This window comes from Manis pentadactyla, chromosome X (assembly GCF_030020395.1).
Source record: "Manis pentadactyla isolate mManPen7 chromosome X, mManPen7.hap1, whole genome shotgun sequence".
Taxonomy (NCBI): domain Eukaryota; kingdom Metazoa; phylum Chordata; class Mammalia; order Pholidota; family Manidae; genus Manis; species Manis pentadactyla.
In genome coordinates, this window is record NC_080038.1 from 128,366,439 (window position 1) to 128,510,617 (window position 144,179).

Consider the following 144,179-nt stretch of genomic DNA (forward strand, 5'->3'; position numbering starts at 1 on the left):
ATGGCATTTCCCTTACTGATGGACTTGAATTCCTGTATTACCATATGTCAGCTTTCAGATATTTCTCACATACATAAGCAGAGAGTAATTAGGAGTTTAAAAGTAGAAACAGAATTTGTAAAGTGCATCACAGAATGACGGGTTGTATTTTTCCCCACTAAGTTCTAGGTCGGAAAATTTTTGTGTTTTTCTTGTTTCAAAAAAGATACAAAGTCTTATTGGTAGTATGGCATTTGTTTGAAAGCGAGCACACACACACGCAGACCTCCTGTGGTAGATATAACTTATTATCCTTAGTTATGCAAACAGATGCATTCCCCAACACTGAAGGGCAAGCAGAATTTTGTGTGTAGTACCATCTACACCTATTTTTATTTCACTTCTATACCCACAAATGATCAATTTTACTTCATGTAAACTGCTAGGTTTCTAACACTCAGGAATTAACTAAAAATGCAAGTCAATTCCTTGCACTTTTTCTTTTATCAAAATAATAGGTGCTAATTACTATTTTTACAAAGAAATATAAATCTAAGAGTCGAAAAATGTTTTAAGGTACAAAGTGAGTGAAGAGTTTAAAGAAAAATAATTTACAAATGAGTATGTAAAACACCAACCGTTCACATGCTATTTAACTGAGACTTCGGAAAACTCACGTCTCCTAACAAAGCCTTTATTCTACCTCATACTCTGAACTCTTAGGGTTTTAAAATATTCAACTTGCCTTTATTCTTTTAGGGTGGGGGTGGTAGGCAGCGGTGAGCCTGCCAGCTGGTTAGAAGCCAAGAGTTATCCAGTCAGATCTGAATGGAAAAATCTATGATTTGTTTATTTCATAGTTCAAGTTCAAAAGCAAGAGACAATTTAAATAATAAAAGGGCAACAGGAAAAAATGCAAAGAAAGAAAACAAATCAGTAAGAGTCCAGAAGAACCTTCAAGAATATTTAATTTGGAAAATGTTATTGGTTTAGAGAACTTGACTGAAAGAAAACAGCTGGGCAGAGTTCAAGGTTTTAAATTAAAAACAATCTAACAAGGTCTATGGGGATAACTCTTTGAGCCGCATTTTGGAGACGAGATTCGTTTCTACCAAGTAAAAGTAATAGCAGTCTAAGCTAAAAAGGAAATTCCTCACAACTGAGGTAGTTACTAAATATCAGCACATTTTCCAAGTTCTCACAAGGCAGCTTAGCTATTTACAATCCATTTTTGCTCATACATAAATGGAGCACCTTTTCAATTCTATGTCATCTGTGATTTCTTAAAAAAAAAAAAACACTTATACACACCAGCCAGAATATGCCTATTTTATTAACATCATGCTTTAATAAATAACTGGCTACTTCTAATAAAATTTAGCCTCTGTTTACAATAGCCCCCAATATCCCACTTTGACCATTATGCAGAATTTGGTGTAAAAACTTGAATGAAATGTAGACCCTGAGCTATCAAGTAATTAGGTTTCAATATAAAAATAGAGAATTACTCTTACAACTGAAGATTGAACAATAACACAAACGACCTTCTGTGGGTTTTAGCTTCTATAGAATTGGTTGGGATCTTAATGGCTGTCTAAAGCTGGAAGAGACTTGCAGAATTTGATTCCTTCTGAATACTTTTGGTATCTCCTTTTGAAGTGAGCTGTTTCATTCTCATAGTTTTATGAACTGTCATTTGGAAAGGACACAAGAAATAAGTTCCTAAGGGGCCAAGGCAGTTGTTAGTCTTTGTCCTGGGACAACAAATAGGACATTTGCCAGCTCACCACAGGGCTAAGGGTCACTGCTAAAATGGTCTTAGCTGTACCTATGCCAAACACACCCCCAAATACCACCACCTGAGAAAAATCTGGGTGCCCAGATCTCCCCAAGTGGGCTTATTGGCTGATAGAAATACACACATCTGTGAACTACTTCAAGTCCTCTGCCTTTCTGATCAGATGGGTTGGGCAAGAAAAAGACTCAAATTAAGACAACTTAGGAACTCTTAAAAAACTGGGAAGCAAAAAGAAGTGAAAATACACATGCACAGATAAAAACTTGGCTCCAATGTTGACAGCTAATCCCTGACCCCAGGCTGTACCCCAATTCTGGCTGGCCCCTTGACAGCTCCCTCTACATGGCTGGGTTTGCAACCTAGTACACTGTAACAAGGGGGACCAAATGAGCTTGTCGGTCACATATTTCTGCCATTGGGATATCAATTCAAAGAGGGTCCATGTGGACACGAAGACCAGCACACAGGGACTTGCTAACTTAGCTGGATAAAAAAGAAAACCAAACCCACCCCCCAAACTAAGTGTGAACATGTGATAACCAGAACATCCAATGCCTTATATATTCCTAGGGAGAATCTATCAAGTTTCTTACAAATGGATTACACTTTAAGCAGACTCAAGAAATGACCTGTACAATGATCTTTGTTTATGCAATTCAACTCAACCAAAATGGGTACTCTGCAGTCTCTTCCAGTCACCAGCTATAAGCGAAGTATAACCTTCTTCTTGTATTGGTGCTTGAATACAACCAAACCCCTCCATGTGCCTTCATTCTGTCCTTAGTAATAAAAACTCAGATCACCTCCACTTCTCTCCAGATAAGGCAACTAAAACAGGGATAAATGGAAATTTTACTGCTTGTTGGGCTTTTTCTTTTAATAAGGTAACATGATAAATAAAACCTGATTCTGTACAGCTATTTAATATTTCAGAAATACGTACATGTTACATGCCAAGAAAGGACCCTGGTTTTTTTGTGAGAAACAAGGTGAGATCATAATCGATGGGAAAAAAAACCCCACAAACAAAAAGCGAGAACAAACAAGAGCGTGATAAAATCACAAATGCACCACTAACTACGTACGGCTCTGTACCTACACTGTTAGCCACGCTTAACACGATTCCGGGGCAGCAGGAAGCGACTTGACGTGCAAGTCCCTTTCCCCCGCAAAACCAAATGAAAAAAACAAAGTCTGCATTTTTTAAACCAGTGGCCACATAGTAAAAACTGTACATTGTTGTCCATTCATTTAAAAAGCAAAGTCACTAGGATGGTAGAAAAGTAATAACCGGTGCCTTTTTTACTTTCCGATGATGAACACTTTTTCTCTAAGATTAGGAATTATCTCCATTCTCTCTGGATAAGCAAGAGCAAGATGCAGGAGATGGTGAGGAGGTAAGGCTGCACCCCAGCACAGGCACCAGCGTTGCCAGCTTTATCGCTGGCACTCTTCCCAGAGTGGTCAGTTGCGTTGTACTCAAACTCCGCAGGGCACTGCTGGTACTCACATCCACTTCCGCTCCCTTCTCCACTGCTTTCATCACCTATTTTAAAAAAGCGGGATAGAGATTTCATTCCACTTGTTTTCATCCTAAGGTGTAAAAAGCAATGTGTGCACCCAAAACTACAAACACTTACTGATATCAAAGAAGTCCACATCATTCCCATTGTAAGCATTCTTCATTTTACTGGTCATAACCCGAAGAGCCATGATTTGACGAAGGACCAGGACGTCCGGTTTGCTGGTGTCGACCTGGACCTCTGGATTATTGCCCTGGTTGGCTAAACCATTTCCTGTCACTGCAAAGAGGTACCTGAAATGAGAAATGTCACCGTTAAGATGATCAGTAAAACAAGAAGTTATAGAAGGCTATCAAATACTTCTGCCTAGATTCTAGTGTTTCCACTGAGTGCAATTAACTGTAAGTTCTTCTATTTCTAATAAACTCGAATCTCTCCTTTTCCTGGGTATATATCTTGTTCCTCCAATTTGATTATGACTTTTTTGAAAGCTATCCCTTTTGCAGAGGTGGGTGGGTTGGACTAAAGTGCTGATAAAGTGGGAAATTATCTAAGAATACTGAGTGGGGTGGAGTGGGGTGGGGTGGGGTGGGAGGGAAGGACACAACATCATCAAGTAAGGGGATTAGACCTTTTAAAAAGTGGTGCTTTATGAGGCTCTTACAGATTTAATACCACACTGCTGAACAGCTAGATCCCTGGTTGCAGCCCTAATGCCAGAAATTAACTATCACAAGCTTTTGCCCAATGCTTTTTTCAAGTAACCGGGTGCCTTCCGAATACTTTACAGCAAAGCCCATTCCTAAGAACAACGTGAAGCCTTCCAGGTTGTTGCTACCTGCTGTGAATTGCTTCTCGATGCCTCCTCAATGGACACTAAGAAAACCCTCTCTCAAAGTTACCCAGGCATCTTGGAAGGGAGAGGCTGCAAATCCACTGCAGAGGCTAACCTGCTTTTGCCTTTTCCATTCCAGCAGTCATCCTCATTGCCATTTCCTGCAGCCATTCTCTCATCGTTGCACACATTGCTGGGAAGAGAGGACCAGAACTTCTTGGCCTGTCTGAGTTTCTCCTTGACATCAGTAACCTAATCAGCAGAAAAACAACAACAACAAGAAAACACAAAATCTTTGTAAGAACACAAAACTACCTACAGATGTGCCTTTGGATCATTTCTAAAGTATCTCCATAGTGATATGCATTCATTTTCCACATTAGTCACAAGAGAAAAATGCAGATCAAATTTATACCTAGAAGGACCAAATCACTCGAATGAGTAAGTGAAATGCTGGCTCTGAAGGAGTTGCTGAGATCCACTGTCCACTCTACCTCTTCGTTATAACTACCATCTGGGGCCCACTGGGTTCTGTGTCCTGTAGATACAATGTTAAAACACAGCCCCTTCTTGCAAGGCTTTTATACTCGGGATCCCGCTTGCGTGATGTCCCCTCTGGGAAATGGCTGAGTGCCTGTCATCGCCCTGCCTGGACTCAGGTTGCCCCCCACTGCTGTATTTGCAGCATGGTGCTGTGTGCGGAGCAGTGCGCTCTTATTTCCTTACCCTTCTCCCATCCTAGCACTTATGTTACGCTAGTCAAGCCTGGGATGCCTGCTGCTCCCTCTCCGTTGGGGAGTTTTGAGAACAAGGACCTGTCTTACTCCTGAGTCTCCCTGCAACTAGCACAGTGATGGGCTCACAGTAGGTGCTTAGTAAATCCATGGTGAAACAAAAGGGAAATTTTGCGGTAAGATGTTCTACATCACTCTAGCTAGAATACATATGAACTTTCTGAGTTAGAAAATGAGAGAGGTAGATGTATTGATGTCCGCCTGCAATCAGCTTGAAAAGTTTCACCTGAGAGACTTGGAAGACCCACACCTGCAAGGTTTTCAACCAAAAAGGCACTTTGAGCAGAAGTTTCCAACTTTTGGCATAAAATTTGGCCATTTCTGCCGAAGTGCTCACCAGTCGGTCCAAACTAGTGCCAGCTGCCGTGGTTGGACGTTCCTCAGGGTGATGGGGTCTGAAGCGAGCACTGAAGGCACCTTCAGAGATGGAACGGGAAATTCGTCCAGCTGGGAGGGGCTTAGGGGGTCCACAGCCCTGGAAAACCTGCATGGGAGGGACCAAGCATGGCCATATGAGGACAGTCACATCACAAGCTGGACGGGGCTTCTGGCTCGGCTTTGCAGTCCTGCCTTCATTACCTTCTGAGACACTTGCACGCTATTCTCCTGCATGTTCATAATAGCATCAGAAATCTTCACATCGATGGGATCCATGACCGATTCAATGTTGAAAGGACCCTCTAGCCTCTCCGCCACCATCAGCATAGCATCTAACACGAGGTTTAGGGGAGAACAGTAGAGCATAAAAAGTAAATCATTAGGTCGGCCTTGTGTAATCAGTCTGATTACTGCCTTTGTTTCCTGTGGGGAGGAAGGGGGAAGGCACACATCAAAATTAATTCATGCCTTTATATCTATTTCTATTATACCAAACTGCATTTAGTCACTATGTGCTGTTAGTGCTAGGAAGTGTGGAGTGGCCAGATGAATGCTTTATTCCATAGCAAGGCAACTCAATCAGGAATCTTCTATCATATTGATTATTCATTCCTTCGTGTGCCCCGGGGCTGTGGCTGAATGGCCCTGAGATAGCTCCCAGCTGACAAACCTAAGGCTGGTGGCAGAACAATCTGCCAGCTCTCCTAGAGACTTCCTAGGATCTGTTCATTTCAGGTTCCATTTACAAGAGTCAAAAGCATCCATCAGTTATAACCCTGGCCTATCAATTCTTTCCTTTCACTTTTTAATGAAAAACCCTTTTTAGGTTCTCGTATGCACAGTTGGAAAATACAAATGAAGTGTCCCATGGAATTCTAATGACTTTTCAAATAATGCCAATTTGAAAAATGCAATGTTCATATTAAGCTAGACTTCCCATTTCAGATACAAGGGCCTCGAGTTCTTTTAAAGCAAAACATGTACCTCTTTTCTTTGCATGAAAAGGCTAACACAGGACACAGCACACAAAAACCAGGTGCGCACAGTGTATGTTTCCAGTGATGACTCTTCCAGGGACTGTACATTTGGGGGGAGTCTAGCGTTTTCTACTACAGTGACCCTCTTAAACAAAATATGCTATAGTTGTTCTCTTGCCATACTTTTTTGTTGGGATTATGACTTTTAGTATTTTTGCCTGAAACGTATTGCACAAAATTAGAAGAAACTGGAAATAAAATCTCAAAGTGAGAAAAAAGGATGCTTCGTGACAATCAGGGAACTTTGCGACTTGTTCTCTCCCCTGTACATTCTAGTGCTTCGAGCATGGCAGGAAATGGATAGGCAAGCCCACATTATCCACAGCCTTCAGGGAGCCCAAGGGCAGCTGCTCGAGAAGTTTCTAAAAGACTGTGTGTCCTTCTCAAAGAGCCCTGCAGGCCGCAGATGAACTTCTACCTCAGCTTTGCCTGTGGAAAGGACTTTCAGCAACAGCTTATCAATGAACCAACCGAACGCGGTCATCAACCTTCAACCTAGAACAAATGCAACACACCATTTGGAAGCATGGGAACATTTCTCTAGGCTGCAGTCCTGATGTCACAAACCACAAATAGATTTCCATGAAACACAATTTTTTTTAAGTAATAACAAATGAAGTTTCAGGTTGCTCACTGTGGTTAGCACCAATAAAGTGATGCTTCCAACCTCTGAGTAAAGGCTGCCAACATGAATATACCATTGTACTGGAGGAGGGAAAAAAAAAGCTTTTGATGTGCTAGCAAAAGGAGACTTTTGCAAACAAGTGGAGCACAACTTAAACATGTTCATCACTGTCAAAGCATCAGGGCTGCCACATATAGAAAGCACATTCTTCATAGAAGCTGCTTCCTCCAAATAAAAATATTATGAATAGACAGATAATAAACATCCAAAATGCAGAGGTTTAAACAAGAAAAAAAACAGCACATTTTGTAACTACTTATTCCCCTAGTGGCAAGGAAAGGCCAGATCACTAATGTGTTTTGTAAAAGACTGAAAGGAAACATAAACCCTGATTCTTCTGGCTGTTTGGCGTCTTTGTAAACTCTGAGCCCGCTGGCTGTACACAGGGGCCTGGGAATGGAGGGTGAAGCCGGGCCTTTGTTGGGCCTGGTGCCATGGCATTGAGGGTTGCGCAGCTGAACAATGTGAATGAGGCTGCGTTAGGCCTGTAGCCCAGGAGCCAAAGCTGCCTCTAACCCCTGGGGGAAGTCATGGTTGGCTATCGGTTGGGCTCTTAAGCAGCCAGCTGTGATTAGAAGCCCTGAGAGAATTCCAAAGATGGTTGGTTTTGTGGTTTTTCTTCTGGCCGGTCGAGGCCATGGGTCTCCTATTTGTAGGCTATCTGACCTGTTCCTGCCTCCTGTTGGCAACTGGCTGGCATCACTGCCGGCAATCCCAATACCCTAATATTAAATCCTGCTGGCAACAACATGTGATGGTAATAAGGTTGGCTATGAACCAAACGAATGTTAGCACCAGCACGCTGTAAGCTGGAGGACAAGTTTGCACCTAAGTGTAATTTATGATTCTCTAGACACTGACTTTATTGGTGATGGTGGAAGGGAGAATTTCGTTTGGTTTTTGAACTGATGGTTTCGTCAACACAACCTCTTACATAAAACCAAGTCCAAGGTGTTTCAGCTATTCGGATGCACTTTGATAAAGGCTGACAGCACCTTAATAGATGCAGTTGGAGAGAGAAGGCGACGGCCTGGTAGCAAGGCGGCAGATTGGGAAAACTCATCCTTAGTCTCTGAAAGAGTCTCGTCTACCTGGAGGATTTCCCAGCTCAGGATGCAGACATTGAGCTCCCCCAACCCCACCACAAAAACAACAAAGCATACCCTTCTCACTCGGTAAAGTGATTACTTTTACACTGTGCTGCCAATAATCAGACACCTACATCTTCAGCCTGAAGACCGCCTGGAATAACAAAAAGCAGTTTCTCAACTTAACCCTGAGATTTTATTTAAAGAAGCAGGGGGGTGGGGGGAGCCCTTGACCACTCATTAATTGCAGGCATTTAAAGGCAAAAGAAAAATTACTTGCAAAGAAAAAAAAAGAAACTCATAGAGGCATGCAAATTGGGACTGAATTCTACAACCAGAGCAAATGAATTAAACCCTTGTGAAAACTCATAAAAAAGCCCTGGAGATTAGCGTTTATTACTCCTGTGCTTTGATATCAGCTTATTACAAATACAGAATAGAATACCCATCACAAAACAAGCTTTGGTGCAACTATTTACCTCATCCTTCCAAAAAGTATTGCATAAAATAAGTAAGGAAAATTGACTCAGAAATCCTGTCAATTTCCACTTGGGTTTCATTCTGTTTTTTGAAAAACACATGCAATTTTAAAAAACACAACAACATGACAGCAGCAACTTCAATTCTCCCTGGTTGAAAACACAGTATGGTTTTGATTTAGTTAGGGACCTGCCAACTCTTGGAAAAGTACGTCAAAGAATTTATATTTTACTCCAAGGATATGAGCTATAGTTTCTGCCAGACACATTAGAGTATAAGAATTGTGCCAGGTACATGGCCTCTGGACCTTATTCTTGATATGCCCATAGAAAAAAGTCAACAGAACTAGATCACTGTCATCATTCATTCTGTGTACTGTATGGCAGATTCTACTCCTCTGCCCAGAGAATGAGTACATTAGATGTTACAGGGGCCAGTGCAAAAGCTAACTCAACTTTTTAAAGTGGGTGGGTAGTATTATCTCATTGTGTTTTTTTTATTAAAGTATCATTGATATACAATCTTATGACGGTTTCACATAAACACAGTGGTTTCAACATTCACCCATATTATCAAGTCCTCCCTCCCTCCCCCCCATTGAAGTCACTGTCCATCAGCATAATAAGATGCTAGAGTCATTACTTGCCTTCTTGGTGCTGTACCACTATAAATTGTAGTGCCCCTTAATCCCCTTTTCCCTCCCCACCCATCCTCCTAAGCCCCTCCCTTTTACTAATCGAACTTTTAAAAAAAAATGAATTTAGCAAAATTGAATTGCAAACTTGGCATTGGGTGTGGACCAGAAAAAGAAATAAAAAACATCAACTGCAGATCTGGAAATGCCATGGGCTTTTATTTCCATGGGAAATATTTTAAAGCAACAATTTCTCCCACGGCTTCATTCCAGGCATGATAGGCAATCGGTGTGCGTGTGTCTTTGCTGGTCTTACGCCTTCCCTTTCATGGGATTCTGCCTGTCTACGTGTGGAGGATTGTTTCAGGTCTTCTAGCTCTGAGCTATTTAGGCTACAGTTGTGCTGAAGTGCTTAATATTCACATCTTTCTAAAAATTTCCCCGTGTGTCAGTGTTCTCAAGAATCTGTTAGAGCCAATTTACTGATGCATTTTCAAACAGAGTTAATATGGTAATTAGCTCTCAGGAAGACTAAAAAGCAATCCCCTACTCCAATCCCTCCACCAAACAAGCAAACAAACAAAAAACCACAAGCCAACAAGTTGCACATGTTCCCATAATGTGGGCAAATAAGTGAAAAATGGGTGCTTATAAAGACACTCAAATTCTACAATTATGCAAATGTGACTGGTGGGGGAAGTGGGGAAAAAGATCGGAGTTTGTTTTTGTGAAGAGTCCTACCAACACATTCTGCATTTGGAGCTTCAGCTCTGGTCACTCATGTTTCAGGGCTAACAATGGCATTATGTAGGCATCAAGGGAGTCAATGACTGGACATTTAAATTATCCTTGATTTTCCCTTCCCCATAAATCATAATTAACCCTTTTGGACACCGGCCCCTTCACTTACATTGCTGGCTGGTTTTCAGTAATGGTTTTCTAGGTCTTAGGGAATATTGAGAGAACCCTTACCTCTAAAAATATTGGGGTAAAATTTCCTGCATTCTTATCAGACCAGTCTGTTAAACCTGCTACAGAAACAGAACCCCTAAATTTGCACAGATTTCAGCTGATCCAAACAGCCAATGGATATCCAGCCAGTTCACAAAGATCGGTTGCAGTGAAACAGATACAACATCTTAAAAGACACTTTCACAGCTGTGATGGCTGTACTCTAGCATCTATATGGATACAAGCCTATGATGCATAACTAAAACACACCTTTAGGGGAGAAATGTGATGAAGTCAGTTTCTTGTTATTAAAATTTGTTATTCACTGTGTCTAACGTCTTCAGAAATGTACCAGTTGTTGAAAGGGACATTTACTCATAGAATGGTATGAACTTTTGAGTACAGTTAGAACTCTGGTAAACACTAAATAATGAATAGAAATTTCATAGCTGAGCTATGGCCATACTCCTGATAGCCAGAAGCTGAGCTATCCCCAGCAACACAAATACATACATTCATTACTTGCTCACCTATGAAATTGTTCCACTCAAAGTCAAGATCCCCTTGGTTGGCCAGACAGCCTCTCATGATGTTCGAGCAGTAGTTGTAACATGGCTTCACTGTCACAAGACCCTGGCAGTGGGAGCAGTAGATCATCTTCAACAGGGCGTGCGTACACTGGGCTGTGGGATTTACCTTATTTGAGAGAAGAAAAAGACAATGGTGGTGCTAAAACAGACACAGAAATTGCAAGTCTATCAAGCTGACTTTGAATGCTTGGCCATGAATTTAACTTCAGAGAGTTGTAATAGATCACATTTAGCAGGTCTGGCCTGCTTCCTAAAGAGGTGAACTAGAATAGAGCAAGCTTAGGCAGAGGGAACATGTATGCTGGAGGGGGTGGGAGGGGGGAGGGATGAATATTAATTACATCACCTTGAATAATCGAGTTGCATATATCTCCCACCCTGTGAACTCCGCTTCCTTCTCCATCCTCCTCCCTGTCTCAGTCTCTGCCTCTCACATGCATATAGATTCACTCTCACTCATTTTAAATGGCTCAATTATTTCAACATCTTTTTATAAATAAATTTCCAGGCTCAGCCATGAGACGCAGTAGCAGAGGCTACCTTTACCTGCCCACTGTGCGTGGCTGACTATGGCCTTTACTGTTGCTGTTTGCCTTGCCAGACTGAACACAAGCACATCTTTCCAGACACACTGGCTGTAAGACTGCCTTTGAAACTTAACCCCCAACCAAGGTTTGGAAGGATACCTGGCATGTCCTCTATTCTATGGCAACAACTGTGCAGAAGGCAAAGTTACTGTACACTGCAGGGAAGAATGTGAGTGAACTTCAACTTGGGTTTGTGGGAAGGCCTTCCAGGGCTTAGGAACAGTTAAGCACAGAGTGTTCAGGGAATACTAGATGGAGGAGGTGGAACTTCAGTATAATTTTGAAGAAAGGGCTGGATGTAAGTGGTCAAATGAAGGAAGAACATCCCAATGAGAGACTGAAATGAACAAAAGTTCTAAGAAATGTACCGAGCAAATCACGGCACTTTGGAATGGGGTTGAGGAACTGTGGGAAGTAAGACTGGATGCGTAGGAAGGAGTATATGTATGGCCAGAATTTTAGAGGCCTGAATACCATGCAGAAACTGAGACGCCAGGTGTTAGCAGATGGGGGCTACTAAAAGCTCATGAGGAAGCGAGGCAGCAAGGATGAAAGATGCACTGAGGTCAGATGCGCTGGCTGTCCTCTGCAGAGAACTGAGACTCAGTTTCATCTTTCTACTTCTGTAAGGTGAAAAGTGTTTCGGGCATAGAAGAGCCAATTCTATCCTGTCACTCATTTCTTCCACTGCTTAGAAAGGGTCATGACTGGGTATCTATCGCATGCTGGCAGCCAACCAAAAACTCCTGTCTGCCATATCCTCCTCCCCTGGAGTCACCGTCAGAGGACTAATGCCTTCGTGTCTGTCATTACCAACCAGCTCTGCGAACACAGACTTCAGAAAGCATATAAGAGCACAGGGCATAGATGTGGGGACGCAGGGCTGGTGGGAGAAAAACTTAACCTGGTTAGGTTCCTATCTGATACACACACATGCATATCCCAAATACTAGTCTAGCCTAAAAGTGGGGTGGGGGGACATGCAACAAGATGGCAATTGTATGAGGTCAACATTCCCTATGAAGAATTAGGACTAGTTTTAACTAGTCCCAAATCAGTCCTTTTAATTATCTATTAATGTATAGCAAACTTTTGGCTGACCAATACCCTGGTTACCCATTCTGGGTAGCTAAAAGTTCCTTCCTATCAAGTCAGACATGATCAGGACTCTGATACCTGTACCTGCCCCTAGCCCCCATTTTGCAGATGAGCAAGGAGGCCTGGAGAAAAGAGGTTGGCTGGAGAATCACAGGATCACAGACATCAGAGCTGGAGGGGCCTTAGAGATCACAAAGCATAGCTCTCACATTTAGGAATACTGCACCTTCCCAAACATTTGACCAGAGATAGCAGGTTTCCCTGCCTTCTTAAGCAGAAGATGTGAAGCTCTACTCTTAGGCATCTGTTGCTGCTTCTTCAGTTTTAGTTAGGTTCCATGCTGGTGATACAGCTAAATGACTGCATTTTAGAGGGGAACAGTCTATTATGTAAATGCCTACGAAACCCAGAAAATAGCCCATGGCATTTGTGGAATATTATGTTTAACAGGAAACAATACCCTCCTAAGAAGAAACGTAGAAGCAGAAAGTGTCAACAAATAGTTAATGAGCACCTAGGATGTGCCAGGGGTTATTCTGGAATGTATTTGTGATTAGGTAGCAAGGCAAGCAGGAATTTGTTAGATTACAGAACCTGTTCTAGAAAACAAATTCCAAAATGGTATATAGGCCTTTAGGTAATAAGCAAAGTTTTCAAACTCTGTAGTTAGAGTCGGGAAACATTTTCCCCAGAACTCTTTCCCTTTCTTTTTCTTTAAACCTAGGAAGTGGTCCACTGTATTCTTAGTTCAATTCTAAGTCAGGGCATTTATGCAGTACATCTTGTAGTACACCCTCTCCTAAAATAGGCTGACGGAGGCTCAAGTTTTAAAAACAGAGACCAAAGTAAATGACATAGTAGAGTTTTATTAAAGGAAGATTATGAAGCTGGGTTTGGCAGAGTGTTTCCATTTCATTTTTTGGCTAAGTACTGGCTCGTGCTCTGCACATGATTTGTTGTGTAATTACTAAAAATGATCACAAGGAACTCAGCTATAACATGCTATGGAAACACTAAATAATACCAGAACTGAGAAGAAAGATGGGCAAGTTGCAAGAAAACTGGGATGAGGAAGGACATATGAAATACCAAGGTTAGAGAAAATCTTTTTTCATCTCAACCACTAATCAGATCATCATGCAATATTTACATGAAGGGAATTCAGAACTTGGGAAATAAACCCTTTGTGTGGGGTAAAGCCCTAACATAAAGAGAAGAGTTTTAAACCCATCAAGACACCCTTTCCCGCAGATGAAGTGCCAGTAATGTGACCATTCCCCAGGCCCTGTGTCCCTGTTCTCACCAACCTGACCACACTCAGGACGGTGAACCCAGAGTGCCAAGGAGAAGCTCTACCTTTTGACTCTGAAGGACCCCAGTGGACATACAGAATGGCTGTCTCTCTTTCGGAACCTTCAAGGACTTCTTGATAAGGAGCAAGGTACGTTGCTAGAAGAGCCAAAGGGATAACATAGCAACAGGGAAGAAAAGGACAAAGAGTACTGACACTTCAATTTAAATTCTCTTGTGGACTTGCCAGTGCAAGTCCAGGATCTCCTTGATCCAGTCGGTGGTGGCTCTTGCTGACGCGTCATGACATGCCAGGCCCTGGCGGGTACTGCTTCACGAACCCTCAACGGTCTCTCCACCACATGGGGAGCAAGCCTTTCACTCATAACCAAATGTCATGAACGGTGGCCTAAATCATGTTTTCTTCTCAGACTTGACTCATTCTGAATGGAAATTCAAGTTCATTTACATTCTACTCCCTTCTAACCCGCAAAATCAATTACTTCTTGAGTCCCCCAAATAACTTCTTTACTGATCTAGATTTACTTTGAAACCCAAGACCAAGTGGTAGATGATGCCACGTGGGGATTAACAAAAAAGGATAAAAAGGGTAACTATACTCCAAGGTCTTCCTTTAATCCTTTAGTCCTGTATTGACTCTCTAAGGCATGACACACCACTTAAAATGATCAATCTGATTGTGTTCCTTTGGGTCACACTTCTTGACTAACATTTTGATGTATTTTCCTTTTCCTTCTGTTTAGATGGGTCTACTGAGCTCCATTGTCAGTGACTTCTAGAATCGTTGGGCTGGGATAGGAGTGGAAGTGGGGGTTATGACCGCTTTGAGGATTCACATTTTCATGCCTGTCTTGGAGATTATTTTTTAAATGATATTTACAAAGTACAGGGAAGAGAAAACTACACTCCTCACTTTTCCCTCTAAACCACAAAGAATACACTGACACAAAGAATGGAATAATGGTCTCAGAGAGAACATGTTTATTTAGTTTCTATGGTTTTATGATCATGAAGCTCTTGATGTCAAGATTCAAGTCAGAAATATTCTGTTCCATGTCAGAATTACAAGTCTACTGATACCTTTCAGTGGACTTTTTGATTTGTATGATACAGTTATATAGTACTTGCTATGTTCCAGGGCTTATGTATTAACTCATTTAAGCCTCAAACTAAATAATCATGTGAGATGAGTATTATCATTTCATTTCACCAAGAACACAGAGGCCCAAAGAGATTAAGGGACTCATAGAAGATCTCCCGCAGTGTCCAAGATTTGAGCCCAGGCACTTTGGATCTAGAGCACATACGCTCGACCTCCTTGATGTGAACCTGAATGGCTTCCTCTGACTCATAAGACTTCAGCAACCTTGACGGAAGCACAAGGAGCTGCCTGTTCTCCACAGCTCCCAGACCTGTGGGTACAGGATACCCACACACAGTGAACACTCGGCTGTGGAGCTACAAATTTTCTATTTAGAATTTGCAATTTGCAAACTCCTTTACCAAATGAATCCATTTTTATGTTGGAGGCCAAGTTAGGATGTAACTGTTCTACAAGGAACAAGGTTTGACTAAACACTTGGGTAAGATGGCAGACTGTTTAATAAACAATGACGACTTATTCAGCCAATGCCGTAAACTTAGAATGGTTCAAGAGGCTACAGGGGTGAGAAAAAAAAATATATATATATATATATATATATGTATATATGTACCTCACTCACCAGCCCCTGCCCACAAAGAATGCAAAGGTTCAAGTCAAACACTGCAGGACATGGAAAGAGTTCACTTGAATGAAACCAGACCAAAAACAGTACGCGTTTTACCAAAATTTTAACCTTTTGAAAGAATTATAGCTTAAATGTAGCAGAGACGATCAATTTGTACTAGAAAGTTGGGCATTATTTAAATAAGAAAAAGGTTTTGACATTATTTATGTAAGAATGAGAGTCTGATTTGTTCCCTTTTGGGGGCAACATGATAGAGAAGCAACACCCTCTGGACTCAATGCTTCTGTATTAACTCAAAATCAATCCAAGTTACTGACTCATAATGACAATCCATGAATAGCCAATTTCCAAGCCTTATAAAATCCTCCAAGACTAAGCAAGGTAACTCTAGGAGGTACCTTAGAATTCAGATTTTAGGAGCCAGTCTATGTTTCATGGTAAAAGTCAGTAGAGGGAAGACTCTTCATTTCCTTTACAACTCATTAAGACTCTTAAAAACTCATTCCCGCCATCCTCAGGACACACATTGAATGTGACATCTGCATGCCATTTCTGCTATAAAAAAGCCTTTCCGAAGTCCCCTTGTCTGAAAAGACTCTTTTAACATCGATTGAGACTTTCTTCCAAATAACCTGCATTTTCCAAACACCACATTAAAAACTACTGCGAGCTGCCTGAAAACAGAAAAATGCTGGAGAACTCTTCACGCAGCCTGGATTTCATTTCAGTAATTCAGAACGAGCCTTAAGCCACATTACACAGGGATGGCAGTCAGTCACCATGCTGCGCTGAAGTTAAAAACACATTTCCTTTTAGTTTATTCCAGTTCCTAACCTAAGTTTGCTGCAACATTTTTTTCCTATACATCCAATAGTACCAAACAAATGGGAAGGGTCTAGATTTTATCTGTTGCTTGGTAACATAAGCACCCAACAAAAATAACAGGAAATATTTCCCAAAATTATGGTAAAGGAAAGAGATAGGGAACCCAAATACACCATGAGATGTGATGAGTTTATTCAACAACTTCCTACCTAGTTTTTAATTCAATGTGCACATGCAAAGGATGAGACATTCCTATTTTCCTGATAATTTTAAAGATGTAACGAAATATATGGAATAAGAAAGGATTCATTCAGGAGTATTTGCAGATACATTTTAAATTGAAGCTGTATTACTACTTGGAAGTACGTCTTTTGTTTTAAATTATTAACTCATTTATGACCTATATGCGAAAGCGTCATTGCATTAACCCCTTGTAGATGGCTCATAATTTTTGTTTTGAGAGAACACATAATCTCAATTTATTCAATCCTTGATACTTGGCCACAGCCCTGTCTTCAACTCCATCCCCCCGCCATAGCTAGAGTCCCACCTTCCTCTTTGCAATTCTAGGGTTTTTGGTTGTTGAGTAAAAATAATTTTAAGGGTCGAATGAATGTTTATACTTTGTTCTTACTGTGTTGCGTATTGTTAAAGTGTACATTTGTAATGACCTGGGGAAATGGCAAAATCATCTGGGCAGTACTCTGGTAGGTGTCGGGACATGGTGACCAAAGTGCAGGGGGTTCGGGGGAGTGGCAATGGAAATTGTTCTCAAGGCAGGTAGTCATTTAGACATCACAATGGTTAACTCAATGATTTCTAATTATAGACCCTGTAGTTTGGGGTGGGGGTATAGACACAGTCCCATTAGGTCAGTGTTAATTGAAACCATGAGAATGCAACTCTCTTTGGCAAAAGAGCTATTAATTCTCATGGTCCATGTAACCACTTGTGCATTTTTGAAAGACCACAACAGACTTCACCCTTCCAGGCAAAACTGCTGCTACAAGCAGGTAAATAAGAAATGTATCATGAACCATGACAAGTAAAGATGGAATAAGTAATACAAAGATGTGTAGCACCAGGGTATTCTTGAACCATCTGTTACTAATTAAGGGGGCTTTTCTGAAGTCTGAATTGTAAAGCTCAATGGAGTAAGCCAAAATCACTGCATGTTTGTTTCATCCCAGAAAAACTGAAGCAAGTAGAGGATATTTCAACCAAGAAGTGACTTTCTCTTGCAGCAAGTTAAGCCTGCTGGTGGCAAATGGCCTTTAAACGGCTTAGTAGGGATAATGAAATCACTGTTCAAAGTATAACCACAACCCTTTTTTTGTTGCAAAAGTAAGGAAAAGCAGGACATCCACTCAGGAATAGCAAATGGGAACATCTCTGAGTGAAGTATGCAATACCCAGCCCCAAGACCACAATGCTTTTCAGAATTTACTTTGAAGACCTCTCCGTAGATGAAGTGGTGAGGTGCTCTCTTTAATTAGGAAATACACTGTCCACTCTGAAAGGTCTTTTTCAGGCCCAAGGTAATTCATTCTATCGTACTTCCAAGGAAGGCATGGTTCTTTCTTGGGTTGCTCTAGCTCCACCTGCGAACTATATTTATTTGGACAGCAGTTGGCAGGAGTGGAAACCCATATGAAAAACCACTGCTCTTTTTTTGCTGCCTGGCCATCTTGGTGGCTGTGTTTGGTTGGGAGCCATCCTGCATCTAAGGCAGGAAGATGGTGGCTGCAGAGAAGATGAAAAAGTCACTGGAGCCAATCAACTCCAGGCTCCCATTCGTTGTGAAGAGCGGAAAGTACATGTTGGGATACAAGCAGACTCTGAAAATGATCAGACAAGGCAAAGCAAAACTGGTCATCCTTGCCAACAACTGCCCAGGCCTGAATACTATGCTATGTTGGCCAAAACCGGTGTCCACGACTACATTGGCCATTGATACTGAACTGAGCACAGCATGTGGAAAATACTATAGAGTATGCACACTGGCCCTCACTGATCAGGTGACTCTGGTATGGTTAGGCATGCCAGAGCAGACTGGTGAAAGGCAAGCCATCAACATTTTTCTTTAATAAAACTGTCCATAGCTTGTTTTTTTTAAAAAAAGGAGAAACCACTGCTTGGATACCCAAACTGACGGAGAAGCTTATTTATTTGATTCATCAAATGTAGATTTTCAACATTTTTGAAATATGTTTTTGATGCTCAGATCATTTATTGTCTTCCTCATACCACTGGATCTTAAAATAAAATCTATTTAACGTAAGGAATATTTTCTCAAATGTGCAAGTGTTCCTTACATGCTGTTAAACAGAAAGATTACATAGGTGGTAGACTTTTTACATAATTTGCATTTTAACGCCTTTAGAAATGGATTTGACGCCTGAGTATCTTATTATTATGTCATTTAGATAATATACCCTAACTTAGTTGACGGGTTTGATTTCACTAAGCTTAGAAGCTCAGTAGCGAAGCAAAACATTTTAAACAAGTTTCCAATTACAAACACGACATTAAAGTAGTTAAAAATCAGTATTTTCAACTTAACAATTGGCAAGTAACATTAACTTGTAGTAGATTAAACACTATAGGTTGTATTCATTGTGTTTTTGTATAACAATGCAAGTATCTCTTCACAGATTCAGAATACGATGAATATAGAATAAGATGAATACAGAATACAGATTATTTTTTTTTAATGTTAGGATTATACTTAGAAAGCGACTTCCTCAAACAACTTAACAATACTAAAGTACACAGGAAATCTCTTTAAAAATAATTCACACCAAAAACAACTTCAGAAATTGACTATGACTCTTGCGTTTTAGGTCACGCACTATTTATGTGGTGAGGTGTGTTTGAATCTTAAGTGCAAAAGTCAATCTTATTGATTTCCCACAGTTAATTCTGAGAACCACTTCCAGGAGAATGCCACATGGCTCTCGCCCCTGGGAGCTGGGGTCTGGCAGACAACGGCAAGCCTTGTGGTCCCCCCATCTTCTAACCTGCAATGAGCTGTCTCTAAACCACATCCTCATTTCATCCACTGCCCTCCACCCCAAGCTTGGCAGGGGCTGGGGGTGGGGGGTGCCGAGGCGTAGTTTCTGGAATCTCAGTTCTCTAAAGGGACTCCAACCTTGCAACGTGAAGACAGGCTTGCAGCAGCCTGGTCTTTCTTCTCCAGAAGTCACTCAAAGGTGGGGAGGGTGAGGAGGGATGGTTAATGTAAAGAAACCACTTTTCAAACACTTGCAAAGAGCCTTCTCCTACGCACCAGCACCTTCCCTCCTATTCAGCCTAGGATGGACACAAGGACTTGCTGAAAGAGGGCCAAGGTATTAGGTAAACTACAAGGTAAATAACTTTGATCTGGACTAACGGTGCATTGTTTAGGGACTCTGACATGAGTGTTAGTAATATGAGATTAATAATGTAGGTGGACAGCAACTCAGGAATCAGATTATCCCTTTAATTATAGCCATCATCCTCCCACTTGCTCCCACCCGCACATGCACCAACCAATTTTTGCAATTTACAACGAAAATATCAGGAGGAAAAGGAGTGAACAAAATCATGCTGGGAAGAGTTGTTTCTTGACAGTTAATGGCCTAGAGATGAGAGGGAGAACAAATAAAACTGTAATAAGGAATGCAACCAATCAACTAATCCCCAATGCTAAGATGAAATATCATCTAAGAACTTAATTTTTCATCACCGAGAATTCTTTAGAATCTCTGTTTTCACTCTGGTGGATGTTGAGTCTCCTCTCTAACTAGGGTGACCATGAATCTTGGTCTTCTCAGGACAGTCCTGGCTGCTTATTACAAAATCAGTGTCTCATGTTGCCTGGGGATGATGGTTAATAAGCACCTCCTGGTTTAGAAAATAAGAATCCTGGTTTGGACAATAAATTATATGTTCACCCTAACTCTAAATCAAGTCCCTGATAGGCAATCAGGTTGATATTTTAGTGTTTATATTGTGGTCTGGTTTTATTTTGACCCCTCCTCCAGTCCTCAAAACAAACGGCCTAAGTAGAAGCTGCTGTCCTTAGGTCTCCAGACTTTTTAGCAATGGACTAAAAATTGACTTTTCCTTTGAGGGCCTAAAGATGTGGAAAAGCATTAAGATTAGTCTTGCAAAGATAACTATGCCCCAGAATATTCTACTTCCTCACTGGTATTGAGTCGTGAAAGGTTAGAGGTGGAAAGGTGCCTTCAAGAAGTTTTCAAATTTCATAGTTTTTTTGGGTGGGGGGCGGGGGAGGAGGGCAGAGGGCAGTGAGGGAGCCATAGAAACTTTTCCTCCTTGAAATCTTCCTCAAAATCCTACCACGTACAACTGAGGGAAGCACAGATGCTGAGTGTCACCCACCAGAGGACCCCACGATTCTCCTGCCTCTCCTCCAGGAGGCCCCTGAAGTACCTCCTTGGCTGGCTCCAAAGAACACAGTCTGAAAAATACTGGTCTAGTCCAATTTCTTTAATTTACAAACGGAGAAAATGTATCTCATGTAATCTGGTCTTGCCCACATATTACAATTTCATTCTCTCTCCTGGTAATTCTATAAACAAAGCTGCAAGTCAAGAGCGGTGGTCTACATTAATTGTCACAGAAAGTTCTGTCTTGTGAAGAGCTCTGAAGACACCTTAGAACAAGGAAACATGCGGTAATGGACGTTAAATACTTTCCTAGACTGTAACTAGTAGGCTCACAGTCACTCAGAACAAGCAAATGTGGAACCTGTCTGTGTATGTTTCTTTCTCTGGAGGGAAAGTAGAACGGAAGCCAATAACCAAATGGAGGTATTCAACCCAGTTTTAAAATGAAGGTTCCAAAGTGAACATACCTTCCACTTCTAAGTATAGCTACCAAAGAAACCACTGAAAAGAATGATAATGACATATGGAGATGTTCATTACGGTATTGTTTTTAACTGTATAATGTACATGTGTCTGGATACAAGTGTGGAAAAGAAGAGGCAATAGAAAAGAGATTGTTAATTGAGCCAAAGGAATTCTGATTTATTTTTCTACCTCTCCCAAATTTTCTTTTAAGATCAAATAAAACAAGACAAAAAACAGAGAATGCAAACAGCACTTACCACGGAGACTTTGCTCACTACATCTCTTGCAACTGCTAAGCCTTGCGCAAAAGTACGGGCTGCTACAAATGCACGGGTAACCTGTAGTTTCAGTTTCCGAGGGACGTCTCCAAAAGGCTTCAGCTGTTCGGTATACTTGCTCACGCATTCCAGATACTCATCTGTAAAGTGGTACTGGGAGTTCACCAGGCGGAACATCCGCTCCAGAAGGCGAGCCCAGAAGTCATTTAGCATTTCTTCCAGGTTCACGTTTCCCACCACATAGTAGCGCTTCAACTCTTCGAAGAGATCTTTGAATAGCTCAGAATTTTGCATGTATAAGTGGCCATATGTCTTCACAAACATGTCATTCAGAGATTTCTCTGCATTTTCAAGTAGTTCTTTGAAGAATTCTTAAAAAAGAAGAGAAAAGAAAAAGAAAAATGTAATTACCTAAGTGCTTTCTCAGGTAAATTTGAAAACTGCACACAAAAATAAAAACCCATAAAATTAAACTGGAAAACATGATTGTATATAGAGTGGCTTTCCTTTGGGGAATTTGGAATCTCTGATCATTTGTCAATGAAAGGAAACTAAGTCACTAAGTCACTTATAGATGTATCTACATCACAGAGGGAAAACAAAAGGAAATTTTAAATCGACAACTTCTCAGGCATCAATATAAAACACACACACTATCTCCTTTCTCATTCAGTTTTAAGGTAAATGAAGAGCTGTTTCCCATAACTTTTTACTGCAAGAATCTAAACCAAAGTTAATAATGCCCCCTAATTTCAACCTGACACCAGGGCAGGTCTTTTCAAAAAGTGTTTTACTTGGACATGAATTTTTTTTTTCTTTTCTTTCCATGATTATCTATATGACATTGAAAAAAAACTGCCCAAGAAATGCTTGTGGCCAAGAAACATGATGAAAACACCCCAAAAGGCATGCCAGTTCAATATTCTGAAAATAAATTCTCAGGTGTTCACTGTGACATTAGTACAAATTTGGGATATCCAAGTGACCTTGGGTTCTTAAAGGATTTGTGGAGTAACATGAGATTTCTTCCCAGTGTAACCTGAGAGAAAAAAAAAAAAGAAAAAGAGGGAAACGAAATGCATAATAGACTCAACCATAGCTTTGATATACTTATAAGACAATAAGGAAAAATAACTGAAAAAAATATGCAACAGTACCTGGTTATTTCATATTTATTTATTTGTCCACCACATACCCACAGCCTAAGTGTTAAAGATTTAATCTCTTAAGTACTAAAACCAAAGTACAAATGGCAAATTGGTTTTTCCTGAAGCTTTTCTCAGGAAGTTCAATCAAGAGGAGCTAACAGTGCGGAATTAACACTGTATCTATCAATATTAATCATTCTTAAAGAATCTATGCCTGGTACAAAAAACAAACACCTCATGGTATCAAGTTTATATACCAAAGCAAAGTATGAGGACCACATCAAATATGAACCTGCCTCTAAGAGAACACGGAACAGAAAAGTATGACGGACACTTCCTTCAAAGACAGACAAACATTAGCGAGCTCATCAAAATGCAAGAGCCCTACAAAACCATTCTCTTCCATGTTGGGTGGGCAAGTCAGAAGCTAAGAACTAATTCCAAGTAGTTTCTCAAACCCTGGACTGAAAACACCGAAGCCTGTGTGGCTCTCCTTACTTCTAAGAGAGTCCATACCTATGTTCCTAACATCACCACATGGTGCCTCGAGGCATGCAGCTAAAGCCCATAGTCCTCAGGGCTCCAGCTTTCCAACCATGCGTGTTTAGTTTGTGGATTTTTTTGACGGGTGGGGGTGGGGGCTCTCTACTTTTCCTTTTGTCTAGCTTTTCTTTCTACTACCATTTGACTTTTATTTCTTGGGCTTTCTTTAGAGAGAGAAAGGGAAATGGATTCCCTCTGAAGAGTTTTTTAAGGAACTAAAAGGGGAGCTGGTCAACCCCATTCAAGTGCACAGCCTGGCATTTTTACCCAAGTTGTTTACCTGCAATGAGGCCAGAAAGCACCCAAGGAGCTCCAGGAACCTTATGAAAAAAAAAAGTATTACTTAAGTCAGGTACCTGGAAAGGTTTCTGCTTCTCTCCAAAATCCCAAGTGCTGCTCAAGTGTGGCCCCACAACAGGCATGCATCATATCATCATCACTGGGACCCCTGTTAGAAAGGCAAGTCCTTGGGCCCCACTCTAGACCTACTGGATTAGAAACCCTGGGGTGGGACAAGCCACCTGTGACTCTGCTGTTTCCCTAAACTTTGAAAACCACTGCTCTGGCTGATGAAAACAACTCCCGTTCTACCTCTCACAAGCAACCACCAGCTCGGAGACACTGTTAAAATGTGAAGCATTCAGGGTAAAACATTAAGGTTTTAATTACGGGAAAATGGTTTTCCACTCTATTGCTTTTTGTTGCATTTTTGGGTAAAATTTCTTGATGATGTTTTGGGGATGAATTTTCTTGTGTGGAAGTGTCAAGGATGCAGGCAGCACTTTCTAGAATTCAAACTTGTGGGGTCTTGGGGCCAGAACAGAACAAGCTTTTCATACCTTGGTTGAATCACTAGTGCCCTTGCTAAGTGGTGCTGGCTCATCGGAGCTATCAAAGAAGACAGACTAAGTGGTGCATGTCCAGTGTGGTGCACTCACCGCACTCACATACTGGAAAAATATAGCTGGTCACTGAGATCAGTACGCAAGCCTTGTGTCAGTCCAGTGCTGTTAGTATTTCCGATCCAAAAGAGGAGATTCCAAAGGGAACCATAGGTCCTTCCCTATATTGGATACTTATTATATTGCTCACAAAATTGGCATACATAATGTAGTGTAGAAACGAAATGTTGAGAATTATTTGACTTGTGCTTTGATGACTCGTTACTTAATAATAATAACTTTCTGACTACTCACTTGAATTTCTAATGAATGGCACCTACAGTTGCACTGATTTTAGGGGTGGGGGCAGAGAGGCACATCAAGTTCAGTTTTAGTTTAAAACTTCTGGAAAATGTCAGAGTTCATCCTTTAGGCTTCAAAGTGCTCCAGGTCCAAGAAATGCTATGACACATTTTATAGAAAAAAATAAAACATTCTTAGAGTTCCTTATTCACATTAAGAGCCTATGGGTTGGTGTAGCTGTAGAGAATATAGCTACTTTGGGGTACAAGAGGAGGCCTGATTTTAAACCGGCTTGCCCTCTCAGCCCAGCAACCACCACGGGCCTTCATTTGTTTCCTGTAACTCAAACGCTGTCTAGGAAGATTGTGTGTGTGTGTGTTATGTTAATTTATGCTTTAAGAACTTAGCTTGGTGCTATATACATACTTGATTCTAATTCATTTTATCATTCAGAAAATTGAGTTACTATCCTTTACATTTTTAAAGACTAGTGTGGCAAGTAAGTTGCAAATGGAATAGAACAGAATAGAAGTTGCAAATACAAATATCATTTGAGTGGGCTAGATACTGAAATTGTGTTAAACTGATGTAGTAAGTTAAAATCTGATCATTTAATGTCTCCAAATGGCTACGCAATTTGACAAGTATGTACTGAGTGGCTATCATAGGTTCAAATCAAAGCACAGTTTTACCACACATTTCAACTTTCCTGCCCAATCAAACTGTAGTCAAAATTTCTAGAAAGACAAATTCCAACCAATTCACCTTTACTATGGGCCACTCTCCACCTATGGTTTTATGAGTGCAGCAGAGATTTTTAAAGCGTCTATGAAATTCTCAATGCTTCGTTTCATATAGTGTTCAAATATTCATCTATTTCACCTATGGAAATTAACAGAACAAAAGTCAAGGGATCCAAAGGACCCAAACTCATTTCTCCCTAGACTTTTCTTACTGGCCCCATTAAATGGGACTGTTCTACTATGCTTTTTGCCTCAGAGACCTTGTAAGGATGCAGACATAACTGAAATTCTAAAATCCATACCAATTAAGTACAATAGGAACCAAAGCAAAATAATGTGCTGCAAGGAGAAAAGGCAAAAAAAACCTTTTGCATCTGTTCCTCCAGTCAAACTAGCAGTGCTCATATGTTCTTGTTTAATTCTTTCACATCCTCCGTCCCCCTTTTCTTCCTATGACATTTCCTTCTATGAAGAGTAACAGAGCACAAGTCAGGTCCCGGTCCACAGCATCAATAACAACTTCATCAATTGCTGTTAATGCTCTTCTCTATTATTTCCCCCATGATTCAGAACTCAGGTTCTGGGTCAGATCTTTACTACTGTAGAACTATGTGGGCCTGAGACACCTAGCAACCATCCCTTCCTTCATCGTCATTATGCCTGAAGCCAATTATGAGACATTCAGTGCCAGTGAGGAGCAGTGTAAACCAGAATTCCACAACCATTAGAAGCTGAGTTAATTGGAAATTAGACCTCCCTGCAGCAACTGCTTGTCGTCATGAAAATGCTGCTCATGGAGTCTGTTTTAAGTGACGTTACTGGTGTCTGAAAGAAAGGAGATCATTTACAAGCATTTAGAATAGTGTCTGTGATCACAGTTTATTTTCCCTTCGATTTTCAGTTTGGAGGCTTCAGTATTTATGTACTAAGGATCAAGCAACTGCTTGCTGCTCCAAAGAGTTCATAAATGACCAGTCAACATAGGGAGGGAAATAAACAGTGCACCATGCTATGTATCTAAACCAGTGTGACACAGGGAGGAAAGCATGGGACCTGTCATTTGTGAGCTGTGCAGGTCTTGATTGGACAAAAGATCCAACTTCTCTGACCCTCTGTTCTGTCATCCATGAAATGGAGCTATTACTCCTCACCTCATATGGATAATACCTGGCACACAATAGATGCTCAATAAATAGACACATTACTGATTTCTCTCAGACTGTTCAAGTTGAGTTGACAATATCCACCATATCATAGATAAGTTTTCACAAATGCCTAAGGTGCCTAACTGGTTTTCTTGGTTTCACTGGAGATGGCTGGTAATTACAGGTATGCTTTGGTTATGTAACTATACTCCTATTATGTTAATGTGTGTGCGCAAATTAAGTACTAGCTTAAAACCTATACATGCTGAAGTTACTCTACAAGAAGATATGTCAAAGAAATAATCAATCTTCCCATGTTTTCTGCCGCCTGCTACTTCTATAGCTTTTCTTCTTCCTTCCTAATTACAACCCTTAAATAGAATTTGTGCCTCATATCGAATTTACCGAGTATCATAATTCTTCCAAGTGGTAAAGATACCTCAAGACAAATGCTGGGCATTGAAGCCACAGGGCATAAATCTGCAAAGAAGTAAAAAGCCAACCTTTTCAAACAATATTGCTTCTCTCTCACTTACCAACTTTACATTTCCCTGTATGGCCCCGGAAGATGACTGGTTAGCCAGAGACGGGTAAGATTCCTCAAGGGAGGAACAACCTAAGACAGGCAAGTCGCAGGGGGGCCATCAGGTGAGAAAATGGGGAGCAGCAGAGGTGAGGCTTAGAACCTCACCCCCCTGTTCTGAGAGAAATCTTCTGCATACGTGGATGTTTTATTGCCCTTGTCTAGCTTGGATTAAGACATAGTCTACAGGCACACACTTGATCATCTACATTTGCTCTCTTACAACACTAAACTATGTTTTCTACCTTTATCTTGTATCTACCTACCACTTCAGCATTTTATTAAAAATAATAATAATAAAGAGAGAAATGTGGTATCCACATATAAATCAAGTATAAAAATCAAATGAGTATTCATATTTGAACTGACTGTTTATAGTTCATAATGCATGAGCAAAACCGAAGGTTTCTGTGATGGCTGCCCTTGTACTGTTCACCATGCAAGAACTTATTCACTATGTAAGAATTTGTTCTCCATGTAAGAACTTGTTTGTTATGTCTCAGAAGATTAGAGACTGACGAAAATTAGGCTTGGGGTGGATTAATGATTGTGCATTGAGCATTGACTCCCCTATACAGAATTTTATTGTTGTTAACAACCATTTGATCAATAAATATGAGAGATGCCCTCACAAAAAAAAAAAAAGTATACACTTCCAATGGTAAAATAATAAGTAACCGGGATGTAATGAATATAGTCAAGATATTGTAACAGCTTGGTATGGTGATAGCTGGTACCCAGAATTGTCATGTATATAAATGTTGAATCACTATGTTGTACACCTGAAACTAATGCAATGTAATACCGTGTGTCAACTACCCTTCAATAAAAAAATAATTATCTAAAAAAAAAAATAGACACATTATTTGTATTATGTGAAGTGACATTATTGTCATCTTCAGAGTTTCTTTATATCTACAACCACTTAAAAAATCTTTTAAGGCTGGTTTTTACCTTTTATGGCAAGGTCAAATACTATTCATCTGGGAGACTGTAAATTAAGCCAAAGCTACTAGGAATCGTTTAAGAAGACCCAAGGCCTTATAAAACTGGGAGCAATTTAAATTTAGCCAAAGGAAATGCTTAATGGCTCTAGCTTCCAATGCTGTGAAATGTCCCAGACATCTATGCGGGTGGGAGCAATTAGTGAGTGAAAAACATGGAATGGAGAAATGTCAACCCAGGAGATTTTACATTATGTTCAGAGAGAATTTCATACATGTCACATATACACACAAAAAAATATCAGGACAAAGAATCAGGCGAAGAATCTAAGGGAAAGAGAATTAAGAATTGAGCATCTGGTCAATTCCAAACCTCCCCACATAGTTCATCTGTACACTACCTCCTTTGCCTGAAGCCTGTTCAGTAGAAGGACTGAGCTAGGTATTTTCCAGATCTAAAATGTGATTATTCTTAATGTCAGTAGTACCAATCTAACATGGGAAAAACTAGGATGTTAAAGCAAAACTTTTCCATACACAAGTTTTCTATGTAAATATCCTGCCTTTTTAAAAAAGCAGTACATCATGTACTTCTGGAACTTCTTCTATGCCCAGCCACTTGTCTTGCATCAAATAAACATTCAAAATTCTTCAAACAGGTCAAACGGCCCCCAGTTCTGCTATTAAATGCCATTAGTTACTCCTTTATAAACAACCGACTGGCTATTGATTAATGAGCTAGAATGCATTCTAGAATTAACCTATGACCTTAAGAGATTGGAAGCCCTCTCTATTCAATCCATTTGCTTGGTGCTATACATTACCACCTTGTATTTATATTATTAGGAAGCTGCCTTTGACATGTAAGGATTAATTTTGTCTTCACTGTAAAGGCTGTATTTCAAAGCCTGGCACAGCATTTAAACATTAAGTTACCACATGGACAAAATTCCTGAAAAAGAAGCATCCTTGTAAATGTTTTTCACAGTTAGGAAAGCTCAAAGACTTATACCCATCCATTGTTCTGCCCATGATGAAGTATTTAAGTACAGGTAATATAAGCACCTACAAATATAAGAAAAAAAGGACATTAAGCAAGTGTTTTACTGACTGCAACCAAACTGATCTGGTTTATGAATCTCCTCTTCCTTGGTCATTTTTCAGGAAAGTCTGTAGAAGTTTTTAACCCGCACTTTCTTGTATCTTGGTATAATGTCACTCCTCCAGAGTGCCTGCTAGGGCATGGTGCACTAAAGGACATGAACTTGACTACGGTTTGTCAACTGATAGCACATCACCAGACCTGTCCTAGGAGGACAAGACACTTAACCAGCTGCAGCCCCTATTAGGGGCCATTAACACACAAAAGGGTGCTAGGGGATCCTGTTGGAAGTAGGAGTAGCCCTTTCTTCCCAAGGTCAATGTTCTTAGTTCACGCACTTTGAAGGCTAGAGCTTCTTGCTACCCTGACCAGGGGACACAGGCTTGGTACCCTTAAGGTCCATCCCATTTGTACTAAGGGTACCCCCAGCACCAGCTAGACAATTCACTTAAGCAGACCCATATTCCTTCTCACACAAAAGAGTCCAGAGAAGATCACAGAACCCAAGAATGGACTAATAGTTACCAAAGGGAAAGGGACTGGGGACGATGGGTGGGAAGGGAGGGATAAGGGCGGGAAAAAAAGAAAGGGGGCATTACGATTAGCATGTATAGTGTAGGGGGAGCACGGGGAGGGCTGTGCAACACAAAGAAGACAAGTAGTGATTTTACAGCATCTTACTACACAGATGGACACTGACTGTGAAGGGGTATGTCGGGGGGACTTGGTGAAGGGGGGAGCCTGGTAAACATAATGTTCTTCATGTAATTGTAGATTAATCATACCAAAATAAAAAATAAAAAATAATATGTTGAGTGAAATGTAGAGACAATTGTGTTCACATATGTGTATTTCTGTGAGCAAACCTTCATGGGAATTTTGAACCATAAAACTCTATTTAAAAAAAAAAAAGAGTCTAGAGAAGGCAAAGGGCATGTTCAAGTAAGCTAGGAAGTGGGAGCTGCCATTCCAAGTGTCCCATATACTAACTTCTAGGTGGATCTATTGTATTTTATGGCCTCATATACAAACTTCATCATATAGTCTAGTCTATCTGCTCATGATCCAGTATCAACAGAAAAATCAGGACACAAAATAGCATAATCAGTTCTGATTCCAGTTTGGAAGGCTGTATATGTAGTACCTACATGCACACAAAAAAAGATGAGATAAATACAATGGTAATGATTGGGCATTGGGGACCAGGGTGACCTTTTCTTCAATGTTTCTTGGTTTTGTTCACTCAATTATTCAGTGACATTTTATAATCAGAAAAATAATATACATTTATGTTTTCAAAAGTTACTTCATTTCCCTCTCTTCTATTCACTCAACTTAATTGCTGGAGGCTTTGATGCATTTTTTTTACTTTTTCCAAATTGGGTCCAGGATACATTGTGTTACTTAAGAAAAAAACCCACACATTCTTTAAAAACATCACCAAAGCAGTTTTTACATTTTTCATTAAAAAATACAATTTTTCTTTATAAAGTACTCCTTTCCAGTTGTAGCAATCTAAGAAATATGGAAAGGTATGAAGAAAATATAAATTACCCATAATCCCACTGTTAAAGACAGCAACAATGTTTTATTGAATTTCCTTCCTGTCTTTCTCCTTTGATGATATGTAGTGTCACATGGTTAAGATCATACTGTATACCCTGGTTCCCATGTAACACTGTATGGTTAGCATAAAAATTTCCTGTGTGATTAAAAGCCCTTTAGAAACATCTTTTAACAACTACATACTTTGACACCATGAAGATCATCATGTAATCATTATGAAACACTTAGGCTGATTTCCTATTTTTCGTTATTATAAATAATGCTGTGATGAACACTGTTGTACATAAACCTGCATGCAGAGCTTTCGTTCTGAGATACCCAGAAGTAGAATTGCGGCATCAAAGGGTTTAAGAGCGTATTCAAAACTTCTGACATACTGCCAAACGGACCTCCAGAAAAGGTACGCCCATGTAGCACCCTCCTTGTTTGAGTCACATTTATTACAAGAGTTTCAATTGCTCTGCTAATTCTTTCAAGAGAGAGGGTGATGGAGATGGGCAGGGACAATAAATAAGAAAAGCCTGACTGGCTTGGGAATTCTCTCAGTCAATCAATCGGAGTCAGTGCTAGATCAAATGAGCCATTTTCTTTTTGCCAGGACAGACAGCCGCAATAGAGAGGGTGGGGCAGAGGTGGACAACATTTCAAACTCCCAGGCTCAAAGTGCAACGAACCAACAAAGCACATAAAAGCAGTTGAGCTGAAGCGCTTCCATTTATTTACTTGCCTCCAAACAGCTCGGATGCTTCTTGCTGATGCCATGCCTTCTTAAGAAGTCAAAGCTAACAGCAGAGCCCCACAGTGAAAGTGCTCAGGGCTCCCTGGAAGCTGCTTAAGCATTCTCAATCCCACGACATAGCCAGTGCTAGAGCCACAATTGGTCACACTTCAGATAACAACTCAAAAGGCACAAAACCTTTGTCAATACAGAAATGTGTTTTGTCTGCGCTCTTGATTTGATTACAGTAAGCTGGCAGGGGCTCATTCTCGTCAAGTTTCACAAAGAGATTATAAAAAGAATTAGCAAAAATACCCAGCATTTTAGTCTACTTCAAATGGAAGGACAAGAAAATAGAATTGTAAGAGAAAGAGTAGCAGTGCTTCCCAACTAAATCGAAGAGCATTAGCATGGTCTGGAAAGAACAGTGCATTTTTGCAGAAAGGCCACAGGCCTAGTGTCTTTCTCTGTAGTTCAGTAGCTACTCTTCCTGTGAAATGTTGCCCACTGCACTGAAGCAGACATTCAAAAAAGCAAGATAAAAAAAAAAGCCCTGAATGAATGAAATCCGAGGTGAGGATTAAAAAACAACCCTATATTGTCATGTATGTTACACAATTCTACAACACTGAATGTGAGGATGTTTTAAGACTTTTTAAAACAGAAGAGCCTTCTTAGTTAAGTCAGTATGGCTGTGCACAGGACAATAACGACACCACAGGGTTCAAAAATACTTCAGGTCAGGGTTCAGGAAAATTCCAGAAATATCAGCTTAGCTAATGGCCATGAAGCTTAGTTGGATTTTTTTGTCTTTGACAGTGAGTGGCCAGCTCACTCCCACTGAGGTCATAACTCTGGTGGACACACAAACTCTAATGCCATTAACTCACTGAGCTTCCTTCATGGCTCTTCTGACTGGCCCAGGAAAGTAACAATGGCCAGTAGGAAATATGGAAAATTTTCAGTCAGTGATTAAAATACAGATTTGGCTAAATCTGAGGAGTGCCACATGCCCTGCCTTTGTGAAATGATAGAAAACAAGGGTGCTTGAGTGCTTAAGGGAAGGGTGGCCACACTCTGATTTACACTTGGCCCATGCAGATAGATGGGACAGACAATTATTTCTTTTATGTGCGTTTTAAGTTAATTCAGAAAATTTCTACTCTTATTCAAGTTAACAAGCTTCAGGCTCATGGGAGGGTTTTCAAAGACCTGGTGAAAGTAGCGGAGAGTTCAGAAATGATAGGAGGAAAATAGAGGGTACCAGACAGGCAGCTAATTAACATCTTATAAGACCTTTCACAAAAGCAGCTGGTCTAGTTTAGAAGATTCACAGAATGTTTTTAGAATTGAAAGGGTCTTTGAGAGCATCCAGCTCAACCCCTTCATTTTATGGATGGGAAAACTGAGACCTGGTTCATTGCCCCGGGTCATAGTGGGTTCACAGCCCAACCAGATGGACAATTCAGTGTGCTCTGCCTCCTGTCCAACGTTACTGCATTTGCTCCTAAAATGACAAATCAAAGGAGTTTTCCCACTGGACTAGCATCAGACAACATCTTTATTTCTTTAAGATTTCTTTAACATGCAAAATATCTAGCGAACAATGTGATTTGGGTAGATGTTAAGCAATAGACCTTCACAGTTGTTACATCATTTTTACTATGCAATTCAGAAATACATTTCACATGTCAGCACTAGTCTTCTTAGTCTACTGGGGTTGTTTGATTTAACTATGCTTCATTAAAAACGCCTAGGCTCTCACAAAGTGTGACATTTTGGGGTGGGTCTTTATGTTGTGGCCCCAAAACACGGATTATGCCCTACTTGTATTATTTCTATTCCCTCTGCCAAGCAATTCTTTCAAAGCCCCATGAACTGAGCATCTGATTAGCATATTCATAAGACAACTGATTCAGCTATGTTAATTAGCAGTTGTAGTTAAAAGGGAAAAAAAAATCCCAGAACCCGCCAAGAGGGGGAGCACCTCGCTCTGTCACTACCATTTTCTGGTGCTTTGTCTCCAGGCTACGATGGTAGGTTTCTGGTATTGAATATCCTAAATTAGAAAGTGAATAAAGATTACAGTGTAGGTCTTTAAACTCAGATGCACAGGTTTAAAATATGGGAAACCTGGGAACTGGGAAGAAGGGGATGTGAGGTGAGGCCTAAGAGGGCAAGGTGAGGCCTAAGAAGGGTTCCATACTTCACTCAGGTCTGAACCGCATGCACACATGCAGTTTACTACTGAAAAACTGATTTATAAACTACAGTCTCTTTAGATGTGCCAACAATAGAAAATTAGACATGTAGAACAAAAAAGGACCTTAGTGAGAAGGGCACTGGCTCCAAAATGCCAGAGCTGACACTGGAACCCTGACTGGGGCTCATCGAGGCAGAATAATGGAATATTGGAACAATGAGATGATTTCTGATTAAAATAGGCCAATCCCCTAAAAGCTGCCAAACTTTATTTTTATTGAAAAGTTTGTAAAAATTCATTGTTCCTGCCTTAGAATGAAGTGGTATCTCATAAACATGCCTAAAATTTGATGATAGAGGAAACAGCTTAGGCTCAGGGTCACTACTTCAAATTTATACCTTGTAAGGTTTGAGGTGGCCAAAGACCCTCCTTTTAAGTTGTTTGACCCCAGGTGCTCCCACATGTCCCTTCGCTATTTCCCCAGTACTTGCCCTCTGCCTTCTTGGTGCAACCTTGTTGCCCCATCTTGGTTCACCAACCACTGTCTTGTTACTCTGCCCAACTTACTCTCTTCTGTTCACCTCAACAGCCTGGGGTTTCACTTGTGTAATGGCTTAGGCAATTCTTGGACCAAAGCACCCCACCCTTGGATTTCTGAGAATCAAGACAGCCCCCATACAATTTCACTCAACATCCTCTTTAGGCCTTGAGGACTGCTGGCAGGTGCTACTTGCCATCCTTAAAAACCAAACCAATCAATAAATGCAACACCCAACTTGATGGCAGTTTGCAGGATAACACTCAACTGAGGTTTTACCCTACAAAAGCATTTAAGTGCCTCAGAAAATCTGACTTGGAGGAAATAGGCAACGAATCCCAGCATTGTGCTCATCTCCAGACCAAATACATTTCAGCTACTACTCCTCGTTCAAAAATAATTATGCTATCTTTATTTTTAATTTGAAGTCAGACGAAACAAACTGGAGTTTCATAATCATTTTTCAGGACCAGTTTTGAAACTGATAAAGACACAGTGTCAACACATTTGTTGAATGTGAGGCCTGGTAGGGAAGGGCAAGAGAACTGGTTTTCTGTCTTCTAAAAAAAACATTATACTAACACTTACTGATAAAGTTTCTCTGTATGGCTTTTTAAAAACTGCACATTGGAATCCTACAAGCAATGCTATAAAACCATGGGGAGGCAAGAAGGGGAAAGAGTAGCTAAACCATCAAGCCCACAGGGAGAAGAGGCCATTAATGTCTGTGGGCTCCACACCAGGAAGGGGCGCGTCTAACAAGAAATGGGGTGACTCGGAGGAGGCGCCCTTGCAACTTGCATTATCTCCACTACATCATGCTACTAACAGGCTAACCATTCCTGAAGAGCAGGATTTCTCCCTTCTAAATGCCATTATTAAACCCCCAAGTGGTCATTTTTAAATATCAGCATCTCAAATTTTCAAAGATGAGCATTTGACTATCTTTGTAAATATTCTCATCAAAGTTAAAAGAAAATGCCTTGGTTACTGTCTTGACTTAGAAATGCCATAGTAAAAGAATACCATTCTTTTCATTAATTATACTAATCATTTAGTGACCAAGAGAGACAGAGGTGGTCTAATGATGCCTTTTGACAGGTAACACCCATTTTCATGTGGTGTTAATGTATTGCCAAATAATCTTTACAGTTACACAGTGGTGTGTTGGGGGATATGGGATAGTAAACAGGACCTGTGTGTGTATAATTTCCATCTACCCAGAGAAAGGAGATAAAATTAAAACTAAACACAATTTGCATAGCAAGTACCCATTTGGAGCACCATAAATGGTAAGCCACATAGAAAAAAATTTTACTTCAACTACATTGCAAATTAAATATGCATTCATGGTCTAGCCTGGGAAGCTAACTAACACTTATTAAGTTGGCTATAAGTTTCAAATAAATCTCAAAGCCAACATTTAAAATACAACCTGTTCTTTAGCTGGGGACTGCCTTATCAGCTATATCAAATCTAATTTAGTCCAACGTCTCACCATGGTAACAAGCCCTTTGCAGAAATACTCAAAGACATTTCACATCTCGAAAATTTGCCTTGTACTTCTCCACCACACATAATGTCAAGAAAAGCATGCTTCAAAGGTACTATGTAATTAGAGTGGCCTTTAAAAGAGGCACAAAGGAAATCATTCCTATTAAAATTAAATCTACTTCATAACAATCTTCAAACTGACTGAACAACACCAGAGAGAATCCTGAGGTGTTTGGGACCCCATACTCTATAGTTTTTAAAGTCTGTCATCTGTAACGTTGCTTCAGATATGATTGAAGTGCCTCTCATTTGGCACATCTTGGCCATCTCTTCACTACTAAAAGAAAGCATGCATGTTAGAATTCATGTTTAGCACAGGGGATTGAAATGGGTTCAGCTGTAGCTCTATATGGTGGCTCACCATGGAGAGACTAAGCCAAAGCCCCAGCTAAAATGAGTCCAGGGATGGAGCCCAGCTTAATGCAGACTACAGGAGAGTAGCTACTTCTGGATCACTGCTGCATGGAAAGTCAAGAACTGAGCTTTAATCCTGTCTGCTTTCTACAGTTGCTAGGAATGCTGGTTGTCTCTGAGAGATCCATTTTGAAATTAATTTGAAGTCCAGCATCTGCAGAATCTCTACGGTTATTTTGACTAAGTTTTCAGATGCCTGCTTTTTATTAGGGAGATTTTTTTTTAAGTGACTTGCGTCAACAACACTATTCTGTGCTCACCCAAGAAACTAAATGAAAGCACTGAAACCACTTTAATCCGTTTTTTGGCTCCTTGTGACCATATTTCCATAATGCCTACCATACAGCTTCTAGTACATTCAGAAGGATTTTAGACATAACTCTGTAGGGCTAACTTGCCCCAGGATCCAACAAGGAGAGCATCTTGGGAGAAAAGTTGAGCATTGAGAGAAGAGAGGAGCTCTGAAAAGGCAACTGCACAAACTTAACACTTAAATGTGGCTTCAATGAGAAGTATAAAACAAATTAGAGAACAAAGCAAATATCGACGCTTACTTGGACCATGATTCCAATACATACCATCAAACTTCTTGTAACGGGAAGCAAAGACGGCTTGCAAGTGATTGCACTGCTCACTGACCACACTTTTGAAATCATCTTTACTTTGCAAGCTGTACTTCTCCTCCATCTCTTGGGAACAGCAGGTATAACCCTGGGGACAGACCTTCAAATGATCACCTGGAAGATAAAACATAGGGCAATCAACCTTCATTCTCATTCCCCAAGTCCAAGAGGAAAGAATTTGACTTAGGCCACACTCTTGCGCTTCATTTCCACCTGTGAAGTTCCTGCAAAGGCCAAGGCATCGTGTGTATTTGAAGAGTTTCATTGAACTAAAAACATGTATTCCCCTCATGGAGAAATAAAATAATAAAGCCACTTCCCAAAAGACTAAAGAACTTTCCAAGATGGCTACACCACAGGAAAACTGATGTGGCCAAAGAACATGTTATCATTTAGTATCACCTGAAATCTCTTTTCTATGCTAAATACTGTACAAGTCATGCAAAGAGAGAGTTTTCCTAGCTTTGGGAGTTTACACTCTGAGAGAGGGTATCCCTTATTTATAAAATATGTGACTGCAAACAAGAACTGAGGAAATTTATGAGCAATACTTACACTGTGGGGAAGCGGAGGGAAAAGCACATTTCAAGGGATTGTCAGCCAGGAGAAAATCATAGAAGTTCAGGTAATTTGAACCCATGATAAGTCACAAAGGGTGATGTGAAACAATCTTCAAATTCTGAAGATTTTTCTTGTCCAGCATCTGTGCAGATGTTAGACACTGTATTGACCTTATGGTTCTTATGATGAGTAGCCACTCATCCCAATAGAGACTAGTAAGAACAAAAATTGTGCTTTGCAGAAACTATACCTCTACCTCATAATACCAAGACACGAGGTGCTATTCAAAAATAAACCCCACTAGGTACTATCACTTTAGTCATTCCAATATTAAGTGGTGTGGTACAGGTAACTCTAGCATAGATTTATACTGTTTTTCCAGGGATGCATTTCCATCGGTCCTTCTGCTATTGCTGTCCAAGTCACAGGTAAGACAAAGGGTCTGCAAAGACTCAAGAGCTCAGGAACCCAGGAATGAGTAGGTTGGAGACATTTGAACCTGTCCATGGCAAGCATATACAATAAAGGGATAGAGAATGAGAGCCAATCCTTCTGACAACACTAATCATGGGTTATGAACCAGGCCATGAGCTGGCCATTGCTGCTCCTTGGCTGTGTGTGCTGAGAGGAAATAAACCCATGAAAGGCAGATATCAAAATGGCTTTGGAGAGATGGCATATTTCCGATTAAAAATGGGTTGACAACTTATTTGACTAAATTATTGTCAACTGCATATACACAAACAATTACATAATCATATATTCATTCCTGATCATTCTTCCTTCCCGGCAATTAAAAAGTCAGGAGAATTGTTACTGCAGACCAAAAGGGGTATGCAGCATTAAAGGAAGCTAGGGAAACAGTCTTCAAATGACTTCCTCACCCAGAAACTGCTGAAAGTTTCTTATGGCATTTTTGAAACCCTAGGTCAACACGTGATTCTAACAGAAAAAGTGTGTGGGGGGGGAGCAATTGTGAGGCTGCAGAATATATCTCATTAGTGCAAGAAGGGTTGCTAAGGCTCAGTTTTCTGGAAACACCTTTGTTACAATCAAAAACAAAACTCCCTCTCTTCACTGGCTTAACAAGTTCATAGCAGGCCTTGGGTACTGGGATGCATAATTAACAGAGAGACAGCCAACTGTCTCCTGTAGTGGTACTATCACTTTAGTCATTCCAATATTGAGCTAGTACAGTCTCAACCCATGAAATAACACGAAGGAGACTGACTCATACAGTTCTCGCTGCAGCTGTATTAAATAATCTTATCACTTCACAGAAAATTAATTGGAATGCTGAGAATGAGAACTTCAGACACACAGGACTATTTAAATGAATTACGGTAACAGAGCAGCTGCTTTTTAAGATTCTCATGGGGCGAAAGTTCATCGCGTACTGGTTTTCAAGCACTTGCAAAGATTCTGTTGTGGATGCATTGAATTTCCAAGGCAAAACAATTGACAAGTTTGGAAAATGACCTATGTTCACCTAATCTTAACAGGGTTCACACATATCAGTCACTTATTGCATCAAGAGAGGCTCCTAAATCAAGGAAAAGCAACCCTTTTCCCACCCCCCAATGTGCACGCACGCCCACACACATACACGACCTGAAGCCAGAAAATGTGAAGAGACAGCAGGAGAGGATAATTTTCTACAGTTAAGAAGCACTAGATATTGAGGGTTTGAACTTACCCACAAGAATTTTACATTGAGGGGACACCCTTCAAAAATGGGTAACAGTAGAAGTTCTACTTGGTGACGTGCTCAAAGCAGACAGCACGGTTTACACGGGCACCCATAAAAGGCCAAGCACGGCCCATGCACCTGCCCAGTTCACAGCCTTGGGGGCCCTCAGCAGGACCTTATGGAGACCTGCTTGTATCTGAACGTTCGTTCGAGTACATCTTTGTTTTGGCAACAGCTAATAAAAGAGAGTACCCCTTCATTTTAGAGAAGATCTTTCCAGGAAGACTCTGTCTAATGGTAAAAAGGCTTGCCTTGTGCAAAGGATGACACATGGTAGAAACCTGGCTAGTACTTCTGCTGGTAAAGCCATCTTCCTCTCAGTGCAAACAAGCCCACTCCAACCTGCCACTTTTGCCCATATAGCCTCGAATGTACCACTTATTCCATCTGTATTTCTAGAGAGCATTCCTTGAAAACGTGACTTGACATTCTTACCAAAAGCCCTGACTGAGACACATACAGTCCAAAACACACTTGGAATTAAACCCGAGGACATACTTAGGCTACTAGGGATTCAGCGCCATAACCAAGTTTCTGATGGAAAGAAAGTACAAGGAGGAAATGCGGGACAATCTTGGAAATGGAATTATAGCTCTGCATTCTGTTAAGAACTCTAGCAACTCATTTGGTTTTTAAAACCTGAGTATTTTTACTTTCAGCACCAAAAATGGTTCGGTTTAGTTAAAATCCAAGGCATGCGTATTACTTGAAAGACATTGTTTTGTCTGAGCCTGCTTCTGAAATGCTGTGGCTGAATGATAAGTGCCTTTTCTTTATGGAGATCTCTTCTTTCTGAACCTGGGGACCCTATATACTTCTCATTTATGGAGGGTGTCACAATTTTTTATTTAGGCTGAGAGCGTTGAGCACAGGAGGAACAAACTGGTATGGGACGGGGACAACCACTGCAGGCATTGCACTGGGCATGAGCATTAAAAACAAAAAGGTCCCAGGTGATTCTGAAATATACCATAAGAATTATTATTTGAAAGGCTTAAGCATCAGTGCCACAGATGAGCCAGGAATAGTAAACAATCCAATAGCTCAAGTTAGCAGTGGGTTATGATCCACAACTATAGTTTGAGCTCCTTTTTCCCTAACTCCTCCTCCCTTTTTCTCTCCTAGTAACACTTTCCTGTCTGCTTTCTACTCTTTTACACTGTCCATACTGGTCTTTCTTGCCCCACTCCACCCACCTCTTTTAACTGCATCCTGAAACTGAGGCATTTTTTAAATTTGCACTTGTTGAGTATTCCCTGTTCTTATTTGAAAAAGCAGGTGAACTGAAAGCTTTATAGTTTTCTAAGGATGCACCTAAATTAAGTTGCTTTTTGTACATGGTCCTTGATTAGTTTTTTTCTTTGTGGGTCAGTGGCCCTTAAGAAAAAAGGTCCCCTCGCCCTGTCCTCGGAGGCTTGGATAAGATTCAATGAAGCATGCTTTTAAAGCTTAACTCTAGGGCATTAAAAAAAAAATCACTTGAAAGAGCCAAACTTTCTCAATCACACCAGCTCTATGTAATTTCTCTTTAGTCTAATATCAATGCCTTAGTTTTCAAAGCTGAGCAAAGATAATCACAATAAATTACTACTCAGTCCTGCCGAGTGCGTATTGGTTCTTTTTTCAAGCCACTTCAAATCAATGGTTAAAGAGGTAGGCATTGAATCCAAGGCACCTACTCCATCCTTTAACAGAACTTTGTGGTGAGCTATCTGTGCAACTGTGTTTTCTCATTTTATCTCATGTATTCCTCTCACTAAAGGCTGGCCCCGATGTACACACGCGACGCAGCTAATGTCTGTTGATTTGAAGTTGCTCATAAGCCACCTTCCCGTAGTGAATGTTAGCAGTGGTGGTTAGGTTCTCAGGCCAGTCCTTAGCTTATTTACTACTAACTTGACTATTTTTAACTCTATCTCAGTCTTCTACATCTCTCTCAGAAAGTTTATTTTGAAGTCCAACTAGATGCCAAGAAAATATTCTCTCAGGTTCTCACATGTTTTTTGAGGAGATGGTGGTAGAGAAATACTTGTAGTTACCGCTAGGTGTTAGCTTTCTGTACCTGTAGGAGATAAAGCATATCTCTAGTGATGACGCCCCCGGAGTCCTCAATAAAGGAAAGGGCAGCTAGAAACCTTTATGGGACACGGGGGCAAAGAACCCAGGCTTGTAAGGCAGACATATTCTGTACCCCAGTGGATTTTGCCAATAAAGCAAACAAATGTCTTTGGTAAATAACAGAGACATCAACTACACGCCATTTAAGAAGAACAGACTGGAAAGCACTTTGGAAACCGCAGATGTAAGAGGCTATGATTTTGCACTGGCCTTTGTTGCAGAAACTGAGCACCTCGCTTGGGTTTCCAAGAAATCTTAGCTCTTCACGAGAAGTTTTTAAAATATGATTTTAAAAGGTTCCCAATACTTAACACTATTTGGATCTGTCATTCTGCAGGGCTAGTCCAGGAGTAAGAAGACTGATCTGGGGAGCTGGGATCTGGGCTTGAGTTGAGTTGGGTTTAAGTCCCAGCTCTATGTGATTCAACTGCAGGCTCTTGGGAACATCACTTACCCACTTAAGCCTAAAAAAGCCCTTTGTAAACAAGGAAGTATTATGTAACAAATAAAGAAATGAAGAACATGTATTATCCCCCATGGACTTACTGAAGTTCTCCATGAAGAGGCTTTCCTGACAACTTGAATGAGGAGAGGGAGAGGGAGAGAGGGGCCAGGAGGGCAGCACCTTCTCTCCTGCAGCTAGTTCAGAAAAATTTCTTGTGGGAGGTGGAATTTAGGAATGAGGACAGCCAAAGAAGAGGAGTTAAGCAGCATGCCTAAGAGATGGTGAACTCATGACTAAGCACGGACATCTAAAGGACCATCAAAAGCAAAGCCTTTGGAACATAACGAGACGTGATGATGAAATTGAATATGGTATCCTGGAGAGGAGCCTGGAACAGGAAAAGACCTTAGGGGAAAGCTAAGGAAATCACAGAAACTCATATGTGAATGTTCATAGTAGCATTGTTCATAATAGCCACATGGCCATGAAGGGATGGGTAAACGAAATGTGGTATATATCCATACAATGGAGTATTATCCAGCCATTAAGGAGGAATGAAATTCTGGGTATGTCTTACAACAGGACTGAACCTTAAATACGCTATGTTAAGAGAGCCAGTTACTGAAGTCCATGTATTGTATGACTCCATTTATACGAAATATCTAGCACAGATCAGTCTATAGAGCCAGAAAGTGGATTGGTGGTGGTTGCCCAGAGGGTGGGGGGTCGGGGACAAGGGGTGGGGGGTGAGTTGAGGATTTAGAAATAAAGGGCAATTACAGCTCAAAGGTGTGGAATTTCTTTCTAGGATGATGAAAATGTTTTAAAACTGATTTTGGTGATGGATGCACAATTACGTGACTATATCAAAAGCCAGTGTACATTTGAAATGGGTGAATTGTTTGGGATATGAATTATACCTCAACAAAACTGTTAGTAATAAAAATGAAGGAAATCAGAATCAGGTATAGACTAGTTAATGAGGTTTATCAATTGTGACAATGTCACACGCTAACAAAGTGTTAATGAAGAAGCTTGGGTATAGGGTACAGGAAAACTGTGCTAGCCTCCCAACTTCTGTAAATTTAAAACTCTTCCAGAATAAAAAGTTAACGAGAAGAAAAAAAAGGCTTCAGTTTTTCAAGTAAAAATGATAAAAATGTGCAGGGAATGGGGTAGAGGGGGGACACTTTCATCAGGCTTTTAAAAATATAAATACTTGATGTAATTCTAATCATGGGGAGCTATGTTAAGCTATTATTTGTGGGGATAATTTCTCAAATAATCCCTCAATTGCTACTTTACTCTTTTTATAATTTTTCTTTGTTCTGAAGCTAAAACAATTCCTTGCCATTGGTCTAAAGAGCCGCTGAAGTTGTTTCTGTTCACCTTCTACATCTAAATTCATGTAGCCACAAAGTGAGCTAAAATGCAGGTTGCTGTATAACTCCAGCCTCTCTGAGCCACCTAAGAATCCCTGGGGGAATATACAATCCTCTGCTCCCTGGGAACAAAGAAAGAAAATCTCTGAAGGTTTTTAATAATCCCAGGGAAGTGGGGAATGTACACATTAATCCATCCTCCCCCTCCTTGCAAAAAGGAGTGAAATTACTGCATATAATGTGCTATGCACATTGAAAACCTGAAGTCACTTGGCCTAAACCTTAATAATAAAGCACATAAATTACAGTCATTATGCAGATGTATGATTTGAGATAACCTACCAATCAGGAGGAGAAATGCAGTTAGTTACTATTTTGTAAAACCTTGCCAAAATATAGCTCTGGAGAGCTTAAGACTGCCAATTATTTTTAGGTCCACTAATCCTGCAAGGTAGGACAGTGAAGGCCAATCAGAAACATACATTTCAAAACCAGTTTCATTATATTTCTCTAAGAACAGTCCTCTAAGTGTAGTTGGAAGAGTTAGAGTTGCTACTTTCTAACTCCACACTTCATTTCAATGAGCTTGAAACAGCTTTAAAATCCGCTCCAGATAAAAATCAAGCAAGGCTTTTTATTGCTTTTTAAATGACCGGTAAATTATGAACCAAAGTTTATTTATATCTGGCAATCTTAGAACCCCATTTTAAAAGCCCCAAAGGTTTACTGAAGTAAGGCACATCAACCAAAGTGCATGAATAGCCTGAAATGCACTTTACCTTATGTTACCATCACTTTAGAGTAGTACCTGGAGCAATGGCAGCTATTGGGCACATTTACAACCACTCCATCCAAGGCCCAGTACTCACTAGGAATAATAATACTGGCAATTAACCCCAAACTCCTCTACAATTCTGAGGGGCCAATAGATACCACTAAGCAGACAGTACTAATGATAAAAGACTCCTGGAAATGTGTGGGGGCACTTGGGGGGTAGGGTAGGACAGGCAGGCAAAGATGGAGCTCTCTGCTTTTACAGCCAACAAGAGAGGAGATGATCCTTCCTGCCAACGAGTCAGGTGCACACACCATGGTAGCACCATTTCAGAGTTTCTCCCAAATAATGACGTGCCATTTTCACTGGGCTCATAACTGAACAGAATACCTGGGGATAAATGGTTTCCAATGCCTCAGTTACATATTCAGCTACAAATGGAAAGTGGCCTAGAGAGGAAACCCCGTTGGCTAGGGCATTTTTTTTCTTTGGTACCCAACAGCCCTTCTGGCGCCTACATACTCAGGCCATGTACCATAACCCCTGGTAGACCAAGGCCTTGGCCAGGCCATCTCCAAGACAGCTAAGCAGGCCAGCCAGGGCAGCGGGCAAATATATGTTGGTCACAACACCTTGCTCTTTCTCTGTAGCCCTAAGTGTGCTGAAGTCTTATGACTGGCCATGTGAGCAGTGTCCTGTGGGCAATCCCACAGGACCTCAGAGAAGATGAGGAGGAAGGTCTTGTCATGAAAACACTGGACACACTCCTTCCCTCCTCCCCCGAGGGGGCTGACTGAACACCAGCCTCCTAACCGGGAGTGATTTTCCTTATTATTTCCAAATAATATCCAAAGAAACCCCCAGGAACCCCATTCTCAGATATCCTGCCATAGCCATTTAGGCTTTCCAGCAAGATCAGAAAGGGCTGGTGGCTGAGCATGAGTTCATCACGGGTGTAGAAGAAAAGTGTGGTCAGTGGGTGGGGAGGCTCACAGCCATCAGACACCAGCTAAATATTAATACAAATATGAATACCTTCTGTTTTATATGCATATCACGAGTTGCGAATGTCATGAACATATTCAAAAAATTTTTTCCAGCTTAACTAGAAAAATGAAAACCATCCTTAACTTGTTTTATTCTCCCTTTCATGATGTACCTAAAAATTCCTCCCTGCAAAATACAGTGTAAGAATAGGTTTTCAGTAAATCTGTTTTCTAGGAAAAATATACCAGACAACAACATATTCATTCATCATGAATTCTCCCCTAAGACATTTCTCCAAATGACTATCTAGAAAGCTTTTATACTAAGTGATAGTAAAGTCTTCTGCTTCACATAAAGAAAAATGATTCTCTAACATCAGATTTCAAGCCACACTTTAAATTCTTTAAATTCTAGCCAGGCGTTAATGAAATGGCGAAGGAGAAAGAAACATTTACATTTCCAATGTTTGTCCTTAATTACATCCCTTAAAATCCACTTCCACAAAATTCTTATTAAAGGTCACAGTAAGTTACAGCTTACTCTAATATAGATCTGAGTTGAAGGACTCTTAATTAGTCTCAGTTCCCAAGGACATGGTCATGAGACACCGCTGAACAGGGGTTAATTTTTGTAACAAGAGAAGATTTCTTCTGCACCTGAACACAGGCAGATGGACGAGGGGCACAGTACCTGGTTTTGCAAGGCTGTTTCCCCAACCCTCAAGAAAGTCCCACGTCACCATTATGTTTCCTGTCACCCTTGGGGCATACACCCTAGAATTCATTCCCATTTAATGGGCCCTGTAGCATCTAGAAAACTTGTGCTGACAAAAGTATTCAATGCACACTTCCTCTTCTAGGTCACTTACTGGAACTTGCAGTAAAATTGAGCTCAGCTGTAAGTCTGGAGAACATGCCACTATTAATCCACAGAATTATCTTATTCATCCCAAAGCTTGGCTTCCTGAAGCCTTGAAGTCAATTGTAATATTTGATGGAACAGTCCCACAATTCTGTGGTGATGCCAGTTCTTTTTAGTTTCCTTGGCTTGGTGTGCAATCCCATGGAGAGCTTTTGAAAGCCTAAACTGATCACTTGCACTGGTTTCCCTTTGCCCACATTTGCTTTAGACTTGAAAAACATGTGGTCATTAGCCAAGCACAGATTGCCTTTCCCAGAAGACTGGGTTTGCTTAAGTTTTCAGTGTTCCCACTGTTGATTATAGATTTTACTAGCTGGCCTTTATAATTGAGGCACCCCAGGTATGATAGGGATTTATCCTAACGGCAATCTACTACCCGCCTGGAACCATTCAATTCCCCAGTCTAGTCTTTCAGAATTTTTCCTTTAGGGCCAGACCTGTTCATCAACTACATATGATTTGTTTGTTAGGATTAGAAAATCCAGGAACCTACCATTTCTTGGCCTAGTTGTTTCAACTAGTCCACCTCAGGAGATTTTTCTGGGAATGCAACCCTGCCCTAAAATTTTCCCCAAGCCTAAATCGAAGAATTGATTCACTTCTCCCAAACTAACCTTTGACCTGATGGCAACAGAATAACATTGTTGGTGCTTAATGCAGTATTTATCAAGTAGCTCTTATGAGCCAGATGCCATTCGTAGTGCAGAAAATACAAAACACTTGGTCTCTAACCTCTTGAAAATTATAAGATGAACAGACGTGACTTTATTGTTACTCTGTGGGCTTTTTCCTTTCTCCCTCTTACTCTATAATCTGAACTCCTCCACATTCCCTCCCTCCGTCCCACACCTCCCCTAAAGATCTCTGAGGTCCTCTAACCTTACCTCAGAACAACTCTAGTTCAAAAGACAGGAGGGGAGGTGATACTAATCAAGGCAAAATCTCCCAACCCATGCTCCTCATATTGGGACTTCGACAGCTGTGCCTCTAGACAAACTGGGAGACTTTCACACACTCAAATATAATGTACGCATTGCCAGATACACTGTGCCCATTTTTGAAAGTCATCTAAAAGATACTAGACTGGACTCGAAGAAGAATCTTGCCATGAGGGGAATAAGCAAACTCCTTGGGGATGTAGTTCTGTTCCCTTTCTTGGTCAACAAAGCAAAATCCAGAAAGCAAAAATCTCACACAAACGCTTTTTAGTTATTTGGCATTTGACAACTCAGGTCACTAACCATTCCAATTTTTTTAAAAATTCACCTCTCAGACAATGTTAATGCTTGGATTTTTTTAAGTCTCTAAATTTGGTCACTTGATGACAAGGTTCCCTTAACTTAAGATTCCGATAGTCAATGAATCACTAGCATGGTGCCATCCAATTTTTGCAGCTGAGCTCTCAGGAGAGGAGCTTCTATGAGCTCAAGTGACTGACACCAAAAGCAAAGGGACTGAGATATTACACAATTCCTCTCTACCACACCAAGAATAACCCCTGTTTGTCCTGGGCTCTGAAACTCCCATAAAAATGGGCTTCAAGTTAAATGTTAAGGTGTCAGTTAGGAAATTCTTCAGCTGGGATGCCATGCCAAGCCACCTACCATTTTCCTCACACTTCTTAACTATGACAGAGGGGAAAAATAAAAGCAGGTCTTGGGCACTAAATTAAAGTATTAATGATTACTTATTTATGACACGAAAAAATTTACTTCAATACAGAAGACGAAAAAAGGATTGCATCTCTGCCAGCGAGTAACGAGGAAAACAGAGACATCAGGCATTTGCTCTGCACTCAAGTCCCTACAGGCCTATTCAAGTCCTGACCATGCTTAGATACAGACCTGCCAGAGGCCTCTAAGTCACCCCAGGGCCACAGAGATACGAATATTACGGAAAGCACTGGTGTACTGGAGGTGGCCCACCCAGCCCTCTTTACTGCACACCTGTCAGGTAACCAAGAATTAAGGGGCTGCCTGATACCATTTTTGCTTTGGGTGAGGAAGTAAGGAAGGAGAGAGGCCTTTCTAAATTGAGCCTCTAAGAAGAAATGAAGGTCGCTGCCCATAGGGCTGACATCAGAATCACTATAGAATGGTGCTGTCTGTCACAGGACCTAGGGGAGGCACCAGAGCTTCAGAAATCTGGCCAAGAGTCAAGCTTGAGACCAGTGGTTCACAAATTCAAAGTGTCAGACAGTTTTCTCCGGCCTGGAATTAGTGGGTAAGCAGGTGCTTGTTTCGTTATTTCAATATCCAACTTGCCTACCATAAATTTTCGGGGTCATGGGTTGGCTCTAAAGCAACTGATTTGGTCAAATAGATCTGATCCTAAAGAAGTTCCAATTATTCCTTCAGTACTAGACTGTGACCCATCAACAAGGCCCATTCATTATTTAGGATAAGCAACAACCATGGGGGGTGGGGAGGTCAGGATGACAGCCATGAAGAGGGTAGGAGGGAGAGAGAACTGGAGAGATGGGCCCAGGGAGAGAGCACAAGAAGGAAGATAGATGGCACATGACCCAGGGCTGAGTAGTGGGAGGGCCACTGAGAAGTGATGTGTGGCAATCTGGCACCTGGGCCTCAAGTTCCATGGTAACTCCCATCAAGCACAGAGACATGTTTTTCTCTCTAGTTTCCATTACATAGAGCCTGCAGATGGCACACAGCATTACTACTGCAATTACTGACTATAATTAACATGAAAAGTCTTTGATGTGATAGCAAAAATTATTAAAATGGCCCTTCTTGGAAAATAAGGGCAGTAAATACAGCCTCCTTCGGAAAATTCAAAGACCCAGTTTCATACCAGGACCGTCTACCAGAAAGGAACAAGTCGCTATAATATACTTGTTTGCAGCTCCTCTCCTTGAAGATGTTTTATCCTATGTGGAAAATGAATAATGGTGTGTGGTTCAGGATGCATTTTAAGAGTATACTTAGAGGTACTTCAAGGGAAAATAAAAAATAAAATAACATTCTTCTTGCAGACACATGTGTATTTACAAAGCTCCTAGAATTTCCTGATCCCACAGTGAACAACAAGAGGCAATTTTTGAAACCGTCTTCAAGGATGAGAACAAATGACAACTGACATTAAACGTTGGTCTTGTTTTAAAGGTAACACTTGGTAGAGCTGCACGTATCTGTTGGAAGAAACATTTTAGTGTACCTAAATGAGCATCAGTAACCAGAAATATGAAAGAACAAAGAATAACCCACTTTGTTCTCTTTGTCTTTCATAGGCTCATAAACCCTACATGGTCACATTTTTCATCTACCTAGCCTTAGGTTTTAACTATGAGTCAAGACACCATAATCCCAAATTACATCCAATGTTCAAAAGCACATACATTACCACAGTGTAAAATTTTAAATTGTCCTGTAATTAGTTTTGGTGGAGGGTGGGGGGGGAGACCATTGCAAAGCTCAAGTAAAACTGAATGTCCAGCCACATAAGGCTGATTTTTGCAAATGAACTGCCTCAGTTAGAATGAGTGCAACCAGACTATCTTGAGAAAATACTTAGGGTTTTTGCCCATGGGTGTTCCTGTTTTTTAATATATGACAGACAGTCAACACAGCCAGATACAAGAAAGACCAACTAACTTAACCCAAGCTTAACTCTACTATGGTAAATTCACCCATAGAGAATGACAATACTACAATTAAGTAAACTTGGAAAACAACCATAGTCCAATCTCAAATTTCAGAAACATATTCTTGAAAGGGCGGCACAAGTCTGAGCTTCCACTTGGCCTAATGACCGGCCGGGTACGGGTAAGTGTGGCGCATACTCTTATAAAAAGGCATTGTTTCATTACAGTGAGAGAAACCTTCATGATGCCATGATTTGTGGCCACAAACATAAACAGAAATTATGTCAGGAATTATAACAAAAAATGAGCCCATGTGTAAAACAAATCATGATGTATTTTGCTGACTGGTTAAAAGTCTTGTAATGGCACTGACCATTTTGATAGCCCTGGGGTAGCATACCGAATCCAAGCTTCTGTTTATCCCACCTGAGTGAGCAGCAACTCAGAACAGGCTCTTCAAGAACCAAGAGTTTCAGCCTATTCAACACCACCAAGATGCCTCAGTCAGACAAGTTCAGTGCAAAAGTACAGAACAAATGAATAAAGTCACAACAAGAAGGAAACTTAATAAATAGAGAAAACTGAAAAGACTACAGACAGTACTTGTTCTCAGTCTTTGAGGCAGAGTGGAGCCATGTTACATAGAAAGCATAAGGGCTTTGCAGTTAAATAGGCCTGAGTTTGAACTGAGTTGCTACCTCTGCAACCTGGGGTCAGTCTCTTAACTTCTAGGACTACTTCATCTTCTGCAAAATAGGAACAAAAACAGAAGAGTTGTGACAGCATTAACTGTATATAGTGCCTCACTCAATAGTAGCTATCATTACACATACTCACATTGGAAGATATATATTTTCTTCAGAATGGGGGTCCTTTCTATGATTCATGGTTCAGCTATATTTACTCAAAGGAAGAAGTACTATTTTCTTCTTATTATTATTTTTACTAGTACTATTACAGTTGGCCCTTAAACAACACAGGTTTGAACTACATGGGTCCAACTTATACATGGATTTTTTTTTCAATAACTATATTGGGAAATTTTTTGGAGATTTGCGACAATTTGGAAAAACATTTTCTTTTTTCTAACGTTATTCTAATACAGTATATAATACATGTAACAGACAAAACACATGTTAGTTGGCTTTTTATGTTATCTATTAGGTCAAGAGTAGGTTACTAGTGAATAGTGAAGTTTTGGGGAAGTTTAAAATTATATGTAGATTTTTTATTGCTGTGGGAGGTAGGTGGCACCCCAACCCCCATGTCAAAGGTCAACTGCATCATTATTATTGTTGCTGTTGTTGTTATGTCTTAGGAAGCATTTATTCTAAAAATTACAGACCAAATGGCAACTTAGCTTTATTTAGCCAAAACATGAACTGTCCCTTGGTAAAAATTCAGGCTATAGCAATAGTACACTGGGATTACACACTAGAGAATCTTTTCTTTGGTTCTGAAATGGCTGTTATGACCTTGGAGATTAATGCAAAACAAAATACTAAAGGCTGGTTCCTGTGAAATTATTATTTTCGGTCAAAAAGGTCAAGTATTAGCAATTTCACATGGTCCAGGCTAGTATTTTGTGGAATCACATTTGCATCAATATCCAAATAAACTGAGTAATTTGCAATCTGGAATTCCCGCACTCATGAATACAATTCAAAAGACTGAAGTAAGACACTCCTATCTACTTACTTAAATATGCAACTTATTTTTAAAACATTTGTGTGCCTACAGCATATATGTATTTGACGTCATTGCACTACACTGACCTGTTCCCTAATAGCCAATCATTTTGTTAAAAGAACACTCTCCTCTATAAAAGTGTATGATTCAGGTATTTAGAATATCTAAGGATAAATGTACGTCAAAGCAAAGCAAAAAAAAAAAAAAAAACCATCCTGAGATGAAGGGAGTTTGTTCCCTATCACATCAAAGGAAGGGAGAACAAAGATGGAAATGACAGCTCCCTGCACAATTGTGATGCATTTAAGAGCTGACTTTTTGATGTTTCTAATGAGAATATATCGACCTCACATCACTTGTCAGTTTATCGCCTGATCACTGCCTTATACTCTCTTTATTTCTTAAATATTTCTGTCAAATAGGTCTTCCTCTACTAGATTTCAGACTGGTGCCATAGATTTCCCTCCATTACCCGCTTACAACTGTGCACAAGATTCACAGACATGCATGAGAAAAAGGAAATTCATCAACATAATACCTACCTGCCAAGATGTGTAGGCAAGGCTTGCAGAGATGAAAAATAACTTTTTCCTGAACAAATGTTTCTGTAACGGGAGGGGGGAGGGGAAAGGACGATGCCCCGGGAGATACCCTGGCCTTGGTCCTGAGTGGTCTATCAGCCACAGGGCACCGAGTAACTGGACAAAACGACTAGGAAATGGTGACCACAGCACTATTCTACAACATGGTGGGAGGGGGAAAAGCAAACTTTAAAACCCATTACGTGTGTTTTTCCTATTCTAGATTACGAAGCTATGACAAAACCAAGCATTATTGAGGGAGAAAGAGTTCAAAAGCAAACAATATGCAAGATGCCTGGAGACAGGTTTAAAAATGGAGGGGGAAACAAAAAACACCTTAGCTATTGTTATCTGAGACTAAGTGCTCCCAAGCTCTCAAGAGGGGTAGAGAGAGAAGAGATTCTTCACTGTGGCTAAAAAGCAGAGTGGTAAGAAGAGAAGGGATCTTTGATGACATAAAGCCACACTAGGAATAGAAAAGCCCGTAAGGTATAGCGGGTTAGACACAAAATAAAAATGAAGCAGGAGCAACTTGCAAGAGATTGGAAAGCCTCTTTGATAGAGGCTCTTTCCCTCTTTCAAAGGGAAGAAGCCGTTTGGAGCATTCAAGGATCCACTTAATCACAGTCACCGGGCTAAAAAAGGAGACGGTGGATAGACTGAATGAATTCTTTGTCTTCTAAGGAGATTCACATTCCCAAACCGCAACACTGAACTCAACAGGTCAGAGGTACTAGATCAAACAGTGGTAAACATGATGCTCTGCATCGAATCAACAAACCAGGAGTAGATAAATCATGGTGACCAGATGGCATCCACCAGCCAGTTTTGAAGTAACTCAAGGGTGAAACTGTTTTGGCCAACATGTGTAGGCCGCCTTTACAAACAGCCACTGTGCCCGAGAGACTGGTGCTTGTCAATGTGATTCCTATTCACAAGAAGGGTTCCAGGAGTGACCCTGGGAAGCAGAAGCCAGTAAGACTCATTTCCATATCAAGTAGGCTGGCCAACTTTCCATAAAGGTAAAATCACTGCATGTTTATAAAAATGAAGCCTATGAGGGAAAGAAAAAACCAACCGTTCTGGCAAAAGAGAAAAATCATGTTCATCAAATAAAGCAGAGCTCGTGGGATGGGTGGTGCAAGGAAAATAGGCATTTGAAAAAAGGGGACCCAGAATAAAATTTATGGAGGGCGCTAAAGCACAACAAAGTATTATCACGTACATATGCTACTGTGTACTGGCATTGAATCTTTGAAGATCTGAAGGAGATAAGCAAAATTCAGAAGTTAGGGTAAAAATACCAGGGCCATTATTTAAGGGAGGTGAGGGAGACTAAGGGAAATAAATTAAGGTTCAGCTTGGAAAGATAGGGATATTATTTCTTTTAATCAAGCATACAGAGAAGCTTTAAATGTGTTCTTTTTATAACCTCACGATACACTGAACTTAGTAAACAACCCTACAAGTATAGCAATGGCTCACTTCCACATTGCTTCAACTTTTGGGACAACCCAAAGGCAAGGGAAGCCTTGGTCTTATCAAAAAAAAAAAAGAAAGAAGAAAGAACCTTCCAAAGTCTGTGAAATTTACTGTAGAATATTGGAGCCACCCTCTGGGACATCGCCTTTATTTTGCACACAAATACTCCAGTTGCATATTTAACTGGCTCTGCTGTCTGATTTCTAGACATTCAGTTCTGCCCAGGGTTAAAAAGGACAAAGACTGAGCCCAAATCAATGACAGCAGAAGTGACAGCTGAAAAGGGAGGCAGAAGCAACAGTGGCAGAACAGTCTGGGGCCATTTAGCTTAGGGGCAAAGAGTTCCTCATACTTCAAAGAGCCCTAAGGATATTGCTGCCTTAGAGCACTATTTATTAAATCATTTTCATGATGATGTCCCTGTGTCTTCTTTAACTGATTAATTACAGTTTTTATCCTTCTGTTTCATAAAACAGGGGAACAAATAGTTCAGAAATATTTTCAATGAAATCTTTAGAACACTTTTTTTTTTTACAAGTTTGTTTTGATATACAAAAGGGTAATTATCTGGAAAAATCTCTTACTCAAAACATTTCCTTTTCAGATGAAGCAAGATAACGAAGACATTTTTTTAAAGCCTCAGCCTAAGGTCAACAGTTGGTACAGGTTGCAATTCAAGAGCTTTACAAAAGTTCTAGATACATCCAGAGAGAACAGATCAATGTGGTTGATTTACTAAGGAAAACTGACTTCTTTTGTATACATTTAGATCCTTTGCATTTGTGTTCCAAAAAAGAACATTCATTTTCCTTCCACCCGAGCTTGGTGTCCTTGCCAGAGACACAACTGACCAGAGAGCTGACCCATGCAGCAAAACTGCTTTTCCTTTCAAAGGACATCAAACAGCTGATTTATGTTACCAAAAATATTAATCCCAGGAGATTTAGAAGAAATGAGTTAAGAAAACATGAAAATAAGGTTTATTTCTTAGAATGGGGCTTATGTATTTCTTCAAATACTTGTGTTCCCCTTTAGGAGGAGAGACTCTGCTAACTGCACGTCACACCACTCTTTATTTCTCTCAAGACAACTTGGGCCTGGTGAAGGAAACAGGTCTGAAACACCCAAGAAGAAAGCAGAACTGAGACGCTTCCGTAGAGCTAAGTCTCACACCACATGCCCTGAGGCAAGCCACTGCAGACCGCTAGAGAAGCAGCATTGCTCGACTCAGTCGGAAAATGTGTTACGTGCTCCATGGAAATTAAATGGCACAAAACTTGGGTAACAACATCTAAGGCTGAAATAACACAGTGTTCTGGAAAACAGAATTGCACGGATTGTATCAGTCATTCTCCTGTAGATAAGAGTACCTAAATGTGAAAGTTGCTCGTCTCTCACAAAAGAGAACAAGTGCCAGGGCAGGATTCTCGGTAAGAAAAAGATCAACGAACAAATTAAATATGATAATGGAAACAAAGACCTTGAAGAAAATGGAGAAAGAATGCAAGAGAAGGAAATACAGCAGCTCGTTCTTTCTCATGCTAAAAATGCCAGTGTACCAAATGCCACATGCAGATCTGTGCCCTGCATGTAGCACAAATGCAATACACATGTTCTACATTTGTAGGAACAATTGAAGAACAGTTTTACAATTTTACATGGCCTTGATTTGGAGACTGAACTTTGCTATAAGCCCATCACTTCTCCCAGTCTTGTAGGGCATTTTATAAATGGACATGTGTGTGGTTATATATGCCACTTAGCACTGATATTCAGAGATCATTTCTTTAGAACAATGCCCTCTTAACATTTCCTACTTCTTAGCAGGATCAGACACCGAAAGCGTCAGAATAATGCCTTGCTAAAGCAGCAGGGATGAAAAGCTTACAATATATTGCCAGCATTTCTGAGAGGAACAACCGTCCTCTGTGACGGCTGTCCTGACAACAGCCCTCTGTGATGGCGCACACCATCTTTACTTCATGAAAACCCACACAATGACGACTTTTCAATGAAACCTTGTAAACTCCTTGTTTCCTCTCTGAGGGGTGAATGAGTGCTGCTGCGGTTCTGGACCCCCTCAAGCTCCCGTCTACTGCACAGCTCTCCCCTACTACAAAGAACAGGTAAGTCAAGTCAGGAAAGCCAGGCTAAGGGCAGAAAGGGGGAGGAGGAGGAGGTTCATTTTGGTAAAACAGATGGTGGTGATGGTTTGTCATTCCGACAGAAATTTGGGGCATGATTGGGAGCTGGGAATGTCACAGCAGGGAGGCCGAGGGTAAGTCATTGGCAACACTCACTCTGGTTCAGTAATGGGACTTAACCACATGTGTCAGGCCTCCACTCAGTGGTCTGAGAAATCATGTTCATTTTCAAACATATAGCTCTTCTACAGACTGAAGATTTGTGTCCCCTCCAAAATTCATGCTGGAACCTATCCCCCAATGTGATGGTATTTGGGGGTAAAGACTTGGGGAGATGATGAGATCCTAAGGGTGGAGCTCTCATGGAATGGGCTCATAAGTGCCCTTACAAGGGAGACCCCAGAGGCCCTCACCAGATCCAGAGTCTGCTGGTGCCTTGACCTTGAACTTCCCAGTCCCCGGAACTGTGAGAAATAAAGGTCTGTTGTTTAAGCCATCCATCTAAGGTATTTTTGTTAGAGCAGCCCCAACTAACACAAGCCCTTTTTCTTCTCACCCTTCCCCAAACACCCTCAAATCCTTTTATTATGAAAAGGATATGTCATTCTGCATTGGGGTATGGGTGGGGACTTGATAATATGGGTAAATGTAGTAACCACATTGTTTTTTCATGTGAAACCTTAATAACAGTGTATATCAATAATACCTTAATAAAAATTTTTTTAAAAAAGGTTGTGTCATTTTCCCCACTCCTCACCTCCTGGCATCACCCTTCATTCTCTGGAGATGGAAAAAAAAGAAAACAATGAAATAAGGTTACATGTAAATGCTATCAAAGTTGCCAACCACTAAGAACTGCAAGGAACCCAAGTGATCTCGAGATCTAACTTCTTATCTATAGAAGAGGATGAGATGAAGGTCCCCGTCAATGTGGGTGAACTTGGCCAAGGTGGCACAGCAATGACTCAGTCAGTCAGGACTAGAACCCTGCTCTCCTGTGGTCCACTGGCTCCTTAGGACTTTCCTACCCCTTATCACTCAGCTGAGCCCTGACATTAGCCCCCAGAGAACTGCAGATTGGAATTTCATGAGACCAACATGCTGCTAGATCACTCTCCCCCATAGACATTTTCCTCCAAGTTTTCTTTAACCAAACTATAATTCACATACTATACAATTCACATTTAAAGTGTACAATTCATCAGGTTTCAGTATATTCACTGAGCTATGCAATCACCACTATATGACTCCAGAACTTTTCCATCACCCCCAAAAGATATCTCATACTTCCCAGCAGTCCCTGTCACTCCCTCCCTTCCACACCCATTAGCCCTAGGCAAACACTATTTTCTGTCTCTAGGGATTTGCTTATTCTGTATATCTTATATAAAAGGAACCACACAATATATAGTCTTTCTGTACTGGATTTCTTTTCCTGAAGCATAAAGTTTTCAAGGTTCATCCATGTTGTAGCATATATCAGTGAGCTGTTCCTCTTTGTGGTGTATAATATTCCATTGTATGGCTAGACCATGTTTTCTTTATCCATCCATCAGCTGATGGACATTGAGGCTGTTTCCACCTTTCAGCAACTATAAATTGACTGCTGCTACAAGTGTACTTATTTATTATTATCACTTGATCTTTATTTGTATGCTGGATACAAACATTGACAGAAAACCCTCTACAACACTAAACTCTTAGTAATCGCCAAATTTATAGCTTTGCTTTTCTTGTTTTTGCCCAAAGGGTTTCAATTCTCTGAGGGTGGAATTGCTGGGTCACATAGCCAAAAAATATTGAACTTTTTTAGTATGCCACCCAAGGACATTTTGGAGTCAAGAATTCCATCTGGACTGGCCTCAGATACAAGCTTAACACAACTATGGGTCTCCACAAGCTGCTCTGGCCATGAGAAACAACAATGGCATTTAAACTGGGTGTGATGACCAAAACAAACTCCAAAACATGGGTTTTATTCTCTCAAATAAGAAAACATGCTTAAATTTAGTTACTACTTCCTGTTTTCATCCTAAAATTTAGACAGCCATCCTGCACTTCAATACACACATGACAAAGTGGAATGCAATAGTAAATGAGAATCAGATGCCTCCCCCTTTAATAACTCTTCCATGAATTCCATATACCTCTCGGGGTATAAGGAATACACAATCAACCTGTTGGACCAGACCACAACAAATCATCCCAACAATATCTAGATACATACAAATGTTGCTAAAAATCTAAGAATATCCAGTTACTAAGACAGCTAAAAAATGTGCTTCCTAGAGTAAGTAAAAAATTTATGACAATCTCATTCTCTCTCAAGAGAACCAACCCACTAATGCAAACATTATCAACTCATTTTAGGAGAATAAATAGCTTGCGTGGGTAAAAGATGGTGAGAGGCAGCAACTGGCCTTTCTGTGGAGAGTCACAGACCTCACTTTTCATTCTGAAATTGTTTTTATTCATCACCCAGGCTTTTGCACAGAGAATTTTCCCTGATCACAGCTGCAGAATTTTAGCCCCCAAGTCAAATAAGTAATTTTTTTGCAACTTCCCTCATTTCTTTTTTCTAAACGTTGTATTCTATTTCAACTGTAGTTTTGATGGCTGCCTGTAAACACACCCTCTGGTTTCCACCTGATTTTAAAAATTTCACCATTCCATCCCAATTTCATTAACCTTTCCCCTTCACCATGTTTGCTCTACTTACATTGCCACCAGCTTTCTTTTCCTCCTCTAGTCACTCAATGAACATTTCTCGGCTACCAAGTATATGCAGTATTGGTGCCAAATGCTGAGGATAAAAAATGAGCACTCTCTCTGCCCCAGAGGAGCTCGGAGTCTAGCACAATTATTCCACCAACCCAACCCCCTTCCATTTCCATTTCCATCCCAGTTATGACGATCTTACCAAGCTTCCTAGTCACGATGATGTATCTGAGAGCTCCTTAACTTTCCCTGTTCCCAGGAAACCCTCTGACTAACAGTTCTCTAGCATACTCGAATCACTGGAGTTTTATGATGGTGGATACAAACATTGGTAGGGAAATCTCTTCAGAACAAACATCTTAAGAATCTCCACCTTATTTAAGAAACCAAAGTCAGAATGATTCTATTTTCAAAGATCTTACAAACCCACAGACTGTGATTGATTTTTTCTGGGGGCAGAGGAGAGGGTTAGAAAGCCTGTCAAAACCTGCAAAAATGCACTATTTTCTTCATTACTCATCCTTCCCAAAGAGTTGCCGCTCTTTTGCATGCTTTTCTCTGCAAAAAGACGGAGCAACATTCTATAGTGGATATTAGGTTTGGATAATGAAATGCTAATAAGCAATCCCTCAAGAACTGGACAGAGAAAGGATATAATAGTATAGTAGGATATTCATCAGCCCTCCATGTATTTACATGCTATCAGAGCAGCCTTCTTAAGTCCTTATCAGCTTCATGAATTTCAGGTCTAAAATATGCAGTGAAGCACGCATCGGGTATGCACTGAGCTGATTCAAGTTTAAAAGCATTTCAGATCATAGTATCAAGTTCTGAGACCAAAACTCCAAATGTTATCATTACATAAAAGCACACACATGTTTTTGATGGCTCAGTTCAATGATTGCCAACCTGTGAGTCTTAGGGATAAGTCTATGGATTTATAGGTCTGCCAAGTACTCTCTTCGCACCCTATACTGAATACGGTTTCACTTACAGAACACACTAGTTTTCTCATACTACAAAAGGATCCACTGTGGCCAGCACTAAGCGTTCCTGTGCATGGAATCATCAGGGAAGAGATCAGCCAGTTCGTGAGACTGTGTGGGCAGAAAAAGTAGCAGGTAAACCTCAGTGAGCTGATGCACTTAAGACAAATTATCAAAATGACTTATGAAAGGACAGTGAACCCTTCTGAAGTGTGCACTCAGCAAATGGTCACCACAGATGACACCAAACCAAAAGTCTGCTGGGGCCAAAAAGAAGAGGGTACAACGTTGGACAGTGTCATTTAAAGACATGATGAAGACCAGAACCCTTGGTCCCCACACCACAACAAAGTGGCTGGGTCATCTGGGGCAGGTATCCCCCTCTCTGGGTATCAACGGCTTTGTCTGTAAAATGACTTCTGACCTCCCCCCTCCGGCTCCAACATTCATAGGAGCTCTTAGATCTTATGTTCCATAGATTGTTTCTTAGGGGCACCCAGAGGCCTCCTGGGGAGAACAGAGCTAAGGAATGTCAGCTCCCAAGTGAGTCCTAGACCGAACCTGCTCCCAATAACCACCGCCTTAGTTTGTGCATCTGCGCATTCTCAGAGCCACAGCACCTGGTGGAGGGGCTTTTAATGAATACTGGCTGGATGAATGTGAAGGCTGGAAAGGGCCTTCTGAGCAACAAATCAGACCTCTCATTTCTTAGTCAACTGGGGTCCTCAGACATTCTTACAAAGATCATTGGTCATTTCTGAGTCTGTCTGCAGTGTACCTTCTCGTTCCTAACTCTGCCTCTCCAAGTTCAGTGGCAATTTCTATATTGTGCATTCAATAGCAGGCCAAGGAGAGTAGCTGTATTTTTATAAATTCTGAGTCTAAAGCTCTGTCTACCTCTGTGGGGTGGTTCAGTTTGTCTATTCTAATGTATGAGTGCCGAAGGCTGGGAACCAACCGAGTTTTCAGTCCGTTACGTCTGCAGGGCTGGAGGCCTGCCAGGGCTAATGGGGGAACATTTCTAGAGATAAAAAAAAAATGGGACTGCTTTACAGACTTTTGCCTTGGAAGCCAATTTAAACTTACACCACTGACCAACAGAATGATTCCCATTCTATCAAAGGGTGAAGGACTGAAAAGCAGTAACAAATTAAAGAGTAATGAATTAAAGCAAAACATTCTTCCATGGGCACTCCCAGACTAACCTACCCTCAGTGCAAGCCTGGCAGGACAGAGGTTAAGTCTATAGGACCAGCTTCATACACTGTATCCAAGCAAAGCACTTACCTTTTGGGGTCCCAGTTTCCCTATCAAACTGGATGTCTCATGGGCTACTTCAGCTCTAATGCACTGTGTGGTCTTTCTCTAATTTTTCATTTACAAGAATCCAGGGGATATCATTTGCAATTGATTAAGGTAATGAAGTCCTAAGAAGTGTTCTAATAGCTACTGAAACCAAAAGTCAGCAATACATAACCTGTTCACATTACTGTAAAGGTCCACTTTTGAAGCCCTTGAACCAGGGACTGCAAAGGCACAGGGCACCCTACAGCATGCTGAGGTGGTCCAAAAACTTCTTGGCACTGAATCTGGACTTTATGCACTAAGGTACTTTCTAAACATGGGGGGCTGTGGTTCTATCCTTGCTAATTGCCCTATTCTCCTCTCTATCACGGTATCTCTGAACCAGATTGCTTAAAGAGCACTTACCAGCTGCTGCCAGGTAACCCAGCCATCTCAACTGTGATATTCAACTGGTTGTATAACTTTTAACTGTCCTACCCACTCCTGCTCAAATAACCTAAGTTTTACTACAACTGGCCAAGGCTCAACTGGGACCCCTCCTGGCTGACTTAAAGCCTTATGTGGGCCCTGCTGCTCTGCTCCAGGCTCCAGTTTAAAATGCTGCCCTGGAAAGGGAGCTGGCCCATCCTTGAGGGCCCAGAACTAGTCATCCTGCAGGCCTGTGGGCTGGCCAGCTCTCCAGGAGGAGTGAGCATTCAGGCCTTCTTCCCCTCTGCTACACTTAGTAGCATGTTCCTGTGGAGGAACTCTCCACATTCTGAATCTCATGCTCTGAACAAGGGATGGAGCTGAAGCACTTATATAAAGCCCTCCATGTCCTCATCAGTTTTAACAAGTGAGACATAAGGCTGAGTGAATAAACACATCTCCTGGAAGCAAGCCATTTACTTCTTTAACCCCAGAAGAGGATTTCCGCAGCCTGGTTAAGCCTCAGAAAGTAGTAAAGGGACCGAAGTCACAGAGGGATTAGGTGACTTATCCAAGGTCATCCAATAGAGCCCAGGAATCAGTCTCCTGGCTCCAAGTCCACTATACCACACATCATAACAATGAACACATAAATCTGACTCCAAAACACCTATTCTACACTGTTTGGACATTTCTGTCCAACTCGGGTATTATGGTATTCCCTAGGCTGACGACATTTGATCACAGGCACAAAACCATAATTTATACTTAAGCCTGTAGCACTGTAACCAGTTTTAAAAAATAAAATGCACAAATAAAACAGAAAAGACTGCCTCTTTGCGACACTTTGTTGCTCCCTGGGAAGAAGTTCACAAAGAATAAAAGATTTGCTTTATAGGTCATTTCAGGTCATTTCAAAAACAAAAACACTAGGAGGCCGCGGAGAATGCAGCTGTGGGTTCTGCATTCTACTTTCATACAGAAGTTAAACTATATGGAAGAAGATAGATATTTTGAGAGCTGAGTCTACAAAATCCCTCCGAGAGCATGAGCACTGGCTCTCCCTGCATCTGCAAGGGTAGCCAGGGCAAGTGTAGTCCTGGGGTGCCATCAGAATGATACTCGGTTCTACTCTGTTGATTCTTTTTAGACACTGGCATATATGGTTCTCTTGCCTCTTTGAAAAGTGTTCTCAACATCTGCAGAACCTGCTTGGTCAGGCGATAGATCAACCTGATGGTGCCTCATTCCTCAACCTTAGGCTAGGTTATATCTAGCAAAGAATGTAAAGTTCACTTACCCTTTTTTTGAAGCAAAACTACTTTAAATCACTTTTAATTATCAGGTTCTTCACGTGAATATACTATTTACTGTTCTTTGGGTGACCATAAATTATAGTCCCGCACCAGAACACATATGGGAGTGAAAGGAGACACTATTTAACAACTGTGCTGGGACAACAGGTGTAAACTAGGACATGCTGGGCAAAAGGGAACAATGAGCTCCTCCCTTACCTGTACCTCTCAAGTAAAGTATCTATTTGCTGAGATTCTCTAATAAAAGGGTAAAAATAAAAGAAAGGCATAACTGTTAAAACTCCATGCCATCTATCTTTCAACTGTGAATCATCTTGAAATAGTACTAGAGATGAATCAGATGCACTGTTTTTTTTCCTGGCTGCATATGAAGTCTTAATTTAATCTCAATTATCTGGATGGCCAATCTAGACCCTTCAATAAGGATGCAGGCCTCTCTGAACTAGGCACCCTGGAGACAGCAATGCAGCACATTTTACCACATTATACAAACTGTCAACCATCCTTCTTTCCATCCTAGACACCAAAGTCTAAGGGGATGTTTTCAATTCATAAAAGCACTACCAGTAAAATCAATCATCTTTCAACGTGTTTTATACTCATGACTTCTCTAAAACATTTTGTCTATTCCTTTAAAGCATCACTCAAGAATTTTAAGAGCATAGTAATTTTATCATCTAAGAAAATATTGAGACCATTACTTCAACAGAAAGTAATATAATATTGGGTGGGTGGCACATTTTTATACTTTGACATGGCTTCCTGATTTTGTTCATGTACCCAAGTATAGGTCCTCAAACACAGATGCATACACGGAAGATGTCACCAATTACAGTACATTATGATATGCAAAACCGGGAAATTAATTTTATCTTACCTATAATTAATTTTATATAAAACCACATCTTTTAATTCCCCCCAAAGTAGGATGTACAATTCATTTAATCCTTACTAATGCTATATATTTGATTTCAACTGTTACTGCATTCTGTCATGCAATCAAATGCACTTTAAAAACTACTATATCAGTTCAGTTTGTCTCTTCTGAGAAAGGTTATGACCCTTTTATACCCCATGGGGCTTTTGACCCTACTTCCTGTTTTTCTTATATTTCTGTTATAGTTCACAGAGAACCATTGTCACTTACATGAGATAACTAGAGTCTGTCTTTAATGATATTAAACTTGTACCCATTAGACAATACGAGCTAAGCAAAGAAACCTAAGTTAGTATTACAATGTACTTGATAAAGAATGACATGAAAACCTAGTGAAGAATGTCAAAATATTTTTCAAATGCTTTGCTTCCACAGTGAATTACAATGCAGTCACTCAATCCATGGTACTATTCTCTTCAAAATGAATTTAAGTTGAATTAAACACCCCAGTATTTATAAAGCTTTCTTTCTAGGATAAATAACTTTTGCATATGGTATGGACATTTAAATGAGGACTTTCGAACAGCAAGTAACTTGCTAGAGGTACAGTACTGGGCACTTAATTATTCTGAGGGATTGGGGGGCGACCAAGGTCAAAAATTAGGGTTTATGTAAATAGTTTTCATCAGTAAATTGTTCAGTGACCTATGAAACATTCAACCAAGGAATCTGGAGCCCAGCACTCACAGCCCAGCTGTGACTAATATTACTATTAACAACCCACCATTCAAGAGGCAGATCAAAATAATTAGCACTCAACTTGATAAAAAAAAAAAGGCCAAATTACTCCCATATGACTGCTTCTAAAATAAGCAAGCTATGTCAACTAGTTGATTACTTAGTTAAAAATGCAAGCTGACAAGGTAGATTGAGTGGAGGTGAGAGGTCAGGTCTCTCAAGCCAGTATGTATGAAAATAAAATTTCAAAGTCAGGTGTCTTCTTACCAAATGCTTTAAAACAAAAACAGAAGAGCTTCTCAAAACCCACCCACATCGCTCCAAAGATAAATTTTACCCTGAGAATAGAGGATATGGAATCTGAGGTTTCTGTTCACCAAGTTTTCTGGTAAAGTCAACAATGTTGTCTTTTACTGTGTTAACCCAAAACAAAAACATGGTTGGAGTGGGAGCGGGGGCGAGGGTGGGGGCGAGAGCTATTTTGCAAGAGTTGGTTCAGAGTTCTGGAGTTGTTTCATACCACTTGAAATAAAGAGGCAAACAACCAGACAGGGAGCATTGGGAAAGCTCATCATTCTAGTTCAGTTCATCTGAGTCCATTGATCGTTCCTATGAAGTTCTGAGGTTTTCTTGGAGGGGAGGAGCTCATTTTTTCATGCCTTCATTGTTCCATCATCTCTACTTTTCAATCTTGATCACATTCCCAGGCTTACCCAAGAGATGCTTTATATGCTTCAATTATAATAAGCATTTTTCTCCTTGGATGTTCTTCAGCCTCCAGAAGCCACTTTCAGATTTAACTCATTTCCCTTCCAAGGATTGAATGACCACTAGCTCAATAACTACTTGAGGACCTAGTTCTACGTTCAGGAAAATTCCACAGAATTGCTAACCAAGAGAGATGCTCTTTTAAGACTGTAGCTCTTGGAAGGGTTGGGCAGGGGGGAGAGCTCTAAGCACAAAGAAAGTTTCAATTACTTTGTGAAATGAAGCAGAAAAATTAAGTGAGATCCAAGCAAACTTTAGTAGCTATGACAAGCAATCCTTAATGCTTTTGTTTCCTGAGTGCTCTGAAACCTTTGCTAAATATTTGAAAAATTCATCAAACTACGGCATCCCAATTTAGTTGCTGTGTGGATGTATGTGCATGCACACATATGAAATTAGTCCTTAAGCAAATTCCCATTCACTGTGCTTCATGAGCACCATACCATTAGGAAATTAAGAAAAGTCTTAAGCCTTCTTGTTCAAATACAAAAGTAATTAGAAACTATGGCAAATTTAAAAACTGTTCATTAAAAGCCTACTTTAATTCGTGACTTCTAGGCCTAGTCTAGCTCAATATCTCTTCTCTGAGATTATCATAACCACTGGAACAAACAAGACAGGGTCTAAATACAAATTGCTAAGAGGCAACTTGTACTCAGTTAATGCAAATATGCAGTCCTTTGGATCACGGTGTTCATTATTTTCAAAACTTTCAGTTTTAGGACTAAAAACTCTCACACACACACACATTACTACAAACTCTTTTTAAAGTTTGCTCAAATCACTGCTGTCTTTCAGGGGAAGTCAGCAGCCTCCCTGCCCCAATGCTGAAATATGCTCATGTTTGGTAATCCAACCAAACTCATCAAAATAAAGCCTGCAGCCATCATTTCTAAATATAAATATAGCCATCTTTATAAACAAATGTCGTCCATAATGGATATGCCATTTCTTTGACGGAATGCTTGAGTTGATTCCTTTTTCCAAATTGGTTAATAAAAATACATGAAACCTTAGGCCATCACACCAGTTTCTCAGGGGGACTGAGGCAATTAGCTTACCAAAAAGAAACTAAGGCTCTAAGTAATTTACTTTCCAGGACATTCTAAAAGTCATTCTACAATTGAGTCAAGGGTGCAGGTGATCTCACAGAAATGTGTGCTGCTCCTCCCCCAAATAAGCATGTTCACCCCTTCAGCCCCTTACTTACCCAAACATCAAGCCACTCCATCCAAACTCTGGCTCAACAGCTTGAAAGACATTATATAAAATTGTACTTTTAAATTTCAGGAAGTGTTTTAGAGTTTTGTATGGAGGCCCCCAAGGGTATAAAATAAGAGTAATCTTAACACACTGCTGACCATTTTCTAGAAGGAAATTTCTGACCCACTCTAAAGTTTAACACTTAGAGCCCTCTCTCCAGAGTTATCTACACCTACTTGTGACTAAGGACCCCCACAGCCAATAGCTTCAGGGTTACTCTTGACAAGCACAACTCTCAGATGTTCACAGAGAAAACACCAGAAAATGTAGTTTCTGGTTCAGTAAGAACATCTACTTACTAGCTACTTTGAAATTCTTCCAGTTTCCAACATTTTCTGGAAGTCATTAAAAATTGAGACACATGACATAAAGGGGGATGTGTTCTCTCTCCTCCTCTGTTTCTGTCTCACACACACATGCACACATCCCCCGTACCCCCAAAGACAGATTATAACAGTTTTCCTAAATGCCAAAATATAGTAAAAGACTTTTATTCCATTGCCACATGTTAGAGAAAAACAGCTGTGGTCTCCACTTACTGATAAAGAAACCACTATCCATCTTTCCTGAGGAAGATGGTATTATTTAAAAATTGTGGTTGCTGACAGTTGTACTTACAAAGTTATATACATTGCATCTCCTAAAATATTTCTGACCCTCTCTTTTACCAACCTACTTAAAAGCTTCTCAAGAAACACAGATCATAATTCTAGGAAAACAAGTTATTGTTTAAAGATCACAGACATCAAGATGTTTTCCTAACATGGAGTTTGTTTCCTGAACCATTAAAAATTCTTTATAGGAACTAACAATGAGAGCAAATTTTTATAAAGGCTTGACTCCTAGTTGTAACAGCTAAATGGGGCCTGACAGGGGAGTAATGAAAGTCCAGAGCTTAACATGAAGCTAGTTTTCACTGAGGTGGTTAACATTTTTTTTTTGAGGATTCAAATTCTTTTTTTTTTTTTGAGAGGGCATCTCTCATATTTATTGATCAAATGGTTGTTAACAGTTAACAACAATAAAATTCTGTACAGGGGACTCAATGCACAATCATTAATCTACCCCAAGCCTACTTCTCATCAGTCTCCAATCTTCTAAGTGGTTAACATTTTTACTATGAGCTCTGACATCTACAGTACATATACACAATGGAATAGTATTCAGCCAGAAGAAGAAAAGAAATCCTTCCATTTGCAGCAACATGGATGGAGCTAGAAGGTATTATGCAAAGTAGGGACACTGCTCTTGGTGGGAAAGCCATGCCAGTTCTTAAAAGATGCTCTCAAATTCCCTTCCTTTTCTTATCCTTTTTCACTTGCCCACTATGTCTGCTCTCAGAAAGTCCACCTGCTTTGATAGTCCTAAGTAGAATGAAATGATCATTCCCACTCCCCACACCATGACTCAGAAGTTAAGCTCAACTAAAACTCATAATTGCGGAACTGGAAGTTTTGCAAAGCTCTTTGATAAGGTCTCCGGCACAAATTAGGAGCATTTTAGGCATTAGCTTAAGAGCAAGCACATGTCCTAAGAACTGCTTACCACTTTTTGAAAGTTGCCAGGATATTTTAGGTAGAAAGATTTGAGAGTTCATAGCAATTTTCAATATTCTGCTCCTCAGTGTGTGGCTTTTAATATCCTCTTGTTGGACATTAAAACCAAACGACTCTACAGTTTTTGATTCTGAATTTCTGCCAATTGCAGAGGGATGTGAACATGTGCTGTGCCTCAAAATGCCCTGAACTCTTTGAGTATCCCCACCAACGTTTTATTGACACTCAACTTCTAAACCAGGCCCACTGTTACTGTAATCAGAGGAATCTGAGGTAGAATCTCTTCACTCCCATTTATTTTCTGACTGCACAACTCAATGTGTGCACTCGATGGCAAGAAAAAACATTCCTTACCAGACACTCATCCTTAGACAAAGAGCGAGCTAAAAACAATCCAAGCAGCTACCTGTAGTGCTGATTTCTATAGCATTAGTAGGAAAGGTCATAACCATATCCTCTAAACCTTCTATTTTTTTCCCTTAAAACAGAACATCATCTTGTTTTCTGCTAGGTAGGACCCAGATTCACAAGACAAGAAACATAAGAGAGACAAAAGCACACATTCCTGATTAGTACATGAAATGGGATACATCCAGAATTTACTCTGACATCAGTTTTGTGTGCTATTTTTAAAAGGATTCTATATGGAGAAAGGGGAACCCTCCTGCACTGTTGGTGGGAATGTAAATTGGTACAACTGCTGTGGAAAGCAATATGGAGGTTCCTCAAAAAACTAAAAATAGAAATACCATTTGACCCAGCAACTCCACTCCTAGGAATTTACCCAAAGAAAACAAGTTCCCATATTCAAGAAAACACATGCACCCCTATGTTTATTGCAGCACTATTTACAATAATAGCCAAGGTATGGAAACAACCTAAGTGTCCATCAGTAGATAAATAGATAAAGAGGTGATACATATACACAATGGAATATTATTCAGCCAGAAGAAGAAAAGAAATCCTTCCATTTGCAGCAAGATAGAGCTAGAAGGTATTATGCTCAGTGAAATAAGCCAGGCGTAGAAAGACAAGTACCAAATGATTTCACTCATATGTGGAGCATAAGAACAAAGCAAAAACTGAAGGAACAAAACAGCAGCAGACTCACAGGACCCAAGAATGGACTAACAGTTACCAAAGGGAAAGGGACTGGGGAGGATGGGTGGGAAGGGAGGGATAAGGGGGAAAAAGGGACATTATGATTAGCACACATAATGTAGCAGGGAGGGTGGGACATGGGAGAGGCAGTATATACAGAGAAGACAAGTAGTGATTCTATAGCATCTTACTACGCTGATGGACAGTGACTGCAATGGGGAGGGGCGTGAGGACTTGATAATACAGGTGAATGTTGAAACCACAATGCTGTTCATGTGAAACCTTCATAAGATTGTATATCAATGATACCTTAATACAAAAATTAAATGATTCTATAATTGGGTTAATTTAAAAAAGCTCCCAGCAGCATAAATGAGCTCAATTAATTAACAGTGACAGGTATGTGTCAGAAAGCTAGGGTAATTTAATCTTCATTTATATCAGTATACTAGCTCATTCATTCAGTAAAGACTGGGTGTCTACTATGTGGCAGGCAGGCACTGGGTTCATAGCTGGGATTACAAAGGCCTTGCCTTGAGGAAGCTTCCAGTCTAAGGGTTTCCCATCACCAGGGCTCAGGGGCAAAGAGTAAATGATCATCTGGCAAAAATGGGGTTGCAGATAGTCAGACGTCAGAAAAGGAGTTCACACAGAGGCTTTCCAAGGTCCCACTGCAGAGTCTATAGAGTAGGAATGGGAGTGCAGAGGACACTCATCTCTAAGTTTACTTGATGTGGAAGTAGTGAGGAGAAAATGGGCAAAAACCAGAAAGGCCACTGTCAAGGTGCACAAGTAAGGAGCCAAGTGACTCCTTTTATCACAAAGAAGTGACCGTAGACTGGGCCCTCGAGATACAAATCTGTGCACAGAAAGCAGATCAGAGGTGGCACGGGGGCGGGGGGTAAAGGCAACACAACTAAAAGGTAAAGGGGTTTCTCCATGATGACGACAAAATGCACTGTAACAGACCGTGGTGATAATTGCACAACTGCGGGAACATACTAAAAACCACTGAACTGTACACTTTTAACAGGGTGAATTTTATACTACTCTATGACTGATCTCAATAAAGCTGGGGGAAAAAACAAAACAATCCATGATACTGCTTTAGCTTCAAGTGTCTGGCATCATGGGGAAAAGTTAGAGAAAACCAAAACTCTTCCCCTATAGCTGCCAAAGGGAAAAAAAAGCCCTTCTCTTTATAAAAAGGGTAAATTCACTTGTACCTAGAATACCATGCTATTCTCAAGCCTCATGAACACTACGAAGAGACTGAGAAGGGCAGCACAGGAAAGGAAAAGGAAGGGAGAAGCCCACTGTGCAAACCAGAGTCAAGGTGGAAGGCAGGTAGGGGAAAGACAAGGGGAATACGCAAAGTCACAGAGTACAGCGGCGGTGAACCAGTAACTTTGATTACAGAAACCTTTAACAGCTTGGGTATCCAACTGGGAGAGCAGGGGAGAAGGGCAAAGGCAACCTACAGTTGGTTATGTATGTTGAGAGGAAACAAGGCCTAGTGAGTCCAAGTCCAATCTGCCTCCATGACCTTGAGAAAAAATCAGTGACCCTTCTTGGGCTTCCACTTCCAGTCTTCAAACACCATGTGCTTCCTCATTATGCTCAAATCCTCTCTCATTAATCAAGCGGAGCCCTTAAAGAACCAGGAGCTCCTCAGCAAAGCTATCATATTCCACTCTGCATTCACAATACAGAAATTTGCTAAGAAAGTCATTTAACAGGTATGTGGACGACATATAAATGGACGAGCATTTCACATGAGGTACCAAAACCCTCTGAGCATTCAGTTTTAAGACCTTGGCAAAACCTTTGACAAACCTTGTTGGCTTTTGTTACAGGCTAAGCTATAAAGCTCCCCCAAGAACCTTCGGGCTTGTTATGAAATTGTTGCAGCCTATTATGAGACTGTATTTTTTGCTGCCGTGTTGGCCAATAGTCTGAAATAAGTAATATAAACACTTCTGCTTCCACATACTGCATAATAAAGCATCTTCAAAGCTTCTGACCATTTCAAACCTCAATTTGTAAATATCATCTATCATGCATGACAAAGTATCTCACAGGATTAATATAATCGCTGAAATCCTGCCAACATTTGTGTACTGGGGGATTACAGACACTCAACTACACACCCCTGGTATGTGTATATGTACCAGTCTACAACTTTTTGACTTGTTAATGTGTCCTCAAGGAAATAATTGGAATGGAAGCATTCATAGTAAAGTTCTCCCCAAGTACCAAAAGAAACATGGTAGATGGATAGAGGCATTTTTGTAGATTTACACCAAAGGGTAATTTATGGAAAATGTGAAAGTCCACCCATCTATCATAATAATCAGATTCTCAAAAATAATTTATTCATAATCATGGAATAGGTTTTTTTATGGTAAAAGGCATTGACACTAAAAAAACAAAAGCTTAATAAGAAACCACTTTACAACTGAGGCAATTTCCATTTCTTAAGAATAATAAGCTGGAGAAACTACAAGCAGTTACACATTCTTGAACGTGGCCCACTGGTACTTGGGAATGAATAAATACCACAGCCCCTGGCTGTTCAGCAATCCAATTCTTAAGCTCTGCTCAGGACAGCAAGGCCTCCCTTCTTTCTTTTTCTTTCCAGCCACTGACAAGCAGGCTTTTTTCTTCCCCAGAGAATGAGAAATGCTAACCCAGAAAAGCAAAGCAGTGGCTCTAACTGGTACAACTATTAAAAACAAGCACCCAAATTTGAACTTTCCTTCATATTGTCCATTTCAACAGTCCTTAAAATATTTTCTTGGTCCAGATACCAGTCTAATCCCCTCCATCGCTGCAGGGGATTACACCGTGCGGTTTGCAACAGTAAAAACTCGTTTAGGAAGGAAGAGAAGAATGTAACCTGAAATAAGACAGAGAGAAATGGCCCCTCCTCAAATTTCCCAGCACAGCTTTGAGAGCTGTCCTATAGCCAAATCTCCCCAGGGTTCTCCTAATCCTCGGCAGCCACTGAAGAGAGCCAGGATGAAACTTTTCTGAACAAAGAGAACTGAAAAGGGCCAAGTCTCAAAGTCACAGGCTCCCAGCTCGCCACTGGCTCAAAGCCAAGGAGCAGCCCGAGAGCTCAGGCCAGACGCCCTGCAGCTGATGGACAGATAACAGGCTTGGGAGGGCCAGGAGGGCTGGGGGAAGCCACACATCTGACCCCAGGCTCTCTTCTGCTGCCCAGAAAACCCCCTCCAGGGCAACAGGCTGCCCACTCCGGCCCCCAGTCCTTGCCAATGGCATTTCACACTCACCAGCCTTCTGGCAATCAAACCCCCACATCTGACACAATTGCCCAGGCATGTGTTTGGGCCCACTGTGCGTGTGTGTGTGGCTTCAACGGACATAGCATTCCTACCTCCGTGATGGAATCCAACACAAATATCCTTGCAGGGGCACACATCCATGCTGAATGTTCTCTCAGTGACAAATTACTTAACATGTTGGTCGGTAGCTCAGGGTTTTCCCAGCTGTAAAACAGAATCAGTCGCCGCACTACACTGGGTTATTGAAACGAGATGCAGAGAGAGGCGGCAGAAAAGCCCCTTGTGAAAATAAAGCGTGACCCAGGTTGCCTTGGCACTTTGCACACTGGGTCTATAGCCTGTCCGCTTGCACTTGCAAGCTTGTTCTCTGCACGTGTTCTTCAGTCCCTTCATGTTTTTGCTCTGGGTCTGTCTCCTCAAGTGGCTGGGGGTACGGGAGGCAAGCTGTCTTTGTTGTCTGTCTGTCCCTCATTGGGAGGCTCACTGGGGGATGGTGACTGCAAGGTGCCGGGCAGATGCTCAATGCCTGGGGCCGGCACATATGAACACAAAGTACAGTGGGGATTGTTTTTTTCAGGATGACCTTCAACCTGACAGCAGCATTTGTTCTGCTTTTTTGCTAATAGATCTGTGCCTTTTAGACTTCTGCCTTCCATCCCAGCCTGGAATTTTGCCTCCATGTCCCTTGAAAAGCTGCTGGTTTCTTTACTAGCCATGAGCACTGACCTCCAGGTACCTCAAGACCCTGCGGATGGGAGGCATTAGGGGAAGAGAAAGGAAAACATATCCAAGGAAGCTAATCTATACCAGGACTCCTCCAACTGTGGGATCATGACCTCCAAAGGAACTGGAGAGAATTTCAAGGAGGTCAGAGGCCCTGGAGCCCACAGCCCAGGACCTCCCAACATCTGTTGTCAGTGAGGGCAGAGCAGCCTTTTTAATACAATTTCCTCTCCCACATCAGCCCAATATTCTTTTTCTAGCCTCTAGGTCTACCCGGCACCCCCTGCCACATGATCTCACCTCCCATTACTATCTGAAATACTGCCTCATGACATTGTCCTGGATTGCTCATTTCCCTCAGCAGCAGGGTTGAAATACAAATTCAAACCTAAAGAGGAATTCTATGTATTTCCTGGCTTCATTGCCCCATCATGAACACCATCTATCAGTTGGATCTTCAAAAAACATTTAATGGTGCTCATATTAATAGTTAGCAACACACATTGAGTACTTATGTGTTAGGCACCATACCAAGCAGTCTATTATACATATCAGCTCCTTTGATCTTCACAAATCTATGGGGTAGGTGTACAACTATGATTTTACACCCTTTTACACATAGAACACCGGTGCAGAGTCACTGAAGACATAGCCAGACTCAGAGCTAACTAGCAAGTTACATTTAGGGTTTCAGAGCCTACATTGTTTTTTCATGTTTTAGTGAGATACCACACAATTCATCCATTTAAACTGTACCACACAATGGTTTTTAGTATATTTAGAGTTGTGCAACCATCAACCACAACCAATATTAGCACATTTTCATTACCCCCAAAAAGAAACCCCACACTGGAACCCTCCTACACTGTTGGTGGGAATGTAAATTAGTTCAACCATTGTGGAAAGCAGTATGGAGGTTCCTCAAAAAACTAAAAATAGAAATACCATTTGACCCAGAAATTCCACTCCTAGGAATTTACCCAAATAAAACAAGATCCCAAATTCAAAATGACATATGCATCCCTATGTTTATCACAGCACTATTTACAATAACCAAGATATGGAAGCAACCTAAGTGTCCACCAATAGATGAATGGATAAAGAAGATATGGTACATATATACAATGGAATATTACTCAGCCATAAAAAGAAAACACATCCTACTACTTGGATGGAGCTAGAGTGTATTATACTCAGTGAAATAAGCCAGGCAGAGAAAGACAAATACCAAATGATTTCACTCATCTGTGGAGTATAACAACAAAGCAAAACTGAAAGAACAAAATAGCAGCCGACTTACAGACTCCAAGAAGGGACTACCAGTTACCAAAGAGAAGGGGTTGAGGAAGGTGGGTGGGAAGGGCAGGAGAAGGGGATTAAGGGGCATTATAAAATGAGCACATAATATAGGTAGCTCACGAGGAAGGTAGTATAGCATGGAAAAGACAAGTAGTGACTGAATACCATCTTACTACACTGATGGACAGTGACTACAATGGGGTGTTGGGGGGGACTTGATAATATAGGTGAATGTATTAACCAAAATGTTGCTCATGTGAAACATTCATATGATTGTATATCAACGTACCTTAATAAATAAAGAAACCCCATACTTTATTCGTCACATCACTCCTTAAGTCCGAGGCAGTCACTGATCCTACTCCCTCTCTATGGATTTGCCCTGGACATTTCTTAAAATTGCAGTCATACAATATGTAGTTCCAGAGCCTATGTTCTTAGGCCCTGACACCAAGAAAGAGGAACAGGATGGCCATTAATAAGTCTCAAACACCTGTCCTTTCCTCAAGCCAAAGTCATACACCAACAACTTCCCCTCATGGCGGGAGATACCTTGCACCATGCTTCTGTAGCTGGCTGGAGGTGAGAGTTGGCAGGGGTTGCTGGAGCCCTTGGGGAGTTATGAGGAGACAGCATGGCCTAAAAAATGGGCATGGCTGTGGAGTCAGACCTATGTCTACCTCACACACTGCTGACAAGAATGTAAAATGGTGCAGCCACCATGGAAAACAGTTTGGCAATTCTTCAAAAAGTTAATCATAGAATTACCATGACACAAGCAAACTCCTAGGGTTTTGTATGTGTATATATACTTAAGAAAATTGAGAACGGGCACCCAGACAAAAAATTGTATACAAATGCTCACAGTGGCACTATTTACAATAGCCAAAAGGTGGGAATGACCCAAATGCCCATCAAATGACAAATAGATTTAAAAATGATGGTATGTCCATACAACGGAATATTATTCAGCCACAAAATGAATCAAATACCAATAGATGCAACAATGGGGATAAACCTTGAGAACATGATGTTAAGTCAAAGAAGCTGGACACAAAAGGTCAGACATTGTATGATTCCATTTATATGAAATATCCAGTCAGAAAAGACAAAATCCAAAGTGACAGAACCAGATTAATGATTGCCAAGGTTTGAAGCAGGTAAGGAAAGATGACAGGTGGTGGCTTAATGAGTATAGGATTTTACTTTTAAGATGCTGACAGTGTTCTGCGATTAGGTGTGTTGATGGTTATACAGTATTGTTAATGCACTAAATGCCACTAAACTGTACACTTCAAAATGGTTCAAGTGGGAAAAAATTGTTACGTGACATTTGGCTCAATAAAAAAGTTAAAAAATAAAGTCACAGGAAGGCAAGGCAAAAACCTCCTCCCAAAATCATATAGAACACGAAAACACAGCAAATACAGCTAGGCCTGAAATCAACCTGAAGACTGCGGAACTGACCACCTGCATCTGGGGGAGAAGACCCTACAGAAAAATAAAGTCTTTGGTTCAAACTGCATGCTACTGGATCCTATGAAAGTGATTTAGAGAAGTCCCAGTTCCAGTAAGTGGAAAATGGAAAGCGGAAGTAAGTTTATCAAGAACTGAAAGAGATGTGCATGAAAATCAATGCTGGCACAGAAGAAGTTCTCAAGGAAGAGAAATAATCAGGGAGCAGAAGATGGAAACCAGTGCCTTCACTCTCGAAGCCCACATACCAACTCCTACTCTCTACCTCCAACAGCCATGTTTCTGTAGATGACAGACTAGCCCTGAACAGCCAATCATAACAGAGAAATCTGGGGCTCCATGAAAAGTGGACTACTTTGACCTCGAGATTGTAGAGTCCCAAGTTTTCTTTATAAAACCTCTTTAAATTCAGATTCTAACTCCAAGGACCCATTCCCAATCAAGCATACAGCAGCTCCATCAATTTGATGTAGCTCCTGGATGGCAAAAAGTTTTAAGGCTAAGGATCTATCAAACTCGGCCAAACTACAGAAAAACCCAAAGCTTTCTAAGATTTAAAGAGCCACTCCGAGTCCAAAGCATCTTTAGTGAGGGGGATTATAGGGAATGATACACACCAAACAGAGCATTTGTACTTTCTAAAGAATCCTTCCCTCCAAGCTGAAAATAAGGTATTTATTTCCTAGAACAGAAGGGCAGCATTTTGGTGGTGGTGGTGGTGGTGGAGCACGTCCATATATTTATAGGCAAAATGAATGTCTGTTTTTGAAAAAATAGATTCCTCTCTTAAGGTGTTGCTTACCCCTTGCAAATGAGTCTTTATATATAGCATGATCGAAAGATTCCCTAGCAAGAGATGGTTTCTGTAATCCATAAGGGGAAAAGAAAAGTGCACAGAAAAGAGATGCAGACACAACTGAATACAGTCCTGTTAAGATTCGTGCCAGAGACTGGAAAGCCCTGCTTCCAATAAGCTTTTAATCACTCTGTGAAGACAGTCCATTTGAGGGCTCAAATACACAGCCAGTCCTAGTCAGACCAGCTCCACGGAAGCATTCTTGCCATTCAGTGCTGGCCAGTCCTTCATCCACACCGGCAATTTGGAGCAAGCAATAGTTCTTAAACAACCCAGCATTACCCCTCACACAATAATGCCAGAAGTCAACTCCTTGCCTGCTAACTGGCCCTCCCCCAAGCAGCCCAAGAGGGCCCCTGTGGAGGGACATATTGGTGAGAAGAGCCGTAGTCAGTGGGCCCTCAACAGCACTACTTCTGGGCAGCACATGTAAACGAGGTCGTATGTGAGCAGCTGGTATGAGGATGAAAGGACCTACGTCCAAGCATACAACAGAGGCTCTCTCCTAGGGTCTGCTATGCTAGAATGATTATTTTGAAAACGTGATTTTGTTCCAATACAACTGATGTATTAGGTAACAACTTGAGCATGTGAATCTCACATTTGCTAACTGGTGATTTAGTCTTCAAGAAACACTAGGCAGAAGCAGGACTGCCACCAGCCAAAAGAAACCATGTAGGAATACATAAAACACACGTGCACACATAAACGTACACACACACACACACATCAAACATCCACCAGCTCCCTCACTTCACTGTTATGGAGTTACACCCATTCACATTTAGTATTAATGACTTTCCATCTGATTTCAGATAACCTTCCCTCCACTACTTCACAACTCCCAAGTACAAACCCTTCTGACCCCTATGTCCACAAGCAAACTACAGGTGTTCTTTAAGGTAAAGTGCCATATTTATTGTAGCATCTATGTATTTCTTTACCATTCAGCATGTGCGAAACTAAACTATTGTTTGTGTTAGGTTCCTTTGTTAATGTGCCACTGGGAAGGTTTTAGTGTTGTACTCTAACCCTCATTTTCCCGTAAGGCCTGTGGTTTTACTGCATGTTTTTGCACAGCACAGTGATTTTTAGGAATGATTATGTTGCACTGTAGCAGAACTGACTGTACATTCAATAGGTTAATTGGCAGCTGCACACTTAGTTGATGGCTAACTTTTTACTTGCCCTTTCACAACAATTATGTTAATAAAAGTGAATCCTTCAGCAAGCCCAAGGTAACATGTATCAGGCATGACCATGACCTGCCTTAAACCCTACACACCCAAGTCAGATGTAACCAAAATCAACATGTCCAGCTGCCAGTTAGACCAAATTAACATCTGTCATGGGATGAACAAAGTATTAGTAAGAAAACAAATCACCTGATCAAAAAAATCGGGCAAATACCTGAGCAGACATCTGACCAAATATATACAGATGGCAAATAGATTATGAAAAAATGCTCCACATCATATGTCACTGGGGAATTGCAAAGTAAAACTACACACCTATCAGAATGGCCAAAATCCAAAACACTGATCACATCAAATGCTGGGGAGGATGTGGAGCCCCAGAGCTCTCATTCATTACTGATGGGAATGCAAAATGGTACAGCCACTTTGGGAGACAAGTTTGAAGTTTCTTACAAAATGAAACATACCCAATGCTCCTTGGTATTAATCCAAACGAGCTGAAAACTTTTCACACAAAAACCTGTGCACAGATGTTCATGGCAGCTTTATTCATAATTACTGAAGCCTGGAAGCAGCCAATATGGCCTTCAGTAGGTGAATGGATGAACCGTGGTATCCAAATAATGAAATATTATTCAGCACTAAGAAGAAATGAGCTGTCAAGCCATGAAAAGACATGAAGCTCAAATGCGTATTACTAAGTGAAAGACACCAACATGAACAGGTTACATACTGCATGATTCCAACTATATGACATTCCAGAAAAGGTAAAACCATAGAGACAGTAAAAAATCAGTGGTTGCCAGGGGTTGGAGGGAAGGATGACAAGGAAGAGCACAGAGCATTTTTAGGGCAGTGAAACTATTGTGTATGATACTATAATGGTGGATACACGTCATAAGACATACGTTTGTCCAAACCCACAGAATGTACACCACCAAGAGGGAACCCTAACGTAAACGATGGCCTTCAGGTAATAGCATCAAGGCAGGTTCACCGATTTTAACAAATGTACCCTCTGGCCCAGGAGTTCACCATGCTGGCAGTAGGGGAGGCTGTGCCAGTGGGGAGGCAGGAGGCAGATGGAAACTCTCTGTACTTTCTGCTCAGACTTGCTGTGAACCTAAACTGCTCCAAAACATAAATTCCATCAAAAATTACTAAATCAAGGTTAAAAAGCCCTTTCAAAAACATTTATGCTTTTAACAATGCAGCATGAGAATTTTCTTCAGAGAACTCAAAATTGCCCTTTAATGTGTCCATATGAACCCCCTACCTACCCAGGGCAAATGGCCATGCACAAGATAAAAAAATAAAAGGCCTAATTAATTGTGACAATGTGGACTCCTTTCTAAAAGGAGCCATGCAATCTTTTTCCTGGAAGGAATAGGGCTACCAACTTTTTAAAAGCGAACAAGTCTCAAGAACCTCTGTCAAACAAAGCCATGTCCTTTAGCCGAAGACAGGAGCCGGGCCATACCCTGTTGTTCAAACTGCAGTGAATTAAAGTCGTTCCTTTAAAAGAAAAGGTTTTTTTCCTTTAAGATCTCAAAGTTCAAACTTTGAGAGAGGACAGAGAGATGAGAGGGACTTTGAGAGGGACTTTTAGGGTTGCTATAAATGTCTCAGTCTTCAGTTTTACATAAGGATGCACAACTACCTGAGTAGGAGAGTGAAGAGCCCAGACCAAAAGCAGACTGTGCATTGTCTTTAGCACTTCCAGAAGGCTTCAGACCTTGGGCTATCAAACTACACTTACAAGCAGGGACCTTGAAAGGGCTCAGTCAGTCATCACTCCCCACGGGTGTCACCCACGACCTTAAGAGTAACGAGGAGCCCTAAGAAACCACCAGCACAGATGTCAGATCCCAGGCACACCCATCCCCACCCGCCTGCAAATCTCTTTAACTAGCTAGCATTCCCCTTTCTGACCCGCCACTCGCTCCCAATAAAACAGGAAGACTATCTAGATTCAGCCTCAAAACTAAGGCCCTCTCTGTATAGTTTCTAACCATGCTGGGAAGGAAGCACTGCCCTTCAGGATCCTCCCAGAAGCCCTTCTGAATTCAGAGAGGGCCTCGAAATGGGGCCAGAGAACCCTAAGCCAGACTCATAATGAATGCACATCTCTTTTCATAAAAATATTAAAATGCGTTTTAACACAGGTAACTGATGCCTCCAAGACCCTAGTATTACTACACCTTACCAATTCCCTGCACTTTTCCAATTTGGGGGGTGAATAAAGTGAAATGTATTTATGGGCAACCTAGCCTCAACTTCACAGGAACATATCCTTTTTGACTTTGTAGTAGAGCACTCAGTTCAAGGACTCAGTATTGCCTGCAAACAGGTTGACCTGCAGCAATGTTTGCAAATCAATCTTTATGACGGCGGGGGTGGGGGGCATAAAAATGTTTTTAATTGAGATGGTCTTAGGAGAGATGTCAGAAACAGTAAAGAATTCAGTTTTAAACATCAAGAACAGTCAAAAGAATGGGCTCATTTGCTTTTGATATTTACTTGAAAGTACGCATAATCTGAACAGCATTGTCTTAATAATGGCAACACCTCACATTCATGTGGTGCTTAAAGCATCTTCATACACATTCTTCTGTCTTCACCATGAGCTCTGCAGATATTTATCCTATTTTACAGTTACAGAAACTCAGGCTCAATTTCTGATCAGAAAAATGAAGATAAATATTCTCTTCCAAGCTACTTGTGAAGTTAAAATAAGATCCATTGAAATAAATACTTGAAATGCCTGGCCCCAAGCTTATCCCAGAACAGGCACTCCAGGACTCGTTAAAATGCAGGTCATCTAACTGCTGAGTGCTTTGGGCTGTCCCACGTCAACATCCCGAAAAGCCAGACAGCCAAAGCTAATGTTCGATTTGTGGATGGATTATATATGTGTACGTATTATTAAGCTAATGTTCAAATTAAAGGACATTCCTAAAATAATACCAGTTTGGCAAAGGGGTAGGAGTGGGATTTCGCCTTGGTTGAGGGCACTGAAGCTTGCTCTTCATGTGGCAGCTTTCCTACGTGGGGGCCCTTCGTGGGCAGCAGAGGCTGTTAATAGCAGTAAGGGCACTGGAGTCTATTTTACTTAGGGTTTTTTGTGGGGGTTTTTTTGTTTGTTTCGTTTTGTTCTGTTTTAAATCCTAGCAATCCTTTCAGAGGATTCTACCCAGACACAAATGGAATTGCAAAATGTTTAAACAAAGAATACGTATTTGCTTGTTTAAATTAAAATTACTTGTAGGCACACTATTGAGAAACTTTATCGGGAAAGTAATTGGGCAAAGCACAAGGGCTCTTAATTTTAACACATAATGTTTCAGAGAGAATAAAAGGGACATGATTTTATTCCCTTTCAAAGAACTGCAATAAAGAGCCTGATGATCCTGCATTATACTCGATATGCAGCTCTTAATGACAGTAATGGCAATGGGAGGCAGGTGCACGTACTCAAGAGACTAAAACAACCTGAGCAGTGGCTATCAAGTCAGTGATCTGTCTATTCAGATCCCCCTAGCCGCCCTTGTTTTAAGGACCAGCTCAGTAACTAGCAGAGTTGTTAAAGCATTAATAGTCCTAATTCACTCTGACACACTTGACACAAAAGTACCTATTCTCTGAGTACAAAGGACTCCGCCCCTCCCCCCAGGCTCTAGTTGCTAGTCTGTTATGTTTTTGAGACCAGAGCTAATTTTATGCAGAATTAGATTTTAGAAAAAATAAACCACATGTTAATCTACCAGTGCTTCTGGACCCCAAGCTGATTCTCGTGGCCCTTAGAGACCAGATTCCGTCTTAATTTTTTTAGGGGGCAGCAACCAGAAGGCCGCAATCCCTCCCCCTCAGAGTTCAATCAGGGCGTTTCACACAACCTGGCATGGTGGTGGTGACAGCAGTTGGAACCTGCTGGACAAAAAAGGGGGACCTGCCCCGCTGATGAACAGGCCATTTAAATCTGTGTGGGGACTTCTGATGAGCTGTATCCTGGCGGGATCCTGTATTCACATATGTCCACTAAATCTTACTTGGCCCTAACACATCAGCCTCAGTTCACAAGAGCCAAGTGGCTTAATGGATGAAGCTCTACAGTTATCCCTGGGGTGGGATGAGTCTCTCCATTGGTCTCCCCATACTTCCTGTTAATAGAGTAATGCTGCCTGAAAGATGTCAGTGGGTTTCAATTATATGCTGCAAATAATTGTCCTGAAGCATTCTGTAGTGATATTAATTCCTTGCTATTTATAGTTGTCTACCAGAATGGACACAGCAGAAAACTGGAAGCAATTCTGGTGAGTAAAGGTTAATCTTTGAACAATAAATAAATAAGCAAGCACAGAAGACTAAATGAGATTTCCACCTTCTTAGTGAATTATAGCTTATGGGCTTAAAATATGATTCTCAAAATTTTTTCCTGAAAGGTTTAGCAGTAATTATATAGCACTTAAAGGACAGGCATTACCAGATAAACCTAGTAAGTCTGTAATTTGTGCTGGAAACAGACTTTGCTGCAAATGAGAGCGGGATTTAATTCTATCATTGTACTTCGAGATGTCTGTTGATTATCAATCACATGCATATGGGACTTATAAGCTTGTGGCTCTTCATTTTCCTAACTGTAGAGCAGCCCTGATATGTAAGGGCTCAAATGCTTGAACAGAGTTTCCCCAGTAAGTTCTTGGGTGTTTAACTTTGAACACCCATTTGTGCTCAGTGTAAATTCTCCCTAGCAGTATTATTTTCAGGTTAGACTTAAGCTCAAACCTAGATGATCAGAAGCTGTTTTTCCCCAGTCCCTCTGTGTGCTCTAAGAGCCTTATTCTTCCTGGGACAAGTCTTCTGCTGGGCTCTCCCACAGCCAAGTAAACGGCCTCAAGTTTTTTCAGTGGGTGCATAGGTTTGTAGCTAAAGGCACAAATAAGCAACTCTGGGCTTAATAAGATAGGTGGCATGCTGGAATGTGTACTTAACCACAGGCAAAAATGGCGTAAGTTCTTACCTTTGAGGGTTCACAATGAGAAGACCCTTCCTGTACCTGATAGTGACCCATCCTTAACCCTGTGTTTTTAATCTACTTGATGTTGGAAGAAGTGTGCTTCAAGGTCAAACATCCCCAGTGTTGTTAAATCAAAGTACTATATACATGAAAGCTGATGCTTTTGCAAAGGACTTCTGGAAGGTATGCTTTTTTTTTCTGGGAAAGAAGGTGGGTGGTTTTCAAATCAAGCTGGTAATTACTGAGCCCCTGTACTGTTGTCAAAGGCATGACAGAGGGGTATAAAGCTGAGCAGGACATGCCACCTGACTTCAGGAAGCTTACAACCCAACCCTGTAGAGATAATAAAACCAATAGCCTATTTTAATGTAAGGTGAGTATAATCTTCTTGAGTACTGAGACTGTGTCTGGCTTATTCATTTTTATAGCCCTAGTAACTGACACTTAGCTGGTCACATTGATATTTAATAAATACAGAATGAATGAATGAACAATTCACTATTCTAATGTCCATTCACTCATTCATAACAAAATGCTATGGGGAAAGGGGGAGATGTCCAACCATGGGATAGGTTATCAGAGAAAACAGATGCTAAGGTCTATGAGAAATGAGCAGAATTTTTAATCGGCAGAAGGAAGAACACATGTGCCATGGGGAGGGAGGCGACACGGAACTGTTCTTGGGGAACGAATAGCCTGACTTGGCTATATGTAGACAGAGTTCAGGGTGTGGGAAGAGGGGGACATGATACTAGGAAGGTAGAAAAATGGGGGGGCGGGGGATAACCTATACCCCAGGTGACTAACATAACCATCAAATACACGTGGGCCAGTGCCACATACTGCTGCTGGGGTGATGGCCAGAGAGTCTATTCTGAACATAATGATTGATCATTTGAGTTTTATTTCGTGTAGGAGCAATTTAAAGAAAATGTGGACCAAGGAAGCACATCTGGATGTTAATGTCTTGCTGTTTTAACTTTCCAAAGGAAGAATAGCCTGGTTCAAATTTCCACTCTGGAACGGTGCTCTGAGGCAAGGGTAGCAGGGTCTCTGTGGCCTTCCAGAAGTTGTGTGCAACATGCCAGGCACCAGGCAGGCAAGCAAGCCCTAATCATACCAGGGCTGAGGCAGCCTGCACTTCCCAGCACCCTACTTCACTCAGAGCAGCACACCCAAGCCACGTTTCTCTGTAGAATCCAAGCTACAAGTGGGACAGCTGCTTTCTCAAAGAGCTCCTTATCGTAGTTCTTCAACCTCATATCGCTTTTTCTAATCTTTTACAAAATGAGGTCTGTTTGACGCACATCTGTTTGGCTAGAACCTGGGATGTATACTACCTCTCTCCCTGGCCCCCTCCCTAGTCTAAGTGCTTTCTTGCCTCCTCTCATCCATCTACTCTTCTTTCTTAATTAGCATACAGAAGAAATGTGCTTATTAACTACATTATTATCTAGCCTAAGACAAATAGGGATATGGTGACACATCACCTATCTGGAACCTAAAAATAAGCCCCAAAGGCTCTGATCAGCCAGAAGTCCATGGCTGGAGTCCATGGGCTGGAGACAGTAGAGGCCCTCCCCTCACAACCCATGTACACTGACTTGACACAGAGTTCTGATGAGCTTAATGCTATGGTTTCTAAGACCACAAGGGAAGCAGCCAAGGAGGAGGGACAGGAGTTGCTAAAAGCAGGCAAGCTGACAGCAGCACAGAATGGCAGCTGACGGCAAGGAAGGAGACAAAAACCATTCAGAAAGCTCACTTACCCAGAACTGCTCATTTCAAGGTTTTATTGTATTCAAGATACATATGCAATAAGGAAAGGGCTTTCCTCATATTCCTCTTATATTTCCAGGTCATCTCATCAGCTCTCAACACATTTGCAGTGAAACACAGAATAACTGAGCCAGAAAGGATCTTAGCGATAAATTTAGTTCAACACCCTTATTTTACGAACACCAGGAGCAAGTCCCCGAGAGGATGACTTACTGAGTACGAGTGCCCATCACCCAGCTGGGCAGTGGTGCAGCAGGGAGCAAGGAGCAGCCCCAGGTTCCCTGACTCACAGCCCAAGGCTCTTTCCCCTGCCTAGCAGTGATGTTCATGTGCTGAGGCTACCGTTTGTGCCCACTTACTGGAATGGGAAAAACAAACAAAAAATCAGCTTACAATCTAATATAAGTGCTGAAATTTAATAACTGGGAAGTAGTTTACAATTTCTGAAAAGGTCAGTAAAAACAATTACAAAGTATATATATATATTGTCAAGTTTCTAGAAACCCCCCTCCCTAATCAACTTTTCACTGTTGTTGTTGTTGTGATCAGCTGCCTTCACTTATGAGACTGACATCTTCTTTAATATCAAGGCTCTGTAAGTTACAGTGAACTCCTAGAACAGCATGCAACAGGCACCCCTCATGACAGAAAGCTTTTTCGGCCTCAGCAGATGGCCTTCTTTCCATGCCGTCTTTGTTAACAACAGAGTTCTAGTACAAAAAGGCAATGTGAACTGCTTGCAGCTCCCGGCTTTCACCTTTAATGATCACTCTGTTTCCTCTCAAGAGGCCACTTGTAAGGCAGAACTGGGAGAGAATAAGAAAAGGGGGTCTGGACAAGAACTGCCTGGATCCCAAATCCTTTTAGTTAGGTACTGTCGTGGCTTTGGTTGTTTTTTACTGGTTAATTCTTTAAATCGGTTTGAACCTTACATCTTGTTCATAATTATTAACAGGCTTTCATCTGTGAAATGTTCTGTAGTCAGCAACACCATAAAAAAAAACATTCACGTACACAGGGAGAGCATGGGGAACAGGAAACATTCTCCTACTTTTCTGCAAACCACCTGGATTAGTGTGGAATTCTGGGTTGTGCACGTCAAACAAGAAACAAGTTGAACTGAAGGCTCAGGAAAGGGCAGCTGAAATTATGCAGAGTGAGGGGGGAAAGGTGGGATGAACTGTGAGGGGAGTCCAGTACCAGAGAGGAGATTCAATGGGGTACATACATAGTTCTAGCTCTTGTATCATAAGGGTCCCACTAACCCTAGAAGTGAATCTCGGGAAGCTCCCAACAACCAAAAGTTAAAAGAGGTAGAGTTATTTCAGTTGTAACAAAGCAGCACACCCTTCCAACAGTCAATCGACTATCCACCCTAGTGGTAGAAACTAAAGACAGCATGGCTCTAAGGCAAATCAGAGCTATTGGGAGTATCTCTGAACACCAGGGTCCCTGGGACCACCTAAGACACGGGGCTCGCTTGGACCCTGTGGCCAATCCAAAGGGACAACTCCTCCGGATAAGGACACCTAGCTTTTGAACGATGTATCACTCCTGTTCATTACAGGTAATTCATCTACCCACTTGCATCTTTTACATCCTGATTCTGTTCCCATAGAAGGTGCTTTGGTAAAAGGCAAAGCCCCAGAAATGGTCCTCAAAAGGGTACAGCTGTCTCCCAAGTGCAGGCCTTACTGGCAAACTCCTCTTTGAAGGCCCTATTGAGGAAAAAGAGCATAATAAGCACTTGCCATTTGTCAGGCAGCCTCCAAAGCTGCAACTAACCTCTCCCCTCTCCCCACCATGCCCCTCCCCCTGCACCCCACCCTTTAAGCACCTCTTTCACCAGCCACCTGTCAAAATAAAGCAAGCCACGGAGCTTTCAAACACTGACACTGGAAAAAAGCCGTTGGATGATTTCTTTCCAGGACCTGTTGAAAGATAAAAGATGAAGCAGACAATTTAAAAGGCGAGACTGTACCGTCCCGATCACAAAGCTGAGAGCAGACAAACCGTGGAAGCCAATGACACAGGAAACGCCCTTTGACCAGGGACAGACATTAGGCATAGCAAAGTTATTTTCCATAAAGAATAAGAAGCTGAATTAAGCCATTTCACAACTAATAGTCATAAAATCTTCTCATTGTAAAAAAAGTGGGAGGGGAGGGAGAATGATGGGTTATTACGAGCCCCTCCTTTTAGAAACAATGACACTGCTTTCTAGGAAGTTCTGTTTAGATGACAAATGTTTTAGGAAGGGTTTTGTTTGGGTTTTCCCCCTTTGTTTTGTTTTATTAAAGCGGGACACACAGACATGTGGGAAACTGTCCTCCACTCAAAGGGCAAAAGAACCACAGAAGGCGGCACTGCCCTTAGAGCAACCAATTCGTACTCGCCTGCAGGTTTAAGACCCCTCCCACCAGTCAACAGTTTCTGTTTTCTGGGAATACTGCTGAACTAGAATTTTAGGAGCAAAAGTAGATGTAGGTCCCTGGCAAGGGCTCGAGAAGGTGCATCTGGGAAATGCTGGGGTAAAAAAAAACAAAAACTGAACTCTTAGAGCTGACCAGCTCCCTGGGTGAAATCTGAGATTTCCTCCCCTTTCCCTCTGCTGCAGACCCGGCACACACGAGCTCTGGCATGTGCTGTGGTCAGACTAGGCTTTCGACGCAAGGGAAATTGTTTCCTTCTCTTAAACCTTCTGCAGGTTTAAAAAAAAAAAACACAAGAAAATGACCATAAAATTTAATTTAAGGAAGTTATTCAACAGAAGCCACACACAGGAATAAGGATGATCATTGTTGTGCTCAATACACAACCAGCACACACACACAAAGATGCATACCTACAAACCACCAGAAAGAAGCTAAACGTCCCTACCTATGGGGTGCCTCAAATACATTACGGTACCTCAAACAGGGAGTATTATGCAGCCATGTGAAAACTTTAACTGTTCACAGAACTCTAGAAGCACTTTTCATGCTATGTTAAAAATGGCAGATCTACCAAATACGGGATACTATAATTAAAACCACATGAAACGTACACACATGAAGAGGGATTGGACTGTGATATGCAAAGGATATAGCAGTTACTCTTTATTATTGTTGTTATATCATCTTTTTCAACTGGAAAAAAATTTAACCTACCATAAACCATAATCTCTGGAGGCCAAATGACACGATGACAACTCTGAGTGCCAGGTACAAAGTCCTGCGAACAGAGCTGGGCAGGGCAGGGAGAAGGAAAAATGGCTCAAGATGCAGCGAAGATGCTGTCCAGATCCCCCACACAGTTTCAAGTCCTCTCCATGTAAAGTGGCTGCATCCCACAGGCGCTCACTTGCCCTGATGTACAACTCTTCCTGGTTTGCTGGCCACTGCAGGTGGCTCTGTCTGCTGTCATCGTGGTGGTGTTAGCTACTGAACGCTCTGACTCAGAGACCAAGAGAGAGGAATTCACACACAAAAAGGAAGCATTTACTGATAAAGATGGGAAGAGTTTGATTCTCCAGACTGAAGAAACTACCATGGACCCAAATGCTTGAGTTTCTCAAATGTTGTTTCTTTTGAGTTTTAAGGGCGATCAGCACAAGAAATGAAATCATGTTGATGACACAGATGATTATACTGTTTAACGTCTTTTACATAAGAACCTATATAATAAATTCTTTCTAGACTTAGCAACAAGAAACTGTCTTGCCTGAAGAACTGTTATGTTTCTTTTCATCAGACAAATGAGCAATGCCTAACACAAGTATGGCATCCTGTTTTACTTCTACTACCTGGAAGCCTACTGGGTCAAGTGATGATGGCTTGTTCACTATAATAGTCTTACTTTTAAAATTCCATCCTCTATGTATCTTTTTATTTTCTGTTTTTATAAAATGGATTAACCTCTGTAATGCATTCAAGAAAAAGACCACTATTGAGTGCTCAGTAAATGCTACTGTTGTTAAAATAACATCAATTATCACTATGACTGTAGGAATCTTACTGGATATGGATTAAATAATTTTAAGTAGGTAGGGTTTATATTAGAATTAAATTTTTAAAACCTTGGAAGAAAATGACGTGACTTCTTCAAGTTTCAGGCCCTGCCAGATTTTTAAAAATTAAAGACATATGGTTGAAGAATTGGTCACTAGTTCCTTTCAAAACTGCACCCTTGATGTTTCAGAACCAACAGACTTCCATTAGTGAAGCAATTAGAGGCCTGAATGAATGCTAGTCTCTTCTTGGTTGTTTTTTGTTCATGGGAAAAAATTATCAATATTGACTGAGTAAACAAAATGAATAAAAATACTAGGAAAGAGGAGATGAGAAAGGTCCCGTCAGGCTTATAAATGAACTATTTAAAAAGGAACAGGGGCACAAAGTCAGCTGCTTCAGCAGACACAATTCAGCACAACTAAGGAACATACTTCAGTTCCCCCGACATTTGACATTTACCTGGAGTAAAATGCCCTGCTAGTCTTAGTCTTCCATATTTAAACTAATGACCAAAATTGTCCTTCATTTCAAAGAATGACTATCACAATTAAAATACTTTTTGGTACACTGTAATAGTCCCTTGGAAACTGTGTGCCGTTGGAGTAACACCTTCCTCAACAGGAGTGTATGCTGTTAAATAGAAAGTATTATAAGTATTATACAAATTTAAGGTTTGACATAACTCTGATTGCACAGCCAGTAACTGTTGTAAAATGGTATAAAATTCCTGTACAACCAATTTTTGTTAAGGAAAATACTTAATAGTTGAGGCAGTTTATATTTGGCAAAATGTAGACTCTAAATCCACATTTCTTGAATGTCACCCCAGAAAGCCAGAGAGCACCAGTATAATACTCAAGCATATAGCACAGATTCAAAGACATTTCTGAAATGTAACTGTGCCAAATGCAATCAGTTCCCTGTATTCTTAGTGATCAGCTTGCATACCTCTCACATTAAAAACACATCTCAATTTTGGGCTTGTTTTTCCTTTCTGCAAAATATGAAGATACAACAGCTGCTGGGACTTCAAGAAAGAAAACAAATACCCTGTCCTAACAGCAGAGTTGCCATTTAGACTCTCATGTTAATATGGTCAATTACAGAAATGCCTTCAATAAATCTGACTGATTGGAAGGAACATGGGCTGAATTACACAATATTTTTTAAGAAACAGACATCATTTTCAAACCAAGTAGGCGGTCCCAGCAACTCAAGCAACTTAGAAACCTACTTGACTGCACAAGTATTTGTAATTCACACAAGGGTTTCAATTAAAACAGTTGTTCCTGGGGTGTTGGATATGCTCTCCCCCTATGTAGGTTCAACATCCCCTAATATCGCATTTATACCCTTCATTTGCTAAGCAAACCCTTTTAGCATTGACCCAGGAGAGAGAAACCAGCTTGGCGCCTTCACTCGCCCAAAATCTCATTGTATTTTACTTTATTCTTGAGCTTAGAGCTCAGAAAATGGCAGAGCTCCAAACACTAAGAGGTTCCTAGTGAACATCGTACTTGGGTCTGCTTCAAAACTAAAAGCAGAGACAATCACTTCTCCCTAAACTTAAAGCAGGGTTTTGATAGCTAAGGACTGGTTTGCCCTGCGATGACCTCTTCATCTTAGCCCTCACCACGGGTACTTCGTATCATGGGAACAAACTGATTGATTAGACAAGAAACTAAATGCTTAGTTCTGTTCTTAATCGGGCAATTTATCTTTATAATAATGGGAAACCAATCTATAGTATTTGCCATAATCTTCATATTTCAATTTGTATTTAAAATAGGATACACCTTAATCTGCAAGACCTGACTTTCACACATTAACATATTCACTGGGCTTTCCTACAGTGCAGTCAGTAAATAGGGAGCTTGGAGCTGCGGCCTTTGTTATTGCCGTGTAGTCTGCCCTCCTCACAGGAGTCTGCATTAGAAGATGGATGAAAAGACTGGCCTGTAACCAGGAAACACTGGGAATAGTGGGATCTCATGACTGCTCATGTACCTCTAGGTAAAACTGCCAGCCATGTGAGGTCGTGCCTGTAGGTACGCCAAGCCCCAGAGCTCCTCATTAAGGCTTGGAATTTCTGACAACAAGCTAACAAAAATAGGGCCCTATTTTATCCACAGTATTTCATCCGAAATTCTGAAAAACATCAATTCTACTTCAATGTTTAAAAATAAACCAATTTAAAACACAGCCTTTGTAGAAATGGAGAAAAGCCTATCCATAGAGCCATGCTGCATGGCTTACATCCTGTCTCCCTGGCCAGCCTCTGCACGCGTTCCCCATGCCAGGGCCCGCCTCTCCTCTTGGCAAGCTGTATACTTGGTCACTGGTAATAAAGGTTTGGGGAGGGGAGGAATCCTGATACCAACTGACAGGTGTATTGGGCCCGTATTCCATTGAACCAGAGTACTATTATAATGATCACTGCTGGGCCAGAGGGCTTCATTTTGAGCCAAGCCACTCACCATTCAGAAAAACTAGTTTTTCTGTGGTCTATGGAAATAAAAGTTGACACGGACCCTTCACAGAAACCAGAAGGCTCTGGTACTCATGGTTCTGGGGTGGGTCCTCTGCAGATCAATCCAAGAACAGAAAATAACAGTGCCAAGAGACAGGAGAGCTCACTTTGTATTTTCTGGTGCCCAAAGCCCAAAATGATGGTCAAACATACCAGAGACGGATGCTCCATGCAAACCTCGCTAACTTAGGCCCATCTGCCTTGCGTTGCTCCAGAATTTGCCTCACGACTCATTAACAGAAAACAGACCCTGACCATTCAGTTATCTAGGGGGGAGTCTTTGTGGTCATAAAGAGCACTACCCCTGGGAAATGAGAAGAGCCCCACGGGCCGAAGTACAGAGTCTACATGCTGAAGAAAACTATGCTTCAGCCTGATAATCATTCACCCACCCAAGACCAAGGGTTTCTCCTATTTACAAGGAGTACTCACTCATGCATTTATTCAACAAACGAGTTTTGAGTGCCAATGTGCTAGGTATTGGGTATATATACAGGGCAGTGAATAAAAGAGGCCAAGTCCTTGCCTAGGGTCAGATGTGAGAACTGCAAAGAAGAATAAAGCAGAAAGGGAGAGGGACAGAAGTATGTGTGTGTGCCGCAGGGTGTTCGGTTTCATGGAGAGAACAGGAGAGAGGCTTCTCCATTAAGGTGATAGGCAAAGCCAAGCCCTGACACATATGAGGGAGTGACCCATGCTGCTGCTACCTGAGAGCAGAGTGTTCTAGCTGCTGAGATTAAGTGCAAAGCCCCTCTGAGTGTGCCTGTTGTGCTCAAGGAGAAACGGACACCAACCCATGGAGAGGGGGCATGGTGGAGATGACAGGAGGGAGGCTGGTGTGGGCTGGCATGGGAGATCAGGGTTATAAACCCTGGCTTTCACTTTGGATGCCAAGGAGAACCACTGGAGCATTTAGAGCAGACGAGGGATGATCTATGTTTGTTTTAGCAGAATAAGATCAACAGGATTGCACTGGCCCAGCACTGGAAACAGTCTGGTGGGGAGGAGGACGGGGGAGCAAGAGCCAGAGCATAGAGCCTGGTTAGCGATAACTGCAATAATCCAGGGAGGAGGTGATGGGGGATGAGACAGGACAGCAGTTGTCAGTGTGGTAGAGGAGGGCAGATCCTGGATACATCTTGAAAGCAGAGCTCAAAGGTAGAGAGTATAAAAGAGCACCTCTACAGAAACATTTCCCACCTAGTCATCTAAATCTTTTGTTGGGATCACAAGAAAATGGACACAGTCCCTTAATGTGGATGGTTGTGATTTCATTTGCCCTCCCAACTTGAAAGACACAAGACCATCTTCTAAGATTGCCACACTGCTTAATAATCATCCACCTGCCACCACTACAGCCTTCTTCCCCGAGTATGTACAGGCCCATCAGACCCCCTGAAGGGGAAGCAAAAAAGTCAGTTCCAAACTGGGGACAGATAAGCAAAGCAGAGTATTAACCAACCAGCCAGCTGGGGGCATTGAGTTCGAATTCAGTTTCCAGTGAACCCACTGCCCTCCTCACCTTAAAAAAGGACTCTCCCCAGAACACAAAAAACTACTCCTCATTGTAGCCTCCAACATCCTATTCAGGGAGGGATTCTGAAAGAGTACTTCTAAAGTACACCAGTGAAAAGCTGCCTTGTTTTGCTTTTTGAAATCTTAGCATGGGGAAATATTCTTCAATTAAGGCAATCTTAACAATAGTAGATAATAATTTGACTATAAATTGTAAGGAATGTAATGACTGCTTATTCTGGCACCACAGAAACAGGACTTTCTGTGAAGTGCCTGCCAAGAAAAATGGAACTCCCACTCAGACTGGACCATTGCAAGCAGTAACTGTTAACCACATGCTTTACACTGCCATTTGCAAGGAGAGTGCTTTGTTTTTGTCTCTGACCAAACAACCAGACTGAAAATGCAATGGAGGCAAACCATGTGGTGGAAGAAAACAATAACTGAAGGAAAAAATATTCTGTGGCTTAATACTCGCCCGGAAGCCGACGTCAAGGGTTTGGAGAAGGAAACCTCTACAGTCCAAAAGAAACCTCTTCCAGGCTGTTCCTGTAGACAGAAGCCCAACAATATGAGATATGGGCCCGCCTTCAAGAGGCTGGCAAGAGCCAAGTGACAAAGTAACTGTAAGAAGAAAGGATCAATGTGTAAAGAATGGCTGGGATGAAGAAGCAGAGACCGGGTGACCCTGAGCTAAACTAGACAAGAGACAGCAATCCTGCCTCGGGCCAGACCTGGCCTTCCCGGGGATGGGGAGGGAAGTGAGCACCTGCAGGAGAGGCTGAAACAAGGAGAAAAGGCAGCCTCTCTTTTCTAAAAGCACCTCTGCATGTACAGCTGAGTTTCTGTTAATGTCTGGAATAGACAATAGCAGAAACAAACATTTGTCTACCAGGATTAAAAAAACCACATCAAACACTTGGCTCCCACCACGAAGCCAGCCAAGAAGGAACACTACTTTCTAGGTTTGAAAAAAAAAAAAAGATTCCTCTGCCCTTTCTTGCCTAGGCATCTAGGACTGAATGTATTAGAAATTTTGTAATAATGTAAATAGCTTAAAATGAAATTTAAACGGGGTGAATAGAAATACTCCTAGAATGAATACAAAAGCCAAAAATCATGCTTCAGCTTATTTCTGAACCACAAAATTTCTTGAACACCTACCATGTGCCATGCAGTGTGACAGAAACCGGAGATACATGCTCTCTCAGGTCTAGCATGATCTGGCAAGAAGGGCTTTTTTCTTTTAATGTTCAAACATCCACATGGTCAGAGACAAGGGCCATCAAATGTGACCCCATCCTTAACACAGTACTCCTATCCTTCTAGGGTTTTAGTTATGGCTATACATTTGCTCAGTTTGGTGTTTAAAAGGGAAACCGATATTCAAATATTTAAACCTGTCACCTAAAAGCCAGCTCTTGCCTCTTGTGACTTCAGGTCAGAATCGTGACCTTGCCAGCTGAACATAGCAGGTGGGATGGTATTAGTAACTAAATCTAAGTTGGATCTTCTAGAGGCCTTAGGAGAGAAGGTGCAGGAGAACAAAACCAACAACCAAAAGCTCTGAAGGGGATAAGCCACTGAATTACTAACATACCATCTTTAACTTATTATTTTAAGAAAAGCACAAAGTGACATATAGGACTGACTCCTCATTGATCCGGCACTGTTGGGAAACTAGCTACTCTAAAAAGGTAAATGTTAACTTGCCTCACTTTCAAGAGTTTTTTTATTTCAAATACATCCACTCTTTCTAAAATATACTTTCTGAACATTTAAATCAGAGCATCAGCAAAAACAATTATTTAACACTGCCCTGAAATATACTAGTGTGCCTTCGAGGGTTACAGCCATTACTCTGAGCATTCACTCCATCCGAAAAGGCCTCAAACCGCCAAGATCAGCAAGTTCTGAGTTCTACTGTTCGGCTCCTGGCCTCCTCATCCTGTTTCACTCCGTCATCTCTCATTTGTCCCAGATGTCAAGTCTTGCCTGTCTCTAAGACCATCCCTTCCCCTGACCCCTCCACTCCCCAATAAGCACAACTTGCTACTTCTAATCAGTCATGGACTGGAAAGCCAGATAATCAAAGCATTTTATCTTCTCACCTTTAAACACTATCTACTTAATTTGAACGCAAGCATCCCACAGCTTGATTCCCATTTTAAACCTGCTTGAATCCCCAGTGCCTCATATTCGGCTCTTGATAGAAGAGCTGTTCAGTCAATGATTGTTCATGATAAATTTCTGAAGGCCTTTTCTCCAAGTAGAATGCATGGGCTTTATGACAGCTGTTTCCATCATTTAGCTTTTCTGCTTACTTCCACATTCCCAGCTGTGTTCTGGATGGTTGTGCAGGACAGAAGCCTAGGGATTTACTGTACTTCTATTTCTTGATAAGATACTTGAAGAGAATAAACACATGGCAAAGAGGACATTAAAGTAAGGGATAAAGAGACTTTTTTTTTATTTTACCAATGAAGAGAAAGACAAGAAATATCACCTAGCACACTGACACTTAACAAATGACAGCAAGGCTGGATTCCTTTCTAATTCTCTCTAAAGTACTCTCAATGGCCGAGTCTTATTTCTCTACCCTCCGCAAAGCATCAGTGGTTATGGCCTGTATTTGCATCTTGATTAAAACATATTTTTTCCAAGCTCGACAGACTTTCCTCTCAAATCCAAGTTGGCCAAAATTAAAACAAGCCTGCACTGAGTCTAAATTAAAGCTCTCTTCTGAGACAACACTTTGTGATGAAATTCCATTGAAAAATTTAGGAGCACAGTCTCAGAGATGGAAGGGACCTCCGAGGGCATCTAGGACAGTAGCTTTCAACCATGGCTGCTATTTAGAACCACTGGGGAGCTTTTAAAAATTACCATGACCTAGCCCCACTGCCAGAAAGTATGATTTAATCGGTCTGGGGTGGTGCCCAGGCATTAGATTTTAAAAGCTCTCCAGGTGGTTCTAATGTGTAGCCAGGGATGAGAATCCCTGATCTAATCCAGCTTTCTACCACCCCCACTCCCATTTTTCAGACAAAGGAGACAGAACTCACCAAAGGCATCATACAACTCATTTGTCACAGAGCTAGGCTAGAACTGCTCTTTCCAAGAAGCCATGTCCTCTCCATGTAAACTACTCTTATCTAGGACAGTGGGATTTCTTCCCTGTTATTTCCACTCACTAAACCAACACCCCTAACCTATTAAAAGGTAAAGGCATTTTCTGAGTGTTCTTTGCCTTAGAAGTCCACTGCATAACTCTTGAAAATCCAAGTGATGTATATATTATCTGCTTCCCTGTACCATTTGCTTTTCCCTCAAAGAACTCTGGGAGGTTAATCAGGCATGGCTTCCCCCCCAAGAAGCCATGTTGCTTTTTCCTCTGGTTAGGTTGGGCTCCCTTAGCCATCCTTCTCAACATTATCATCACATGGGCTTTCTTTCAAATCCCCTGCAAGGTTCACCTCCAGTTCTCTTTCAGCTCTCTTCATTTCTAGTTTGTACCTGCCCTGCCATACCTCGTGGACTTCCCTCTTCCTGTGGCTTAAACCCTTTCCATTTTGTGAAAGATGGCTTTTTCCCTGAAGCAGCCTCTTTTCTCTGCCAGTTAGTCATGCCGGGTTCTTTTCTTCTTCCCCTAAGCAGCTGGTCTTTTTGATGTCTGGCACACATTTATCTGTGCTTCCAATAAGATGTTTTTACATAGTTTCCAGGCTTCCTGGAGGTTATTGACTTTTTTTTTTCAACTCTTCCATTCAATTTTTTTCCTAATTTCTAACATTTGTTAGAGTTTCTTTTTCAAAAGTTGAATACCTGGCTGATGGATCTCTTTGATTTTTCTCTCCCACCAGATTGCTGAATTAAATACATCAGAACTTAAATATAATATTTCAAATTACCTCCAGGATGGAACTACTTCGTGAATTTTCTGCACTTTCATGTTCTCTTTAAGTAAGCAACAGATGTTTAACTAAGTGGAATTGAAAATGCTAGTTCTTACCATTTGTATTTTAGTGTGTCTGCTTATATAAAATATTCTGATATACTTAAGCCTGTGTTTAACTAAGTGGAATTGAAAATGCTAGTTCTTACCTGTTTGTATTTTAGTGTGTCTGCTTATATAAAATATTCTGATATACTTAAGCCTGTGTTTAACTAAGTGGAATTGAAAATGCTAGTTCTTACCTGTTTGTATTTTAGTGTGTCTGCTTATATAAAATATTCTGATATACTTAAGCCTGTGTTCTTTTTACTTGGTAAAGACAACAAACCTAAGATTTTATTTTAAAAGATAACTGATGTGCACTGCACAGCTCTTTATGCAGAATCCAAAGTGTTAAATTACCCTTCTAAATTTGCTTTAAGTTGCCTAAGCACAGGAAGAAGTCTCAATTGCTTGTTTCTTAAAGCATATCTCAAAAACGGGGATGTGGGGGGACAGAATTCTGAGTCTTTCTGAAAAATTCCTATAGCACTCAGTTATGAATTAAGTAGTAAAGACAAGTACTCTCCCAGCAGAATGAAAACATTCTCCAAGTTATACCAACATATCATGGAGATTTACTCTAAATTTACTTCACTTCACTATGTTTAGATCCAAACGATTCCCAAGAGAGCAAGAGACCATGGGATGACAATCTATCAACGAGGCAGTATAATCTCATTACAACACTAGTATCCTGGCAGAGAATGTGATAGAATTATCTATGTTATCCCCCCCACCCCTGCATGTTTAACAAACATTGCGTTAAGCTATCTCACTTGAACCTTGGGGCACACAAAACATTGGGAGCTGCCACCTCTGTCCTCAGGTTGCTGACAGTTAGGGAGGGGCACACGTGTGCCTGCACATACAATCAACTAAAATACAAGACAGTTATGTGCAAAGACCATGGATGAGATTTAAGCAGGGAATTAGGAGGAAGAGGGCACATAACCCTGGGGAGTTCAGAAGTGACTCAAAGTATCATCTGAGATACCTGGAGCCAGTGAAGCTGCAGAGGAATGATTCCATGCACAGCACTGCTGTTAAAATGAAGTTGGTGATGTTCAGGATGGGATGGGAGGACAACCAGACAAGAGGCAGGTAGTTCAGTTAAGAACTATTTAAATAAAACAACCTTCTAACAGCTCTTCCTGCCTTTATTTCCCTTGCCTTCACAGCCCTTAACATGAAGGACCACTAGTTCTCTTCCTAACAGCCTAATGACATTCTAATCCTCCAAAACCATCACCGACTGACTCCCCATGACCCAGGAAATATAATTTATATTCCTTCTACTGTCACCACCAGGTTGTCTATGTCTGGGTATAACACTTTGCCTGCAAAGGACATGACTGGATTCTACTACAGCATCAGAAAAGTGCTGTGATTATGGTCTTTTACTAGTTAGTTGAGACCTCTCATACTTGCATTTCTAAATGTCACAGCTTGCATTTCTAAAGCCAGCCCTCTTTCTTTGGGAGTTGGGAAGGTACTTTGTCTTACTATCTGTACACAGCATAAACTATACTCTGAGTGAGATAAGACCTGGGTTTAAGTCCCACCTCCACTATTCACCAGCTGTGAGACTGGGCATGTTTCTAAATCCCTCTGAATCTCAGTTTCCTCGTCTGTAAATGGGGATGATGATAAGATGCAGATTAAGTTACTAATTCTGACTTCATAAGGTTCTTTTGGACTTTAAATGAGACGATCAGGTAAAGTCCTTAGGGCCAGGCCCAGAGAAAGCATTCAATAGTTATTAGCTCTTTTCATGAGGCCAAACTGCATTTTTCTGTGAACATGCATGGTAAGAACCTCAGCACTAAAACAGTTAATGTTCTTGGGGAGGCAGACTCACTTCCAATTGATTTAGTTAACACTGACGTTGTTTCCCTTGTAGAGACAACAAAAAACTTCCTTTTCCATTTCTCCATTTAGTCTACAGCTAATCCTGAAATTGCATGCAACCCAATGTGAGTCAAATAAAAAAGGAAAATAGTAATTATGCTGCATCAAGCATTTTATATTTGTTACGTTCTAACTAGATATTGAACTGCATAAGCCAGACCTTTCGCTAAGTTCTGTTTAAAGTATGTCCAGACCATTTCTTGGGACAATTTCTATGCTGACAGGCCCTGCGGCTCAATTAGACTCTCTTCTCAACTGAAACACAGGGAGCCCAACAGATGACCCCAACAGAAGATCACTAGTTGTCTGCAAAATCCAACCCATCTACTTCAAGTGGCAACAAATACAAACCTGGAAGACATACAATGTCTTACATACAATAATGAACTCAGTATCATCAAGTATTCCTACCTCTCCAACACACACATGCATTTTTCCATGTAATCCTAACATGGCTTACAGAATTCCCAGAATCCTTTGAGGCATACAGATGTGCATATGTGTGTATGTGTCCACACAAGTGCATTGCTTGTGAACAGAAACAAAAACTCATAACCACAACTATGACACCAAGTTCTTCCTGGTATCACTCAGTGTCACTATGGAAGGGACTTTTGGCAAGCCTAAGAAAGCTTCTAACCAAGTGCCACAGTCTTAAGGACAATTTGAGATTAGACTAGTATTAAAATGCTAATTATCACATTAACATTTACTCTGGCTTTGAGGGAAACACAATGAAAACAGTGAGACTTTTAAATTTCTTATTCCCATTAATACCATTTTTTTTAAACTAGTGAACTAGCATTACCTAGTTACTACTCTACTCCCAAATTCCTTCTCCCTTGGAACTCTCTGGGCACTCCTTCATCTGTACCACTCACATGGTACTTCTCACATACCATGCTGTATTCCAATGTGTGTGTATGGCTCATCTCCCTACTGCCTGGAAAGGTTCTGGTGACAGAGGCCCCTTCTGCCCTTCTTGCTGCCTCCATGATACCCAGCACATAATACTGCACACAGTAGGTGCTCCAAAAGGAAACACCCATTGAATGCCAAACAAAACCTACGCTTTGTGTTAAATAAATATCCCTTTTGATCACGGCATCCAGGCTACACATTATTTGTTAAGTACAGGGGTCAAGCAGATAGGCAATGCAGGACCTCAGTTGGAAGGCCCATCAGCATGATGTACTCCCCAGCATCCTTGACAGCACATCAAATTATCTTAATTATGATCTAAAAAGACTGAGACTCCTTAAGAACATGGAGTATTTCTTAAAGCTGTTCAAACCTCTAGAAGGCAAGTACAAGGCCATAGGATCTAAAACCTTAAACTTGGGCTGAACACCCAGACCTTGCGACCCTTTGCCTGGAAAACCATCTTGGACTTCTTACATTTAGAAATAAAGATTCCCCTCCCACCCCACCCCACTGGGGAAAGTGCCTGGCAATTCATTCATTCAGACACAGCCTGAACCCAAGTTACTGTACTGCCTATGCTTCCCAAAATGACCAAAATTGTCTGAGTGTAGCCCAGGGAAGACAAGTCTAATATATGCATGTGGAGCGGCCAGGGCGATGGTAAAGATTACCCCTGTTTCTATACTGGCCGTCTAAAGGTATTTACTTGAGTCTGTCTGTGTTGTGACAGTGTCCTAGACTCAAATGAATGCCTCTAACACTCCACATTTTTCAGCCATTCAGTCATGCATTTTTGTTATTGTTGAAAGTGGTGCGAAATTGCACTGCATGAGCTGAAGTCCTTGGTGGTCTTCCAAGGATTCCAGCTAAAAAGGCACTTCCTTTGTTCCTCAGGAGAATGCAGTCCAGTAGGTCATTCAAAAGGGGAAAGAAAAGCAGCAGCCCTGGGAGGGAGATGAAGGACAAGACAAAAAGAATAAAATGTTTTGGGTGTGAGCACATTAGCTTCCATTTCCTGCTGCTGGTCACTAATAACTCTCCAATTTTGGGGGGCAAATGTCCTGACAGACATTTATGCAAAAATATTCCTCAGGTGTTTTCTGGGGACCATGACAATCAAAGGGAACACCTAGCATACCCCTTGGAGCACAGTTCAAACTTCCTTTTGCCTGTGATGCTGGCTGGAGAAGATGCCCTGCCACTGCCAGCCAGCACAGAGCTTAGCTGGACAAAATGGGGAGGGCAATTTCACAACCCACTCCGTCAATGCCGCCCGTCCATCTCAAAGACACATATTGTTCTCATGAGCAGAAGATGAAAACTTGTCACGTTCCCATTAAGGGCATCGCTGCATCTATCCCTTCAAAATGTGAGAATGACAACTGTAACCTTCACGCCAATCATCTCCGCTGGGCCAAGGACCAAACTGAGCAGGGCACAAAGACCCCAGGTCTGACCTGCGGAGCCCCCGAGCTTCAGAGGCTGCTAGTTCACTTCACTTTTTCTGGCTGGGCGGGAGGGAGAAGGGAAAGAAAGAGGGCTTTTCAGGGCTCTACAACCAATAAAATCGTGCCGCTGTGAGGACATACTTGAGCTCCCAAAAAGACAGGCAGCTCAAGGGCAAACACTCTCTAATCAGCAGCGTGCGAGTTACTTGATAACTGCCAAGGTGCAGGGGGCTCCCAAGCGGCTTCAACCATTTCTTGGGTTCTATTTCTAGACAGATGCCCGTTACAGTCGACAAGTGCCCAGCGACTTCCCTCAATTACCTTTGTAATTTGTATGTAATTGATGACTGCACTTAATCTCCAAGGTTATTAATAGCGCTTCCAAAAAATGACCCCCAAGTCTTCCTAAGTGGAAGCGCCAGGTTGAAATTACCCTATTTCCTTTGCTGGCTGCCGGCCCCCCGCCCGCCCCACACGGGTGACCAGCACCGCGAGGCAAAGGCGCGCGCTCTGCTCACTTCCATGAAAGGTTCGGAATGGAGGCTTGGCCCCCGGGGCTCTAATCGCTCACGTCTCCGTTAGCTTACTCTGGCCAGCAGCCAGCTAGATCCGTGGTTCTTTCAGAACCCGCGGAGAGAACCGGCTACCTGCGCCGCCGCTGGCCCCAGCGCGGCCAGCGGGGCTGCGCGCAACAGTTGGCTTCTGCGAATGGGAAAGTGAGATCCGGAGGGAACCCGCCCGGCCAGGGCCGCCGGCCTCGCGAGGAGGGGTGAAGGGCGCCCGCCGGAAAGCTGCCTCCCCAGCTTTCCAAGGGCTTTCACAAACTCCCCACGCACCCCCCAGCGTCAAAACCCGGTGAGCTTTTTCACAGGCTACGGCGTCTCCATTTGCATAACCATCTCCAAACTGAGATTCAGGCTTCCTGTAATCCTTTCAAAGGTTTGCAATTGAATGTGCAATTAACCCTCAAAATGAGGTGAGAAAAAAGGAAGGAAAAATACCCTTCTAGTCCAGCACCTTTCGGAAAGCAGGAGAGTTCCTAAAAGTCAGGGTTTAGACGGGTGAACAATCGTTTTCTTTTTAAAGGCGAGATCTAAGTCTCTGTAACTACAGAAACTCCTAATCCGCGTCAGCAGTGTAAGAGAGGCGGGGAGAGGGAGAGGGCTTCCAAAGAACATCGATGGAACATCAATGGAAGATGCACGTTCTGCGCCCCCTGGAATCTGGCAAACTGTTTCCCCCACCAGTACCCCACTGGCGATTCTCACCCTCCACCCGGCCTTTAGCCACCCATACAATAAAGCGGGGAGCCCCGTAAGGAGTTCTACCCGGAAAAGGCGAGAGAGATGATGACACGCACTTTGCGGGCCAGAGTCCTCTGGGGCTTCCTGGAATCGGCTAGACAGCGGCCGCGGCGGCGGAGAGGACGGTGGGAACAGAGCGCGCGAGTGGCACCGGGCAACTCGACGGCCCCCCCCCCCTCCACTTGCAGTCCCGAAGGCCGGCCGCGTTCGCGGGGACATTCTGCCCCGGGGTTCACTCTAGCGCTTGGTCGCCTGCCCATTTCTCCCCCTTGACTACCTGCGTCCCGCGCGGGGGAAGGCGGGGAGAGGGGGACACCGCGGCCCCTTCTCCAGGGTGCCTGTCTCTGCGCTCGCCTCCCGGGGGCTCCCACCTACCGTTGATCTCGTGCGTGGGGGCATCGTTCTTGTTGAAACCTTTGGACACGTACAGACGTCGCACTTCCGAGCAACTTTTCGACTTGAGCTCGGCAGCCAGTAGCGCGGCACTGAGGACGGCCAGAGTGCAGAGAAGCACGGGCAAGCGGAACCGTGCCATGGCGCGGGCCGGGGCGGACGCGCTCCCACCTTCGGACGGGCCGGAAAGTGGCGGGCGCGGAGTTGGGGGCTCGCGAGTGCAAAGGGCGAAGGAGTTGGAAGGAGGCGAGCAGTGGGAAGAGGGGACGCGGGGCGAAAAGTGGAGCTGGGCCTCGGCGCGTCAGGCAACGGTCCCCAGTGCCAGGCGCCCGGCCGGGGGAGGAGGAGGAGAAGAGAAGGAGAAGGAGAAGGAGGAGGAGGAGGGCGTGGAGGCGGCGCGCGGCTCTAGGGAGCGGAGGCGCGGGCCGGTGACCTCGGGGCTCTGCGGGGCAGCAAGCGGGGCGAGCTGGCGGGCCGGCGGGACCGGGCTGTGGGGAGGGAGAAGGTGGCAGGCGCCGCGGGAGCCGCGGAGGGTGTGGGCGGCGGCGGCGGCGGGCGCTCGCTGCGCGCTGCTCGGGCGGCCCGGCGTTGGTCCGCCCTCCCGGCTCGGCTCGGCTCGGCTCCCTCTGCCCTCGGCCGCGTTGCTGCGCCCTCCGCAGCTCTGCCGCTGATTGACTGGCCGGCGTGCGCGGCGACGCTCGACAAACTTGGCCCAGCGGGCGGCACTCAGGGGGAGGGGGCGGGCGGCGGGGGGGCCGGAGACAGGCGGGAGCACACAGAGCCGGGACGGGGGAAAACCTGGAAGCGGGGTTGGATCCGGAGCAGCTAAATCCACTTCCTAGGGGGCCGCACCCGGCGCGCGGCGCTCCCTCGCGTGACATGCCCCGCCGGGCTCCTCCCTCCTCTCCTCCTCTCCTTCCTCCTCCTGAGAGGCGGGGGGCCTGCCCGCCGCCCCCCACCCATAGGCAATCGCAAACTTCGCGGTGAAAGGCCCAAGTCCTGAAGACCCAGCGGCTGCAGATTTGTCCTGAAGCCCACGTCCAAGACAGGTCCCCTGCTCTCGGCCACCTTGACCCCGCTGCCCGCGGGCCAAAGCCGCGCGAAGTCCTCCAGCCTCGGTACCTGCTCCCCGACCCCCACCCTCTGCCACGGCGCCCGCTGCAGTCTCCCAGGCAGGAGGGCGCTCCTAACCCGCCGGCTCCTGGCTCAGGAAAGGAAGGCGCTGACACGACTCGCATTGTATCGCTACAGACACTAGGGGCACTTGGGAAGCCGGGCTGGCCGTGTAGTCACCTGGCCTACTGAGACCTGCTTCCCATCAAACGGTGCTCCTGGAATACCGACTTGTTACAAGCCCTGGCAGGCATTCTCCTCCCCTACCTCGCCCCCTTTCCCCACACAGTTTCTGCTACTCCAAGTCTAACCAAACTCTGAAGCAGAGAAACCCCCCGCAACCTCGAAGCGATGGGACAAAGTCAGGGTTGGTTCCAGAGACATTAATAACATTCTGGTCCAATTTCTCCTCCTGCCTATAGGGAAACAGGCCCAGAGAAGGAAAGCAACTTGCTAGTAGGTCCAGCAACTTGGAGCGGGTCCAGAACCCTGGTGTGGACTCCTGGGGCACATGGAATAAAGGTAACCTGGGACCCCCCAATTCCCCTCCACCCTCAAGCCTCTTGAGAGAGACTCAACCTCTCTCGAACCCAGTCTCCGCTTAGCCACCAGAAAACTGGAAAAAGGCGAGTCTTCCCACCTTCCAAGCTTTGTCAGATTCCATTAATGAGTGTTGTTGAAACTCCCAGGGCCCCTTTAATGAAGGGAACTGCGCAGACTGGGAACTTGTCATTATGGTTGTTATTGTTACAATCTGCCTTAAGAGGTTAGGGTGAGAAGTGCCTCAGACACCTCGGGAGTGTGCTGGGAACGGGGCAGATAAAAGGGGCTGGAACTTATTATTTGGCTAGACTCTAAATTCCCATAAAATTACATAGGGTGAAGATATGAACCATCATTACAGTTATCACCCTCACAGGGTTTGTTGAGACTTCCTCCATTGCTGTTCATAAACCACGTTGACATGGTTGGCTATGAAAAGCTGTAGAAACCAGGGTAGCTGTCGTTTTGAATGCCCACTGCAAACTTTTCTACATTTTATTAACTCTTAGAGATCAACAGCATAAACAAACAGATTGTGACCAGTCTATAAGTGGGACTTAGAGTTTCCGTGGGTTGGCAGAACATCTAACTCTTGAGCAACGAGGAGAGGAGTTTTTCCAAATATACAAACTCCACTACAAATGAATTTCCTGCCATTCTAGAGGGACTTTCAAACAGACCATGTTGTCCTCAAGCTGATAAGCATCAGGTCCTCAAGGCATTGCTAGCTAACGCTTAGCCCACGACTTTTAACTTTCATTGATTGATGCATTTACTTAAAGATGTTCTTTACCAAAGAGAATATGATCTGAGATGCAACCAACATTAATAATAAAATGAAATCCAGTGACCATAAGCGAGAAAAAAACACTCCCAAACCCCGAAGCGCACGTCAGAAAGCTTATTTTCACACCATGTCCAGGGGAAACTCATTCCTTGCCCCCCAATTTACTCCTGCTCTTCCTGTTCATATATTATTAACCAAAACTTGAGCCTCTTCCACCAGAAACAGTAACCTCTGGCTAGAAACGGATCTGGACAAGTCTGAACTTTACCACACAAGGCAGTCACCCCAGGTCCTGCTCAGAGGCTGCTCCCACTTCAAAGCCTCCTTTCATTTAAATACGAACAGGATGAACAACTGGCAATCTATGAAACAAATACCATCCAGCTTCCCTTTTCAGATGGCCCGTAGCTCCTCCTTCCTCCTTCCACCCCCGCTCCAACCCTTCTCTTCGAGAAAGAGGCTCCTTAGCCAAAGAGACGCCTTAGTGGAGATGCACCTTCTCTGTGAATTCTCTGAACACCAAAAGATAGATTGGGGGCTGCATGTAGAATGCAAGCATCAACAACTCAGGATGATTAACCCTCACATAGCACTTTTGGGGGCTTTTATATTGTAAAATGCACAAACATGAAATGTACCATTTTAATCATTTTAAAGTGCACGACTCAGTGGCATTTAGTACATTCACAAGGGTGTACAATCATTACTGCTATTTCGTTCCAGAATATTTTCATCATTCCAAAAGGAAACTCTCTTAAGCAATCGAAGTCCAGTCCCTTCTGGAAACCCCTAATCTGCTTTCTGGCCTCTAGATTTGCCTGTTCTGGCCATTTCATATAAGTGCAATCAGGCAACGTGACTTTTGCTGTTGCTGCTTTCACTTATATTCGTGTTTTTAAGACGAATGTGGTAGCTTCCTTCCTTTATATGGCTGAATAGTCTTCCATTTTATGGATACACCACTTCTGGCTGTATAGTACTTAGTTTGCAAAGTGCTTCCAGGTGCACTCTCATACTCTTTGAAAATTGTAGTGTTTATAAAAGGAATAGATAAGCAAATTGGGTCTCAGTGAGGTCGTGTGGCTTGTCCACTACTACAGAGCTCTTGTGTGGCTGAACCAAGATTGAAAAATGTAAGGCCTCTGACTGAATCCCATGTGATTTTTTGGTTAGGAAGCCACAGTAGTCTGGGTCTCAGGGTCAGCAGTGAATATGCAAGTACCCAGGTCCTATAGAAGTCTCCCTGTTTCAGATTAATAAAAGCTCATCGGGCACCTGCTATGTGCCAGATGCTGATCAGCTGTAGAAGGAGGGGAGATATTCAAGCCAAAAGGAGTTTACACTTTACTCTGCTGGGTAAGAGTTTTATGCAAAGGCTGACTTAGGTAGAATATACTTATGGTATACCTGGTTTTCCCAGGTGAGGCATTTCTCCTGATACAGCCCTAGGGAACATTCTCCAGTGGGCAGAAAGTTCAAAGCACGTGCTCACTGCTGCTTTCCTACAAGCCAAGAACTAGATGAGTCAGGTCCACTGTCTCAGCTTTGGGGGCACTTCTCTTGGCCTGCTGGGGAGCTGCCTTGGTTGCCAAATATGGGGATGAGGGATAGGATATGATTTCCTCCCTTAGGAAAGCTGGTTGCTCAGCAGCCCTCTACTCTCTAGCCCTATCCAAACCACACCCCCCACAGCCATCAGAATGAGCCTTTGACATCACTTGAAAAATGTGCCCCCTGCTTAACCCTGCCCCCTCCCCCATGGACCCCATCACTTTCCAGATCAATTCTCAAGTTGTTAGACATATCTGGATCTTTGCTATTGGGCCATAAGTGTACCCTACCAGCTTTCTTCCTGGCCCTTCCCCAGCCTGTGTCTTGTGTTCGGCCCCGCAAGAACAATTCCATGGCCATTCTCCATCACGCCTCAGACTTCCTTACGCCCTTACCCTGCCCCTGCTAGGAATACCTTTGTCTCTCCCTCCATTCCTTGGACAACTCCTTCATACTCATCCATCAAGACTCAGCTGAGATATCACCTCTTCGGGAAAAGCTTCTTGGATTCCCACAAGCAGAACTAATGGCTCCTGCTTCTAGGCCTCCAAACACTATCTGTACAAAATAACCACCACACATGCCCCTCAGCAGAGGTTATGCTTTCTCTGATTCCTCCAGCCCCAGCCTCCAAGAGCTCTCTTAGGCTTTATTTTTATTTGAATGCCTATGCCTGCGATAGTACACATTCACCCAATGGGTAGTTTCCCAGAGAAATAAGAGTTAGAATTGTATGTGATATCTCCTGACTTTTAAATGTTAGTGAGGACTTTAGAACTCTTAAAGGTTTACCAAACAAACTCAGCCTGTCTTCAGCCCACATTTCACCAAGTAACATTCCTCTTTCACTCCACATCTCTGTTTTTCAAGCAACCAAGCAAGGAGTGTCTTCCAACCACTTGCTACGTACAAAGGTTGGTTTCTACAAAGGCTCTAGAAACTTGAAAGACTAGAGGCCTTTGAGGAGCTGACAACCTGTTTGGGGAGATAGGATCCATATCTGTATGAAGAAAGACATTGGCAAAGATAGCACAAGGCAATGAGTGTCCCCCAGGACAGTCATCCCCATTTGCTCTTTCTTTCAAGGTTGCCAGCCTCCTCTTAGGACCTCTGGAAATTTACAGAAGTACCAGTAATTGAGGGATCAGCCCCTTGGAAGGAGTTGATGTGTGTAGTCTACTCCTGTCTCCTAATTCTGCACTCCCTTTGGTCTTCTTCCCTTATGCCTGAAGTGTACCTTATCCTTCCTTCTTCCTCAGAGAGCTCCTCTATACAAAAAGTTTACAGCTTTAGCCCCACCTCCAGGTATCCAGCCACCATATTTCCTGTTTGGGCCAGTGTTGTCCACTGTTTTCCCAGTGCAGTAGTCATCACCCCTCCCTCTCTCTTCATTGATCATCTGGACTAATTGAGTCCCCCTTTCCACTCCATGACCATCATCAACCCTTGTTCACGTTCTGTTAGCTCTTGTGTAGACTGTAGAGCCAACCTCCTAACAGGTCTTCTGGCCTCCAACCTCTCTCTCCATCCAAGCCCCAGGGACTATCACAAAATCAATCTTTCTATGGCATCATTTGCAAGTGTCACATTCCTTGTTTAAGAAGTCTTCTGTGGGAATAGTCTCATAATATAACACATTTGTTTAGTACTGCAGAGTTTAGGAATTGCTTCCACATGTATTATCTGCCAAGTATGTATTATTTTCCATACTTTATAGCTGAGGAAGCTGGTTCAGAGTCTTAAACTGAGTGCCTCTGCATCCAAGTTCAATGACACAGCCATGTCTCACCATGCTCCAAGCCCAAGACATACCTGGGAAAACTTTGAAGACAATGCAAGGCTAAGGGGTAAAGGAGTGGAGAAGGTAGGACTTCCTTTAGCCATGAGGGATGGGGAGGAATCACTAGGCAGAGAGAAGTGGGGATGTCTGAGGACAATGCAGACACCGTCTTGACTGAGTACCAGTTCATCTGGGAGGTTATTAGGAAATAAATTGCTGGATCATGGGGGCACATTGCCCTGGGATGACAGTGCCATCCAGGTCCTGTCAACACTGAGCTTTATAAGCAGAGAATGAAAAGATGAAAGTAGAGCATCAGCAAGAATGACCTGGGGAAGTGAGGAGGCCTAGGATAGACTAAAAAGAGGCAAAGTAAGCTGTTGCAGTCTTTTCAACAAAGTAATGAGGACCCAGCATTTCTTCTTGCAGGGATTCTGTGCGAAGGGCAGAAAATAAAAGATAGACAGAAAGAAGAAAGGCGGTGTTTCCCAGTGAAAGAGGTTAGACTACGGTTTAGCAGACTGAGTTGAATCCTGGCTCTGCCATTTACTGCCGTGTGTCCTTAGGTAAGTAAATGGCCCTCCCTGAGCCTCACTTTTCTCGAGTGTCATGCCTACATTGAGAGGATTACAAGAGAACATAGATGAAAAACATTCCTCTTGGCCCAGAATATCGTTGAATTCCTTTTTGTGCCCTTAGCACCAGGCAGAGTATGAAATACATATAGAGTTAACCCTTGAACAACACTGGGGTTAGAGGTAACACCCTCCAGCCCAGTCGCAAACCCACATACAACTTTTTTTTTAATTTAAGTATAGTTGATACACAACTTTATATTGGTTTCATAAGTATAACTTTTGACTTCCCAGAACTTTACTAACAGCCTATCTTTGACCAGAACCTTTAACAATAATGTAAACACTCTATTAACACATATTTTATAGATGTATTATATACTGTTTTCTTACAATAAAGTAAGCTAGAAAAAAGAAAATATTTTTTCAAATTGCCACAAATCTCCAAAAAATTTCCCAATATATATATATTTTAAAGTCCATGGATAACTGGACCCACACAGTTCAAATCTGTGTTGTTCAAGGGCCAACTATACATTGGAGCAGTCAGAAACTACTTAGCTTACTGCAGGATACAGTGCATTCATTTATTTGTCCTGTCATTCATTCCTTCATTCAACAGGTATTTATTGAGGATCAACAGTCTTCTAGGCTTTGGGAATATGGTTATGAATAAAACATTCTTTCATGGAGCCTTAGAGTTGGGGCTCAATGAATATAGCAAATACCATTGTTATCATGGTTATTATAAAGTCCATCTACTTCACAGTTTGCTCAGACACAGCCTTGCCAGCACTGAAATGCCATTTAATATGATAGTATATTGATCTAATAGTTTTGTATTGGGATACATGAATTACATCTGTTGGTCCATAATTAACATTGAATCATACAAGTTGTAGAACAGGGAGGGATCTGAGTTATTTCCATACAATGTGGCTCTGTCACTACAGGGAGGGTGTTTCTTATCTCCATTTTCCTGATGAGATAACTGAGGCCCAAAGAGTAACATGGATGTTCTTATGTAATATTCACATATCTACTGGTATTGACATTTTTTCATACTTTATTATTGGGGCAAAGGTTTCATGAAATATGTAGCTTTTGTAAAAATTACAACTCATGTCACATGCTCATAGGAGAATAAAGACCAAAGACTGTGGGAAGAGAGCTGGTTAGTGTTCTCTATACCTAAGCTTTTATTTATAGATAAAGAACACTTCTAATTATTAAAAAAAGAACCCACTTTTCAGTGATCACACTTCCATGTGATGGCAAAACGGTTGCCATAGATATTCATTAATTTAGCTTCTTGCACATGATTTGATCTACAGTTTTAGAGGTACAACATGATCTTCAATACAATTGGGAGACTGTTCCTTCTCCAATATGTCCATTGGACATAAATGGTTCATTCATGGAAAGAAAATTATTTTTTTCATACCCTTTTCATTAAATAAAAACACTGATACTTTGCGTTTGACACTTTTGTGAAGACTGTGAAGGCACTTCTGGAACATTCATTTCTCAATATTGTTTGTATTACTCTTCCACATGTCACCTAGCTGATGAGAAAATCGCATAAGCAAAAAGACAGGGTGGAGGCAGGGAACCCAACATTGTCCAAGCAGAGGCTTCTAGAATGTGAGCTCTGGAAGGGACCTTGGCATTTGTCTAGTCGATCCACCTCAAACTTGACCTTTGCTTTCTTGTTTGAAATTTCAAGCCTGTGAAAGATTGTCAGAGGCAAAACACATTTTCATGAGAACAGTAGCAGTAGTAACGGTGTTTTCTAACATTGCTGCTTCTACTCATGATTTCACCTGAGAACAGGGGTTCCTAGGCACCAGGTATGTTGTGGCTCAGTATTGCAAATGACATCTGGTGACATGCGCTGCTGCATATTGCATTTTATATTCATCCTTGACCTTCTTTGGAAAAATAGACAAGCTATCTGGCAGCTTCACTCCTGCAGTGCTCCAAGGAGCTGAAGGGCACCCTCCCAACTCCAGCCCTGAACATCATGAAACCTGTTCCTCCTCTGTGAGTCTCAAGAAACTGAGCTACAAAACCAAGGCCCCGGTAGAAAGTGATAAAATGTTTTAAATAACATAGGAAAGTTTTTAATGAAGTGTCAATTTAGCCCAACAGGTTTTTGGACTTGCACTTCAAACCCGAAAAGTCAGAGTGAATTTCTTTTCTTCTTTTCTCTTCTCCTCCTCCTCTTCTTTTTCTTCTTTTTTTTCCATACCACCACCATCCTGGCCTTCATGTGAAGAGACAACAGGCATTTTTAAGAAGACCCAGCAGGGAGTAGGCATTTTATTCCAAAGAGATACCACAGACAAAAAGAGCTGATGAGAGTCAGGGTCAGACATAGTTTGCCATTTGTCATTTTTTAACCACTGATGGGTGATGTCTACGGAACTGCTGGTATAACAGTAATGCATTCAGAGAAGAAAGCCGCTATTAAACCTGGACAGACAGTCCGAGCATCTAGCTGAATCCAGGCTGCACACACAGCACGGGGTGGAAGGGCTTTTCCCATGACCCCCTCTGCTGACATATACAAGTTTCCTTTACCCAAACCGACTTTCAATAATTCCAACCGATATTTTCTTAATTTTCTGAGTGTGCACAGGACCAGTGCCAAATGCCAGCATACATGTGTCTTGCGGGGGAAGGAGGAGGACACCCCAAAGTTGGCAGAAATGAGCAAGAGGCTCTTGGCGGCCCCACTACTTCCACCACCTCCCAGGGCACCCTGCCACTAAAAAAAGGTATCAAGAAAATTTTGTTTTTGTGTGTCAAATTTCTGTTTTTAAATAGTGCAATCTAATTTCTGTGGCTCCTAACTTGATCTCCTTTAAAGTATGGATTCACGTGATTTGTCTACCTGTAATAAATATGTACAAATTATATGATTTTGAAAGCTGGCTTGTTTTAGTCAATATTTTTGTCACTATGAATAAAGGAATTTGAGAAAACCTTCTGGGAGTGCTAGAATGCCCTATATCTTGATCAGGTGGTAGTTACCTGAGTATATAAATACGTAAAAATTCATCAAGCTATCCACTTCAGATTTATGCACTTTATATATGTTATATAAAATGGGGGATACAACAAACCACAACTATAATTTTTTCAGTGGAAGGATTGGGGTAGTGTATACACACATGCACACACACGTGTGCTTATGTATGTATATATGTTATATATAATTTGAAAACTTCTCTGTATCTTACAGTAAATATATGTGGCTTTCACAGTCTTAAAAATAATAAATATATGTGTTTTAAAAGAACATCATTGCCCTGATGAAGAGAAGCTCTCATTTTTCTTACTTGCTTTTTTCTTCCCCACCCATACCCCCAGCAATGTTCCCTTTTACTTACATCATATCTCAGCTCACTTAAACAAAAGTCTTCTTCCTTGCATTACTCTCAAACATTTCCCAAGCAGCCACTCTCTAAATCTGTCACCCTGGGGCTCTCAGGTGGGCATGGGTATGGCAATGGCTAGCATACGGCACTGTTAGCAAGGCTTGTCCAGGATGTCCAGAAGCCAGAAAAGCTGGAAGAATGAAAGTGGCCAAGTCCTGGAGGGGAATCTGAGGAAGAACAAGAAGTGGCTGGGTATACATGAGCATCCCAGGTTCGAAATGGTGGCATTACCAGCAATGGGGCCAAAAGCGGAAAACCAGGTAGGAACTACGAAAGTACAAAACTTGGTTGGAAACTAGGGAGGAATGTCACCGGGAGAAGCTACAAATTCTGTTGAGGTCCATGGCCCATCGTTATTAGCTCAGAGAAGCTGAGTCCCAGATTGTCATACAATTTGAAGGTCATAGCATGAGATGGCCACACTCTCTCAACTGAATATTGTTGGATGCTGCACTTTTAAGGCCCAATACTCAAGTGGCTCCTTTGTTGTTTATTTCAGGCTGGTGTAAGAGGTTGCTTCCCTACCCTGGATAATTGTACTGTTTATTGAGCTTTCTCGTATATTTACCTTCCCTAAAAATACTATTTGTCACCTTTGAGCACCTGCTATGTGTTCATCTTTGTGGCAGTCCCATGAGGTAGGTTCTTAAATTATTCCCGTTTCCCAGATGAGGAAACTGAGGCTCAGAGAGATTAAATCACTTGTCCAAGGGCACCCTGATGGTCAGTGGCAGAGCCAAGAGTTCCACCGGATTCTAATACTAAAGTCCGTGCTCTTGACCTCCATGCTTGCCATACAACAATATTTGTATCCCAGTGAGACCCTGTTTGGTGTGGGGGCAGCTAGCAGTCAGTCATGGCCAAGATCTGTGAACTAAGATGCTAAAATTCTTTCTTCTTTTTTTTTAACTGAGTTGAAATTTACATAACATAAAATTAACCTTTTTAAAGTGAACAATTGAGTGGCATTTGGTGTATGTACAATGTTGTACAACTACCATCTCTAATTAGGTCCAAAACTTTTCATCACTCCCAAAAGGAATTCTATACCCATTAAGCAATAACTTCCCATTTTGCCCTCCTACTAACTCCTGGTAATCTCTAATCTACTTTCTTCTCTATAAATTTGCCTATCCTGGCCACTTCAGATAAGTGGAATCATACAATATTGTTTCCTTTTCTGTCTGGCTCATTTCACTGAGCATAAAGTTTTTGAGGTTCATTCAAGTGGTAGTACGTATCAATACCTCATTCCTTTTTATGGCTGAATAATATTCCATTGTATGGATATACACATTTTATTTATCTATTATCAATTCATAGACATTTGGGTTGTTTCCACTTTCTGCATGCCCAGGAATTCATACTAAGGAAATAACCAAGGAGATGGAGAAAGAATCGGTTATAAGGATTTTCATTGTGTATACATACACAATTTGTTAATCCATTCATCCTCTGGTGGACACTTGGGCTTTTTCCACCTTTTAGCTACTGTGAATAATGCTGCTATGAACATGCATGCATATGTATTTGAGTACCAGTTTCCAATTCTTGTGGGTGTTGACGTAAGCTCTTTATCATGGATTCTGTCTAGGTATTTTAAGAGAAGGTTCTATGCCATTGCCCTCTGTGGGGCAATAGTTGAGTAGTCTGTCTTTGAAGACCTTGGAGAGTGATGCGGTGAGAAGTCACTGGGCTGGGAATTGGGAGGCTTCTGACTGATCCTAACTCTGCCACTTACTATTTCCATGACTCCAATGTTCTCATCTCTGATATTTGAACTCCAGGGTTCTTTCAGCCTAGAATACTTGATTTTCGCTCTAGACAAGGTCCTGGCCCTCAAGAAACTTCCAGTTTTACTGGGCAGACAAGACATGTCCCCCAAGAGACAATCAATGATCCGCTACAGTATGTGTGAAAACACCAGCAATGAGTCTTACAGGTATGTATGAAGACAGTTTTTCTTTGAGTCTACTTTCGCCACTCAACATGAGGAAGAGTTTACAATGATTTTCAAATTTCTTACCGTAACAACTGCTGCTGCACCAGTAATTTAGCCATCCTAGGCACTGCTAAGTTGGGATATTACTCATAGGGACCAAGGGCAACAGTGAAAACAGAAATGTTACCAAGGTTGAAGTGCTGAGCTATCAGCACTACCCAATTCTGGCTGCACAAAGCTGGCCTTTTAGTAGGAAGTGAGCAGCAGCTGGCCATAGTCCTCCCCCCACCTGGGGGGTGGCTGCTTCCCTAAGGGGAAAGAAAAGTAGCAGCAACCCCAGTTCTACCCTAGACCCGGGCAGAACCCGTGCTCTCCCGAACCTGCACTGCAGCCTTGCTTTCAACCTATGAGGGGACAGCTACAAACTACTGCAGCTTCTCCATTCATTGCCATGTCCCTTCTTTGAATTCCACTTTAAATGTTACTTGCCAATTGGATAAAATCATATTCCAAAGAATGCACTGGACAACACGCAGCAGGGATCCATTAAAACACTGCTTTGGTATATACAAAAATATACTCCTTTTCACAGATTTAAATCCTCAGCTCTCTCCAAAGGACTGCCTGACAGATGGTTTCAAAGCGAGTCACATTTACAAACAGCAGACAAAAATATTATTTAGCAGATTCTCTAAGAGCTCTTCCGAGCTTGCCAGAACCAGTCTTTTCCCATGGGCTCTTTTATTTCTAATTTGTGGAGGCCCAACGAAAAAGTCTACTTCCTAGCAACCTCTGTATATCTCCTAGGCTCGTAGCATATAAGAGCTGAAGGAAGTTCTAGGGCTATGGAGCTGGCTTTTTTGTTATTTGAGAAAATAATACCTTGGCCTGAAAATATGAATTATTAGCCCATCACAAACACTAAACTAAAAACCTGGCAGGGAGGAAGGAGTGGATTGTGTAGAGGAATGAGAGGAGAATGAACTGATAGAGGAATTGGCACAGGAGTTAGGAATCACGTTCGCAGCCATTTAGTTAGTAAATTACGCCTCAAGGAAAGTCATCAAAGCAAGGCCCACCTCCTGGACAACTCCTTTGCTCTTAAAGATTTGAAAAAAGGTACGTGTCAAGCACAAATTATGAACAAAGAATAAGCCACAGCCTGGCCTATCCTCTGGGAGCATCCACTGTTTGGGGGGACCGACACGTTAACTCACAAGGCAGGCAGGGACTGTTAGATCCAGATAGCCGGTGGTTCCCATGATCACAGGACGGGTGAGGTCACTGGGCCTTCTGGGACAGGGTCCAGGCGAGGGGAGATATCCACACCAGCGAGGACTCAAAGAGATAGGACGAGGGTATGTTGGATCAACAGAATGCCTTGAACAAAGGCCTAGAGGATAAGGGACATCTGGGAATGCGCAGGGAGACATTTCAGCTTGAGGAAAGAATGGCAACAAAGGTAGGGAGCAGCAAGTGAGCCGAACCTGTGGGGCTCAGCAGCTCGGAGACCTGTCTTGCTGGAAGGAAAGGATGCTTGGCAATGTAAGTGTGGCCCACTCGGTTATGTTCTCTTACTGTGCTAAAGAAGATGGTCTTCTTCCTCTTACTGTTAGCTTTACCCTAAAACCGACGGTATTTACACCATCTTTAACATGTAGGAGAGAAGGAGAAGAAAAAGCCTGAGCAGAGCAACAATATCTCCAGCCCAGTTTCTGATTAATAGCACAATTGTGGGCTGTCAGAGTGAAGCCATCCTGCAAGGAGTTGGTGCATTTTCATCTCATACAGTGAAATTTTCCTGTTTATTCCTCCCACTCATGTTCTAGAATTTTATTTATAACACTTTTTGGCCTGCTCTTTAAAGTGTGTGTGTGTGCCTCTGTGTGTGAGAGACAGAGAAATTAAAGTACTCTACTGGGCTGTGAGCTTCTGGAAAGCAGGCCTCACATCCATCCCAAGTGTTATAATTATGATCCATATGCATAAGGAGAAGCCATGTAGACGGAGCCCCTCTATTCCGGCACCATCTTGCAGAGCCGCCTCCTGGGCTGATAGCAGGTTCCCTTTAGGGCCCAGCAAGACTACCTGTCCCCCAGAGCCATGGGGCTTCCTGGGAGTCTGACTCACTGTGCTCCAAGGGGCTTCAGAGCCCACAGGGCCAGTGCTCTGCTGCCAAGCAGGCCCAGGACCAGACCACCCACACGGGGGGCTAAAGGTTTCAAGAGAGAGGCCACTGGTCCCCTCAGGCACCTGCACAGAGCTGAACCAGCCCAGCAGGCAGCAAGCGAGCGCTTCCCCAGGTGCAGCAGGGAGGAGCGGGCTCCTTGCCCTTGTTTGTGGCCCATTGCAGACAATGCCCCTCCCACTGCTGCAGAGGACCTGCCCCCACGTAGAGGCCAGAGTGAGCCCGGGCACCTTGCTGGGACAGGGCTGCGTTTTCAACCCTGACCCCAGCCTCACCCTCACTTGCGCTTTCACTGGGGTGAGGCTCAGAGATGGCAAATCCCTCCCTCCACTGCAGTTCAGGGCTGGGGGCTGGGGGCTCTTCCTCTGGCCCACAGGGAGAGAAAGAGCGACTCAGCACTTTGCCTGGGGCTGGATGGACACAACTGAGGTTTGTCCTAGTTTGTGTCCAATCGGAGTTAAGTCATCCATTGCTAGAGGGCAATGTGATGTAGTGGAAAGAATCCTAGATTTGGAATTGGAGAAACACGTGTTTGAATCCTTGCTCTACCATTTTGTTCATGTGTGATCTCTGGAAAGTTATTTAATCTTTCTAGGCTTCAGTTTCCTCATCTGGTAAATGGGCATGAAAATAGTGCCTTCCTCAATCCACTTTTGTGAAGACTAAAAGTATCTTAAACATAATAGAGAGATGACGAATATTAACTCCCTTCATTTCTTTCCCTCGATGGGCCACAGCAATTAAAAAAATACATTTCAGAAAACATGAAGGATCTATCTCAATTTCTGTTGATCTAAATATTGCCTGAAATAAATGTAGCACTGCCTAGAGTATTCGCCAGCATTTTGTGAGATGTGGCTCTGATGACATGTTTTACAGTCAGATCTCATGTGTATATTCAGAACTTTTTATTCCTTTGGTGGTTTTTTTTTTTCCCGGGTCCTCTTCAGATTTATTTTTTGCCATCCTGCAGAACTCCACATTGAACTCAGTGGTAAGTTTTCATCACTGCCAAGTGGAGTGGAAGAGTGCCTTCTTATTTTTGCAGATTAATGTTTCTGAACAAGAAAAGACCGATAGTATGCATGGTCTTAATTTAATTTAATAATAATCCTTCCTGTTGTATTAAATGAAATAACATATGTAAAGTGTCTGGCAGAGTAGGTATTCAATAATTAGCAGCTGCTATTATGATTATTACTTCTATTATTATTATAAAGCGAGAGATGAGAGGGGAAGACACTCAAGAGGAACGCTTTATCATTCGTATCCTTGACGGAATGCTGAGCTCCAAATGGATATACATAACTTCAAAGGCCTATTCAGCCATCTCAGCAAGATATTGAAATACCCCCATCTGAAGTCAATGAAGTCCCCCTAGTTGTCAACTTGATCCTGAGCCTGAGACCAAAGAGAAAGAGGGGGCTGGCCAACCTAAAGTTCTTTTTAATTGCTCCAAACAAAAGGTTAATGAGGAAGTGGAGAGGCCCTTCCTGGAGGGACACAAAGGCAGGGCCCTCCCCTCAAGGAACTTAGACTCTCCCCTTGACTCACTTCCCTCCCTATTATACCCACTTGTATGTTGTTTTGTAAGTGTCCTTAAGTCTTTTCTCAAGAGAGTCACTTGGAGATGGCTAATTAGGCCTATAAACCCATGAGAGAGAAGGGCCCCTGGCTTTGCTTTCTTTTGTCCCCTCTCCTCTTGCTCAAACTAGAACAGTACTCAGCCCCGGGTGTAGCCTCAGTAGAAGTTGCTGACTGCCTGACCTTGGGGACTAGTTAGTAGCCCCAGCTTAAGTTGCGTTAAGTGGCATTGACTGGTGACTGTGGCTGGCTGGCTGGTTGGTTGGCACAGAGAAAGCAAAATGAACTACAAAGTACAAGCCTGCCAAGGGCAGTTGAGTTGGCAAAACCAGGCTGTGAGCAGATGGGGGTGGGGGAGGTGGCAAAGTGGGGTGGCTCAGTCATCTCCTTTAGTAGATTGGATATAATTACCTCTACAACACGTGCCCAGATCACCTTCTGTGGAACTGAGTCTTTGACAGCAAACTGCCTGTTAAAAGTGACAGAAGCCAAAGGGAGTGGGCAGAGGAAGGGGGAGAGGGGAGGGGGTGGTATATTGAAAAGCCTGACCTTTTAAGATATGTTTAATACAGCAAACATCTGATGCCTTTTGATTCCTACTGCCGCCACCACAGTAAAGGCAGTAGCTCTTTAAGGTTGGTGTGGTATTTGCTTCTGTTAGCTAAGGATTCATTGGCCACATTATTAGCCAAAGCACAACAATCTGGTTGATAATGGAAATTCAAGGCAGCCTTTTTGTCTTTAGGGGTGGGTAGAGGAGTGCCTACCTGGAGTCAGGAACATTCCTAATGGAACCACGGAGATACAACGTGACTTAGGGACTGTCATATCTCTGTGTAGGATCAGTTTCCTCCCCACATAGAATCAGGAGGATGGAAAGGCATCTCACCAACTGAACATCCCTATGGCCAATGCCCAGCCAAATCTGAGAGTCAGGGAACAATGTTCCTAAGGGCCGCTGGGGGAAGAAAGCAGATTTAATCCACATGGCTCCTGAAGGAGGAACTGGGAACAACGGATAGAAGTTACAAGGAGGCAGATTTCCACTCTATATAAGGAAGAACTTTCGAACTCACTAGAGCTGCTAAAATCTAAATGGGTTGCCTGCTAAGGTAGAGTTCTCCGTGTGGGTAAGTGTTTAAATTTCTGATTTAGTCCTCCTAACCACATGTCCTGCTTCTTTGCCCAAATTTGCTAAACCAAAGCTCTTAACCACCCATGATTCAAAGTGACTAAATATGAGATACTGACATCCCAACCTCGGTGGCTGTTGGGTCCAGAGCACTGCCAGTCCCAGAGGATACAGTGAGACTACGTTTTCATCTCGAAATTGAAGTTGGGTTCCCCAAGCCTGTCTCCTGGAGGGGGCATGGCTCCAGGCCAAGCACTTTCTGGGGACCCTGGGGGACTTGGGCACTCTAGCAGCTGGACCTTCCTTCTCTTGTTGTGCTTTCCAGATGCCAGGCATCCGTCTGGGGCTGGCCAGCAGGGCCAGGCCCAGCTGTAGCATCCCACCTGTTCAGCCACTCTGGAGGCAAGTCCATTCTTCTGCCCCAAGGAAATGCTGCCACCAAGCAAGCTTGGCAAGTAAATATAAGACGTTTATAAACCACCAAGCCATTTTTCACTAGCTTGCCAGTCCCCTAAAGGTACTCTCAGAGTAAAAGACAGGAAATTCGCATTCTTGACCTTTGACCCTACACAAATCATCCTTCCTGGAAAAAGTGGCTATTCACAAAGCAGAATTCAGCCATTCAGGCCACAGAGACTCAACCTGGAGATGAGCACTTTGAGAGGCAGATTTAGAGCCACATCTCGAGTTCCATCTAAGTTTCAAGTGTATCCAGCCCTTAAATGAATATTTATTTGAAAGAAATCATTCAAAATTTTTGAGTGTGACTTTCACTAATAATAATACCTTTACAGTTTGGTGGGGGGTATCTATTTATAATTTACAGAGCATTTTCAAGAAACTGGACTTAAAGCAGCAAAGACTCAGCACACCCTGGAACAAATGTGCTCAATGAATGTTAACATCGCAACAGAAATCTCAGAGGCCGCTGTCCCACTGGGGTGTGGCAGATTAGGTACTGTCACCCACCCTCAGTTTACAGATGAGGAAACTGAGGCCTACAGAGATTCAGCAACTTGCCTTCTTGTGTCATCTGCCAATCTTGAGCTAAACAGAGTAAGGCAAAGTCCTGAGAACAAGCTGGGCCCCTGTGCTGTTCAGTGTAAGGAAATCAGTCGGGTGGGGCGGGGATGGACGGAGCAAGGCTCTCCTGCAGTCCCTTCACGTGGCTTTGCCCCTTGCCTCAGATGTAAGCCGCAGAGTTGTGGCTGTCCCCAAGGTTTGGGGACTGAAATGTCTTCTGCCCCCTTCAAATCTTACCGTATAGAGGTAAAGGAAACGCTTTTCATTATTTTAGTGACTCAACAACCCAGATATTTTCCCAAGTTTCTTTGTTGTTTTTGTTAGATTTGAGAAAGACTTTATTACTGTCAGGTTCTTTTTGGTTTTTAAAAGTTTTTATGGTGTTTTCCTTAAAAGGTTTTCTTCTGCTTTCCCATCCTTCTCCTCTTCCTCTTCCACCTGGGAATACTCTACAGCCAGTACTATTTCAACTTCTCTCGCTGTCTTTTAAATCAACCTGTCACCTAGCCTCCTTGATTGCCTACTTCCCCTCTCGCTCAGGGTCCATTTCAGTGCACTTCCATGAGTGGATACAAAGACCCTGTGGGTCCCCTCTCAGTCACCACTGCTCCCTATGGCCCTTGAGGACATCAAGAGCTTCCTTTCCATGAGTTCTGGGAAAGCAGTGTGGCTGGGCTGATCGCCAGCTTGAACCAATCGCATTACAGGGCTGAGCCCTTTGAAACAGAGCTGGGAGGGTGGTCACAGCCACTTCTACTCTGCCCCATATACTAATGGGCAAAGGGGAGGAGGCTAATGGGATGATTGTGTTGGGGCATAGCAGGAAACAGACTCACAGAGGAGAATCAGTGGGGAATCCAGCGAGGAAACTGTTGCCGGTGTGGGTGACAGAGAGTGTGTTTGAGAGTGAGGCATTTCCATTTGTTGAGGGCCTGCTAGGTGTTACTTCTTTGTCTCCAGGCGCTTTCCTAGGCTATCTCATTTAATCCTCCTAACAACCCCATGACATAGGTATTACTATTTCCTACCGTACAGGTGAAGTAATAGGCCCTGACAGGTGCGGGCACCTGCCCCAGGTCACACAGCTGGTTCTGCGGGGACTCCTGTGTGTCCGGCTTCAGTGCTCATGTTCTCTGGGCTTCACTGCAGCATGCCAGCTGCCCCAATACTACCCGACTGGGAAGAAGAAGGAGACAGCACATGACAGAAGATACTTTTCCTCCCTGCGTTTCTGCAGTTTCCATGTACAACACTGAGCTGGGGAGGGTCTGGAGCTGCTCTGTTCCTCTGATTGCTGCCTGTTGGCCTCTTCCCGCATTGCCCCCTCCCCTGGTACCCCAGAAACACGTAGTCTCTGGTGTGCATGGCTCCCCCTTCCCCTCCCCCATCTCCGACGAGCTGGAGCTCTTATCGGAGAGTTCAGCCCTCCCCGGAAGCAGGAATCTATGTGCTAATGTGTTAATCCTCCTATTCAAAAGGTTGCAACTTCCCTACTGTGGGGACCAGCAGCAGTCTATAACCCGCCCCATACAGTATTTCTGTCCTGGGGTGAGCCTTGTTCCAGCCTAATTATAGCACAAAGGGGAGTTTAGACCCACTCACACAGTTGTTTAAATTTAGTGAGAGCAAATGGGGCCAGGGGATTTGGAAGGTAGCAATAGGGTTCTGACTTCCAAGTTCCTGGAGACCACGAGATGGCCGGGGCTCTTACAGCAACTGAGAGGGCATAGAGAGAGAGAGTCCCTCATGTGTGCTGTAGCCAGAAGGATCCCCCTCAGGGGAGGGAGAGTGCGGGCAAATTACCCTATCTGGGGCCAGGACTGGCCTCCTGCAGGAATTTGCCATGGGAATCTTTCAAAGGGTTGCCTCCACAGTAGGAACCTTTCTTTCCTGCATGGGAAAGAACTGGGCTCAGGTTTCAACCAGGCCATTCTGAAAATGCCTAGAAAGAAGGGAATGGGGAACAGGCAACCAGGGCCTTTCATAATGCTGGCAGGCAGGCACTGAGGAGAGGCAATGGGGGCCTTGCTCTCTGGCTGGGGCTTCCTGAAGGACACCGGTCAGGTATAGTTATGGACACTTGCTTCTACTTTGCTGAGCAAATGAAACACAGAAGATCTAGGAGAGGCCACGTGCGTCACCTTCTGCCTGCCTGCTGCCTGTCCCAGCAGGTGTGGTGTGGCAGTGCCAGGAGGAGGAGGAGTGGGCCCCGTCACTGGGCCCCACTGGGTGCGGAAGGCTGCTGAAGGGATTGGCAGTTGAGGGGAAGGAGCACAGGACTGGGAGTCAATTAATTGGGGATATAATCTCTTTCAGTCTCTGGCCCTGTGTCTTTCTTCATGTATACTTGAAGTAGGTTAGACTAGTTCACTGCTAGGGACCTTTCCAGCTCCAATATTCCAGAATTTACTTCCTGAGGAGAGTTTGTAGGAGTTAAAAGACAGCACAGGACATGGGACTGGAACACACACTATCTCTAATCTCAGGATTGTTACAATCACTGATACATTTTGGTGCATTTTTTCCTCAGAGTGCCCAGCCTGTTTATTATGACCTTGGGCCTTTGGCACTCAGAAGGGCAGTAACAGACTTGTGCTCTTCATTGGACCCCAGGGACCCTCAGCCACACCCCCACTGCTCACCCCTCCTGAAGCACTCGTGTGAGGCCACAGATGACCGCCAGGGCTGCCTAATAAGGAATTTTTCCCCTTTTCGTTATTTTCCAGCTCTTCAGGAAAGTGTTTATATTAGTTTTTCTAAAACTTGCTTTGCTAAAAGAATTAAAGAAATTATGAAAAAGTAACAATTCAGTTAATCAATTGCTCTAGTTACATTTCAAGTGCCAAGCAGACACATGTACTAGAAGCTACCATATTGGACAGTACAAATATAGACTATTTCCATCATCTCAAAGTTCTACTGGATAGTGCTGCTTTCAGTATCTATGAAAATAGGTTTGAAAGTCAAAGTAATGTCAAGTGTGTGCTAGTGGTACACTAGCCCTTAGGGCTTTAAAGCACCTACCTGGAATCCTTTGCTTATAGTAATGCAATTGTTCCCCCCTTTTGTAGTATTCCTTCAAAGAGGTGAAGGCAACTTCTTTGGTCAACATTTTGTTACTGTTGTACAACAATTACTGTTACTGTGTGACTGAAAGTAATAAAACTGTGTTTCCTGAATGCATGACCTTACTGCTTTTAAGGCAGTAACAGAGCTTGACTCATCTTTCTGGATCCCAGCTTTCCCCATCATTCTGCGACAACTGGTCCATTGAAGAAGCTGCTTTTTTTGCAGGATGGGTGAGATCTGGAAGATCCTGAGATGCCTCATAGGATCCCAAAGCTGGCTGTTGCCACAACACCTCATAGAAAACTAGGCCTTATGATGGGAAGTGGAGGTATGGGGCAGAGTGGAGTGGTGGGAAGTAGGGAGCAACCCAGACAACAGCAGCACTTGACTCTTATCCTAATGCTTCTAGGAAACAAAACAAAACAAAACAAAACAAAACTCTCCTTATAAAGAGATTGGGAGCCTCTAGATATCCTAGTCTTTCCCTCTGACCCCTCTCCCAACTAAGAGAGAGCACCCTTCCTGGACTCTTTCTCTGGTCTCACCTTTTGGGCAGTTTAAACATCTTCAGGTGGGCTAGGCTACTCTGGCCAGGCCCTGTGCTTGGCACCATGGACTCAGAAATGAGCAAGATCTAGTCCCTGCCCTCAACGAGACCACACTTTAGCAGCAGACACAGACATCTAAGCAATCGATTTCAACCCAGTGGTGGTAGGTGCTATGTACAGATGTGTACAGGGTGCTGGGGGAGCACAGACAAGGGAAGGGTGCATTCTGAATGCAGAGGCAAGGGAAGATTCCTAGGGGGGATGACATGAGAACTACATAAAGATGAGTGAGGGTTCACTACACAGGAAGGGGTGAGAGGTGGTGGTCAAGGGAGAAGCATGGAGGCACCTAACAGTGTGGCCTTGGGTGGAGGGGTGGGGGGAGCAAAGACACAAGACAGTTGCTGTGGCTCCAGCACAGGGCTGAGGTGGGGAGGAGTGGGGACACCTGGGGAAGAGGGTTGGCATGCCAGGCCACAGAGGACCCTAGGGAGTTTGTACTTGATCTTATCCAAATTCAATGGAAACACACTGGAATGCATACTGTGAAAGAGAGACTAGAGGGGAGTGAGTCTGGATGGAAAAAATCAGTGCAGTTATCAGAGGCCCTGCTTCTACTCCCAAGACACTGTAATCACTCAAGGTCACTCAGCTTCCAGCCCAGTTCCATCTGCCTACAGTACATTCCATTGTCTCTGAGAATGTACCCGTGGTAACAGCCTAGGAATTAGCCAAAGCGTAATTTCTATTCATTTAACTGGTTTATATGAATGGCACAAGGTGCAAGGCATGGTGATGAGCACTCTGGGAAATATGAAGGACAATAAGACATGATCCCTGCCCTGCACTCTCCTGTTTTTTGAATAATCGGGAAACATACCAGGGGGTTTGACTGCAATTTAAACAGTAGTGACTGTAACACTACTCTAAGATATCTAAACATGTTTAGAATTATAATGACATAATAACTTTGGTAATACAAATGCTTTTGTGAGGAAATTATATGAGTTTAGGTAGAAATTTGTTCTACAAAGACTAAAATGTGGTATTTAGATCTTTTGATTGGCCCAGAGAAGTGAGAATGTGACCAGGAGTCCAAGTTAGCCAGTTCTTTCTCTGGCCTTGAGCATATTGCATCTCTGCACACCAGTTTGTTCTGAAAAGTGAGGACAGATCTAACAGTTTCTGTATCTGATGAGACTATGCTAGAAAATTTATCATGAAGTCCCACTATTTCAATATATACTTACATATGCAAGACATTTCCTTTTATGTTCGTTTTCTCTTAAAAAAAAAAATTCCCCTTACTGTATTTCTCAGGAGGATTTGGTTCTCTTTCCCCCTATGATTTCCAGAACATTTCAAAACTCTTCAAATGAAAACATGCAAGTCATGACTTGTGGGTAGCAAGTTAGGACTTGTGGGGACAGTTGGGGGGAGGGCAAACTCTGAGATCTGCCAGCAATTGTTTCCCCCCTTGATTTGAACGAAGGAAAAGATCATGTTATTTATACAGCATAAAGTTCCAGATTTTCAGGAATGAAATCTGAGCCCCGCATGTCAACATATTGGTCTGGTCTGTCTTGGAATCTACAGTAGATGGATTCTTTGTGCTGGGAAACATTAGGAAGGTCAATATTCTTTTCTGATTTTTTTCTTCTTTTAAGAAAAGGGTTCATTCTCACACTCTAAAGTGGTGGTATTAGATATCATCCAGATAATACACTCAATGGTTGAGCCCACTTCAGTTTCAAACATAAAGCCCCAGGGCAAACAGCTTTTATGTATTCAGTTACATGTTCTTTACTTCACAGATCATGTTTTTTCACAAATACTCCCAGCCGGGGAGGAAACAGAGAAGTGAACAATCAAATGAAATAAAAATAATAGTGACGTTACTAACAATGAGTCCCAAATTGCAGAGCACCCAGAGACATCAACCAGGGTTTCCCAATCAACCACAAGTTGCTGGGGAAAGGGGAACCTGGTAGAAACAGCAGGTCGGGCAGAGGCCTCCTGGCAAAGGTGAGCAGCTGGCCCTGGCGGGTAGTGGAAAGAGCACTGAGCTGCGGTTGGCAGGACTGGACTTCGCAGCCTGCCCTCTCTCTCACGAACTCTGCAACCAGATAGAATCACTCCCCGCCCCCGCCGAGCTTTCAGTTTCCTCATCCTCAAAAGAAAGGGGTTGGCGCAGACCGAGAGGGAAGGGCATGGCCGTGGGGTGGGACAGCTGGCGGTCTGCCCCCTGGCTCTGTCACTGGCCAGCGTGTAACCCTGGACAGTTATTCTCTGAGCCTCAGTTCCCGCCGCTGTAAAAGCAAGGACAAATAATACCTTCCTGACTGAGTATCCTGAGGATTAAATGGATCATGTTTTTTAAGTGTCTGGCACATAGGAGGCAGCACGCGGGAAATTTGAGTTCCCTTCCGGCTCCTTCTCTCAGTCTCTTTCAGCCCGGAGCGCTCCGGCCCCCAATCCAGTTCCTTTGTCTCCAAAATCCAGTCCACGGTTTAGAAAAGTCCCTGATTCCCAGTCGCTGCAGGAACACACACCTGAATTGCTTCTTTCAGTTTTCCAAATTGCCACTAAAACTTTCTTCCTGGGAAGTGTTTGCTCCAATTCAGCGTCTGTTGAAGTGTGGAGCCTCGGCTGGCTTTTTCCTCCCCGACTCCAGCGCCACTCGCTCCGCCGCCCCTCCCGTTAGGGACATCCCCGCCCCGCGCGAGCAGCTCCGCCCGGCCTCCCGCCTGCGCCTCCAGGTGTTGCGTTGCAAGCCCGAGAATTAGCAACGGTTTTAAGGGCACAGACCAGGCCGATCTCCTAGGCGCTGGCTTTGACATTAGGGGATCCAGCAATAGGGTCTCTTGCCGGGTTGGTTTCTGGGTGGTTTGACTGACTGAGCTGCGTGGTGGGCCTTCTTTGGGGGAAACTCTTTAATTCGAGGGAGGCTTCAGACATACAGTTACAGAAGTAACATGTAATTTATGTATATTTATAACAGTAATAGAACCACATTACAGAACGTTTGAAAAGTAAAGAAAAAGAAGAAAACCTCCTCCCTATTCAAACGTACAATTCCCAAACGCAGACACTGCTAGTATCTTGCTGTTTGGTTTTTTTAGAAGCCCTTTCTCGATGCGTTTATTTATTTATAAATAAATTATTTAATTTAATGTTTAACACCAATGTTGTTGGCCTTCTAGGTGATTTCCAATGTTTCTCAATCGTAACAAACACTACAATGAATATTAGCAAAAGGCCTTTTCACCCAGATTTCTTATGATTCCCTTAAAGTCATCCCCCAGAAATTGAAATATGAGGTTAATGAGTATGAACATGTTTATGGTTCCATCAGTCTTGCCTGAATGCCTTCCAAAGATGTCTTCCCATTACCCGGGTTCTGGTGCGGGTGATCATCGTTTCTTAAATGTTGGTTGTTCTTTCTTCAGGGTAGCTATGCTTTGACTTACAGTGAAAGGAACACTTTCCCCCTACCTTGAGTCTGATTACTATTTTTTTCTGTTTTGTTTTTTAAGCAGGTTTTTGAAGTGAGTGGGATTTGAATGAAGAAAGATGGCTTAGTAAATTTAAAACTGGGAGGCCCTCCCAGTAATGACGGTAAAGGGAAATGGCAAGAGTGGAAGGCGTGAATAAAAGTGCTCCCTGGAAAGGATGGGACAGGGGCTGTAGGGGATGAGTCTGGGAGGGCCTCAATGTGGAGCCAAGCCCCTTGATGGGGTCCAAGCTGCAGATGTGGGAAAGATATATTTAGAAGCAGCGGTCTGGACCAATTGAAAACAAAAGAGGCTGGACCCCAGACATGAAATCAGCATCAAGGATTTGGTGAAGAGATGAAAGAGAAGTGAATTTTGGATTAGGTAAAGAAATGACAGAATCTGTTAGGTAGAGGGGGAGGGAATCCTCCACCCTGGCTCTCATTTATGCACACTCTCTGTGCCCACTTTTTGGAGGCTATCTCAGTGAATCCTCACAATAACCCTAGGGCCAAAGTAATATATCATTATCCTCATTTTACAGATGTGGAAACTGAGGGTGCAAGAGGTTCAGTTTTGCCGCTGAAGCCTCAAAGACATTACAAGTGGCAGAAATGAGGGATTGAAACCATGCCTTCCTACTTCAAACCTCAAGCCTTCAAGATTAAGAACAAGATTTGGACAAAGGAGGGAAGAGAAACAGCTTTTAACCAGATCATGAAAGCCTTGGGGTCAGGCCTGGGCAGAGAAAGACAGGAGAGACCAATGGCCCATGTCCCTAAACTCTTTTGGGTGTGGGGGCTGAGGGCTTTTGGAATCCCAGCCTGAATCTGAACAGATTGTTCCTGAAGGCAGCTGAGTAAGGCCTAACAAGGATTCTGATTTCTAAATCCCCAGCTATTTGAAGGCTCCGTGTCTTAGAGCTTCACCACTGCCTTATTTAGGATGCCAACTCCTCTTAGGACCAGCGTGTGTGAGATTTCTGTTTGCCTAAACACGCTTTCCTGTCCCCTAGATCAATGAAAGAATGCGTCTCCTGCTCAGTTTCAAGCACCTCCTCTCTCTCTCCCAATTAAAGTGGAAACTGCCAGGCTTTGAAGGTTTGTGGTAGACAAAACCAGAATTAAGTTTTCAAAGGCACTTGTCTCCTAGCCCCTTATTTGAACTCCTCGTTATTTCACTGAAAAAAAAAATGGCATTGAGTTTGAAACATAGATTGGGGTTTGACTTGTCCTCAGTACAAATCTGTTATTTCACACATTATGCAGAGTCTCCAAAAATGTGGTTGGGCAGCCCCATAGCATTTGGAGATCTGAGTAACAGAGGCCAGGGAACCAGGGAAATGTCTCGATTTCACTGGTTTTCCAGAACTCCCACCCTCAGCACTTAGCAAGGAAGGAAACCCAGCTGGCCCATTGCCTTCAGAGACCAACAAACTTTTGTATAAAACAACAGTGATAACAGATTAATTATTATGGTTCTTATATTTATATTCCCTGTTTCTCTCTCTCTGAGAGAAATACTGGAAGGAAATGCCCAAAATATTAGCAACAACATGTTATGTTGCCAGGGGTGGTATTATAGCAAATTTTTTTTTTCTGAACAACAAGAGCTGAGTCTATTTATTCTTCTCTTGTATTTGAAATACTCCTCAATGGCATCCTTGGCCTGAGACTCTGCCATAGTCCTTTAGTACCACACAGTCACAGACAAGCGCTTCACAGGGGTTTCCCTGTCAGGTTCACAGAGGTCTACTCGTTCCCCTATGTTCTTGCGGTCAGGAGCCTTAATTAGGTTGATCTGATGTTCAGCAGAAAGGCCCTCCACCACCTTGACCTCCAGAGGCACATCAGTTGGATGACACAAACACCCAAAGACAGGCTTGGAGCTAGTCTAAACTAAGGCTTTGGCAGCTTCAAGGATTCCCCCAGCTAGGCCGTCGAGGATGATGGCGTCTCCTGCATGTTGTAAAGCAGTTATTTATGTCCACACACCTCCACCAGCGAGGCCTGCCTAGGCCTCATCTTGAATGCACCCAGGCCTCTGCCTCCAGGTGACTCGGTGGCAGCCGGGAAAGAGCTAGATTTTTATTATGCTTTCCTGTGTTTTGAAAATTTTCCACAAGGATGATTTGCTTTGATATTTCGAAAAACAGTACGTTATTTATTTGAAATGCATTTTAATTGGGACCATCAACAGTGATCACCTAGCATATTTTTATTTAGCATTTAAAATGTGCTGGCCTGGAGCTAGGCACTGGAGGGGTAGGGAGATTCAAAGGGAAAGGTGTGACTGTTTCATTGAGGGTCTGTTATTTACCAGGTGTATTTTTGATGTTCACTCATTTCATCCTCTCACAACCCCCGGAGGGAGGTTTCCCCGAGTCCTAGTAATACAGATGAGGACACTGAGACTCCTCAAGACCCGTGTGTCATGCATGGCTAAGACCACACAGTAAGTCAGCAGAAATTCTGCGCCCAGAAGGCAACTCCACCTACTTCAGAGCTTGTGCTCATTAATTATACACCATTTTTCTCCCATAATGTATATACTCATACATAATACAGTATGATTCCTAGGCCTTTAAAACCTTACAGTCCAGTTGAAAAGTTAAATACAAATACAAATGCAGGCAATCCCGGACTTATGGACGCGCATCACAGGAGTCCCCAGCTGGAAACGCCATCTCTTGAGTGTTTGGAACGTCGGGCTGGGCTACAGAGAATTTGGCTTTTCTCCACACCAGCCTTGCTTCGGAAGGTTTTAGGCTTCCACCATGGCTGGACCCCATCGTGGCTGTCGGGAATCATCAGATTGCTGGTCCAGCTCTCAAGCCTTTCTGCCTTAAACAATTAAGGCAGCTTGCTTCTCAAACTTGAATGCACAATCAAATCACCTGGAGGATCTTGAATCTGAATGGGTAGGTGTGGGGTAGGGGCTGAGAGTCTGCATTTCTAATAAGCTCCCAGGTGCTGATGGTAGTGCTAGTCTGAGCATGGAATACAGGCCTTAAGGGGTTAAATGCTAACCTACACCAAACCTCAGTTGTGTCCATCCAGCCCCAGGCAAAGTGCTGAGTCACTCTTTCTCTCCCTGTGGGCCAGAGGAAGAGCCCCTAGCCCCCAGCCCTGAACTGCAGTGGGAGGGAGGGATTTGCCATCTCTGAGCCTCACCCCAGTGAAAGCACAAGTGAGGGTGAGGCTGGGGTCGGGGCTGAAAACGCGGCCCTGCCCAGCAAGGTGCCCGGGCTCACTCTGGCCTCTACGTGGGGGCAGGTCCTCTGCAGCAGTGGGAGGGGCATTGTCTGCAATGGGCCACAAACAAGGGCAAGGAGCCTGCTCCTCCCTGCTGCACCTGGGGAAGTGCTTGCTGCCTGCTGGGCTGGTTCAGCTCTGTGCAGGTGCCTGAGGGGACCAGTGGCCTCTCTCTTGAAACCTTTAGCCCCCCGTGTGGGTGGTCTGGTCCTGGGCCTGCCTGGCAGCAGAGCACTGGCCCTGCGGGCTCTGAAGCCCCTTGGAGCACAGTGAGTCAGACTCCCAGGAAGCCCCATGGCTCTGGGGGACAGGTAGCCTTGCTGGGCCCTAAAGGGAACCTGCTATCAGCCCAGGAGGCGGCTCTGCAAGATGGTGCAGCTGGAATAGAGGGGTGTCCATCTAAATGGCTTCTCCTTATGCATATGGATCATAATTATAACACTTGGGATGGATGTGAGGCCTGCTTTACAGAAGATCACAGCCCAGTAGAGTATTGAGCGCACTTTTGGCTAGTCCAACATTGTTTCAATGGGAAGTAACTTCCAATTCCCAAACAGCGCCTGACTGCATGCTGGGAACTGGCAGCACAGAGAAAGAGAAGCAACGTAAGGTGGTGCTCATGGTGTCTGAGGAGGTGTTCAGAGAATGTGTATTCTAGTTCAGAGGAGGGAGGGAGGACCCTGGGCTGGGTGCTGACAGACTTCCTGGAACAGGGGAGCATGAGCTGCATCTTTCAGGAGGAACAGGATTTTGGTAGGTGGGGAAAGGGGTGTAAAACACTGAGGCAGGAATGGGGTGCTCACTATACCTGCTGGGAGAAATGGATCAAGGCATCCTGGCTGGAGTCAAAGGATGTCAAGCCAGATGGGAGGATTGGAAGAAGCATTGTCTACTGAGTTTTCCTAAGGCTCTGGGGAGGGTGGGGTGGAAAAGAGACCCAATTCATCATTGTTATTGTGGGCCAGGCACATTACCAACATCATCTCTATTTTTCAGAGGACCCCAGAAGACTGGAGGTAGCCTCATTGGCTTAGATGAGGAAAAATCTTCATAGGGGTTGAGGTTCTTAATCCCATCCACATGGTAAATTCTAGAACCAGATTTTGAATCCAAGTCTGTGTGGGTGTTTCCATGACATTGTGCTTTCTTACCCCTACACATGTCTCTGACCCATATGCTGGGATTAAAAAGACCCAGGGAAATCCAAGTTTCTGAAAGTGTTCCCAAGGGCCCCTGGCCCAGGTCCTTGAAAAATCAGAGGCCATTGGTGATTGTCTTTGTTTCCAAGGGCTGCCGTAGAAATTACCACAAACTGGATGGCTTAAAACCATGGGAATGCATTCTCTCACAGTTCTGGAAGCCAGGAGTCTGAAATCAAGGTGTCACCAGGCCCATGCTCCCTCTGAAGCCTCTAGGGTAGTATCCTTTTGTGTTAGCCAGGCTTCTCTAGAGAAACAGAACCAATAGGATATATACATAGAGATCAGGAGATCTGTTATATGGAATATGAAGGCTGGCAAGACCAAAATCTGCAGAGTGGGCTGACAGGCTGGAGACCCAAGAGAGTCTATGTTCCAGGTGGTCTGAAGGCAGTTTGCTATAGTACCTGGAAGAGCTGATGCCCCAGATGGAGTTCAAAGGCAGTCTGCTGAAAGAACTCAATCTTGCTTATTGGAGGCTAGTCTTTTCATTCTAGTCAGGCTTTGAACAGGTTGAAGGAAGCCCACCCACATTGTGGAGGGCAATCTGCTTTACTCAAAGTCCACTGATTTAAATTAATCTCACCCTGGCAGAAACACCCAGGATAATATTTGACCAAATATCTGGGCATCCCGTGGCCTAGCCAAATTGATGCTTAAAATTAACCACCATACCTTCCTTGCCTCCTCCAGCTTCTGGTGGCTTCAGGCATTCCTTGTCTTGGCAGCGGCTGCATGACATCTCTGCTTCCATCTTCACATTGCTTTCTCCCCTATGTGCTGTGTCCCAAATCTCCCTCCTCCTTTCTCTTAAAACGCCACCTGTCATTGGATTTAGGGCCCACCCTAAATCTAGAATGATCTCAAGATCCTTAAGTACATCTGCAAAGATCCTTTTTCCAAATCAAGTCACACTCACGGTTTCTGGAGAAAATAGGACATGGACAGTTACTTTTGCAGGGCCACCATTCAACCCACTTAAGTGGTTTCCCAAAGGAAAATCTGAGGTGTTTGCTGGCACGGCCACTTCCTAGCTTCAGGTAAAAAAACAAAATTAAACCCCAAAACCAAAGACTCCAGTCTACTAATATTTCCAGTGCAAGGAGGTAAGTCAGCCACCATTTGGGGTGGATATTTTAAATGCAGGGTCACTCTGGGGGCCCAGCAGTTGCTGCTGCTCACTCAGGGAGCTGTCTGTCCCATCCTTATGTGACATGAAAAGGAGGCAAATGTCTAAAGAGCCTTTTTTATTTTCTTTTACAATTTATTTTCTTTATTTGTACAAGATGTTTGTGGTTTATTTCACAATGGCCAGATATAGAGGCTTTCATTTTTTCATTTCCTTTTCTAAATTACAAAAACTGTTCACATTTTAGGAAATTTGAAAGCACAAAGATAAAGCACTCCTAATCTCTCTGCCCTAATACAACTGGTTTCTTTTCTCCACATTCCCTTTCATTATTGTCCACATATGTGCAGCCCCTCTGTGAAGTCTTCTCTCACTTTTGCAGCAGTCTTTAATGGGCCTTCCACCCTCCAAAAACATTTTGTGAATTGTAACACCTTTCTGTTTGTTTGTATAACTTCTTCCACTTAGACTGAACTTCCTCCAGTGCAGGGGACCATGTCTTTTCACCTTTGTGATTCCTATATGTAGCACAACACCTGGCACACAGCAGATGTTCAATAAGGTTTCTCAAATGAATTAATATAGGTATGTGCATAGTCGTAATCCTGATAAACAGATATTTGTATAATTTACTTTTATTACCGAGCAGCAGAGTACACACATTTTTATAGCTATTGTTTTTCACATAACATATTTCAATAGTTGCCTAATATTCTATTCCATTAATGGACAGTAATTTGCTTAATCCTTCACCTCTTATCGGGAATGGTTCTTTCCAGTCTCACACTATTCACAATTATACTGCATTGAATACTCTCATATGCAGCTGTTCCTGTTAGTTTTTTCAGTGAATGAAATTTCCAGAGTAGAATGAACATTTTTTAGTTCTTATTTATATTTTGCTTCCCAAGAGGGTTAAACCAGTTTGCATTAACATTGTACAGATGTTATACTTTAACTACGATTCTGTCAGAATTGTTTTTAAATCATTTTTGCAATTGTTTTCAAATATTGTCTCATGATTTTATTTATTCCATTTGAATTCAGTACGATTTAATGAGCACATTTGAGTCCGATGTGTAATTCACATGTCAAAACCTAGATATATCTAGCAGTTATGGCTGTCCAGGGCTATATGCGTACCCTCTATGGATAAGGGAAAAAGCAAGATTTAATATTTAGTAAAAAATGGCCCTGAAAAGGAAGGTTGCCATCCCAAGTCAGACCATTACAAGGCAAAGACCTCCCTGAGGCAGATATGAAAGGATCTGTTCTGGGTCAGCTCTGAGATACCTCCTCCATCCACACTGGTAAAAGCCTCCCCATGTTTACAGTGAAGAAGAAGGGAGACTTCTTCTTAGAAGGGAGATGTCTTCAATAGTAGGAAACTGCTTCTGACTTTACTGATATTGTGTGAGTTCTGTCTTTTCAATCAATGCCTTTGACACTTTTTTAAGCCACTTTTAGTATTTTATATCTAGACATTTGACTAAATAAATACTTCCTGACTATTGAGATTATATTTGTGTGCTATTGCTGATGTTCTTCATTCTTTCCTGAATATCTGAATTTCCCTGATATTATTTCCCTTCTGTCTAAAGAACTTATTTCTTATAGTGCAGGTCTAGTGACAATGAGTTTTCTTAGTTTTCCTTTATCTGAAGATGTCCTTGTTTCATATGCACTCTTGAAGGATCTTTTCACTGGTTATAGAATTCTAGGATGACAATTTTTCTTTCAGCACTTTAAAGATATCCCATAGTCTTTTGACCGGCATTGTTTCTGATAAGAAGACTGTGGTCATTTGAATCATTACTTCCTTCAATATAATATTTTGTTTTCTCTCTGGCTATATGCAGGATTTATTTTTTTATCCTTCGCTTTTATTCATTTGATAACGATGTATCTGGTATGGTTTTTTTCATGATTATCTTGTTTGGGACTCACCAAATTTTGGACTTTTTGGCCATTATTAAAAAAATTTTCTTTCTTCTCTCTTTTCTCCTTCTGGGACCTGTATGTTAGATCTTTTGATATTGTCCTACAGATCCCAGAGGCACTGCTCACTTTATTTTCTTATCTTTGCTTCCTCTCTTCTTTGGACTGGAGAAGTTCTATTGATCTATGTTCATGTTCACTGACTCTTTTTGTCTTTTCCATTCTGATCTTGAGACCATTCAGGGTTTTCTTCCCAGAGACTGTATTTTTCAGTTTTAGGATTTTATTGATTTTTTTTCTAGTTTCTATTTCTTCTCTTGAGATTTCCTTCTTTTTCCCATTCAATACAAGCATATTTTCCTTTACCTCATTGAGAGTAGTTATATAGCTTCTTTAAAGTCCTTGTGTGATAAGTTCAACATCTGGGTCATCTTTGTGTTGAACTCAGCTGATTGCCTTTTCTCTTGAGAATGGGTGGGTTATGTTTTCCTGTTGTTGCTTTTGTTTTGTTATGTTGAGTAATTTCGGATTGTATACCAGGCATTGTAATTGTTAGGTTGTGGAGACTCTGGATTCTAGTATATGTCTCCAAAAAGTGTTGATGTTTTTGGTTTAGCAAGCAATTAACTTGGTTAGCCTCAGACTGCAAACTCTGTCTTTTTATGGAGGACATCAGCTCAATTATCAATTCAAATCTTTTAGCCCAAGCTGTAATGTGATTTGTATCTGCCCCAGGCACCCATGGTTCAAGGGCCCAGGGGTCAGCCAGAGACCTTGGCTGACTTTATGCACAGAATACAGGGCTTTCTGATTCTGCTTCTCTCCTTTTCAGGATTCCACTGGCATTTTCAAGTGGCTGAAGTTACCTGGGTTCTGATATCTCTTTCTTCAGGCCAGAAAGATGGCTGGTTATTGGAGTTCTCGCTGTCTTGTGCCGCACTACAACAGTATCTGTGCTCTGGCTAAAGCTGTGAAAATGGAAACTCACCCCATGCCAGTCCTTTCCAGTTTTAGTTCACATCCAAAATCGGCCTGTTTTTCTTTTTCTCTCCAGAATCTCTGGGCTTCTTTCTTTTTTCTTTTTGTATTTCTCTCAGAGATTACAGTTGTTACATTCAGGGGGGTTGTTCTATTAACAGCTTATTCTACCATACAGGAAGTGGAAACTTTTTACAATATTTGAATGAAAATGGATATTGGGGGATTTACTGCTTGTTTAAAAATTAATATATATGCATTTTAAATGGTATGACACAGAAAAACACAAAGAAAAATAAAACTACCAATAATTTCATTTCTAAACAATACTTACTATTAGCATTTTGATATATTTCCTTCCAGTTTTTTTCATGTATATACATATATCCACATGTGCTTAGCATGGAAATACATATATTTCTTATAATTAAAACAGGAACATACTATACATATATTATAACTTGCTTCTTCCCCCAATGCACTTTGGCAATATATAACAAACACCAGAAAAGAGCTGTTCTAGGTTTAAGAATAAAGAGTTGGCAAACTTACTGAAAACAGAGTGTAAAAGGAGAGTTTTGATCTAAAAGGGGTTGGTGCTGAGAGGTGGTACTTTCTGAGAGTGAGGTCCATAGAAGGGCCTCAAGACCCTGCCCTTGCTGGCATAATAGAGTCGAGGGAACAGTGTCTTTTTTCCAGCCCTAAATATCTGAGGAGTTGCTGAGGATTTGAGATTGGACTGGGGTTTCTTCTGCTGCCTCCTGGCTATTAGAGCCTCTAATGGGAGAAAGTCCCAGCCCTGGAGTCTGCAGATTAGACAGGCCACACAGGTAGATCCACAGGACACTGGGAGTCACTGCAGCTCCTGGGTGGCCTTTCCAGCTGTAGGTCCTGACCAGTAGCAATGCACAGGGAAGAGGTGAGGAGTAGGGCATTGAGGTAGCAGAGCATAGCTAATATTTGCTGCATTGATTTCAGTTTTGGGTGTTATCACTATAGTTGAGGATAACTTCCCTCAGAGTCAAATTATTGATGAACACTCATTCCTTGTTCCTCAGAATGAGTCTCCCTTTGTATAGGTCTGATGTTAGGTATTTACTACTTTTCCCTACTTACCCATCTGCCAGGATGTTGAATCTAGGTGTTTAGACCTGGATCCTCCACCCAGTTTCATTAGCCACTGACATCAAACTCAGTATGTTGTAATATGAGCTCATCATTCCCCTCCAAGACTTACTCATCTTCTTGCCTTTAAAATTTTTGTTCAGGATACCATGATTAGGTTTCCTAATTGCAAAGTGTCCTTGCTGACTTCTCTCTCTCTCTCTCTCTCTCTCTCTCTCTCTCTCTCTCTCTCTCTCTCTCTCTCTCTCTCTCAGATCTTGTCTTCCAATCAGTTACTACATTCTGGTGACTTTTGTTCCACGAAAAGGAGCCACTAAAGGATTTTGAGTAGAGGAGTAGGATGTGATCAGATATGGGCTTTAGTATAGAGAATGAACTGAGTATGGATGAAAAGAGACAAATGAGACACAGAGACCTGTTTGGAGAATGGCAATAGACCAACACGAGAGATGAAGTAGTAATGGTGAAGTGGAGGAGAGAATCAAGAGGCAGCCCATAAATGGAATACCAAAAAATTTTCCAAACCAGAGGAACTCTTAAAATTTGAAAGGATGGTTAATGTTGTTCAAGATATACTTTTTAAACTTAAATACAATATACCCATAAAAAATGGACTCCATCAGAAGGATCAGCTTGATGGGTTTCCACAATCTGAACACATCTATGTAGCTATTACCCAGATCAATAAAGAAAGTATTACTAGCATTCTAGAAGTCCCTTAATGTCCCCTCCCAGTCACTTAGTCCCCTCCAAGGGTAGTCACTAATCTGACAACTAATGCCATTGGTTAATTTTGCCTTTTAACTTTATATGAATGGAATTCTATAGTATATATTCTTTTGTATCTGGCTTCTTTCACTCAGCATTATGTTTGTGAGAGCTATCCATTTTTTAATAGAAATAACTCTTTCCTTCTCAATGCTTTATAGTATTCTATTCTTAGTGGCATTTGTGTTGTTTCTAGTTGGGAATTGCTGTGAATAGTGCAGTGTGAATGAATGTTCTTATATTTGTCTTTTTGGTACACATGCATCTGCTTTGATGTTGGGAATATATCTAGGAGCAAATTTTGCTTGTTCACAGGATACTGCCAAATAGTTTTCCAATGTGTTTGTACCAATTTACACTCTGCCTAGCAATGTAAGAGAAATCCAATTGTTTCCACACTTAGGACTAACTGCCTTTTTAAATTTTAGCCATTCTGGTAGATGTAGCAGCAGAGTCTTTTGCTGTCCTTCTATTAGATGCAGTGAAATAGAATCACATGCATTAATTTACTCTGAATTAAAGATGAGTCAAATGAAAGAGTAAGCCTGGCCTCAAGCAGCTCTAAATCCAGTGGGAGACTCACTGACATGTAAGCAGAGGATTACAACATATAATATGTGCTATTATGGTAGAGGGAAGATAATATGCTAGGTTAGTCCAGAGGAAGAAATAGTCCACTCTGTCTCTAGTATGTGCGCACAGATTTGAGGGGCATAGAGGAAGCAAACAGATCAGTTAGTTGACTATTAAAATAGTGTAATTGGGAGGTGAATAAAGAACAAAGGCACGGGAATTGTTAAGCAGGTAGCATTGACATGATATGACTAAATCACTACTAAAATGTAGAGAGCAAGAATGGAATTACCAATGATATTAAGGAAGTAGAATGGACAGGTGGGCGTGCAATGTAATGTGGACAATCAGTTATCCATGGTGACTCCCAGGTTTTGGTGTCTTGGTGGATGCTGTTGTTATCAATTGAAAGAGGAAAAAAGTAAAGAAACAGGTTGAGAGTGGGAAGCAGGAAAGATGCCTTCAATTTGGACATGCTGAGTTTGAAAGACCTATGGGATATCTATCTATATGGAGTTATCAACAGTAAGCATTTGGAAATATGGGCCTGGAGCTCTAAGAAAATGAGGGGACAGAGCTGTGGATATTTGAGGGGTAGCTGGTGTTTTAGGAGCTATTTGAACAGTGGGAATGCATGAGATCAATAGGGAGATTGTGAATAAGCTTTGCACAGAACTCTGTGGAACCCATTTAAAGAGTACGTGGAAGAAGATGACCTCCCCCAAATTGAGACTTAAGTATAATTATGGTGGTTGGAGAGGGGGAAACAGAGAGGAAAAGGTGGAAGCCCTAGGAGGCAGACATGATGAACCATGTAGCAAGGGCTCAGAAATGGGGAGGGATTGCTATCAAGACACTGGAGATGAGGAAGGACACTCCTTGCTGACACTGGGGGGAAGTGAAGAAACATGCACACATAGATACATTTGAAGACAGGGCAAGGAAGTAAAAAGTTCACACTTGAGGGCCTGTACCTCTGTAAAGACATATTGCAAAGGCATCCTGTTGGATTTGTCATTTCAGTGAATGGAGGCACAGATGACTAGGGGCAAAACAAAGATTACAGAGTAGCCCTGAAGGCTTTACCAAGGCCAGCTACCCAGTAAATCAAGATTCCCCAAGGGAGGGAGAGCCCTGGTGTACACTTCAAAGGAGCAAACCCAGCAGTTCCCCTGGGGCCAACACCTTAGGAATCCACTTCATGCTGAGCTTCTTGAGGCTGGCCATTTTGTTGAAAGGGTTACAGGGAAAGTGCCTTTAGCTGGGGAGTAAGGCAGACTGGGAAATTCTCAATGTGTTATTAATTGAATGTTGGGACTAGGACACAGGCCAGGCTGGTGTGACGTCGTCCAGCTAGGTTTCTCATCTGTCCCCGCTCTAGTCACTTCTCCCTACTTATACCTGTGGCTGGATTCCCTTTACCTTGCTTTAGGTCTTGGCATAGAGCTGCAACCCTTTTGGCCCAGGCTGTGGCAGCAGTGGTTTAGTAGTACTCCCAGTTCTCTTAGTTGACCTCTGCGGAATTTTTAACATTTAAGCCTGAATGAATTCAGTGAGCCTCTGCCTCCACCTTCTATTTGCCTTTTTGCTGGCTGGGATCCTCACCAGCCATAAGCCCTTGCTGTTCTTGCATTTTAAACTAGCCAGTGGAAAAGTGAAGGCACCTTACAGACCATAGGTTACACGTGAGAAACACAGACCGAGAAGCATCATCTTTCCAATTAGACGGGGGGAAAAGGGAGATCATGATCCACGCGGAATTCCAATGAAGATCCCGTTACAATGTTAGCAAAAGTTTGGATGTTAACCAAAAACTGTCCATCAACTTGCAACTCCAGCAATTACAGCTTCCACATGGGAATTTTACTCTAGATGGGACTCCATTTCATCCAGGGAGAGCTCTCTGGACGGCGCTTATTCAGGATGCAGGTGTGTTGGGAGATTTAAGTAGTTAACATTTGTGAAACACGCTGCACCCTTTCAATGAAAGGTGTTTTGAGGAGAGTCCACTATTGTTAACATCATCTTCTTTTTGAAATACTCCAGGTGTCAAGGTTCTTGTTTACACACTGCTTTCAGGAAGGAAAGGTGTTGGACTGTACAGAGTTAATCCATTTCTGTAAAATGCCCAAGGAGCTAGCATCAGTTGGAAAGTGAGTGACAAAAGGGACCATGTGAAGATTCAAAGACCTCTCAACACCAATTATGCCAGGGAGTGCTAAGCAAATTAGCACTTTGGCTAATTAAAAAAATAAATACTCGAAGTAGTCAGTGAAAATGGCCCATCACCTTGATAAATAGTCAGTCTGTTTGAGTAGCATTTCCAGTGTTAATTGAGGTCTGGGTGATTCAGTGCCCTGGTGGCCAAAAATGAGTCCTGAAAACAAAAAAAATAAAAAATAAAGAGAAGGTACTCAGAGGCCAGGCCACCAAGACCATGGCTTCTCACATCTGCACAGCCCCCAGGCCAGCCCTGTAGAACACCAGATGTTTACGCTCTACATCCTGGCCTCCCTTCCAAATGGCAGGTCTTAAGAGTCCCACTGAAGGGCTTTGCGAGCTGTTGGTTATTTGTGCGGAGTGCTGTGGATTTGATTTTTGCCTGAAATGATTTCCTGACAGACTTGTTTCCCCAGATGGTGGTATTTCACTAGGAAACGGTTTATAAACAAGGACCAAGATGTGGACATGGACTCAATGTTCTCTGTAGGCCTGAGACCCCAACAGTGGCCTGGGCAGGAGGGTAGGCAGGGGTAGGGTTAGAGATTCCTCTGAAGCAAAGAAGATCTGAAGTCTGAGGCAAGGTATTTTTTAGAGTCCCTAGGGGGGATGTGAGCCTGGGAGAGTTCTGCCTTCCCCAGTGTGGAAACCATGCCAAGGGTAACGAGAGGAGTAAACGAAAATGTTGAGCCTGGCAGTGTGAAAGATTGAGTAAACCCATAATTCAGTCATTTGCAAAGTGGCTGGAGAACTCGCCTTCTTGTTGGCAGAGCAGTCCCGAGTCGGCGATGACATGTGAGTAATAAAGTGCCTGTCACTCCAGCTTCAGCCAGGGCTTTGCCTCTGGATGCCACAAGGAAGATGAGGGTACAAATGGACCAAATCGCTTGGCTGAAAGGCCTGATCCAGCACTTTCAGCTCTCTGAAGGGCCAGCTCAGGCTGTTGTTGAGATGTGGGCATTGCTGTGAACAAAGTAATTGCTTTCATTAGGTCCCCTCCTTTCCCATAGGCCCTCCTCTTTGGGGGAAACCCTATTAGCGTGCTACATTATAGAACCAAGTCAGAACAGGCCAGAAATGACTGGGCACCTCTTTGTGCCTAACATGGTACCAGGCACCAGAGGAGAAGTAGTAGTCAGCTTGATGTGGGGAGAAGGTAATGGTTTGGGAAGGAGGTGCAGCTGGTGAAAGGTGTTCTAGGTGGAGGAATGAACTCGGCCAGTGAGGGGTCAGTGAGGATAAAGGGAGGGAGAGTAGTTGTTGGAGAAAAGCTGGAGATAAAGGTGGCCTCAGGGGTGTGTGTCCAGTGCCACAAAGAGGACTTTGGAATATGATCCACAGGCAATAGAGAGGACCCTAGAAATGTCCAGAAGGAAGCACTGGTGGCTGATGCCTGTGACTCTGTGCAGCAGTTGGAGTTGCTCGGCCCAGGGTGTTGCAACAATGCAGACATACAGTGCTTCACACTTCGTCTAGGCCAGAGGCCAAGAAAATGGGGAGACAGTGTGACCTATGGCACAGGCCAGGGCTTCAGAGCCAGACACAACTGGGTTCAAATCCCAATCCTGGACTCCGCCACTTAGGTGCTGTGTAACCCTGAGCAAGAAACCTCACGTCTTTGAGCCTCCAAATGCCTTCTGTCAACCTGGTCTCCTCCTCTTGCTCCTATTATGGGGAAGTGGTGTAGATGAAAGTAGACGTGTCCATAACACATAGGTGGCCCGCTAAGCAGTAGCTTCTCATGCTTGCCCTCGTCGGGGGACACTTATTGAGAAAGAACCAACCAGACTGGCTAGCAGGTCGGACCAGGCTTGTGGGAGACAGGGGTGTCACTGGTGATTTCCACCATTCAAGCTGGCAGAACAGTGGCCCAAAAGCCTGAGCCCAGGGAAGTTGCTGGTTCCTGGTGGGGGTGGTGCCAAGCCAAGCTACGCTGTAGATGTGGTTGGGAGGGCAAGAGGAGCTGCCTGCCAGCCCTTTGTTTCACATGGATATTCATCTCTGCCTGTGTGCAGCCTCCGAGAGGGCCTTGTTTGGAGAACTGCAGCAGCAAAGCAGGAGAAGGTATATTTTAAAGTGACAGGTCTAAACATACTGCTCTCTCCTTGCCCTTTCACAGCTGCAGATCCCCAATCCTGATCCTCCCTGGGAGAAATAATAAAACGCATATGTTTATAATAAAAATCATATTTCCCTCTTCCTGTGATGTCTCCCAGTTGTAGGTTCCCATCCGTTTGCTGTTTTACCTATCGTTTAAGAAACGTATTTTAAGAAAAGTAATCTTTTCCACTGACATGTCCTATAAACGTCACATCCTCAGCTTTGGTTCTCATTGAGGAACGGAGATGCATGTTTTGAATATTTCTAAAAATGCTTTACACTCCATTCCCAGGCAAGAATTTTTTTTTCAAGATAAAGAAACTGTATGAAATACTTTATTTCAATCTTCATCAAAGATTACTTACTCAGAGGTAAACTACCCTGGGGTAGCTATCATAAATAGAAGGATCATATTTCCCTGTTGCATTATGCTCATCAATACTTTCAAAAATATAAAAGAATGAGAATAATTAACAAAATGTTTCATCCGTCTTTTTCTCCAACCATATGCTTTCATTACAACCTAGTTTCATCTACATTCTAAGCAAGGAACTAGAGGATACACACCTTACTCCAAAATGATTTTTCTTACGTTGCATATTATGTGCGTCTAATAGTCCAGAAAGTTTGTAACCATATAGTGCAGCATAACGGTCACGGAAACATGAGATACTAGAAAGAGCACTGGCTCTGGAGTCTTCAAAGCAGATCTTGCCCCTCAGTAGCTGTATGTCCTCTGGAACGTCAGCATTAAATTCCTGCTTCACCAGGATGTTGTTTAACTAAAGGAGATAATAATAGAAAGCTCCCAACACAGGGGAGATGCTGAAGGTCCTTTGGCTCCCTTGCCTTTAAGGAGTGACATATACACGACTGTACCAAGGGTATCAGTTTTAAAAGTCATGCTTCATGACTTCCCTCAGACAAACGGTAGCATAACACGAAGCATCAAGATCAAAAGAGATCGAAAGAGACAAAGTTGCTCCATCAGTGTGGGAACTTTCCGTTTTGCCATCAATATCTTGTTCTTCCATTAGCTGGTATGAGAGGTTATGGGGATGTTTTAAAATCTGTCTATAGCACCCCGGGACATTCAGTTTCAGGGCAGGCACTCTAAACCTACACGTCTGTAGTCCATCTCTTCTGAGTGTGTCCTGGAACCACTGCCCCACTCGGTTCTCCGGGTACTGAATGCTGTATCCCAGCACGGGGAGAACCACCTGACGTATCGCATATGTATTAGCTGTCTCCTCTTCTTTAGTTACTGGACGAACCTTGGTATTTGGGACATTCTCGTCAACATCTTCATCCAAACAGACCAAGTCACCCTCCACTACTCGGGATCCATAGGTTGCAAGTCTGTAAGATACTGCCTCATTCCAAACTCTGCTGCCGTATGCATGGACATAGAACACGCGCATAGAGTGGGGGAAAGAGAACCAGGCCTGGACGCAGCCGTCCTCTGTCATGCCAAAGCGGTGCAGGGACTCCAGCAGCGCTCTCTCTCGGACTCTGAATTCAGGCAGCAGGGAAAGTGTGCCTCTCGCATCCTCAGTTTGAAGAAAATATTTCTTTGCTCTATTTACAGGATCATCCAAAACTTCTGGTGTGAGAAATAATTTCACAGACTTCACCATTTCACTCTTCAGCAAAGCCAATCCAATTTGATCTGTGTGAACTTTCCTTCCCATCCCAAATCTCTGAGGTCCATAATAATTCACAAACCCTTTATTCTTAACATTTTCTATTGCTTCCAAAATTCTCTCTCTCAGGTTTGCAGAATCATTTTTTTGGTTTCTTAAGTTCCGGATGACAATATCAAAGTGATTTCCTTTAAGCTGACCAAGTCTAAGGAAATCATCGGCAGACCGAATATTGAACAGATTCATCCTTTTCTTTTCAATTTCTTTTTCAATATTTTTCAACCTCTTTGGAGTCACTTTTCTAACAACCATTGATTGATAGGTGATGGCTTTCTTTTCTTTAAGTCCTACATAACTAAACTCTGAAGGAATCACACCAAGTTTGATGGCTAAAACACCAACTGCTTCAAACTTTTCCAGATTTTCTTTTTGTAGGGTGAAGGCTGTATATATGGCTTTTCTTTCCTGGAACTCAGGAAGAGACCTTTTCCTGTGCTTGTGTACTTTTTCCCGAAATCTTACTGTAATCATACTTGGATTATCCGCATTGCAATTCCGGACAGGAAAAGACTTGGTTTCCACAAGATTTCCAAACTTTTTGTTGACAAAATGGTGGACAGCTTTTCTGTGCTCTTTGTTTGTATCAGGTTTAAAGGTAAATGTGGACTTTTCTTTCTTGGCATCCAAATATCTAAAAAAGTCAAATGCTTCTTCTTCAGATACCAAGTGACAAAGTTCTTTATACTCAAGATTTGGTTTTACAACAATTTCATTGCTCTTTCCTACAGTTATTAAGAAAGGAAATTTCTGCCTAATGGCACTATGCAAAATAGCTCTCTGGTTTTTGTCAAGAATTCTGCCTAATGAGAATT

At 42.4% G+C, this 144,179-nt stretch overlaps 2 protein-coding genes and 1 pseudogene across 2 annotated transcripts in view; 1 reads left to right on the forward strand and 2 right to left on the reverse strand.

Annotated features, from left to right (window-relative positions):
* Positions 1 to 930: 930 nt before the first annotated feature.
* On the reverse strand, positions 931 to 101,762 carry GPC4 (glypican 4). Its single transcript, XM_036931193.2, has 9 exons — positions 101,591 to 101,762; positions 36,427 to 36,585; positions 21,443 to 21,834; positions 10,713 to 10,878; positions 5,509 to 5,639; positions 5,267 to 5,413; positions 4,251 to 4,387; positions 3,418 to 3,593; positions 931 to 3,323 (listed from the first exon to the last, which is right to left on the reverse strand). Exons 1-9 carry the CDS (start codon positions 101,748 to 101,750, stop codon positions 3,121 to 3,123), a joined length of 1,671 nt encoding a protein of 556 aa, XP_036787088.1. The 5' UTR covers positions 101,751 to 101,762; the 3' UTR covers positions 931 to 3,120.
* LOC118935147 (60S ribosomal protein L30-like) lies at positions 14,163 to 18,410 on the forward strand (annotated as a pseudogene).
* A 40,201-nt stretch (positions 101,763 to 141,963) lies between the features above and the next one.
* LOC118935163 (pseudouridylate synthase PUS7L-like) overlaps positions 141,964 to 144,179 on the reverse strand; it is a 2,759-nt gene continuing 543 nt past the window's right edge. Inside the window, exon 2 of the mRNA XM_036931247.2 lies at positions 141,964 to 144,179. This exon is cut by the window's right edge and continues 314 nt beyond it. Within this exon, the coding sequence (XP_036787142.2) occupies positions 142,558 to 144,179 (1,622 nt within the window). The 3' untranslated portion in view covers positions 141,964 to 142,557.

Excerpts from the sequence above, each read along its gene's own strand:
- GPC4 (XM_036931193.2), bottom strand. The coding sequence starts at position 101,750 with ATGGCACGGTTCCGCTTGCCCGTGCTTCTCTGCACTCTGGCCGTCCTC. Across the intron at positions 36,586-101,590 it reads CCCCACGCACGAGATCAACG|GTGATCATTTGAAGGTCTGT; the intron begins GTAGGTGGGAGC and ends TTTATCTTCCAG. Across the intron at positions 21,835-36,426 it reads CCGTTACAAGAAGTTTGATG|AATTCTTCAAAGAACTACTT; the intron begins GTATGTATTGGA and ends TTCTTTTTTAAG.